At 36.3% G+C, this 144,179-nt stretch overlaps 2 protein-coding genes across 2 annotated transcripts in view; both read left to right on the forward strand.

The window, feature by feature from the left end:
• Positions 1-4,470, forward strand: part of LOC150105120 (uncharacterized) — a 15,766-nt gene extending 11,296 nt beyond the window's left edge. The window contains exons 5-6 of the mRNA XM_090395121.1: positions 507-657; positions 4,405-4,470. Of these exons, the coding sequence (XP_090251247.1) occupies positions 507-657; positions 4,405-4,470 (217 nt within the window). The remainder of the gene's footprint in view (positions 1-506; positions 658-4,404) is intronic.
• Positions 4,471-28,946: 24,476 nt separating this feature from the next.
• On the forward strand, positions 28,947-110,865 carry LOC150105121 (Golgi apparatus membrane protein TVP23 homolog B-like). The gene is made up of 6 exons (XM_090395505.1): positions 28,947-29,061; positions 35,726-35,796; positions 47,843-48,077; positions 72,615-72,740; positions 88,404-88,532; positions 107,033-110,865. Exons 1-6 carry the CDS (start codon positions 29,047-29,049, stop codon positions 107,108-107,110), a joined length of 654 nt encoding a protein of 217 aa, XP_090251631.1. The 5' UTR covers positions 28,947-29,046; the 3' UTR covers positions 107,111-110,865.
• Positions 110,866-144,179: the final 33,314 nt, after the last annotated feature.

Raw genomic sequence — 144,179 nt, forward strand, 5'->3', positions numbered from 1 at the left:
ATGATCACTTAATTCTTGCCTCCTCATTTCGTCTCAAAGCATCCTCGCTATTTTTACTCCAATAAAATAGAGAAGCCAATTAAAGAACAGTTATGGAATTCAATAGGTCTTATTTCCCCAAGTTTCTTAACTTATTCTCTTCATGAATATTAGAGATAGTGTTTGGATCTGTTACATTGAGAACATACTTTGATAACTTATGATACACATTCAGACAGTATCAGCCACGGGAAAAGACCTGCGTTTGAATACCGTTGAGTACACCAATGAACCTTCAGCCAATCTCATACGGGACTGGAACAGTTTTTCATACCTTGAGGTACAAACCAGCCAGATACAAGACACAAAAACAAAAAACCACCCAGAAGGAGACGCGCAGTTAATAGACATAAAAATAGGCTTCATGGTCTTAGTTTCTCTGACCTTAATTCCAAACAACGCAACTAAATTCATTTAAAATAAGACAATTTTTCCACTTAATGAATTTATTTTTAACTGTTTTTCAGTGTTCAGCCACAAAAGATGCGATTCAGCAAGAGAAAGAAGACTCAAATAGATCCAGTCTATACTATTGAGATTTACGATCCTGATTCCTTGGTTGGTTTAAGTGATGTGGAACTTCTGGAGAGGCTATGGAAAGACAGAGCTATGCATGAGGTAAGATATTTAGCAATTCAGCACTTATTTTAAGATTAATCTTTAAAAAAGCATTGGAAGAATGTCCAGAGGGAATCACAATAAATGGAAAGATTGCTAACAACCTACGATATGCAGATGACGCTGTGCTAATTGCAGATAATATTATGGATCTCCAAAAACTCATTGACAGAGTATACATAGAAAGCCAAAGAATGGGAATAAATATAAACATCAACATGACAAAATACATGATCATCAACAAACATCCAGCTTCATCAATGAAACTGACACTCAATGGGAAAAATATTGATCAAGTGTCAAGATATAAATATCTTGGTTGCTGGCTTAATGAACGGTGGGATCCAGAAATAGATATAAAGACAAGGATTGAAGTTGCACGGCAGTCCTTCATGAAAATGAGAACACTATTCTGCAATAAAGACCTAAACATGGAAGTCAGATGCCGAATGCTGAAATGCTACGTGTGGTCTATTCTGCTCTATGGAGTTGAAACATGGACATTGAAGGCGACAACCATCAAGAAAATCGAAGCCTTTGAGATGTGGCTATACAGAAGAATGCTAAAGATATCATGGACAGAAAAAATTACCAATGAAGATGTCTTAAAATCCATTGGCAAAGCTAAACATCTTGTACAAATAATCAAGAAACGAAAAACATCATATCTTGGTCACATCATGAGAAACAGCAAATACCAACTTCTACAAACTATTTTGGTAGGAAGAATTGATGGCAAAGGAACTAGAAGAAGAAAAAGAATATCATGGTTTGACAACATCAAGACGTGGACAGGAAAGAGCAGTGCACAACTGTTCAGATTAGCACAAGACCGCAGTTTGTTCGCCAAGATGGTCGCTGACCTTCGATAGAAGATAGCACACTAAGAAGAAGAAGATTTTAAGATTTGTCTTCAACAGAACGCAAGTTTAAATCATCTAACAATAATACTTTCGAAGTTTATTAAATATATACACGTTTATAAAAGAATAAGTATCGTTAAAGAATAAAACTTTCGAAGTTTATGTCGATAAGAAACATAATTGTTGGCGGATAGTATTGTGCACACTTCTACTAGCTGAATCGATATTTTAATGAATCCAAACTTTTCATGAAACTTAGATTTTTAAAATAATTGACTTTCTTCTTGGGTCTAATCTCTCTTCACCCTTTTGAACTAATATTGGATAAAGTTAGTTTTAGAGGTAAAGTGGCACATAGAACGAAAGTTAGTTTTTTATATTTTAACACAATGTTTGCTGTGTATGGACAATTAGTAATTGAGAAAAAGCTGCTACCGCCAATAATAGTTTTCTCTCCGAAACAAGACAGCAGAAATAATAAATCACTATAAACCGGAAACAATAATTACTGAGAGATAACCGACTTTATTTGAATTTTTAATCTGCGAGCCTCTATTAATTCCTTATCCCAAGTATTTAGAATCCTTGTCAGCATTTCTAACATCTGGAGAAAAATCCCTTTCTGGCATGGTAATAGTTTGATCCTTCCTCACAGACTTATCCACGAATAATTGTTGCTTATTTCACTCCTCATTTAGTAAAAGGCTGCCCCCCCCTCTCTCGAGGAGTGTCTTTCATTCCTTTTGTCTCATATTCTCAGTTTCAGAGTTGTCTTACTTATTCTCAAGAGGTTTTCCTCAACTGCACTATTCATTCCTTGATTCTGTTATCTTTTCGTTTCATGTTTATAAATTTAATTTTACGTTTTTATTTTTTCCTCCATTTTTATCATTCTTTGTTTTCATGCCTGACCATGTAAGCCTACTTCTTTCTTTATTTTTTATCGCCGTCAGTTTCTCTTGTTTCTCACTCACTCACTCACTCACACACACACACACACACACACACACACACACACACACACACACACACACACACACACACACACACACACACACACACACTCTCTCTCTCTCTCTCTCTCTCTCTCTCTCTCTCTCTCTATTTTAGCTTGTTCTGAAGCTTTCATTGCGTTTGGACACGTGAGTGAACTCACCCATGACTTGTACGCACATGTGATACTTAGTTTTATTTTTTGAACAGTTTTCCTTTATATTTATGTCAATTATACGAGCCTCGTAGCCTGTCATGACCGATTTCTTCAGTGAAGCGAATTCAATATTTTAAGAGTTTTTTGACATAGCAGAACGAATTGTGTATTTTGGTAACCGAATGACTCCCCCCCCAGCAATTTGCTTTTAACTGGTTCTTGATAAATTTAAATTGTTAGTTATCTATTAATTATTGGGGGTGTTAGAATTATACCTTTTTTAATATTAGTGAACTTCGTTACTTTGTTTAGATTTGGCTTTTGTAAACATCTATGCCCAAGGTGGGATTCAAACCCACAACCTGTTGGTTGGAGAACGGGTATGCTTTCCACTCGACTAACCAGGCCGGCATTTCATTCTGTATTCTATCAAAGTGCACCGTAGATGAGTTTTGGGGAAGGGGAAATTATGTAAACAAATTGCATTTTCCAATTTTTATCTACTCACCTCATATAATATGAGAGTTTCTTTTCATTTGAACGATCTGTTGAAACATCTAGAAGACTCACTACTGGAGTCTTTGATTTATTAATTTTTTTACTACGACATCAGCAGTAAGTGACACAAATTTTCTACATTTCATGTCATTTCGGTATTTAAAATTCTAAATTAGGCGCAATTATCTGACTACTGAGCCTTTGAAAGTTTTTGAATTTAGGTTTATAATAGGTTGTCTTAAGAATACACTCCTGGTATTCATACATTTTAGAATCCATCTTTCTTTGGAAGAGATGATTTCTGGCTAAGTCTATATCACAGCTTTTTTGTGAAAATTTAATATGAATCCTCAATTGTCTCCACTTTGACATGGCCTCGAAAATCTTGTAACCCCAGAGGTTCTGTCAGCAGCTTAACTACTTGCATTCCTTAAGTAATTTTTCTTGGAAAGCAAGGCTTTGTTTTTAGTTTAATGACCCAACAGAACCCTTTTCTTCGGTGTATTTAATATTTCTTGGTCTCGTACTTCCACCTTAAACTAAAAAGTGTAGCTTACATTTTTTTCATTGTCATAATAAAGGGTGAATTCATATCAATTATCCACAAAAATAATTCAACAGGAATAAACTAATAAAATTTAGGAAACAACAGAAAATGGTCAGCACTAGCAGCGTTGGAGTCGGGCAATTTTCACGGAAGTCATGTCAATAACATGATCCAATCTCCGACTTGTCTTTGCAAAGATAATTGTTTCTTAAATAACAGTATTAAAATACCTTTAAAACGTCAACGTAAATTACGCTAAGCTAATTCATGTTTCGAAAATAAGCTTACGTCAATATGTCAATACAACTGCACATCTTAAGAATTCAAGGATATTTGGGAGAATAAGAATATATATTTGACTTGTATTACAACTGGAAGTGAAATAAATGAAAATCGATCTTGTTAGTTTTTTGTTTGTTTATTGGTATTTCTGTTTATTATAAGAAAAGTGACGATTTGCAAGTTATGTCAATAAGAATTCTGTTTTCATAATACCCAAGTATATCAGTATCTTAATACTGTATTATCGCTTATTTAGAATTAATATATATAATAAAACATTTCTTGATCTTCACCACGTTTCATGGTAAACTTGTAAAGATTTTTATTTATGAAATAAATAAAAAGTTACACTCCCTAAGATGTATTTGTAAGATTTATTGTGTCTGGAAATTTAAATTTATTTTTAGTTCTTAAGAAAGAAAGCAGAAGTGGCATATTCCTCTTCACGTCTACCCAAATTGCATGAGGCATAAACATGGAAACTTCGTTTTGGTGTTGGTAAAGTATTTTTAAACAGTTTAGCTGTTGTTAAGTCTTATTAGCATGAAAATTTGATGTCCTCACCTATATTCGTGCTGTTTTGTTTCTCCTAAAAACCTTGTCAGTTAAACTTTTATCATGTGTATTTAGGCTTTCATAATGATTGGTAAATGATGATTCGAAAATTTTGCTGCTTTTAAACATTATTTTTATTCATATAGAATAGAAATGGCATATTATATTCAATAGAATATTCATGGCACCTTGTTGAAATTTCCCAATCAGAGTGGTGAGAAATTGACGAGGCCAGGAATTTAGAAGCGTGGTTGTAAATGGGGAACCGAGGTTCACGGGATATATTGCGAAAGTGGGCAAAATAGCAAAAGGGATCACCTCATGTTGGGGAAAAAATTACGAGTAACGATAAAGAAGTTATCTTTCTATGTTTGACTTTAGTAAATCATATTTGGATTACAGATTTGGTTGAGTAGAATTCTTGGGGAGGAAGAAATGGAGATAATTCCCAGCCAGGTGAACAGGTTTGTTTTTAGGTCTGTGGATTGTTTGTTGTGAGGACAAGAGATTGGTTTATTGACAGAAAGGAAAAGGATATGAAGAAGCAAAAGTTACTAAAGGGGGTAAAATGGAAAATTTTCCAATACATTACTGGACTGGAGAATACAAGAATTAGAAGCCGTGTAATTACAAGGGCTTGGACTAGATTTTTGGCTTGAAGAGTGGTAAATGACTGATTATAAGGTGTCAGAGGCGGTTGTGAGTGTTTGGTTTATCAATGAGTTTGACAGGTATGATGGGCATTGTCATTAATGGTTGGTGTGGATATCGCAGGATGAGTATTGACTCTGTGAAGATGCCCACTTGATTTCACGATATGAAGTGTGTTTCGCAAATGTAACCGAACAATTATACTCTACTTTACTCATTTTAGCCTGATTTGTCCTTACCTGATCCCAATCGAACGAATGATTTTTGGAACCGTATATGGTGGTGGTGGTGATTAGCATTTGAAGCTATACATTTCCTATGAAACATACGCAATTGTTTTCTAGGCCATTATAAATTATGCGTTCTTTTTTCCTTACATCAAAAAAATGAAAGAAATTAAGTAATAAAACTATCTAAATGTTGGGATCCAGATTGACTATCTTCTCGTGAGAGTTACATGGCAGTCGCTGCTATGATTGAGAAATTCTAAGACCATGTCTTCTGTTATTATAAAGTACAACTGGAAATCGTACACACACAACCTAATTTGTTAGGAATTTAAAGTAAACGCTTGGCTGACTGGTTCGAGCAACAAATAAGTTAAAAAAAAAAAAAAAGGGGGGGGGGTTATTATTTGACACATCCAGGGAGTTCAAGGACTCATCGAGGCAGGGCACCTGTTCTACAACTGTCTCCACCATTCAATAACCAACTACACCAACGCCATCTACCGCCGACCTCCACTGGTATTTCCACAGACAATCACACACATCCATGTCCACGCCAGGATTCGAACCCACAGCCTTTAGACTGGATTGCCGATACGCTATCCACTCGGCCAACCAGGCCGGATCCGAAAATGGTAAGGTGCTTTCTAGTCTTTTTTATGATGGAAATTCACCCAAGGAAATAAAGCATTTATAGCACTTTTAAGTATACTGTGTGTGGTTTACTTTTAGTACTGTGAGTTTGCCACTTCAGGCTTCCAATAAGCAAGCATGATGTTCTGTTTGGCGGGGGAGCATTTACGCTAAAGAAAAGAGTAAATTCCTATTATGGTCATTTCAATGGAACTTGGTCACATATTTATGCCCCAAAGTCTTTTCATTCACAAAAGTGCTCGCTGTTTAAGAAGAAAAAAATTATATGAACTTGTGAAGTTTTGTCTTTTCAGTAACCTATTTTGCTTAATCAGCAATTTTTTTCAGTGCTTTCTCATCTCATTTTCCTTTTTACCCTCTTTTACCATGCGGTGTCGAGAGTTTATTAATCATCGGACCTCAAACGTTCACAGGATAAGGTGGTCAGCGCTACGTCCCGGTGTATCCTATGTCCGTAGTTTTGAGTTCTCAAGAGCCTGTTTGCCTGCTTTGCAGGATGAACTGGATAAACTGGGGGGAAAACCCTACTGTCCACGCCCAAGACCGGCGAACTTAGCTATGGTTGAGAAAAATCGTTAAGCTCCTCACGTCGTCGATGGGAGTCGAACCTAGGACACTCCTTCCCCAGGCATATGATTGCGAAGCGTACAACCATTAGGCTAACCGCGCGGACTTTTCAATGTTTTAGGATTTTGGAATTGTAAAAGTGCCATTTTAGCTTTGCTTTTCCAGTGCACTGTTAGTAAACATTAGAAAGGTTTGATCCATTCTGACTGAAAAAAATCTGATGTTAATCACCATTTTGTGAGAAGTGTGTCCGCGCAAAAATAATACGAATAAGTGGACAAGTCCAAGCGGGACACTGAAAGCTGATAATTCGCTGTAAACGAAAAGGATTGTTTTCTGAATGTTCTGTTTTGTATCATCGCAGTGCTCGACCTTATCTCCAGCCCATACAACCACTGAAAGATTTCACTTAAAATTGAAATTCTTCCGCATCAACACTGTAGTCTGGATTTTGTCTCAGGTATTCGCCTTTTCTTGGTTCTCTTAAAAAAAAAAAGTTTCGCATGATGATGAGGTCAACAAAGCTGTGCGCACTTAGACTGGGCTTCTGTGTCATTCTGATGCAAACAAAAAGAAAAAAAAAAACAACGAATACGTAAAATTATTACTAGCTTGGCCGCGAAGGAATGAACTAATGTCAGGTTGTTATCTTAGAAATCTATGCAATAAAACCAGAAAACTTGAATATTTCTTATCCAAGTAATGAGCTTAAATCTGTTCAGCTTAGTTTAAGATGGAAATGTATATAAATAGTGCACCGACTACATATTCTTTGTATTTTTTCTTTCTTTTACAGGAACTTAAATCGAAGATGGTAAAATAATTTACAGCAACGATTTATTTATGTAATACTTTTTTGAGGAGAAGGATAATGTCAACAAAATCCCAGTTTGGACTGTAGAAATAAGAATAAATTAATCAGATAATTGAATCGAATTATTAATATTTCATATTAATATACATGAGCTGTTTACACTTCATTTGAATTAAAGGAAGTTAGTTTTCAGAAGGTCTACAAATTCAGATCCAGTGCGCAATATTTTTCATTACCATGTCTAAAAATAAATCTAATGAAACGCTGATTATATTGCAAGAGTTAACATGCAGGTAAACCCATCACTTCGGATTATCTTTTTTAAGATAGTAAACTTTGTACGAAAACTTTCGTTTGCCCATTTTTAATAATCCCTGCACAATTTCTGCTTCCCCAATTATTCAGAGTAATTTTAGCTGTGCTTATTTGCTCAAAGAGTGGAATTAGTTTTTAACCTCCTTCCGATTACTCTTGGTTTTTTTTAATGTCTTTATTTTTGTTATGTAGTTGAGAATAAATGAAAACTAATGTATCGTGTGCGTTTATGTATAAATGGCCAAATACTGAGCGAAACAGTATTTGAAATTTAGAAATATCCATGTTGGAATTCGAATTCGCAGCCTATCGATTGAAGAGCAGTATGCTGACCAGACCAGCAATTTCTGGCCTTGTTGCTGCTCTTTTGGTCCTACTCGAATTTTAGTGGAGAACATGTATTCGGAACTGGTAAAACAATATTGTTTACATACTGCAGCCAACTTTTTACTTTCTCCATACTTGGCTCACATTCTTAGTTTATCTATATATATCGCTGACTTTTCTTTTTAGATGAAGAAGATAACAGTCGAGAAATTGAAGATGCGACCTGTGATTGGTGTCTGCAGAAGAAAAAAAAAAGAGGGGAGCATGAAATCGCCTTACCCTCCTCAGTTTTACGAGAATTGATTCCATTCGTAAATAGATTCGACTGAATTACTTTAGTCCACACAAGGCTGTAATGTCTTATAAATTTTATAACCTTCATAGGTGGAAAAAGAGAAGGAAGTCGTATAAAAAAAAATTGGTCGAAATCTGTTGAACGATGTGACTTATACAAGTGCCTAAGATGGCCGCGATCTTCCTTTCTGCTTTATTATGCATTTGTTCAACCTGCAGAGGCTGTTCTGGAACGTATGATTACGTACGCTACAGAACACCATCTTCAGGCACTTCGTCTATTTGTTTGTAGGGTTGTTAAAGACTGTTTGATATTCGAATGTAGGCAGGAAGTTTTTTTCGAAACACTGGGTGAAAAAATAGCGCGATAAAGTGTGTGTGTGTGTATATGCATGCATTTTATGTATGAAACAAATACATAGTTATTACCTTCTTTCTATTTTTCTGTAATTACAAGGACTTTTCAGCTTAAAGTGAATAAGCCAGTCTTGTATGATACGGTTTCTCCTCCAGATTCTTGGCTTTTTCATCCCCCGTAACATTCAAACCTGTTGGAGAATCCATACAATTTACAGGCGTTACTTGTGAGTAATCCGAACAATCCCAATCTAGATGAGATTCAACCAGGTCTTTTTTTTTTCAACCAAAAGGCATGTCGTTCTTCCGACTGCATGATGTGGAGGGCACAAAATTAACAGAATTGTTAACCGTCAGCGTGTTCACAGCTGGATGTAATTTTAACTTCCAGACCAAAAATAAATCTGCACCATTTACATTTAATCAACACGTTTAACATTTGTTTATTATAAATAACCAGCTTTTCTAAAATGCTTCTCTGGATGCTGGTGTCTTTTTAGTTTGGCATCTGGTCCAAATTCCTAGCTGCATCGACCTTCACACCTGAAACGTACGGAATTTATCACGGAGGTTTGCAACTTTTGCCTTATCTTGAAGAAAGTTTATGTGGATGTAAGGAAATGCAAATCTTTTGATATTCCTGTTCATATTATCTTTTGACATCGAATGTCATTTGGCTTTCTGATCTTAGTTACTTCATTTCCAATCAGTGCATGAACAAATGGTATGTGGATGAGAAAATGTCTATCGCTGGAGCAATCGGAATATCACGTCCATAATAAAATCAGTTTTGTGTAATCGATGAATAGCCAAGGAAAACTAATTTCATATTTATAAACTAAAAGATATATTTAAATACCAGGGGGTGTTTCGGAAGTAACGCCTTTGTATACGTATGTATAAAAAATATGTATTTAATTATTTATTTACATTGTAATTTGAAATTTATTTCAAAGTCGTCTTGTTAAAACTTCATGTTGAATTGTGTCTTATATATTTTTTTGAGCTTATTATCTTCAGTTTAAGAAATGATTCGAAGTTCGCGCTGTAGCATGAAGTTGGAAGTTCGTTCATTTCAATCTGATCTGTTGAAGAGATCAGATTTAAAGTCAACGAACATTAACGGCAGCCTGCTCTCCTAACGTTATACGTTGAGGATTTATTAAATTGCATGATATTAAAAAATTTACATTATGACTGAAAAAAAAAAAATAACAAAAAAAAAAGTGGTTGATTACAATATTTTCATATTGTCTAAATCTGGGGGTAGTCAAGGATTTGAAATCGTATCGCCAAATAATTCTTATTACTAAAAATCCTCTAACTTTTATTTCAACAAACTAAAGATCGGCAACTACTCCCTTCGGGTGAAAAGCTAGTCACCAACCTTCTTGCCTTCGCTGATAGTGAGCCGAAACTATTAATGAATCAAGACTTTTTGGGGTAGGGAGAGAGAATACGACTTCTCTGGTCTTTTTTTTTTTTGAGATATGGGGTCAATTTCAGAGAGAAAACCCCTACTTGCTCCTATCAAATATCGACACTCGGGAATCACTTTTTTACTTGTATGAAATATTAAGTGATTGCACCAAAATAATATAAAAAAAAAACTGAACTTTTCTAAAAGATCGAACTTTGTACATTTCAAACATATACTGAACGTGCTGAGAATAAGTCACTTGTTCGAAAACAAGTATCAAAAGTACGTTAACGATTTTGAAAATGATCGACAATGCCGTTTGGATTTTTTATTCCTGGTAAGTTGGGTCTTGGGTTTTCATTGCGTAATTACAAGGCTTGGCTGGTTGGAATGGTGGACGAACAAACTTCGGTCATAAGGTCATATAGTATTGTATTCTCTGACCTTTTCCCCCCGAAGGAACCCTTCTTCTACGTATGACACCCAGTACAGTAACGAGGGTATGAAGCACCTGTGGCAAGTGTCTAACTTGCGCCCCCCCCCAACCCCAAAATGACAAAAAGTTTGAAAAATTTAAATATAACATGTTAAATTTTACTCAATGCAATATGTTAAATACTTGCTATTGACCCCATCCAAATGAGTTGCAGTGTGTTGCAGAATTTATGTCTAAAGCGGCGTATTGCCGAAATTTAAAAATAAAATATAAAATAGCGGACTTTTATATTTATTTATTTTTTAAGTTTGCGCCCCAAACCTAGTTGCGCTTGTGGCGGGCGCCTCTTTCGCCCAAGCTTCGTTAGGCACTGATGACACCGGCTAACTCGCGTTCAAGTCTATAAGAAAGCTCTCGAAGTTCTTCGCGTTGTAGATTGTATTCAAATCTACGCCTCTTAAACCGAAACACAGCTGTTCAATAGTCCTCGATATAAAGGTGCTCCCACAAGACAAACTGATTCTTAAACACGCTAATTAAGTGGAATCTATCAGCTAATGTCCAGCCGGCTAGCGTATGTTACCACTGGGACAACAAGGCCGACAGTTGGGTTCAAAATTTCTTAAATTTCATAAAGATGAAGTAATTAATATCTGCCAGCTGTAATGCGATAATTAGATTCGTTAATCTAACACTTTTATAAATCACCAATACCATCTATTAATTGTAAAATGAAAACAAAAAAAAAAAAAAATGAATAGCATGTATTACTGTTATAATTATGGTCGAAATGAGTTTGTCGGTTCTATTTCCGTAATAATTCAGGTACTTGAAATATCAGAACGTCTCTTGGGACATTTATCTGTAAGACTGATGTATTTTCAAACAGCTGTTAGATGATCTCTTCTAAACTGAAAATGACTCATTTGTTATCGAATTATATCGCAGCGTACAAGGAAAGTTGGTTAATTTCCTTGTGCGAATAAAAGCGTAAACGAAAATTACTACGTGACTTTTTTTTAATTAAAAAAAAAAAAGCCAATAATTACAAAACATCTTTGAAAAATCAGTTTCCTGTTAGTAATTTGTGTTCACTTAAACAGTATTCGACAATTAGATTTTCTACGGAAGTCTTAATTTTAATATTTTAAAAACTCGCGTGCATAAATTTCCACTGATTTTGCAGATTAATTATGAACAGAATTTAATTCGTAGTTCAATATTTAGTGAAATAAAATCTACTGTACTCGTAGATTAGTTTCATATCCATATTTGGTTTGGGATAATTAAAGGTTTTTAGGATAATCTAAAGTAACCAACTGCAACCACATCTTATATCAACAGGCAAGTATGAGTCACTTTGGATATGCGATTACTAATCGATGGATGATTCTACGTAAGGAATATGATTTTAGGATGTCAGATCTGTTAGTATACTCTAGGATTTGAAATTCTGTTGTTTTTATTGTTATAAATCCTAAGCTAACTTTGTATTAAGAATTCCTCCCCAATTTACATATTCGGCTAGCCTCTGTACGTAATCAGTAAACGCTTGCCAGTAATGGGGAAACATGGTGACGTAAGCCAATTTGACCGCAGGCAGATAGTTTGGGCTCGGAGGGCAGGTGTCAGTATTTCGAAAACAGTAGCACTTGTTGATTGCTCCCGTACTTCTGTATGAAGTGTATACCAGCAGAAGGGCTCACACTGGTCGATACTATCCTAGAGTGAGCATTGGATGTCACGACTTCTATCTCAGCAACGACGTGCAAGTGACACAACTCACCCATCAGTACAGCAGCGGAGAAGTTCGACCCATTTCCACATGCACCATGCGCCGTATCTTGCTTCACCTGGGGTTCCACAGACCAACATGGGTAACCATGGTTGACGGCCAGGCATCGCAAACAGTGTCCCGCATGGACCAAGGAACGTCCGCAATGGATCCTCGATAAATTGAAGAAGATCGTCTGAAGTGATGAATGCCATTTCTTGCTGCACCATGTTGATGGTCGTGTTCGCATTTGGAATAAACAGCAAGAAGCCCTATTCCCTGGTTGCACACTTGGGGTTCAACAGGCCGGTTGAGGTGGTGTTATGGTCTGGGAAGCTTTTTTTTTTCTGGCACTCCCTAGATCTGTTGATTATCGTCCCACAAACACTGAATGGTGAACGTTACAGCGACCTGTTAGCCGACCATCTCCACCCATATCTGTAGGAGGTCTATCCACACCATAATGCCATCGTTCAACAAGACAACGCACCTTGTCATAGCGCTCGTGCAACTACTGAGTAGTTGAAAGACACGACAACGAATTCGTCACATTGTCTTGGTCCGCAAACTCCCTCTGATTTTAACCCAATGTCGAACATGTGTGGGGTATGCTAGAATGGGCGTGAGAACTGCTGATCCTCCTCCGTGGCATGAGCGTGAACTGATGGAGTTGCTGCAGCGAACGTGGGTCCAGTTACGCATGGAGGATCAACATCTTGCGGAATCTGTTTCTAGGCGTCTGCGAGCCGTACTTGCACATAGTGGTGGACCATTGCGTTATTTAATGGGTGTTCCTAATGCAAAACTAACTCAGTGTACATGTTTACTTAAATCACAATAATAAAATAGAAGTACACGGTAAATATTCCATGAAGTTCAAATATATAATAAAGTAATTAATAAAATTTTTCTTTAGTTATCAGAAATCGAGCTAAAAGTCGTAACCCCCCCCCTCCTTTCATAATGCTTATAATAACGATCATAATTCTGTTGAAGCAGAACTATGAAATACCCCATAGAGAGAAAAGTTCTGATAAGATATCCTTAAGAAAACATGCATGCACCAAAAAATATAATTGCTTTGCTTGGTGCATGCAATCAAGCAAATTGCTTGATTGGCACATTAGTTTCACTTGTTTCGATAATTCCAAAAGAACACGCAACTCCCCCAAAGGCAGTTGAGAACACTAAAAATTAACTGTAGAATTTCACATTCCATAAAATTTGCATAAGATGGGTTCACTGCTGCAGAGAAATAAACGGTGGCCATAAATTAACTTTCCCTCTTTGGAGGTATCTGTAGCTGAAAAAAACTAATACACGGAATGAGACCACATTTTATAGACTTTCGAAGGCATGGGGAGATGAATTCCGCGAAAAAAAAAGTACTACCAAAAGTCGACGATAGGGGAAATTTTGGTGTTGGAGGAGCAGAAAGCAGTCAAATAGTTGCAGTGAACACAGATGAAAAGGATTATGCAAATTTTACTGTGCGTACGTGACAGCAGCGCCACCAATTCCACTAAAAGAGGGATTGGGAACGTTCAGGCAGTTATTCGAATGGCTGACGAATTGTGCTCAGTATGCGTCCTACCTTGCCTCAGCGTGTTTTACTTAAGTTGTTTTTTACAGCGCCTTTTACGCCAGCATTTCAGTAATGAGAGGGTTATCAGTCAGTTCTTTCCGACTGCATGGCCGCCTCGATTCCCGGACATTACTCCATGTGACTTTTGGCTGTGGGGGAGGGGGTATTTGAAATCCGTTGTGTATGTTGGTGGCGTTCCTTACTTGCATGTCTTGAAAGAACATAAAACGGACTGTTATGAACATCCAATCCGACACCTTAAGCTCAGCTGTAGAGCATGTTGCACACCGGATGCAATTTGTTGTATACAAGAAAGGACAGCACATTGAAAATCGTGTATGTGGTCCAGGGAACCCTGATTCTGATGAATAAAACATTATTTCCTGTGAGTTCAATCACTACATTAATTTCTGTCTCTCTCGCAAGTTGTTTTAGTTTAATTATTATTATTATCATGCTAACGCACCACATATCCAGCTGGAATGCGTGACGCGGCTGTCGCTTACACCGTCGAAATATAATTGTTCCATTTTATCTGCCTTTAATGCAATTTTTTATCCGCTTCTTTTCGGCCCTGCCAGCGCCAAAATTTTCCCTATCGGCGACTTTTGGTACTAAATCTTTTTTTTTTTCTCGCGGAAATCATCTCCAGATGCCTTTAAAAATCTCAATATCAAATTTGGTCTTCCTTTTATTGGTTTTAGCTACAGATGCCTCCAAATAGGGAAAGTTATTTTATGGCCACCCTGTACAATTTTCAGTTGAAAAGGAATGTTTACATTCTTGGGATTTAAAAGGTGTCAATCTTTGAATATTTCCAGAAAGGAAAGCATCAGTAATGAGTGCAAATTGGTGAGGTGTTGCATGGTTAGTTAAGACCAGTGATTTAGAGTAAAAGAAATTCAAATGCATGTGAATATTCGCCTACCTAGAAAATTTTCTACAAGATATGCAAGCTTGCACACTGATGGATCAAGTGGGCTCAAAATTAACACGAATCTGTTTAGAAATAATGTACAGTACTCAGGTTTCGTATTATCTGTAATTTTAATGAAGACTTTGAACATGAAGTTGGACTTGCCCTCGTACTTGAGCAATACACTGCTTCGACAGTTACTTAATGATGTAGTTCAGATTAAAAATAATAATAGTAAATTGCAACACCTGACAACAAGAGATGTAACCTATGACAAAGTACATTTTTAAATAAATAGCTTAGCTTTCTTACAGAACTTATCCCATTCACACTGATATCAAAAGTAGATACCAACGTTTTTAAATGAAAATAATTTCCTCCTACAGATTAATTATATGGCAGTGACATTGGCTGTTAAACGATTGTCAAGGATTTTAATCTTAAACTGACATGGTATCTGATGGCAAGCTATCTGTATATAATTGTGTTACAATTAACTGGAGCACAATTAATTGTAACACATTTAAGATTTAGAACAGTGTTTTTACTAAAACATGACATTCTTTAAATATTCATTCAGATCGCATCACAGAGTCTGCGTAGCTCAGTGGAACTAATGTTTGTACTCCACGGCGCTTGACCGCACGACGAAAGGCTTGGATTCGAATCTCATCAACGACTAGAGGAACATTTCCAAACCTTTTTCCCTGCTAGGTTCCCGAGTTAGTCGATCTATGGCACGGAAAATTGGGTTTTATTTCCAGTAAACTCAAGAAAATCGACCGTCGTACCCACACTATTTTCAGACATTAAAATATTGTGTTGCAGTTAGGGACTACGAGATGGCGGCACTTGTTAGCTTCCCTTCACTGCGTGCCGATTAAATTCGGATAGCCTTGGGCCAGCTATCTGATTAGTTACCAGTAGAAATTGAACTGCTCACTCAGTCTCCAAAAGTTAGATAGGGTTAAAGCCATTTGCCTTTACATAAACACTGCGACACTGCAGCAACCCCAAGGGAAAAAAATGAAAATTTTAAATTTTGTTCGTGTTTATATATAAATAATAACAATGGTTACAACATTATATAAATGCAATACAACATGTTAAAGATTACAGCTTATGTTTCGACAGTGATTGAATAGTTAATAATTGGAATTGTTCGATTAACGCTTTAGATTACGAAACAAATGCACTGCGATCTAACGACGATATTCGTTTGCTGTCGCTGCACATTACATCATTAGATACACTGCTACTTGGGCAGTGTATCTTATGCCTACGCTTATTATTCCTGTGAGATGTGAAACGTTTATTATTGGCGCATGTTCGTGGTGAACTATTTTTTTTGTAAATCTTATTTTATTTTGTTAAAATAACACACAATTATTTATTTATTATAGATACAAGGCTGAATTATGACGAGTGTCACTGTTGAAAATATGAAAAGAATTATATTTTTTCAATTATCGTTACACGAAACAAATGCACTGCGATCTAACGCCGATATTCGTTTGCACTTGTCATTGATATTGATACGAAACTTTTATTACTGGTGTTTGTTCGTGGTGAGGATGAAATACTTTTAATAAAGCAATTTTTAATATGCAAATTTATTTATTAATACATTCGTTACTGATTAGGAAAAATAAAAGTTTTTATATATATATATATATATGCAGCACCCCCACTTAAAATTTTCACCGGCCGCCACTGGTTAAAGCGGCCTCGCCTACTCTCTATATGGGAATAAAAAGGCGTTAGTTGATTTCAAATCAGCTAACACCTTTTTATTCCCATATTTTTTTCCCATATCCAATTTCAAATCAAAATTATTTATGAAATATTTTAAAATGTAAACTTCAGTTTTTCATAACCATAATGATGTAATACCTAATAGTAAAATGGTAAAAGTATTTGGACACCTTACATGCCAAAAATTTCGGATCTTACCACATGCAAATATTCAATGAGTGTACGTACTGATAAAAGGTGGGATGTTTTGCAACTTATTCGAAATTCCGCGTTCAGAAGTGACAGGCTTTCAACCTCGGATACTAGCTGAGTGTCACATCATTGCTACCCGTCTCAGTAAACCGAAATCCACCGTTGCTTATGTTACTCTTACATGGAAAGTTGATGGTACTACCAGAGAAGGAAAACGTCCAGGTAAGCCACCGATACTCCGAGGAATGGAAGGATATTCCTGTTGCGATATGTCAGAAATTGGTTGAAACCATGCCTGGAAAGGTAGCTGCTGTCATTCAGGCCAAAGTTGGTCCTACTCGGTAATAGAAATGTAATTAAAACGCATTTTTTTTTAACCACAACTAGATATCTAAATAAATTTTGTCAACATAGTGTATACATTATTTCTCTACATTTGTATTTGTTAGAGAAATATATTAATTAACGAATCCATAATTGAGAATAAGAGATAAAGAAATAGTTTTTCAACGAATAGGACATTTGATTTGATATAGAAGGAAACAGTAGAGCAAAAAAAAAACATGAATGCCACCGTATAGAAACGCCTTGGGAAAATTTGGAGAAAAGGGCAAAGCAAATAATTAGAATAACAGTTGGATTTATGTTCAGAACATGGATTTGTCTTTACATTTTCCAATATAAGGATGTGAAAACATGTAGAGAATTATGTTATAGGGGTAATGATGTCTTCAACTTGGTTCAGCATACAAAAGTATATACAGGATTGAAAATGAAAAGTAAGCGGAATAAAATCAGTTGAACAGCTTACATAAGTTGACCCAAAAAAAGATAGAGATTAATGGAGAGAAAATGAGATGGGTAATAAGAATCAAAAGTTGGAGATTCACTGGCATAATCTTAATGGAATTAAGCTAAGAAGGACATGTGAATTTGTTGCAAGGACAGAAAAGCTGAAGTTAAGATGGGCACTTTTGAGACCAGCACGAAGTCTAGCAAAACCAGACATCGAAAGTTCCTAGCAATGAATCCAGCAGCCGTGCTGAGAGAATAAAGAGAAAAATGCATGAAGGGCAAAGTAAAAACAGCTAAACAAAAGTCACGGGAAAACTTTGGTAAGAATAAGACAATAAATATCACGAAAATGTTAAAACTTCAGAAGACTATGATAAGAGCTAAGCAATGGAAGAAAATACCTTAAAATGAATGAGAGTTGACAAAGTAAATGAACATGATAATATTCTAGACGTCTGTAGTAAATGTTTGGAACGATTATTAGTAATAACAGTACTAACAGCAGAATCGTAAATAATATTTACAAAGAATGCACTCAGGAGTTCATCAATATTTGATGTTGAAAAAGACATCAGAAAGTTGAGATGTGGAAAAGCAGCCAGAATAAATTAGACAGGGCCCAGAAGTCACGAAATGGTTTAAAATGTTAATAACTATTTTATTTTTATTTATGATTTTATGCTTTTTGTTATAATGAAATAGAGAACCTGGAGATTTTTTTATTAGATAAAAAATTTTAGCATTTTTAAATACCTTCTTGACTGATGGTCCACCATGTATTAAACCCGGAATGCTCAAATCAAACATTGAGGTATAAATCTTTCATTGTATTCTATCAGAAAGCCTGGTCAGTAGACCAAATGGTCGCCCACTAGAAAAACGTTTTCTAAGTCTTTTTACGACCGGGTTCCGAGTCGGTCTACCTTTGGCACGAGCAAGCGGGGTTTTTTCTCTCTCGGAAATTCGGGTTTTTCGTCCCATAAACTCAAGAAAATCGACCATCGAACCCACACTATATTTTCAGACATTAAAAATATTGTGTTAGGGCTAGGGACTACGAGATGGCAGAAATTGTTATAGCTGTCTCTTCACTGCGTGCCGATTAAATTTGTGATATCCTTGGGCCATCTATCTCTGATTGGTTACCAGTGGAGATTGAACTACCCACTCAGACTCCAAAATTTAGGGCTAAAACGGCCTCGCCTACTTCTTATATGGGAATATAAGGCGTTAGCTGATTAATACACACACACACACACCATGTGTAGCGCAATGGATGTGGCGTTGACGTTCGCACACCACGGCGAAGGAAGACTTGGCTTCAAATCTAGTCGGCGACTAGAGGAAATTGTTCTAAGACTTTTTTCAACAGTTCCGAGTTAGTCGATCCCTGACACGGGCAAACGCGTTTTTTCTCCCGGAAACTCGTGTTTTTCGTTCCGTAAACTCAAGAAAATCGACGGTGGAATCCACACAATTGCAGACATTAAATATATTGTGTTAGGATTAGGGACTACGAGATCGCGGCTTGTTGAGCCGTGCTTTCACTGTGTGCTGCTTAATTAGTGGTAGCCTTAGGCCAGCTATCTCTGACAGGGCTAAAATGGCCTCGCCCTCCCTATGCGGGAATAAAAAGGCGCTAGCTGATTTATATATATATACATACATACATACACATACGTGCGCGTGCGCTGTTTGAACAGTCAACACTATAGTGTGAGGGAAAAAACAGTCATGGCGCCCACCTTAATAAGATGTGATAGGACCTATTTTTGCTATAATGACTGGAGCGGTTTTTACGGGGTATACTTTATACAAGCGTCTATGATAGCGATCAGTGGGAATTTTGGACTGTTCTTCCTGCAGGCATATAATGAGGTCCTGGACTGCTGTGAGGTAGACACCCTCTACCTCACCTGACGCTACAGCAGTTCATTCCCCAGATGTTCAGCAGGGATTAGATCAGGACTCTGTGGCGGTCAATCGTGTGGTGACGTTTATGTCCCCAAACTATGCATTACAGCAGCCTCATGGCATGGTTTGCTAAAAGAGACAATAGACAGTTCCATAGACACCACCGTCCATCTGGTAGAGGGTGTAGTATGATTGTTCACGCCATTACACAGCGTTCCAAGCTTCCAATGTCCCTCTCTACATGACGTTTGCACTAATAAAGATGGCGCTGCATGTTGGTTCGGGTAATGTGGGGCTTGCATATTTTGGTCCTACCATGAAAACTCATATTATGAGCCTCGAATCTCAATGCATTTGTGTAAATTTGTCCCAGTCAATGTCCGGAATTCCTCTTTCAACATGACGGCCGACGAATGGCGAGTCTTACATGTTATCCCTCGAGCACCCTATGGTCACGTTCGGCAAACGAAGTGGATCGTACACTGATGTTAGCACTCGCAGTTGCCTCTCTGTGCTTCCATCTCAGTATGGTATCACTGAATGTTGACCTGGGATGATCCAATTTGTCAACAATTTTCCCAGCAGATTCACCTTCAACATGGAATCCTCTCACAATGTATCTTTCAAACTCTGTTAGTTCCTTTCTCAAAGCCATTTCACCCGGCAACAGTTGCACTGACTTGGAAGCATCATATTGCTTCAATTTATACTGGCTACAAACAAGTGATACATTGCAAAGCGTGATGCACTTTGTCCATGAGGTTTCTATTGATTTCTTTCCAAGCAGTGTCTGTACACATACACTACTTGGAAAATAGAAGACAGTATAAAGGTGCAAAAAATTGAGAGAAGAATAATTTGAGTTCAAGAAAATATGAGTTATCAGGAAGAGAATTTTAAAATGTTTATCGCTAGGCTTACAATTCTTAAAGCTCTTATTGCATGCATATTCATAAATATTTTCTTATAAGCTTCATTAGTGCACATATAAATCTTTATAAGAGCCTGTGTAGCTCAGTGGATGTGGCGTTTGCACACCACCGCGCTAGGCCGCACGAAGGAAGTCTTGGTTTCGAGTCTAGTCGGCGACTAGAGGAAATTTTTCTAAGCCTTTTTTCGACCGGTTCCCGAGTTAGTCGATCTCTGGCACGGGCAAGCAGGTTTTTCCTCCCGGAAACTCGGGTTTTTCGTCCTGTAAACTCAAGAAAATCGACCGTAGAACCCACATTATTTCAGACATTAAATATATTGTGTTAGGGTTAGAGACCACGAGATGGCGGCACATTTGAGCCGTCTCTCTTCACTGCGTACCGCTTAATTAGTGATAGCCTTGGGCCATCTGTCTCTGATTGGGTACCAGTGGAGATTGAACTGCCCACTCAGTCTCCAAAAGTTAGATAGGGCTAAATGGCCTCGCCTACTCCCGTATATACGGGAATAAAAAGGCGTTAGCTGATTTTTTTTTTTTTTTTTTTTTTTTAAATCTTTATAATGTTTTCTGTATTTCTACGTTTTGCAGTAAGTAGTCCAATAACAACAACGGTTCCTGTGTAGTTAGTGGAGGTGGAATGTGCCTTTCATGGTGCTAAATCGCACAAAGAGAAAGAGCGAGAGCGTTGTAAGTTCGATTCTATCTCTGATAGAGGAACTTTTACTTAGCCTTTTTTCGACCGGTTCCTGAGTTAGCCGATCTCTATCAGCGGCAAGTAGGTTTTTTTCTCGGAAACATTGAAAACTTAAGAAAATCGATCGTAAAACCCACACTATTTCCAAACGGTGTTAGGATTAGGGACCACGAGATGGCAGCATTTGTCAGTTGCCTCTGTTAACCGATGCCATGTATAATTAGTGATAGCCTTGGTCCAGCTATCTCTAATTGGCTATCAGGGGAGATTGAACTTTCCCCTCTGTCTCCAAGTTAGATAGGGGTAAAAAGGCCTAACTCTTACATGATATATCACTGTCTGAAATAATGTCGGTACTACGGTCGATTTTCTTGAATTTCCGGGAGGAAAAACCCGCTTGCCTGTGCCAGAGATAGACTAACTCGGGAACCGGTCGAAGAAAGGATTAGAAAAAGTTCCTCGAGTCGGCGACTAGACTTGAACTTAAGTCAAACTTCGAGCGACCAAGTGCCACTTCCACTGAGCTACACTGGCCTATCGCATAATTAAGTCAAACTTCGAGCGACCAAGCGAGAGGACTCAAGCGCCACTTCCGCTGAGCTACACAGGCCTATCACATAATTATTTAAAGTAAAGAGCCAATAGGCTTCATTTCGGCGATGTAAAACATTATTTAAATTAAGAGGATATTAAATCCCACTTTGTTTTAAAACCGAATAAGAAACTCGAAGAGTTTCATGCCGAATATAGTAACTATAAACGTATCGGCGACTACTAGCGTAAGCTAAAGCACATAGTTCAAGTAAGTAGTACAAATTAGGGCAACTCGTTGCAAAGGTGGAGAAAGTTCAAAGCGCTATTCTTGGGTATTTTCCATAATGTAAAACCCATCTCCTAGGATATGTATGATGTTATACATTATGGTGGGAAGTCATTACCCAGACCGGTTTCGATCTTTATTGAGATCTCATCAGTGAGTAGCTGACCAAAGTATAATACTAAGGGTATAGTGAAAAGAACTCATATACTCTGATATACGAGTTGTCAAAAAAGTGCACCCAGAAATTATTTAAAATAAAGAGCCAATAGGCTTCATTTTGGCGATGTAATGATAATAATAATAATATCACATCACATCGCCTATCACATAATAATAATAATAATAATAATAATAATAATAATAATAATAATAATAATAATAATTAATAATAATAATAATGTAGTATTCTAATTAAGTTAAACTTGAAAGCAAATATTAATTTTTGGAAATAAATTTTATAAATATGTTTTAAGTAAGCTTATTCTGGAAGCATAGTTTGAAATAACAACATAAAATTTTCGGCTTCGTTTGTGATTTGAAATTACCAGAAATTTCAACAATTGCTGGACACTCTCTCTCATCTTCAAGAAGAATCTGACTTAGCCTTGGTGCACAGGTCTTGTCTTTTGTTGGAATAAAACATATTCAACATAATGAGGAACAGCTTCCCCCCCCCCCCTTAAGAAGGCTGAAATGAAGGAGATCTAAGTTCCATGTGACTCAAAAGGTAAATGTATAAAGGAAGAGACGAGGACAAAACCCATAGGCCTAATCACAACAGGAGTACACCAGGATATTATTATTTATTATTATTATTATTATTATTCGTGACACCTCCAAGGAGTGCGAAGACTCATCGCGGGAGGACACCTAGTGTGTAGCTCTCCATCTCCACCCTACCAAACCTCCACTACCAATCAACAACATCAGCGCCATCTACCGCCCGCCACCACCACCACCACAACAAGTATCTTTTGTCTGTAAATTGCGTGTGTTCTGAAGGGCCGATTTGTCTGTATGCGGGATGAAAAACCCGAGTTTCCGAGAGGGAAAACCCTGCTATCTCCGTATGAGATCGGCTAACTCCCCTTCAGTTGAAAAAGTCCATATAAAGATTCCTCCCGTCACGACGGGAATCGAACTCAGGCCTTATCCAATCGAAGGGAGCAATGTACTGTCGTTCTTCCAATTGCGCTATGGAGGCGCTATATATTAATCAGGAGGCACTACCAATCACAAGAGAAAGATCAAAGCTCTTCTACCTACTTGTCCATTAACTCAAGCATCTCTTCGTCATTCATGTGTAAGCACTGGTGTAAAACAGATATCTTTTTCTAATGTTCAGTGTTCTGCAATGTTGGAATGATCACGATCCAGAGAAGCTACACTATTTGACATAGAGTTACCTCTATTATCACAGATGATGACAACAGATAGTGTACTTTTGAGAGAATGCATTCAAATATTACTTTAAATTATCATAAGTACAGTACCCCAGCCCTACCACTGTTGAATTAGTTCACATATCAACTCATCTCAAAGTATCATGGATCAGTGAAAATGGTCAAGCTTTAGTCCATTGCTCTATACTCTCTGAGTTTTCTACATTCACTCAGATTACTCATAATACTTTTTATGTAGCTCTGCACCATGACAATAATAATAATAATTCTAGTGCCACGGTGTATGAAGATACATCTGGGATGCCTGTTATCACTAGGTCAGATTCCTAAGGTGTCTCTAGGAATATTCCTTCTGTGGATCCGGACATGAAATTGGAAATGGTGAAGATGAGGCAAGAGATGAAGCTTATCCGTATTGAAATGAAGATAATTGCAGATATGCATGGAAGAATGAAGAATGGAAAAGGTAATCTGAAAGTGGTAATGAATAATTCGAGAGTAGCTCTATATGGAAATTCAATTATTAGAGATATGGTGAATGAGAATTTGCATAAGGTTTGTTTTTCCCGAGGCAGAATCGTTGGACAGGAGGAATAAGAGAAGAAGAGTTGATGATAGTAGTAGGGATAAACGTTTTTTGAGGAAGATAAGGATAACAGTGTGGTAGGGAAGGTAATAAGTGGAAGACCAGGTATGAAAGTGATGAGTTGAAGTGGCGAGAAAAGATCATGAATACTCTGTTAGCAGAGCTATGTGATGAGAAATCGTGCATTCTGCCAATCTGTGGGTTAAATTTGAGAATGAATCTATATAACGAAGATCGTTATATTTAAATAGTTTTGGTGTGAGATAGCTTGAGAGATTGTTGCTGGAAGGAAGGGTGGTGAATAGACGATCTTGTGAAGTGCAAGGTGACGTGAAAGAGCAAGAAAAGGTAGAGGAGCTTATGAATGGAGAAGTGAGTGGAATGAGTAAAGAAGATGAGAAGACAGGGACGCAACATAGATAGGAAAATGGGGAAAGTCCCCATTTTCCTATGGGGACTTTCCCCAAAATGGATGGAGGTTACTGTACCAAAAATGCGGATTCAAAAGTAAATGTATGACTCAGCAAGAGAAGATACTGATGGTCTGGGATGGGAAGAGAGTGTTTACGTTTGGGAAGTATTGTACAATCGATGGTTATATAGAAGAAGTGACTGATGGGGTATTGAGGAGAAACATCTTCGAAGTGGTGTAAGTAGGACTTGTTATAAAGTCAGAATTTATTGTTTTTACAATAATGTGAAAATAAATGGATTGAAATTGTTTCATTGATCAGGTTTGTTCGCTCAAAAATTATTGGCCTAAGTGAAACTTGGTTGAATGAGGATTATATCGAGACAGGAATAGGGATGGAAGCAAATAATATTTTTCATGAGGATAGACAGGGAAAAAGGGGAAGGAGGAGGAGTGCCCGTTTAAAGTGGGGATACCAAGGTCAAACAATTGGAGTGGTTTTGAGGCAGTATGGAGTGAGGTAGAGGCAGATAGGATGAAATGTTTAGTTGGATGTTGTTAAAAAAATTAGCTAACACCTTTTATTCCCTTATAGGGAGTAGGCGAGACTTTTATACCCTATCTAGCATTTGGAGACTGAGTGGGTAGTTCAAACAAGTGCTGCCATCTCTTGGTACCGAACCCTAACAAGATATGTTACTGTCTGAAATAATGTAGGTACTACGTTCGATTTTATTGAGTTTATGGGACAAAAAACCTGACTTTTCAGGAAGAAAATCTAGCTTGCCATGCCAGAGATCGACTAACTGGGAATCGGTTGAAGAAAGGTTTAGAAAAAGTTCCTCGAGTCGACGACTGGACTTGAACTTATCTCTGACTTCGAGCGATCAAACGCAGATGACGCAAGAGCCACTTCCACTGAGCTACACATGTTGTTATAGACCTGGTAATAGGGAGGGCAGTGAAAAGAAAATGTATAGTTAAATTAGCCTGGTAAATTAGAAAAGAATGATCTTGATGGATGATTTCAATTATGGTAACATAGATCAGAATGAAGAAATGGTGGCTAGAAGAAAAGAAAATGAATTTTTGGGCATTTTTTGAGCAGATATTTTGCATTGTGAATGGCAGATGATTGGCATGCATTGCCTGAGAGTGTCGTGAATCCCGAGATAGTGAATATACTTAAGGCACGGTATGATAAACTGTGTGTGTAATAGTGGGAATTTCTAGGAAAAGCCACTTGAATGCATAGGCCTTATGATGATTTTATTATTTTTTAATAACACTTTATTACCTCTCAAATAAATTATTGCATATTATATAAATTTTAAGCAATAGTACCATAAGTTCTTATATGAGATTCATTCAGATTCCAATTTATATCCTTATAATTTATCTTTATATTGAAAGATTTCTTACGGTTTTTTGACCAGGAGATGGCCGATAGGATTCAAAGACGAGTGACCAAGATTTTTGCATGGAAAGTAGTAAGTGAGTGGAATGGATTGCTAGAATTGGTTGCGAGTTCCCTGACAGTGAATGGATCCAAGGAGAGGTATGATAGGATTAGCATGTTGGTTGATTTGGATCTCCAGCAATGAGTCTCTGGACTCTATACAGATACCGCAAAATAATAATAATAATAATGTGCACAATGTACGATTCATGTAACAGAATAATAACAACAATAATGGTTTACAATTCAGCTATACAAGACAGATAATATGATTACATCATGCATATTTTTTTAGGTTTGAAAAGTGGTATTATACAGAGTATTTACATTATACACTTCATATGTTATATTTTCAGTTTTTGTACAAAGATGAACAAACATACAGGTGTTATTCCATTTTTATTACTACAAAAACTCAGTATACAAATTACTGAGCACATTCCTGTTTGACGAAAGATACATTCTTATGTAAATGTACATACCACATAAGTCAAGAATATTTTTTTTGCATAATAATTTTTTTTATCATACAGAGTATTTACTTATGCACAATTAAAACATGTTTACATTTTTTGTTCAGTACAAAAATTCAGTACAGTGTAGAGAACAGTTCTTTCTTTCTTTCTTTTTTTTAAATATAAATATACGTTTTTTCAATATCAATATCATAATTTATTATTTATACACCATATTTATATATACATTTAAGGACATTGTTATTCACAACGTTTAAAACATAATGACATTTAGGTTTAATAACATTTAAGGACGTTGTTATTAATAACGTCCTTAAATGTATATATAAATATGGTGTATAATAATAAATTATGATATTGATATTGAAAAAAGACGTATATTTATATTTAAAAAAGAAAGAAAGAAAGAACTGTTTTTTATTATTGCAAAAACTCAGAATATAAATTATTATTATTATTACGGGCAACTCCAAGAAGTCCTTAGACTCATCGATGGAGGCCCTAAACATCATATCAAGAAAAACTATTCGGTATTCACAGTATCTATCATACCTTGCTTTGAATTCATTTACAGTCATGCCACCCACAACAATCTCTGGCAGCTTATTCCACTGGTTCACCACTCTCCAAGTAAAAAACCTAGTTCTAACACCTTTGCTAACTACACCCTTGCTCAGTTTCCATGGATGGCCCCCTAGTTCTCCCATCACCAGACCTGTTCTGAAAAAATTTCCTCTGAATTAATCTTGTAAAAATCCTTCAGTAATTTGAATGGGTCAATTATGGCACCCCTTTTCCGACTATCAAGCAATTTCTGTAACCTACAGATCTTCAACCTGTTCTCGTAAGGTTCATTCCATAGACCAGCTATCATCTGGATCACTTGCCTCTGGATCCTCTCTACCTCCTCTCCATCAAGAAGAAACCCAGAAAATTACTAAGTACATTCGTTTTGGATAAATATGATGGGCTTTTGATCAGTGAACGATTTGATAATAATAATAATCATATTATTATTTTTTATCAATCAAACATTTTAATATTCATGAACACATGTTATTTACAATGTATGCATGCGCTCATTTATGTACGAGTACATATATAGATATACAGTAGATTACATGTGTAATAGGGTAATGTGATAAAGGAACGGAAATGATATATTTATGAAAATGAGTTAGGTGCTAATATTCGCAGTAAAAGGATGGTGAGGCAGAGTAAATCCACTGACTTTGAGCCTAGCGGTAGCTTTTCCGAAGCCAGTGGGATTAACGATTAACTTAACTATTTTTGTTTTTTGTTTGTTGGTGTGTGTTGCTGTGGTTACTATGTTTTATGTGAAACATATGGTAACTGTTTCAGTTCTAAGTGTGCTGACAATAATTCGGTCTTTAATGTTCTGTGACTGTTCAGATGTTTTATATTATATGGCAAGTTGAGTAATGCGGGTATAAGATGCTCTCTCATGGCTGCTCCATAGAAATTGTTATGACGCTTGGTTGTGCAAAGGTTTTTGTTTGGTCTTGTAATGCAATATGGTTATTTGTTATTATGGTAAGCGTTGTTGAAATAGTGTCTTAGTAATAGTACATAGTCTTAGATTCTTTATACTCAGAATTTTTTGATTTGCTATTGGGGATTCTGTTATTTCATGGTGTGTGGGTCTCCAAAGCACCAAAATTAAAACGATTCTTCGGTGAAGTTGTTCTAAAATTGATAAGTGACTGCTGTTTGTGTAGACCGTCATACCATATTCTAGTATTGTTTCACAAATTCCATGATACGAGTTTTTTTTACATTGGTTGGCATCATAACTTTTGCTTGGAAGATTTTTGCAGCAATAGTGTGTAGTTTGTTATGAAGGTATTCTGTATGTTTAACCAATTTAAGTTGGTTCTCCAACTTGAATTGGTTAAAACTGTATAAACCGAGATATTTAGCGCGTGGTATGGGTGTGATTTTGGAAGAGTGGAAGCTTCCATGGTTAATGCAAGGGAATTTGTGACTATATATCATAAGTGGTGTAGGGTGCATAATTCTTGGGTTCTTTATGATTAGCATATACGCTTTAGCGTTGTTTACTAAAATTGAATTGTGGTAGAAGTAGGCGGTTATTTTGTTTAGCTTATGTTGTGCTTTGGAGAGTGCACTGTTAGTAGTGCTGTGTTATCTGAGTATTGAAATATTTGACTTCGTATGGCCAAATTTTGAATGTTATTTATGTATATGTTGAACAGAGTGAGTGCTAATATTGCTCCTTGAGGGACTCCGTGCTGTATTTGTATTCCCTGGCTGTGATATGCACCTATTTTTATGACTTGTGCTCTATCTGTGAGATAATTCCTAGACCAGGTCAATGTCTATTAATGTGACTGAGTATAATGTGGTCAGCAGTATTTCATGGTGGTCAAATCTGTCAAAGCTTTACTAAGATCAAGAAGTATGATCAAGAAGCGATAATAATAATAATAATAATAATAATAATAATAATAATAATAATAATAATAATAATAATAATAATAATAATAATAATTATAACATTTTAAAATGCAAGCATATTTTTTTTACCTGGGTATTTTGGGCTAAATTTTAGAAGTTTGCTTATGAGCTGACGTGGAGGCATGCAGACGACATGCATTTGTTTTAGCAGTAAAGATGAAATGTCAGCTTGAAATTTTCGTTTATGTTTCTATATTCCGAATTTATATTTATAGAGAGTAATGGAAGCGAGAAATGTCAGTATTTTTAATTTCTCATTCATATCATATATTATAATTATATTTTTTATTTATATGTAATGTTATATTAATATAACGTTTTCTCTAAACGTGTTTTTAATGAAATCGGTTAATTATTAAATTTTACATAAATGAATTATGAAATGCAGATAAATCACTGATATTTTTAATGAAACGTATTGTAAGAATTGTTTCCCCTGGTACCTCAAAATTGGCCGTGCTAGTTGACACGTTGCAGTTTTTTTAATTGAAATCGAAAGTATATTTCAATGAAAATGCAGCTGTATTTGTTTCCTTTGACACCTTAATTGAGGGATATATTATTATTACCGTTATTTAACGGCAATACGTAACATTAATACAGGTTCTGGGGAATTAAATAAATTAATAGTCATGGCATGTCGTACTCTTTTCCTTCAAAGTTTTCACCATCTTGTGTACTCGCTAAATATTCAGTTATTTGGTGATGATACTAAACTGGGAAGGGTAATATTTGATCAAGGTGATGTGATTTTGCAAGATGATTTAAATAAATTGACAGTGTGAGCAGACGATAATGGTTGTCATTTTATGGCGGTGAAATGCAGAGTTTGGTCGAAAAGGCTACGTGCTGTATATTTCATTGACGGAACTGGTTTGCTGAAAATTGATGAGGCTAAAGATTTGGAGAAGTGAACAGAATAACTTAAAGCATTACCTGAATGTTGAATAACACATTGTTAAATAGATATAGGGAAGTTAGTATCCCTCTTTATAAGACTATATGGTTGCATTTTGACTTTGAGATCTGATCACCTAGGTTTCTTGAGGATGAGATGGTGAGGAAGATCCAGAGACAAGCAAGGGATCCATAGAATGCTTCCTATGAGAATAATCAAAGGTGTTGGATTATTAAAGTGGTGGTTGACAGGAAAATTGGACATTATAGAAACATATAACTTAGTGAAATGTTTCTATAAGATTGAAGCAGAAGAAATTTTTCATGTCCATACATGAAAAGTAGGGAGAGAATGAGGGGTCACCTCTAAAAGTTGTGGCAAGATTGTAGTTAATAAGGATGTGAGGACTAGATTTCTTTGCTTGGAGAGTGGATGTGTTGCTAGAGGTGGTTGCAATTGCATTGTCAGTGAATGAGATTGTGGAAAGATATGATAGATATTGTGCAAATAAATAGATTAGTGTGGGTCTCCCTCAATGATTTTTTTGGATCCATAGATACCCATATAATAATAAAGTGACAGCAACTAAGTTTTCACACTAGTGCTGCTAACTCTCTCTGTCTCCAAGGAGGCACCTGTATGCATTTAAATGACAAGATGGAAAAAATGCTTTTATGCTTTTGCAGACAGCCTTATAATTTCATTTATCTTTAAATGCATCCACAAGCAAACACCTATTTATTTTGGCACATCCTTCTGTCTTTTTGAAATAACTAGAACAAATGAACTGATCTGATGAAACTTAAACAAGTGATTCATGTAATGGAGTTATTCTGGGACACTTGCTATACATCCATCCATCTTCCCATTTGTGTTAGGCTCAAACGCCTGTATGGCCAAGAAACTTGGTAAACTTTGAAGCCTAATTACTGTGTATGAGAGGATTAATCCTGCCTTCACAGTGTATTGTTGTCAATTGCATGTGTTCTTCTGTCTGGTTTGTTTGTAGAATGGAAAATCAGAGTTTCTGGGAGGGAAACGTTTCCATCTCCATATCAGACTGGCTAATTCACCTTCATTTGAAAATCCCTGATAAAGGTTCTTTGCATCCTAGAGGAGATTCACACTCAGGCCTTTCCAACCAAATGGCATTGCCAATAGTGACTGAGATACAGAGGCTCAAACTAGTGATACATGTATATTAATCTCACCTATGAAAGTTGTAAACCTCTTGTACATTAACACCATGGATAAACTAAAGGTTAAATATTGTGAAAATCCAGAAATAATTCAATGGTTGGCTAAAGATAATTATAAATAGAAGTTAATAACTCATTTTTATTAAATTTATCCATCTCTTTGTGACATGATTTCTTCAGCAGTATGAATACCTGTCATTTTTTCCCTCACCTTACTTTGATTCTTTACTCTTAGTTTTTATCAGTCTTTTACTTTATCTCATCTCTTTCTGATCTCTTAGGTCTCTCGTCTTTTCGTTCATTTTCTTTATCCAGTTTGCGAATTTCTCATCTTCCATTCTTGCAATGCGACTTGTCCATTTACGCTTAGATCTCTTGATATGTGTTGTTATATCCTTAAGCTCAATTTTTTCTTAATCTGTGCATTATTTATTTCATCTTGGATTGTAATTCTTTTTATGTTGTAGCTCTTTTACTCTTTTGTTTTCTATAGTTACTAAGCATGACCATATCTCTGATCATAAAATACAGCTGTCAGGAGGCACCTCTTCCAGAGATTTAAAACCGATGGTTTTAAATCTCTGGAAGAGGTGCCTGTAAATAGTTAGAACAGTATTTCTAATAATACTGTGGCATTTTGGCACAAATATTATTTGCTATAAGTCTCCAACATGTGAGTTTTGAAGCTTACTGTAAGCATAGATGATTTAAGTATCTTTAGATGTTGGATGAATTTCATTTCCCAGTGTGAGATTAAGAAGGAATTTGGGAGCAGTGAGGGCATGGCAAGATGAAAATGGGATTTATACAGTTGGTAAGGAATAATTACATGAAACTACATGTTATAGAGTAGACAAAGGGTTTAAGGGTGCTGGATCTGATAATAACATAAGATGTATCTATAAGGAGGCATCCATGGAAGTTAAGTTTGTTTACAGTCAAGAAAGGGGTAAGAGCTAGGTTTTTCTCTTATAGAGTGGTGAGTGGAATAGTTTGCCTTTAGAGGTAGTGAGTTCATCTAGTGTGAATGAATTTAAGGGAAAGTATGATAGCTGGTTTGGGTGATTTATAGTCTCCGTCAGGGAGTCGAGGACTCCCTGATGGAGACCACTTTTAACCATGTGGTCTTGTTCTAGGAAGTTGCCAAACATGGAGTTCAAAAAGGAGTTTATGTTCAACTATAAGGCTAGTGATTATGAGAGACTCAGAAGTCATCTTGGAATAGTGCCATGGCTTGAGAAGCTACAAGGAAAGAATGTCAGTAGTGCATGGCGGGTGGTTAGAGAGTAGCAGTATCAGACTACATACCCAAGGTCAGGAGGATAAACCAAGTTGGAATAATGGTAATACTGTTATTTTTGACCACACGAACTATAGGAGAGAATAAATGACTACTATTTGGGTTTTTTTGGTCAAATTTAATTTAAAACAAAGTTATACCAACTAGTTTCACCAACTGTGGCTGCTGGCTTCATTAGGGTAAAAAAATGTATAAAAATAGTAAGAACACTTAAATGCTAAAAACTGTTAATACTAAAACCATAAAATAAACCAAATACAATTGTATTTTTTATAAAAGCAGAAGAATGCGTATATCACACGCATAGCTTGTGTATGATCTGCTAGATGTTGTGTAGGAACGATTTGTAGTTGGCAGCAAAATTCAGTTCTGGCATGTTGAAAGATCTAATAAGGGTCTTCCAGATCTCGGGCAGAATCAGTCCTTGGTTTCCAATAAGGTTTTGTTCTGAGCGAAGAACTGTTTTGGCTTCTTTTATAATTCAGGAGCGAAAGTCCTCCTCTAATTAGGGCATTGAGCTTTTATCCCATTCTATAACGTAATTAGTCCTAGCAAAATGAAAGGCTAACCCTGATTTGCCTTCTCTATTATTATTGACGTCTCCTATGTGCTTGTTCTTCCCGATTTCAAAACTTCCTGAAGTCTGGCCAGTATAGTTCAAGCTGCATGGGCAGGGGATGTTGTAAACTCCGGCATATTTAAGAAATGGATGACTGTCTTTTGGAGATTGTAAAAATTGGCAAATGGTCTGTGCAGGTTTAAAAGCTACTCGTATACCATGTGGCTTGAGGAGTCTGGCAATCTTATTAGAAACGTTATAGAATGGGATAAAAACTCAATGCCCTACTTATCTAATAAGGGTCTTCCAGATCTCGGGCAGAATCAGTCCTTGGTTTCCAATAAGGTTTTGTTCTGAGCGGAGAACTGTTGTGGCTTCTTTTATAATTCAGGAGCGAAAGTCCTCCTCTAAGTAGGGCATTGAGCTTTTATCCCATTCTATAACGTAATTAGTCCTAGCAAAATGAAAGGCTAACCCTGATTTGCCTTCTCTATTATTATTGACGTCTCCTATGTGCTTGTTCTTCCCGATTTAATTCCCGATAAGTAGGGCATTGAGCTTTTATCCCATTCTATTACGTAATTAGTCCTAGCAAAATGAAAGGCTAACCCTGATTTGCCTTCTCTGTTATTATTGACGTCTCCTATGTGCTTGTTCTTCCCGATTTCAAAACTTCCTGAAGTCTGGCCAGTATAGTTCAAGCTGCACGGGCAGGGGATGTTGTAAACTCCGGCATATTTAAGAAATGGATGACTGTCTTTTGGAGATTGTAAAAATTGGCAAATGGTCTGTGCAGGTTTAAAAGCTACTCGTATACCATGTGGCTTGAGGAGTCTGGCAATCTTATTAGAAATTGTCCCTACAAATGGAATCCCAATGGTAGAATTATAATGTATATCTTCAGGTTGTCTTTGTAGGGAGTCACAGAAAAGTATCTTGTGGAACAATTTCTTAGGATAACCATTCTTTGTAAGGTCATTTAATATCCGGGAAAGTTCAGCTTGGAAGTCTTTATCATCTGTTGTAATGAGAGAGGCTCTATTTTTTAGCATGTGAACAATGCTGAGTTTCTGAGAAATACGGTGTGAAGAAGTGAAGTGCAAGTATCTACCTGTATTGGTGGGTTTGCGATAAACTGTAAGGTTGATATGTCCATCTACTGATTTCTTGATTAAAATGTCCAGAAATGGTAATTGGTTATCTTTCTCAGACTCTAGAGTGAATTTAATTTTTCAATGCAAAGAGTTAATCTTGCTTAGAAAATCGAGCCAATCCTGTTCCGTATTTTTCCAAACAATAAAAATATCATCAATGTATCTCCACCAAACTGTGGGTTTAGGATCTAGTTGAGATAAAATTATGCTTTCAAATTTCTTAATAAAGAGATCCGCACAGGGTGGTGAAAGAGGGCTTCCCATTGCAAGACTTGTTAATTGCTGATAAATAGTTTTGTTCCATAGGAAAAAGTTAGATGTTAAACAATGATGGAACAAAGAAGTGATGTCTTGAGGGAATAAGCTTCCTAAAATGTTGATCACTTCATCTACTGGAATGTTGGTGAATAAAGATGTAACATCCAGGCTTGCTAGAAGATCTGTATTGGAGACCGAGATGTTTTTTAATTTCTCCACGAAATGTTGTGAATTTTGTATATAAGTATCTGAATTGCAGATGTGTGCTTTGAGGAGATCTGCAAGGTATTTTGATAATAAATAGATAGGCGAATTAATACCATCAACAATTGGGCGTAACGGTATACCATTTTTGTGGACCTTTGGAGAGCCATATAGTCTCGGTGTCAGTGGATGCATAGACTTCAATCTACGTTTTAATTCTGTTGGCCAGTTATCCATATTATGTAATAAATCATTGGTATCATTATGATTCTTTAAAGTGGGGTCTGAATCTAGAACATCCGATACATCTACTTACCGTGGTCTAGATTCAGACCCCACTTTAAACTTTGTTTTAAAATAAATTTTACCAAAAAAAACCCAAATAGTAGTCATTTATTCTCTCCTACAAGTTGGAATAAAATAGATGAGTAGGGATATAAAGCAAGAACTGAAAAAAAAAAAGAAAGAAAGGAAAACACTGTGGGGGAAATATAAAGCAAAAAGTGATCAGCATACTCATGAGCAGTACCAAGCGCAAGCAAGAAGGGTTGACTAGTATGGTAAGGAAGGCCAAATCAGACTATGAGAGAGAATTAGCCAAACAGGCCAAAGTAAACCAAATTTTATAAAATTTGGTTTACTTTGATGCAAGTGGAATTTTTCAATATATGACCAGTTGTCAGAGAATTAGGGGCTGTCTGTGGAAGTTATGTAAGAGTGTAGTTAGTAGAGGAGTGTGTGTATGGACCAGATTTTTTGCATGGAGAGTGGTGAGTGAGCGGAATGGATTGCCAGAATTGGTTGTGAGTTTCCTATCAGTGAATGGTTTCAAGGAAAGGTATGATAGGATTTGTGTGTATAATGGTTATGGGTCTCCCACAATGAGTCTTCAGACTCCATGGAGATGCCATAAAATAATAATAATAGCATTACTGCCTTGTTTAGAGGCCTGAAGTGGCTTGAAAAAAAGTTTTATGTTTAATTTTTAAAGCAGGGTTTCTGGATTACAGAAAAATTACATAACACTAATAAAAATAGCAAAAATTTCTTAGCCTACCTAAATAATGTACTATAAGTTTTCAACCATTTGTGAGTGGGAGTCACATAAAAAATAAAGATATTTAGTAAATGACTTAATGGCCAATTAACTGAAATTCACAGTACATTTTTTTTCTCCCTGTAACTGGATACAGGGCTCTCTTATACATTTAACTTATTATATCATGATCAATTCATAATAAAATTATCATTATCACATCTTTTATAACAAACAAGTTGTTTTTCAGCTTTTATTAATTCCCATTAATAAAATAAGACTTGTATTTTAGGCATTACTGCAAGAATCAGATGATATCTCACTTTATTTTGGAGATGAAGAAGCAGCAAAGAAAAAATTAAAGTGAGTTTGGTACAAAATTATAGGCATTAACTAATTTATATTATTTTTGATAAGAAATTAGTGTTTTCATCCGTTAATTTTTGCAAGCATAAACTTGTTTGATCATGAAAATATTTTCACGCCTAAGCTAATTCTCTATAGAGATTATAGAGCTGACTAGACATCATGTTGCTCTTTGTGTCCCATAATGCATAGCATGCACTCTTCTTCTTAAGTTTGGATAATGCTGTACATTATGACAAGTCACAAACTACACTAGTGTCAACTTTTATTGAATGGAATCATAGAATGCAGGTCTGTCAATCATCAGTGGAATCTAGATCTGTCAAGGTACCGAGAGCCATCTTAATGTTGCAAAATATACTAGCAAAAATGGGATATTACAATATCATTACAGTACTCGGGATTATAGATAGTTGTAAAACTTTGTGTCAAAAAGTTCTATCAAAAGAAGTTTTGATAGAAGTATATGTAATATAGTTTTATCGAAAATAAGGGTTGGATAAATACTTTTTTTAATTAAATTATTTTTATTTATGAAAAATAACACAATGTGATGTTTTGGTAGCATTAAAGCTGACATGATTTGTTCTTGCTCTACTAGGGAATGGCAATGGGACCAGTATTTCAGCCATTAGTTATGGCAGATGTAATAGCTGAAATCTTTGAGTGCTATAAGGTTTAACAAATGAGGAAGAGGAATGGAATATATTGTCATCTATAAGACTGCAGTAGAATTTGAAATAGTGAGGTTATTTATGTACAGAAGGAAGGAATGAGTGAAAATGCAGAGGTCCTGGGTACTCTGGTATTTGATAGAGAAATTTAAAAAAAATCTAAAAATATATTAAGGAAACTGGTCAGTTGCAGAGTGTGGAAAACAGACATAAGATCATAGTTTTGTAAGTAGTCCTCTGTGCCACGCTAAATCAAATGTCTTTGTAAAGTCAAGAATGACTACATGAGTTTCTCCTAGTATTTCTTCCTCAAATCATTCATCTGCAATTAATGCAAATGAATAGTTTGCAGGAGCTGTAAATGGAAAATAACCATAGATTGGTTTCTTTCAAAAAATGTAAGAACAAGATACCAATTTTAAAAGCCCTAGATGAAAAAGAAATTTTCTAAAAAAATTTGATTAATAATCATTTAAAGAGATTTAAAAAAAAATTTTAAATAATCATTTACTTTCATATAAACATTTATTTTCTTTTGTTTTCAATTCATTTTATTAATATTCTATTAAATAACCATCAATTTGATCATTGTTATATTAAGTTTAGGTGGGAGATGAATTTTATCACCCAATTTGAGACTACTGTCTTGCATATTGGAGGCCAAAAGTAGTTGAAAAAGTTTCTTATTTGGTCTCTAGATCAGAGTTTCTGGACCATGTAAAAAATAAGTAACAATACAAAAAAATTATATATAAATTAAAGATACCAAGAAATTATATACTTGGTTTAATCCTTTATCCAAGTGCAAGCAAACAAGTTTGTGCCTGAACTATTTTCAAGAAAAAACTTCCAAAAATTATATATATATATATATATATATATATATATATATTTAGATATATATATATTTAGATATGTATGTAAATCAATAAAAATGGGACAAAAGATCATGGTATCAAGGTTTATGAATAAGAATAAACCTTTCATGGGTCGGAGCCACATAAATAAATATATATATAAAGTTGAAAAAATAAAACTCTTATTGTATATTTTTCCTCCTTGAAAAAAATTCTTGTCACCCAAAATATCCATATTTTGGGTCATAAGAATGGTCTCTAGAGCAGAATTTCTGAATTATGTGGAAAAAGTACAAATAAAAAAAATCCTTAGCCTATCTACTGTACTAATTGTACTGTAGGTTTATAAGATTTCACAGGCTACATAAAAAAAATCAGTGTACCAAACTCAGCAAGTTTTTCTTATGGGTTTTTACTATACCACAGTCTCCAATTTATTAAGGGATTTGAATATTATTATTATTATTATTACATGACACCTCCAGGGAGTCCAAAGACTCATCAAGGGAGGACACCTACTCTACCTCTCCATCTCCACCACTCAATCCACCAACTACAGCAAATTGCAACTACACCAATGGCATTTACTGCCCATCACCACAACCACTAGCATTTTCACAGACAATCACAATATGCAATATATGCAATAACTGTAGCAACAAGGATGGGCTAAAAAAAAGGTTGCTTACTATAGTTCACATGTGGTCAAGTTCTTTATAAATAGAATTTCATCAAAAACTTTTTTTCCCCTAACCAATTATTTTTCAGATTTTTTTTAGTTGTATCAAATAAATGTGGACTAATGTGTTTAAAAATTTCATAATATGACAATTCAAAACAGACACTAATAATGCAGTTGTATTTTGATTATGAATGCAGTTTATATTAGTTATTAGATGTTTGGGCTTGTTCATTTGGAAAAATTCATCATGATTAACATGAAATAAAAATAAGTACATTTCATAATTGTCTTACTATTGTATTAATGTGATTATTGAATATTTTTGGTGCATTTTTAATGGAACAATTATTTTAGTTAAAAGTAAAGTCAAGGAATTTCTGATTTGAACTCTAACTTCAAATGAGTATTTATTTTTGAATACCAGTTTGTATTTAGCAAAGCTTATGTTTTTGGATCTATTGTGCCATTAGAGAACTTGGTGATTTGGCAAAATACAGAAAAACTCATGGGGTTTGCAAGTATTTTTCTTATCTTTTGTGCTGTTTTTAAACCTAAAATTAAACTTAGCAGTATTGCTGTAATTTCTTTACCATTTATCATTATAAGCCTTCTACCATGAAAGTCCATCCATAGTGACAGTGGTATGGACTTGATGAAAATTATGAAATTCTTGCTATCTGCTAAAGTAAATGCAATAATTGTATAAACATGCCAGGATAGTTTTATCCTATGATGAAGGATAAACTTACAGCATAAGGTTGACTGGATGCTGGTAATAAAAATCAGCAAGTAAGCTATGTACTATTGCTGCTAACCAGTGCTTTTATTCTCGAAAAAAGATGCCAGTACTCACCATGAAGATGTTATTACAGCAACTTCCACACTTTTAACATATCCTCTGATATATATACCCTCGTCGTCTCTAGATCACTTCTTGCTTTTGGTATCAACTGCAGAATGACGACCTTGGACCAGCCATGAGTCCACATATTTGCTAGGGTTGAACTGAATGAGAGGAGGTTCTACTAACCTGATGAACATCAGTGCAGAAGTTGTCCGTACAAGCAGAGATGACTTAGATGAAGTTACTACAAGATTCATCTGAGAGAAACCCCCTTTCATATTCACTGGAAAATATTGCAATTATGCGTTATCTTCCAAAGTGTGCTTTAGAGGCAGTAGTATGTCCGGGACTTTATTTTCTTGAAGTTATTCACGGAAACCACGAACTTCTTCTCTTTCATTTAAGCGAAATTTGCGTGCTAACTTTTTAATTTCAGCTTCACCAAATGTCAGATGTTTCCCAGGATTTTCTGGCCAATACTTGGAATCTAAAATCTTAGCACATTCAGGCAAATCAGCATCATCTCCTTCAAGCAGATGCTTTCCAACAGCTTCTTTCACACTTTTATAGAAGGCAAATGAACTTATTGCAGGACTGTCTCTTTCATTTTTGTGGAGCTCAATCCCTTTGAACTGCATGTTCTTCCAACTTTGAAGAGAAATACTGTAATATGGACTAGGATTTTCAATTCTTTCTTCAAAAAGTTGAACTGTATTCTTTATCTTCCTGTCTGCTTTGTACAAGTCAATATTTCTCTCTTGTAAATCTAGACTTAGTTCACTAAGTTCTTGGAGAGTATCACACATAAGGCCCAAATCAAGAACAAACTCGCATGATGTTATTTTTCTTAAAAGGCCCTCATAAAGAAATTGATCTGTTTTGCTTCTTCTGCTGTCTTCTTTTCCCTCCAGAAAGTGATGGACGAGGGCTTCAAAGTCTTGCCACACTGCAGAAACAGTGCAAAAGCTAGATGCAACCCAGCGAGTGATTAAAATTCTGCCAATTTTAAGAAGTTGAAGTTCTGAAATCGCTGCACATTCCTTTAGTTCTCTAGCATTCTTAGGTGAAGCATCATAAGTCACATAAAGTTTGTCCATGAAACTCTTAAAGCGAGTCACTCTTGCCACATTGTTCACTGTGTCACTAACAGACAATTCAAGACAATGGCTAGCACAATGTCGGAAAAGGACACTAGGAAACTTCTCTTGCATTAGCCTCCTTACACCATTAGCCTCCTTACACCATTATGCACACCAAACAACACAGCTGCACCATCACAAGTTACAGACAATAAATACTCCTTTAAGTAATCTTCAGATAATCCAAAACACTCAATAGAACTAATTAAAGAGTTTAGAATTCCTCTAGCAGTTATATCTGATAATTCGATCAAATCTAGGAAAAGACTCACAGGAGCCGAAAGTTCAAGAAGAAATACACGAACAATAACAATCAATGTTGTTGTGTTACTCACAGTTGTCGATTCATCAATGAGTAACAATATTTTGTTTTTGGAGTTCACTATATTGTCTATTAATGTTTTTCTCATTTCATTTGCAATATGGCTCACAATGTTAATGCAAGCATTTGCAGAGTGAAGAATATATTCCATGTCTAGGCCATTAACTTCCTGTAAATTAATTTCAACTTCAAAGTTGTTAAACGGTTGATTTCTCCTCGTGCCTTTGTAAGCGGTTTGAAACACTTTTCCTGTTACTTCTTTATTATGAGACAAAGTATTTAGGAAAACTTTCTCTAATGTTTTGTTTTTTGCTTCAGATTTTATTTTTTGGCAAGCTTTGTGTGCCACACTCTCCTTGTGATTGTGAATCTTTTTTCTTAATGACATTATCTGTTGTTTGCAAGATTCTCCAAAATGACTGATCTTCCATTTGCCCACTCCGCTGAAATTTTCGTTCCCATGTGTTTATCGACGGCAAGACTTCCGACATCACGACACACTTTACAGTCCAACATTTTATTCTAGACATACAGCCACTCATTTCTCTCGCAGAAGTCATTTTTCTGCAAAAGTGTCCAGCATTTGGGCCAATCATTATCAGAATCTTTCCTTTTGATCATGTGGATCTTCGATCTTGGTTTCCTGATCCGCTTCACCAAGTGTATTTTCGTTGCTAGTTTTCTGTTTTACAGGATCACAAATAGATTTAACAATTTCTGCTTCTTCAGCCTTCCTTTTTTTTATTCATTGGCATAAAGTAACTACTTATTTTATTCATTTTAAACAATGATTGCACTGATTTAACTTAGATTAATTCAAAGCTCATGTGAACACTTGCCCGTTGCAGAGTGAATATAAAACTGATTAACTGATATTGGAAGCAATCGGAAGTGAACACAACTTCCTGTTTCTGGTTGTGTACCGACCTATGAAATAGGAAAGCAGGGTACCAACTTATGAGTAATCAAAACTGAAAATTCAATTCGTGAACACAGTACCATCTACCGGAATGTTTATAATACATTTTGCTGTCAATAAATCGCAAATTTTTAAAAACTTAAGAAAAAAGGTGCCAGTACTGAGTACTGTTGCGTGCTGCCAGAAAAAAAGCACTGCTGCTAACCAACCCAAAAAAAACCTCTTTCTTTCTGCTCTACTTCATATAGGTTTCCTTTTCCTTATGTTTCTTCATGCTCAAATTATTCCAATTCTTCTATTTCTTCTCATCTCCTATTTATTTTATGTTAGGATTGATAAGAAACATGATTTTCAACAAGTTTTGCTCTTGATATTTATCATGTTTTGACATTTAACCTAATACTAAACATTATGGAAGGACCATTACCCAGATTGGCTTGATCTTTATTGAAGTATGTTAAAGTTCAGGTGTAAATATATGAAAAACTAAAGAGAGAGGGGATTAAAACAAGATTAGGAAAATGAATCAGCAAAAAATAAATGTTCGTAAGGTCTTGCAAACAAAAATAGCCACCCACATTAGAGACATTTGAAGGGGGAGAGAGAGCCGAAGTGACGTCATCCACCACAGGGCAATCATGGAACTTGAGTATTGAAACAAAGGATTAGAAAGATATTTAAGTGGGACTGAGAGGGAACAGAAGCCTCTAATTTTTATTTTACTTCCCTTCTCAGAAGATCCAGTTCCGACGGTGAGGAGACGAAGCCGTACCTGTGGGGTTCCTGCTTCAATGCATGGAAGGATGAGGAGAAGGCTATTACCCAAGGATTTGATGGAGACTTTGGCAGTTCTTCCTAACAACCCAATGGAAGATTGTAGCAAATGCATCAACAGGATATCTCCCCGATATTATCTGACTGTTTCTGGGATGTGATCTGTCACATGGATGCAAGTTCTACCCGGTACAGACAAAGTGACCGACCAGCGAGGGCAGAAACAGCTGTCGTCGTAGGAAGTCCGAAGAAAGGACATCGTTCGCTACTCTAGTTGAGAGCACTGCAGCTATCTATGGAGTGCCTACGTGACTATAATACCTTGAAGTAAAGGAACAAAAGCAAGAAAATCTGGACTGAAATTTTATCCAGGTAACTGGACTGTGAATGTAAAGATTACTGTGAGTAGGCATGCTTTGTCAATGTTCCTTTTCTTAATTGTAATTGCATAGGATTAATATTAGTTTAAGAGATAATTGTGCTTATAGAAAGGAGTTGGTGTGAATTTGAGTTTAGAGTTGTAGATATACAAAGCAATATGGTTATGTACAAGGAATGGAAGGAACTAAATTTGATTAGAAATAAGTGAACAACTGCTCTTACATTGTAGACTTGTTAACAATGTGCTAAGGTTACACGGAAGCTATGTATTTAACAATTAAATGAATGTTAAGCTGTTTCAGTATAGTTATGACTAAGGGAAGTAATTTCCTCCCCAGGAATGTATTATTTTGTAACATTTTACTAGTTACAATAAATGTGTTGTATCTGTTTAATGAACTTGCCTGATCTTTTCCCAATTCACTGTCTCTAAAACATTGCGAACCTGTGTGCAGATTGATAGATAATCTCCATGACTAACTGCATGAGTAGATATAATTTAGCTGTAAGATTTGCCTATGTTCCTTTCTTGAAGTTCTCAGACTATATCAATTCAATTAGACTGGTGCAGTCAATAATCAAACAAATTTGTCTAATTGAGAAGAATGAGAATTTTCGCAAACTGCTAATCGCAAGTTGGACACATTAAAAACCTTAAGATCTGCTTTGCATGCAGCTGGAACTAGGAAAAAGTTAATAAAGGTTAAAAGAGGGTCAAAAATTAAGGTAGAGTTAGCTTAAATAAAGTGATAAAGAATCATATTGGAAGCAATTATTAATTTAACAGCGCCGCAGGTCGACAATAAAGATAACAATTAAGACAAATAATAAGGCAAATGAGAGAATATAACACAGGGATGCCTCTCCAAAACCTTGAAGTATTTTACAAGTTCACTCTAAATCTTACTGAGTGACCATACTGCTAAGTTTAATTATGGGTTTAAAAACAGCACAAAAGATAAGAAAAATATTTGAAAAAAAAATTTTTTTTTCCCATGACAGTTTTTCTCTATCACTGCTAAACTCATCATTCCTGTCCTGAATCACTCCAGGAAAGGAAACTCAGCACTGGATAGGCAAAAACCTACTACTAAGCAGTCTCTCTACTCTCCAGGAAGCAAGCTAAACCCACTATATAAGTCGAGGGAAATTTCCAAAAAATCAGGTGATTCCCCCCCCCCCCAATTACTCTAATCTCAGTGAGTGACTTGAAGGATCATTTAACTCTTAACTCAATAATGGTTCCATTCAGTGACATGCCCACTCTGCCACTGAGAAGAACCCCAGTGGTAACTCTGCCCAATGGTAGGGTCACAGCACCACCAAGTGGAACCACTCATATCCCAAGGAAGTATCCACTTCAGTAGCCCCACCTCTGTGGAAACCACTTCATGAATTTTTCCACATCCACGTAAAATCGCATAAGTGGGAGCCAGATCCAGAAGTGATATATTTCACATATACAAGTGGTCAAAAGGTGTCACACCTTATTATTGAAATACTATGGATTAGAGATATGCTGAACGATTTTTCAATTGGTTATACTATAAATTAAAAATGCAAAGAAACTATATTCTTGGTTTAATCCTTTATCCAAGTGTAAGCAAACAGTGTTTGTTCATGAAGTATCTTCACGACTGGGCTACTTGTGTATAGAGGCTAATAACTTCATAATGCTTAGTATTATACACATTCGAAAGGGTGTATGTGCTTTGCATTATGGAATAAAATTGATGTGAAGTCATTAGCCTATATATAACTAGCCAGTCATGAAAATATTTCATGTACAAACATTCTTTGCTTACACTTGTATAAAGGATTCTTGGCATCTTTAATTCAAGAAAAGTATAACAGCTGTAGTGGGTGATATGTGACCTCACTTGACGAGTACGTGACTCATTAGAGCTCCCTGATAATGATAATAAAATTTGGCTAAAATTAAAAAAATAAATCCTTTTATTTAAACATAAATGTTTAAGATCTAAGATGGCAACAGTGACATTCACAAGAATTACTCAATTCTTTCTCTCAGTTTGATTAACTTATGCCTAACACTATTATTCTTTATGTTGAGTTGGTTGGCCAAGTGAATAAGATGCCCACTCTTCACTGCAGGTGTGGATGTTTGTGAAATGTGTTTAGATTGAAGATGAATTTCATTACTAGCATGAGATTGCCACCCAGTTTAATGAGAGGCCAGAAGTGGCTTCTGTAAGTGTTGTTTAATATCTAGAGCAGAGTTTCTGAATTATGTAATTGCTAGCTTGCCCACAATACTGATAGTGATGCTCTATAAGTTTACAACCTTACATGGGTGGGATTGACATTAAAAAAAAAAAATCTGTGTAATCTGTTGAGTAATTGTTATGGGGTAGATTAGGAATATTTTACATTTAAGATCACTATGTCATACAGCTTTTCTGATTTTATAAGATGATGTCTTTACATATACCTAGTCTAGGCATAAATACTGTTACTACTTGAACAGCACATTAAATTTAATCTATCAGTAAATCATTTACAGCTTTCAGCACATACAAACCACACATGTAACATGCATATAGCAGCACTCAGTGTTCGAAATATCTCCCTTTTGCCTTCACGCATGCCCAAAGTCTGTGAGGCCACATCGATGGTAGCACATGCACCATCCAGTGGAAACTGCCATTGTTTGCTATAATAAATTTAGTTTAATCCTTTATCCAAGTGTAAGCAAACAAAGTTTGCGTCTGAAAATATCTTCAGGACTCAGGTAAGGTGGTACATCCCTTGGCAACTCGTAGCAGAGGTGGACCAAGCTCTCATCACTCCTTGTCTTAGTATCTCCCATAATGCAAAGCACATCTCCTTGCGGACATGTATACTGCTATGCATTAAGGGAAGAGCCACTACCCAGAGCAATTTTGACCCTTATTGAGGTGTTGTCAGTGGGAGGCAGACCCAGAGTGGTGATACTAAAGCAGAAGCAATGGAGAGGTCATATTTATCTACACGAGTTGCCAACCAGTGTGCCACTATATTATTAAATACTCTGGATTTAGAGAAAGATGGAAGTTTATTTTGCACTTGGTTAGACTATAATAAATTTAGTCTAATCCTTTATCCAAGTGTAAGCAAACAAAGTTTGCACCTGAAATGCATAGCAGTATATATGTCTGCAAGGTGATGTGCTTTGCATTATGGGAGATACTGAGACAAGGAGCGTCCGCGCGGTTAGCCTAGTGGCTGTGCGCTTCGCAACCATATGCCTGGGGAAGGAGTGTCCTAGGTTCGATTCCCGTCGGTGACGTGAGGAGCTGAAGGATCTTCCTCAGCCATAGCCAAGTTAGCCAGTCTTGGGCGTGGACAGCAGGGTTTTTTCCCCTAGTTTATTCTGGGGTTTTTCATCCTGCAAAGCAGGCAAACTGGCCTTGAGAACTTAACACTACAGGCCATAGGATATACTGGGGCATAGGGCTGACCACCTTATCCTGTAAACGGATTGAGGTTCGATGATCAATGGACCCTCGACACCGCAAGGCAAAAGAAGGTATAAAGAAGATGATGATGATGATGCTGAGACAAGGAGTGATGAGAGCTTGGTCTACCTTTGCTACAAGTTGCCAAGGGATGTTCCACCTTACCTCGGTCCTGAAGATATTTTCAGGTGCAAACTTTATTTGCTTAAATAAAGGGTTCAACTAAATTTATTATAGTCTAACCAAGTGCAAAATAAACTTCCACCATTATTTGCTCCAAATCTGCCTTCAGGCTAGTGATTCTGGGGTGTCGTTTATTTGCAGGCTACTCTCTCAGGCTCCAACCACAATTTGAAGCCCAACAGATTCAGATTGCGACTTCCAGATGGCCAATCAAATAGTGATATATGATCAGGCTCATTTGTCTCCAACTACTGTTATGTAGTCCCTGCCTTGTGTGCAAGATCCACTGCCTACCATGAAAAAAGTTGTTGTTCAGGAACTGTACCATAGGTTCCAGCAACAGTGTCTTTATATGCTTTGGCAGGGTGATGACCTGTCTGAATCCTGGGTGACATGGCATGTGCTGTGCACCATCCAGGGCATATATGGCATATACCCAATTGTTTTGGTGGTTAAATAACTCTTCATTGGTGATTTTTACCAATGAAGAGTCATTTCTTCTCTTCACAGATGAGAAAATGAAAATCTTCTCATCTGTGAAGAGGTTATCTCTGTGTCTGTTGTTCGTGTACCACCGGAGAAGTGCCTTTTATCACCTTCTGCTGCATAAGTTGTGGTGTTAGGAAGTGTCCAGTAGAATGACAATAGGCTTTCCCAGGTCATCAGACATGTGGAATCATTCTCTATAAAACGTTCATCTCTTATGACATCATAATAAAATTAGTTTAATCCTTTATTCAAGTATGAGCAAACAAAATTTGCGCCTGAAAGTATCTTCAGGACTGGGTTAAGGTGGTACAACACCAGGGCAACTCGTTGCAAAGGTGGAGCAAGATACCAACACTCCTATCTCAGTGTCTCCTATAATGCAAAACACATCTCCTTGTGGATATGTCTAATGTTATGCATTAAGGGAAGGGCCACTACCCAGACTAATTTCGACCTTTATTGAGGTCTCTTCAGTGGGAGCCTAATGCATAACATTAGACATATCCGCAAGGAGATGTGTTTTGCATTATAGGAGACACTGAGATAGGAGTGTTGGTATCTTGCTCCACCTTTGCAATGAGTTGTCCTGGTGTTGTACCACCTTAACCCAGTCCTGAAGATACTTTCAGGTGCAAACTTTGTTTGCTCACACTTGGATAAAGGATTAAACTAATTTTATTATACTCTAACCAAATGAAAAATAAACTTTCAACATCTTATGACATCACTTTCTGTGTTCTCACAGGATTATGTCAGAGGCATGCCTTCACAGCCCTCACAAGCTGTTGCATTCTAATGCAGTATGTTCAACCTGTTTTTTGGCAGTCAGATATGTCTTCTGTATCATTATAATGGTTAATAGTGCAATACACAAATATCCTACTGATCCTGAGTGTTTTTAGCATGTTGAAAATAACAGATGGCTGCATTCCAACCTTGTGAGGTGCTATTATAGTTACGTGATTCTCATAATCTCCCCACTGCATCGTTAACCGGTACATCTAGTCAACTCTTTACTGATAAACATGAACAGTGCCACTAGCAGAACCTTGCTCGGGTAATTTTGTGGGCAGTGCCAGTGTGTGTGGAAGTTGTAACAGTGTTTATGGCAAGACTTTGTATTTGAATTAAATATTAACTTAAAATAAATATATTATGTGAATAGATTTTTACTGTGAACTAGTAATATTTGTAATTATTCATTAAATGTGTATAATTATTCATTCATTCATTCATTTGTAGTTTTTACAGAAGTACAAAAAAAATCATCTGCTTTGTGCCATTATTAGAACTTCATATTTATTATATATTATTATTTCAGACATCCTTTGGCAGTATTTTTTCATCTGTTTTTCCGTGTATTAGCAGTCATTGCTTATCTCTTCTCTGGATGGTTTAGTAATAGTTTTATAGCAAGTTTTGTATGCATTGTTGTATTGCTTTCCATGGACTTCTGGACTGTTAAAAATATTACTGGAAGATTGCTTGCAGGTCTCAGGTGGTGGAATTACATTGATGATAATGGAAAAAGCCACTGGATATTTGAATCTAGAAAGGTGAGCAGTAGTTTTTGTCTTTTACTTATTGTTTTATAAGTTGTTCAAATAATAATTTGGGTCTCCCGTGATGAGTCTTCAGACTCCATGAAGGCTCCCATACAATAACAGTGACATTAATCACAAATATCTCTATCCTTAAACCTTTTGATGATAATTTGCAACAAATCACTTCTAGGCAGTCATATGCATTACACTAAATTCTTATGTGAATGCATTTATTCATGTATTACTGTAACTGTTGACTATTCAGTAATTGTCTTTAATGTTAACATTTTACCCCCCCCCCCCCCAATATTCTGTCTAATAGTCACTTATAGACAGTAAGTTAACTATAATTATATGTTTTTTTATTATTATTATTTTTTATTTTGTATATTGATTTGCTATATTAGAAAAGCTATTTAATAAGATCTACGATACAGGCATAATCCCTCAAGACTGGTTACAGTCAACCTTCATCATGCTACCTGAAAAAGCAAATTCGAAAACTTCTAATGACTATAAATGATCAGTCTAATGAGTCATGTTCTCAAAATGTTTCTGAAAATAATTCAAAAAAGAATATTCAGAAAATATAAAGACACCATCAGTGATACCCAATTTGGCTTTAGAAAATGGTTTGGGAAATGAGAGAGGCTCTTTTCTGTTCTCAAATCCTATTCCAAAAATGTAGTGACCAAAACAAGGAAGTATTCATTTGCTTCATCAACTTTGAGAAAGCATTTGACAAAATTCAATGCTAAAATGATTGAATTATTAAAAAGATTTGGATTAGATGGTAAAGACATCAGAATCATTGAAAACTTATATTGGAACCAAAAGGTTCAAGTTGATGACATTATTATAGACTCCATTAACATCAAAAGAGGAGTAAGGTAAGGATGTGTGCTGTTGCCTCTACTTTTTAACATATACTCAAAAGCCATATTTCAAAAAATCTTAAAAGAAGAGAGGAAAGGATTAACATAAATGGTGAAATCGTCAATAATATCGGATATGCTGTGATGACACAGTTCTGGCTGACAATATTCAGGATCTTCAAAATCTTTTGGAACCAGTGAGCGAAGAGAGTGAAAAACATGGGATTAAGAATAAATATCACCAAAACTAAATTCATGGTCATAAGCAAGAAACCAATTCTTAATTCTTAATAAATGGGAAACAAATAAAAAGAGTTTCAAAATTTAAATATCTTGGGTGCTGGTTAAATGAAGAATGCAATCCAGAAATGGAAATAAAAATTAGAATTGAAATGGCAAGAAAAAATTTTCTTCTGATGAAATCAACATTGTGTTACTGCAATTTAAATTTAGAGCTTAGAGTACTCATGGTTAAATGCCATGTATGGTCTGTACTACTGTACAGTGCGGAAACTTGGACCATGGAGAGCAAAAACGTCCAATCAAGAAGTACAGGAACAAATGGGGAAAGCACATGAACTTGTAGATATACCATAAAAAGAAGAAAAACTGCATATCTTGGTCACCTACTTCTTAATGAGAAATATAAGATACTTCAATTGATTATAAAAGGAAAGAAGAGGACAAGGAAGACAAAGAAAATCTTGGCTGGCAGACATCAGACAGTGGACTGGCATGAGCACTGAAGGACTGTTCAGAGTGGCTGAGGATCACTCAAAATTTGCTAAGGTGGTCGCCCACCTCTGATAGGAGATGGCACATAGAAAAGAAAATATTGGTTTGCAGCATATTTTAGATTTGTATCTATGAAGGTGTTCAGCTTCAGAATCAGCATGTGAATTCCAAGGAATGAAACTCGAGCTATTAAATGTATATTTATATTTACTGTAAACAAATATATATGTAGAATAAATTAATTCTGTATGTTTAGTTATTCTCTTTATCTCTAAGAGATCTGACAAAAGTTATATTTTCTATAGACTTATAATTAGTAAAGATTAACTTCTATATGTCTTTTAAATTCCTAATTAATAAAGGATAACACTAAATTCAAAGCATAATAGTGACATATAATTTTTCAAAGAAAAAAAATTATATGTCACTCTTGCATTCATGTATTTTTACAATTAAATGTTTTGTGAGGGATGACATCAATCAATTAATATATAAAAAGAGGAACATAGCATTCAGCTAAAAGTTGAATATAGTTCTATAGTTTTATTTGGACTATATTGTGAGAACTTTGCAATTATTATTATTACATAACACCTCCAGAGGGGCCAATGACTCATCAAGGGAGGGCACCTACTCTACAACTCTCTCCGCCACCAACTACAACGTACCATAACTACACCATATACTGCCAACCACCACTGGTATTTTCACTGACAAGCACAAACATCCATAAATACGATAGGATTCGAACTCATAGCCTTTTGGCTGGAGAGCAGATACACTAACTATTTGGCCAATAATGCCTGCATCTCAGCAACTCACCTTTTATTCTCCCTTTCATTTTTTACTCGTTCATTCATTTAGTCAGTCTTACCTCAAATTACTTATATCACAACTAGGGGGCACCACCCCCTGATGCCTACGCCCCCCACCCCCACCCCGTGTTCTGGACTGATAGGTGGGTTCTCCTTGAATTCCGATGACTCGAATTTTGAAGACTCGACACTTAGGGTAGCCCCCTGAGTTTCAAATAACTTGACAAAAACGTTACATAAAAATGTTACAGCCTACATCCGTTTCCAATTTCAGCTTATCATTTTATAGTATACTATTAAACTGGTTTGAACACTGTCTTGTACACAGCTAATTTAGTGTTCCGACTAATTTCTCTCTTATTCCATATGAATTTATTCAATTGACTTCCCACGATACCAGCTTTGCTGATTCTGTTGTCTATTTCTATATTTAATTTACCATCTTCAGTAAAAATTGTGCCTAAATAGCTGAAATGTTTTACTTGTTCCACAGGTTCTCCATTCTCAACACAGTTGACATTTTCAATGATTCTGCCTATTTTCATTGTCTTTGTCTTTTTATTGCTGACCTTTATACCATATCTATTACAACAGCTATTCAATTTAGTCAGAGAATCTTGCAGACTTGTAGCAGATTTATTTAGAAGTATAACATCATCTGCATAAAGCAAAGAGCTGACATTAACATCTCCAGTTTTGATATCATGTTTAATACCACTTTCCTTCATAATGTGATCCATATCGATAATGAATAACAGAGGGGATAATGTACATCCTTGTCTCACACCAGATTTAACATTAAACCATCTTCCTGTACTTCCTTCAATTCTAACTTCTGACTTACAACTCAAATAAAGACTAAGTATTGCTTGATATAATGCCCCATTGACACCATATAACTGAAGCGTATTGAATAGCTTCTCTCTTGGCACCTTGTCATATGCCTTTTTCAGATCGACAAAACTTAAATACAGATCTTTGTTATATTCCCATGCTTTCTCGACTATTTGTCATAAAGTGAAGATCTGATCCTGACTGCCTCTATTTGGCCTGAATCCAGCTTGTTCTTCACCAAGCTTTTCTTCCACAATTCTTCTCAACCGTTTCTCAAGTATACTTGCATAGATCTTGCCAGGAACACTCAGTAGGGAAATACCTCTGTAATTCTCACATGCAGTTTTATTTCCCTTTTTATATATGGGTACTATGAGAGCTCTCCTCCCATCATCGGGAATTTGTCCCTCTGTCCAGGCTTTCTGAACTATGCAGTGCAGCCACTGTAAGACTCTTATACCACTATACTTCAGCATTTCTGGTCGAATATCATCTACTCCTTCTGCGTTTCCACATTTCAAGCCTTTGATGACTTTTTCTACTTCTAGTATGGATATGTATTCCTGACTGCATGCCTGGTCAGTGTTTTTTACCACTGTGCTGTCATCACTGCTTGTTTCATTTAGCAGTTTTTCAAAGTAATTACTCCATACTTCAAGGATATCTTTTTCTACCGTTTTCATGTCACCTTTGTCATCTCTAATTCCTTTTACAGCACTCTTTCCTCCATTCTTAAGCTTCTTCAACAACCTCCAGAATATTTTGCCACCTTCTTGATATTTATTTTCTATATTCCTGCCAAAGTCCTCCCATGACTTTTGTTTAGCTAGTTTTACACAGTGTTTAGCATTCTTGCATTTGTCTCTATATTCTCTAAGAGCACAAGCTGACTTATTTGACAGGAACTTTTGGTATGCTTTCTTCTTTTCCTTCACTGCCTCTTTAACTTCCTGTGTCCACCAGGGAGTTCTGATTTTTTTTTTATCCTTACAAACAACCTCACCACATGCCTCTCTGGCAGAATCAATCAATGTTTTCTTCAGAGTTTGCCACTGAATCTCCAAGGTTTGATTTCTGTTCTCAAACTCTTTCATTTTTTCTTCAATAATCTTTGTGTATTTTAGCCTACAGTTCTCATCTGAGAGCTGCTCAACTTTTATTCGCTTTAAAACTTTCTTACATGTTATTCTTTTCAATATGAAATTCAATTTTATCCTGCTCAAGACTAAATAGTGATCACTTCCAATTTCAAATCCTCTGTACACTCTGGTGTCCTGCACCAGGGAGAAAACATCACTATCAACAATAACATAGTCAATGAGACTTTTCTTATTCCTAGCCTCTTCTCTCCATGTGAATTTGTGCACATTTTTATGTTGGAACATGGTGTTAGTAATAACCAGTCCATGTCCTGAGCAGAAATCCAACAGATATTTGCCATTATTATTAGCTTTGCTCTTTTCTCCAAATTTTCCCAAAATATTTTTGTATGTCTCACAATCATTTCCTACTCTGCTATTTAGATCCTCAACAAGGACCAACTTTTCATTTTTCATTGTGTCAGTTGCTTTTTCTAAAGCCTCAAAAAATTCCTCCACTTCTACCTTAGTAGAACCTTCTGTGGGACCATAGGCACAAATAAGTCTCATTGTCCAGTTCCCCATTCTCATATTTGCCCACATTACTCTACTTGAGACTGACTGCCATTCAAGAAGATTAGCCTCATATTTTGTGTTGAATACTATGGCTACTCCTTCTTTTCCTTGATTGTTATTGCCTGAATATAACATTTTGTATTTATTGCTCAGAAAGATCTCACCAGGTTTGGTCTTTTTTGTTTCAGTCACCCCTATTATGTCGATCTGGTACTTATCTAATTTCTCAGCTAGCTCCATTTCTTTGCCATTCAGGCTTATTACGTTGATAGTACTGATCTTTAACTCTGGTGATGTTGAGTTGGGGTTTATTTTCAGATTTGTTCCAGTAGCTGACTTTTCGCTGTTCGCCCTGGTTCCCTGGCGAAAACAACGGGGGCTTTGTTTAACCGGGCGACGCCCCAGCCGGCATGAAATTTTGTCATGTTGTACCATCATTTTGTATTGGTTTAACCAATAAGAATTTGGTCAGCTAAATTTAGCTGACCAAATACAATTTGGTCAGCTAAATCCCAAATTGCCAGCCCATCCTCGTCCGTTCAGTATCCAAGTAGATACCCAACAGGGTGCGCCACGAGAAGGTGAGGATTGGACATTAGGTCAGAAGCCCTGGTCAGTTCTCCACATTCCTTTAAAGGCTATGTGGAGGTCTCCTCTCAGTTATACAGCTTTGACCCTTAAGCACCCCGATATCAGAATTGGAGATGTGAATGTCAGCTCTTTGCTTTATGCGGATGATGTTATACTTCTAAATAAATCTGCTACAAGTTTGCAGGAGTCTCTGACTAAATTGAATAACTGTTGTAATAGATATGGTATGAAGGTCAGTCAGTGTCAGTTGTGTTGTGAACAGGGAACTTGTGGAACAAGTAAAAAACATTTCGGCTACTTAGGCACGATTTTTACTGAAGATGGTAAATTAAATATGGAAATAGACAACAGAATCAACAAAGCTGGTATGGTAGGAAGTCAATTGAATAAATTCATATGGAATAGGAAAGAAATTAGTCGGAACACTGAATTAGCTGTATACAAGATAGTGTTCAAACCAGTTTTAACTTATGGATCTGAGAGCTGGGTCAGAAGTAAAACACTTGACCAAAGACTGGAGACCACAGATATGAGAGTCCTGAGAAAGATTAGAGGCATGAACAGATGGCATTAATGACAATATCATATTAAAAACGAGGATATTAAGAAAGAACTCGACATTGTTGGCATCCACGAATGCATTAGCAGAGCTAATCTCAGGTGGTATGGTCACTCAAACAGAATGGGCAATGAAAGATTAGCAAAACAAGTGTTCTCTGCCAGGTTGGTAGGAAAACGACCCAGAGGAAGACCAAGATATAGGTGGATTGATATGGTACAATGTACCTTAGATTATAGAAATATAAGATCTGATAATGTTGGAGTCTTGACAAGTAACAGACTGATTTGGAGGAAAATTGTAGATAGGAAGTTAGTAATCATGTAAATTTTTCATGTAGTACTATCATATCCTGTACACCACTTGAGGGTACATGTCAGGAATTTGATGATGATGATGATAAAATATTATTTATGAAAGTTACACACAATATTTATAATACTGTAAAAAATAACATAATAAGTAAATCACAATAATGTGAGAATTTTACTTATCACTTATAATATTTACCACACTTAGCATAACAGTGGTGCTTAAGGGTGCTTAATAGGGGTGCTTAAGGGTCAAAGCTGTATAACTGAGAGGAGACCTCCACATAGCCTTTAAAGGAATGCGGAGAACCGACCAGGGCTTCTGACCTAATGTCCAATCCTCACCTTCTCGTGGTGCATCCTGTTGGGTATCTACTTTGATACTGAACGAACGAGGATGGGCTGGCAATTTGGGATTTAGCCGACCAAATTGTATTCTTATTGGTTAAACCAAAATAAAAAATGATGGTTCAACATGACAAAATTTCATGCCGGCTGGGGTGTCGCCCGGTTAAACAAGGCCCCCGTTGTTTTCGCCAGGGAACCAGGGCGAACAGCGAAAAGTCAGCTACTGGAACAAATCTGAAAACAAACCCCAACTCAACATCAGAGTTAAAGATCGGTACTATCAACGTAAGAAGCCTGAATGGCAAAGAAATGGAGCTAGCTGAGGAATTAGATAAGTACCAGATCGACATAATAGGGGTGACTGAAACAAAAAAGACCAAAACTGCTGAGATCTTTCTGAGCAATAAATACAAAATGTTATATTCAGGCAATAACAATCAAGGAAAAGAAGGAGTAGGCATAGTATTCAACACAAAATACGAGGCTAATCTTCTTGAATGGCAGTCAGTCTCAAGTAGAGTAATGTGGGCAAATATGAGAATGGGGAACTGGACAATGAGACTTATTTGTGCCTATGGTCCCACAGAAGGTTCTACTAAGGTAGAAGTGGAGGAATTTTTTGAGGCTTTAGAAAAAGCAACTGATGCAATGAAAAAGGAAAAGTTGGTCCTTGTTGGGGATCTAAATAGTAGACTAGGAAATGATTGTGAGACATACAAAAATATTTTGGGAAAATTTGGAGAAAAGAGGAAAGCTAATAATAATGGCAAATATCTGATGGATTTCTGCTCAGGACATGGACTGGTTATTACTAACACCATGTTCCAACATAAAAATGTGCACAAATTCACATGGAGAGAAGAGGCTAGGAATAAGAAAAGTCTCATTGACTATGTTATTGTTGATAGTGATGTTTTCTCCCTGGTGCAGGACACCAGAGTGTACAGAGGATTTGAAATTGGAAGTGATCACTATTTAGTCTTGAGCAGGATAAAATTGAATTTCATATTGAAAAGAATAACATGTAAGAAAGTTTTAAAGCGGATAAAAGTTGAGCAGCTCTCAGATGTAAACTGTAGACTAAAATACAGAAATATTATTGAAAAGAAAATGAAAGAGTTTGAGAACAGGAATCAAACCTTGGAGATTCAGTGGCAAACTCTGAAGGAAACATTGATTGATTCTGCCAGAGAGGCATGTGGTGAGGTTGTGTGCAATGATAAAAAAATCACAACTCCCTGGTGGACACAGGAAGTTAAAGAGGCAGTGAAGGAAAAGAAGAAAGCATATCAAAAGTTCCTGGCAAATAAGTCAGCTTTTACTCTTACAGAATACAGAGACAAATGTAAGAAAGCTAAACAGTGTGTAAAACTAGCTAAACAAAAGTCATGGGAGGACTTTGGCAAGAATGTAGAAAATAAATATGAAGAAGGTGGCAAAATATTCTGGAGGTTGTTGAAGAAGCTTAGGAATGGAGGAAAGAGTGCTGTAAAAGGAATTAGAGATGATAAAGGTGAAATGAAAACAGGAGAAAAAGATATCCTTGAAGTATGGAGTAATTACTTTGAAAAACTGCTAAATGAAACAAGCAGTGATGACAGCACAGTGATAAAAAACACTGACCAGGCATGCAGTCAGGAATACATATCCATACTTGAAGTAGAAAAAGCCATCAAAGGCTTGAAATGTGGAAAGGCAGCAAGAGTAGATGATATTCGACCAGAAATGCTGAAGTATGGTGGTATAAGAGTCTTACAGTGGCTGCACTGCATAGTTCAGAAAGCCTGGACAGAGGGACGAATTCCCGATGATTGGAGTAGAGCTCTCATAGTACCCATATATAAAAACGGAAATAAAACTGAATGTGAGAATTACAGAGGTATTTCCCTACTGAGTGTTCCTGGCAAGATCTATGCAAGTATACTTAAGAAACGGTTGAGAAGAATTGTGGAAGAAAAGCTTGGTGAAGAACAAGCTGGATTCAGGCCAAATAGAGGCTGTCAGGATCAGATCTTCACTTTACGACAAATAGTCGAGAAAGCATGGGAATATAACAAAGATCTGTATTTAAGTTTTGTCGATTTGGAAAAGGCATATGACAAGGTGCCAAGAGAGAAGCTATTCAATACGCTGCAGTTATATGGTGTCAATGGGGCATTATATCAAGCAATACTTAGTCTTTATTTGAGTTGTGAGTCAGCAGTTAGAATTGAAGGAAGTACAGGAAGATGGTTTAATGTTAAATCTGGTGTGAGACAAGGATGTACATTATCCCCTTTGTTATTCATTATCTATATGGATCACATTATGAAGGAATGTGGTATTAAACCTGTTATCAAAATTGGAGATGTTAATGTCAGCTCTTTGCTTTATGCGGATGATGTTATACTTCTAAATAAATCCGCTACAAGTCTGCAAGATTCTCTGACTAAATTGAATAACTGTTGTAATAGATATGGTATGAAGGTCTGCAATAAAAAGACAAAGACAATGAAAATAGGCAGAATCATTGAAAATGTCAACTGTGTTGTGAATGGAGAACCTGTGGAACAAGTAAAACATTTCAGCTACTTAGGTACAATTTTTACTGAAGATGGTAAACTAAATATAGAAATAGACAACAGAATCAGCAAAGCTGGTATCGTGGGAAGTCAATTGAATAAATTCATATGGAATAAGAGAGAAATTAGTCGGAACACTAAATTAGCTGTATACAAGACTGTGTTCAAACCAATTTTAACTTATGGATCTGAGAGCTGGGTCAGAAGTAAAACACTTGACCAAAGACTAGAGACCGCAGATATGAGAGTCCTGAGAAAGATTAGAGGTGTGAACAGATGGCATCAATGGCAATATCATATTAAAAATGAGGATATTAGGAAAGAACTTGACATTGTCGGCATCCAGGAATGCGTTAGCAGAGCTAATCTCAGATGGTATGGTCACTTAAATAGAATGGGAGAGGTAAGATTAGCAAAACAAGTGTTCTCTGCCAGGTTGGCAGGAAAACGACCCAGAGGAAGACCAAGATATAGGTGGATTGATACGGTACAAAGTGCCTTAGACGATAGAAATATAAGATCTGATAATGTTGGAATCTTGACAAGTAACAGACTTATTTGGAGGAAAATTGTAGATAGGAAGTTAGTAATGATGTAATTTTTTCATGTAGTACTGTCATATCCTGTACACCCCTTGAGGGTACATGGCAGGAATTTGATGATGATGATGATGATGAGCATAACAGTGTGTTTGTGTGAATAAACAAAAAAAAATACTGTGCTCATTTTAATTAAAATTAAAAGGATATTAAAGCAAAATAAAAAATCATTTACATATTAACACTGTTTATTAAGTATAAATGTATTGTATTGTTTTTTATAAAAAATAAGTAAATATATATGATAATTTTTTTATAAAACAATTCTCAATTTTTATTAAGTTCTCATCTTGCACAATATGCTGATTTCTTTCTTTACTACTTTTTTGTGGCTATTGCTGAATGATATTTTTCTAAGCATCCATGAATCAACATATTTTGCTAGATCAATTCATGTGAGCATTGGATCTTAGTAGTGAAGAAATTATTCATCAATGAAGCTCTGCTGGATTGATCAGATTCATTTGGAAAATCCTCAAGAACATTCAATTACAATTGCTTCAGATGCTTCAATTTTCTTGAATCTGTCTTTTCAGTTATTATTTCCAATCCACAAATTGTATTTCTTTTATTTAACTGAAGACTAATTGACAATTTTTTAATTTCATTCTCACCAAATTACACTTGAGAGTTTAGACTACTGTTTCTTATCAAGTACTCGAGCCAGTGCTACTAAATTAGCATTTTTACTATTAAGCAATCTATTTACCATCCTGCTTCTTACTGATTGTTTAAAGTTATGCAGAAAGCTTTTGGATCAGGCAGAGAAAAATTTCTGTAATCTGTCCCTTAAAGTAAAACCTTTGAAATCAGAGATTTTTGGCAATTTTGGTGGCATCTTTGTAATATTATACTAAAACCATTTGTCTTTCATGGAAAAGTTGTACGTGGTTTTTTTTTTTCATTTGCCCTGTACATGTATATAGCATTTCAAGAAGTCCAAACTCAAGTCTGATAATGAAGTTGAAAGTTTATTTTTCACTTGGTTAGACTATAATAAATTTCGTTTAATCCTTTATCCAAGTGTGAGCAAACAAAATTTGCACCTGAAAGTATCTTCAGGACTGGGGTAAGGTAGTACAATACCGGGCAACTCTTTGCAAAGGTGGAGCAAGCTTACATCATTCCTATCTCAGTATCTCCCATAATGCAAAACACATCTCCTTGCGGATATGTATAATGTTATGCATTAAGGGAAGGGCCACTACCCAGACTAGTTTCGAGCTTTATTGAGGTCTCTTCAGTGGGAGCCAGGCCCAGATGTGGAGATACCAGGCAGAAGCAATAGCAAGGTCATCTCTACCTATAGGAGTTGCCAAAAGGTGTGCCACCTTTTTTTTTTATTAAATTACTCTGGATTTAGAGAAAGTTGTTGAAAGTTTATTTTTCACTTGGTTAGACTATAATAAATTTAGTTTAATCCTTTATCCAAGTGTGAGCAAACGAAGTTTGCTCACACTTGGATAGAAAGTATCTTCAGAAAGATACTTTTCAGAAAGTATCTTCAGGACTGGGGTAAGGTAGTACAACACCGGGAAATTTGTTGCAAAGGTGGAGCAAGCTTACATCTCTCCTATCTCAGTATCTCCCATAATGCAAAACACATCTCCTTCCGGATATGTATAATGTTATGCATTAAACTAAATTTATTATAGTCTAACCAAGTGAAAAATAAACTTTCAATATCTTTCTCTAAATCCAGAGTAATTTAATAAAAAAAAAAGGTGGCACACCTTTTGGCAACTCCTATAGCTAGAGATGACCTTGCTATTGCTTCTGCCTGGTATCTCCACATCTGGGCCTGGCTCCCACTGATGAGACCTTGATAGGGGTCGGAACTGGTTGGGGACTGGCTTTGAGAGGCTCTGCTTTGGGATAGGTTTTTGCCTGTCTCTGAGTAGGGCCACCGCTGTGATTATGGCTCTAGCTGGTAGTGGGGTGAGCCTGCCACTGGGCAGAGCCAATGCTGAGAAGTTCTTCTCGGTGACGGGGTGAGCCTGTCACTGAGTGGAACAACGCTGAGTTGGACGGTCTTTCGGCCACTATGGAGTGGTCTAGGGATCGTCCTAATTTTTAGAGAGGTCTTTACTTAAATACACCTCAATAAAGCTCGAAACTAGTGTGTAGTGGCCCTTCCCTTAATGCATAACATTATACATATCCGCAAGGAGATGTGTTTTGCATTATGGGAAATACTGAGATAGGAGTGATGTAAGCTTGCTCAACCTTTGCAACGAGTTGCCCAGTGTTGTACTAAGATACTTTCAGGCACATACTTTGTTTGCTCACACTTGGATAAAGGATTAAACTAAATTTATTCAAGTCTGATAACTCTTGAAGAGCATCACACATTAAACCTAACTCTAATATATATAATTTGTAGTTGTAAGTTTGTCTCTAATCGTTATATGCATCTTTCTTTTTGGGCTTGATTTGAATCATTCTTTGCTTCTTGTAAATAATTAATGCCTGATAGTTATTCCAAACAGACTATAAAGGCAATGCCACCCATCATATGCTTAAAATTCTCCAATTTTTAATAGTTCAATATCAACTGAATTTATCCACATTTTCAATTTTTTGCAATACAGTATAAATGACATAAAGTTTGTCATATCAGGTCTCTGATAAGCTGGGTGATGAAAATCATATCTGTCTTCTCAGTAGATAGATGATGCAAAGTTACCCATGAAATATGAGATCTTGAGTTGGTTTCCCTTTTCATTCACAATGCAGCTTAGAGAATCTACCTGCCTGTGGAGATCTAAAAAGGGCAAAGCACTGGGGAGGAGTAAGGTGAAATTAGTCCAGAGAGGAGGATAGGAAGGATTATCAATTTTTTACTTTTAGGAAAATTACTTAAGAAATGACAGGAATAACATAAGAAACATATCTCTTTATGTTATTTTTTTAAGATATACACGGTGCCAAGAGAAGAATTTATTGATACATTAAAACTCATCATCCTGATATTCATCTGCAAGGAATGTACAGGATACCATAATAGTAGTATATAATTAAACTTACATTATTACTAGCTTCCCGTCAACCATTTTTCTAAATTAAAATCTGTTATTTGTTCTATCATCATAAAGCAGCTGTTTTGCTAACATTTCCATTCTGTTTAAGTGACCGTGCCACCTTAAATTTGCACTGCTCACACATGCTTGAATGCTAACAATGCCAAATTCTTTTCTGAAATGGTGGAGATGGGGAAACCCTTGAAAGCATCTGCTGGCGGTAACTAAGATGATAACTGCCTATGAAATTGAATATATGAGGACAGCCTAGAGAATGTGTCTTCAAAGCTTGAGGAAGAGATGAAGTAGGTACTATTAATAGACACAAGTGAGATTTTGGAGCTTATGGCTGGTGGAGGAAGAGATCAAGAGTTATCTTTCTGAAAGCTGGTTAAGGGTGTGGTTAGGAAGCATATGTAGTCCAGGTTCTTTTAACGAGTGTGTGTGGAATGAGCTACCTACTGTTAATGTTGCAATTGCATCTGCAGTGAATATAGTCAAGGAGAGATGTGATAGGTATTTAAGTATGAATGAATAAAAAAATTTCCTCAACGATTCTTTGGACTCCCTGGAAGATCATACATCACAATATCTTCCTTTTTAATATGATTTTTATTTCTAACCCAGCTGAAACACTAAACTGCTAATTTAATGGTTACTTATTCTATATATTTATTCCGTTGGCACTCCACCATAACAGCTTTTCTTATTGTTATCTATTCTTGGAAAACATCAACTGTTATCTGTTTTGTCAGTTGATGTATTACATGTTCCTGCATATTTTCATAATTTCTTATCAAAATTTGTTATAGCATTTATTCAGTTTTAGTTCAAGTCCTAAAGACTTGTAGTGGATCTGCATAGACATAAAATATTTGCACAAAATAAAGAGCTTAGTTTGATGTGTAGAAACCTTTTACCTATACATTAAGACTGTGGCATAAAAAATAAAATAAAAAAAGAGGAGCAGATAACCATATATAAAGTGATACATGTAACTAATATTCAAGTTGCAAGTTAGAATTGAAAAAAGTACAGTAAGATGATTTGATGTAAAACAGGACTGTGCACCATGTTTACAGTTATGTATAATATATACATAGGTATGGATGACTTAAATATTCACCTATCGATTAGGTAGAAAAGAAATCTCATATCTTTAGAGGTACCTGTGGCATAATAAATTAATAAATTAACACAAAATCAACAGTAATAACTTTAATGAATTAAAGGTACAAATATTTCGTACTGAAAGTAACAGTACATCCTCAGGGTAGAACAAACAATTTAAAGGAATGGAATACAAAGTACAGAACGGTCGGTGGATCACCAATTAAAGCTTGTCTGCTCCACAGATGCAGGTTTAAATATGAACACCTTTTTAAAGAAAGTTGCAAAGCCCTTTTGCATCGGCTGAATTTGAATCGAAATGATTGTCTCTCTCCCAAAAGTTTGGGAGATTCTTATCTTATGCATGCAACCATCAATGAAATAATTATCTTAAAAGAATCATTTAATAAAATGTTATTAATTAAACTTCAGGCATGCGGCAACAATTTAATTGGTGATCCACCGACTGTTCTGTACTTTGTATTCCATTCCTTTAAACTGTTTGTTCTACGCTGAGGATGTACTTTACTTTCAGTAAAGTACAGTAAATTTCAGTAATAACTTTAATTCATTAAAGTTATTATTGTTGGCTTTATACGTGTTAAGTTATTAAAGAAATTTCATGAATAATAATAAAGGAGAATTTATTGAGCTGCTGTGAGAGAACTTTCTCAAATTATATTGGTAAGAAAGAACTCAAGATCAAAGTGTGTTAGATTTCATCACAGCATCAGAAGGGGGTCTCAGCAAAGAATGTGAATATTTTGCCACTAGGTGGTGAGGGTGATCATGCTGTCCTGATCTTGAATGTTCCAACTTTATGGATGTTCCAGTTAAGTGGATCTATGTAGTGGAGCTGAGCTGTGAAGCTATTGAAATTATGACAAACTCAGAAGAATATTGTCTTTAGTCCAATTGTATCAGTTATTCAGTCTATACATTAATGATATTTGGAAAGAGATGTTCAATTGTTTGTTGATGATGCAAGATAGTCTGAGTGCTCTGACAATCTTGCATCATCTTCGTATATATATATACAGGGTGTTCGGGATAAATTTGACAGTTTCGTAAGGAAAAAGAAAATCTTCTTTGTATCTATTAAATTTAATGAATTGACAAAAAAACATTACAGGCAGAGTTAATTACAATACTATCAACAAGATTTACTCAAAATAACCACCATTAGCATCGATCACAGCTTCAATTCTGCTTCGGAACCTCGAACAAGCTGATGCTACAGTCTCCCTGGGAAGGGCCGCAAAAACTGTTTTAATTTTATCCATTAACTGGGCTTTTGTATTACTGGAAGTGCGATTGGTGTCTTTTTCAACTGCGCCCCATACAAAATAATCCATGGGGTTAAGGTCTGGGGAGTTTGGAGGCCAAACATTTGGACTGGTGAAGTCGTAGAAATTTTCAGACAACCATTTTTGACTTTTCCCAGAGGTGTGGCAAGGGGCCGAATCCTGCTGCCATACATACGGCCTACCATTGGCTACCCTTGTTATCCAGGGCTTGACTACAGTTAGCAACTCCACGAACAAAGCCCGAATTCCAATGCCAGGGTTCTTCAACACCTGTTCCTGCAGATTTGAGGGAATTCTGCTGTACGAACGCAATCAGATCGTCTGCTAGGGATCTTTCTTCTTGCTACATCCTCGTAGTCACCATTGCAAGTCTCTAGTTCATGCCTGATTGTTTTTACTGTATTCAGGGAGCATTGGGCAGCAGTCGTAATATCCTTATTTTGATGGCGGGCACGAATCATCATGATACAAGTTATTCTCTTCCATGATTCAGGTGGGTTCCAGCTATCCATCCTTTCTGACATCTTGTATATGAATGAAGAAGGGTCCAAACTTTTAAATGAAGAGAAGTGTGTGTTAATACATGTAACTTACGGAAAAATATAATAAATTATAAATATGTCAAATTTATCCCGAACACCCTGTATATATATATATATATATATAAAAGAAGCATATATATATGCTTCTTATACATACAGGTTATATACAGCATTTACAGAACAATTTGAATAAGCTAGCAGTGAGCAAATGATAATGGCTGTCCATTCCACATTAGTAAGAGTAAAGTTATGCACTTTGGTATGATGAAATTTATTTCCTGACAGCATATTATATTAGTGAGATTTTGTTACAAGAAACTGATAATGCTAGGGATCTTGGAGTTATGTTGGATAGCAAACTGAGGTTCAAGGATCACATTGCGAAAATTCCATATACAACTCAGAGGATAATTGAGATGTTGAAACAAACATTGACATGTAAAGATAATGAAGTCGTTTTGCCTCTCTACCAAGCCTTGATATGCATCTGGACTACTGTGCATAGATTTGATTTCCTGGGTTTAGGGAATAAGGAAGCCATGGAAAAGGTGGCAAGAAAAGTGACAAAGATGATATTGGGATTATGGAATATAGATTACCGGAATAGATTAAGAGTATGTGGACTGCAGACACTGGTAAATAGGAGAAAGAAGGGTGATATGATAAAGGTCTATAAACTTCTGAAAGGGTGTTATAGGTTATCAAGTTACAAAATTTTTTGTTACATGGAAGGTAGGAATGGGCAAGAGAACATCCATTGAAGTTAAAAATCTAGCTCTCACCCCTTTCTTATGTTAATGTTAAGAAAGGAGTGAGAGCTAGATTTTTATCTCAAAGAGTAGTGAGTGAATGAAAGTTTGCATATTGAAGTGAGTTTAAGAGAAGGTATAACAGCTGATGAGTGATCTACATTTTCCCTCAATGAGTCATTGACTCTCTGGAGGTCTCTGATAATAATATTTGGATTGCATTATAAAGGAAAGTAATATTCAATCTGATGTCAGAATAGAAATATTGAGTTCAGTTCTTTATTCTATGCAAATAATGTTATTCTTTTATTATTATTTTTTTTTTTATCAATCTCCCAAAAAACCGATTGCACACAAGAGAGGGTTGATATAAACTATAAAAACAGTGCTGATATGGGCAACTAATGAAGAGCAAAGAAAGAATCTATTAATGTGCTATTTGAACAGCTGTAGGTCCTTAGAGAATGGTATGGGGAAAACTGTTCCAAAAGAAAAGATGTGGATGGAATGAAAGAGGTTGGTTCGATAAGTGCAAAAGCTGAGCTATATATTGTTAACCAGCAGCTACTTGTGATTTACGTATTTGGAGGAATGGTGATGGATATTTTGATGTAACAGTGATCATGAAGACACATATAGAAATGACATAATGCTGAAACAGAGTACCTGTGAAAAAGTGATTGGAGGGAGTTGATGAAAGAGGTATGGATTGTTATATTCTGGATAGTATTAAAAGTATTTTTAGGGAAGTTTTTGATGTCCATCTCGAATGCGAGAATAGTACTTTAAGATTAGATGGATTTTGGATTTATATAATGTTAGTAGCTGTACAAGTGTGTGTTTTGAACATCAAATTTTTGGAGGTTGGAATGACTATTGATGTTTGTCCAGGAAAGGCTAGAATCTGATCCTGATGGGAGATTTGAGTATTATCAAAAGTAAGGCAAGAGTCAAGTGGGAACTTATGAGAATAAAAGATAGAACTGTATTTTGGCTGCATTTAAGTTCACTGAGTTGTCCACACCCAGTGGAGAATCAATAGGATATTTAAGACATTGGATATCTTGAATCATATAAGTACTACAAGGTTTGTTGAATTGAGTGCACTGCACTATACTACATAATTGAGAAGTCATGGTTGGACGGTCAATTCCAGATGACTGGAGCAGATCTCTCAAGATATCCAACTATGAAAATAAAACTGAATGCAAGAATTACTGAAGAATTTTCTTATTGATTGTTCCAGATAAGATTTATGCATGCATACTTGAGAAGATGTTAAGAAAAATTGCAGAAGAGTAACTTGGAGAAGAAAAAAGCTGATTTCAAGCCAAATAGAGGTTTTCAGGATCAGATTTTCACTTTTAAGACAATAGTTGAAAGATTATGAAAATATAACAAGGATCTGTATTATTTAAGAGTTACAGATCTGGAAAAGGCATTTGACCAGATGCCAGGTGAAAGTAAAACTTTTCAGCTGTTTAGGCACAATTTTTAGTGAAGATTAGCAAATTAATATGGAAATAAACAACAGAATAAGCAAAGCTGGTATGGTGAGCAGCCAGTTGAATCAATTATATGGAATTAGAGAATGTTCAAACCATTTTTAGCTTATGGATGCAGGTTAGAAATAAAACCCATGATCAGAGATTAGAGACCACAGATATGAGAGGAAAGGGAAGAGGAAACAGAAGTTAACAATGGCAAAATCATGTTAAAAATGAATATATTATGAAGGAATTTGACATTGTTAGCACTGAGAAATGTGTGAGCAGAGCTAATCGCAGGTGGTAAAGTCACTGAAATAGAATAGGAGAGGAAAGGTTAGCGAAGTAAGTGTTTCTTGCCAAGATGGCAGATAAAGATTGAGACAGACTAAGATCAAGGAGGATTGATACAATAAGGAGTGCCATAGAAGATCAAAATATGTTTTGACATTATCGGTGTCCTGACAGATAATGTATTAATTTGGAGGAATAGGAGGTTAGCAGTGATATAAATTTTTTTATGTCCTACTAGTACTTAATATCTTGTACACTTTCTGAGGGTACATATAAGGAATTTGATAACATTAATGAGTGTAGTGTCAGCAAAACTGTGGATTGCATTTGAAGTTATTGAAAGTCAATAATAAAGAAATTTTGAAATAAAGAAATTCAAAGTGAAGTTCTTTATTTCAAAAACCATCGACCATCACATTTAGCACGTGTAGTGAAGAACTAGAAAGCAAAATGGGTGACCTATTTGCAAAGTACAGAAGGTATACCATAAGATGATAGCTTGCTAAGAAGGCTTCTCTGTGTGTGTGTGATCCAATCAAATGTATTGGAAATGTCAACCATGAATTTCTCCAACCTCTGCATGATCCCTGCATGAATGGTCAGCTAGGAAATCAGCATGTGAGAATGGCTGTTGTTCCATATTGGCAATCATTAATTAATTGGTAAGTTTTTTCAGTAGTGAAAAAGTTTGCTATTCATAACCCTTCTTCATTCTTTTCAAGAGGATTTGAAGCTTTTCTTTTCAGCTAACATCACATCATTTAATGTGATGTTAGTTGTATAGCTAACTTTTATTTATTTTATTTTTAGGGATGGACTGAATATAAGCTTGTGTCTGTGCTACTAATTTGTAATCAGATGAGTATCACAGCTTTCCTGGCAATATAGTAGGACACATCAGTTTTGAAGCACAACTGGCAGGATTCGAAATTTTTTGTTTTTCCCCACTTGGTTATACTATAAATTAAAGATAAGAAATTATATTCTTGATTAATTCCTTTATCCAAGTGTAAGCAAACAAAGCTTGCAAATGAAGTGTCTTCACAACTTGGCTACTTGTATATAGAGGCTAATGACTTCACATCATTTGTCTTAGTATCCCATAATGAAAGCACACACACCTCCTTTCATGAATTGAAAGGAGAAGGGTTACTACCCAGACTGGTTTCTACCTTTGTATAAGTAGAGTCTTCTCCAAAAACAAGATGATCCTTCAGATTATTCTAATCCCAATGAGTAACCCGAAGGAACTTATAACTCCTTATGCACCATTATCAGTGGTTGCTCCACCAGACAAAATCTGCAGAAGCCTCAGCTACACCCAGTGGCAGACAAAAACCCACCACTAAGCCAAGCATCAAGATGCCAGATAGAACTTCTTATCTCCCATGGCAAGGCATCCACTGAAGGGCCCCAAAAAAGGACACTTCAGTAGAGGGCATATATTCCCCACATCCATGGAAAATCACATCAGTAGAAGCCAGACCCATAAGAGATACCAAGTTGAAGTAATGCAAAAGTCATATGTATTTCTCATATACACCTAAACCTCTTTTTACATGATAGATATGTTCCTAAAAATTACGTGTAAAAAGAACTACTGACTCCATAGAAAAAGTGAAGATTGTTTCCAAACCAGAAATATAAGCAAAATAATGAAAAAAAAAAACCCCATTAAATTCATTAGGATCATAAGATTGTTATTTACATTTCATGGAGAGCACACATACATATAATGAATTTTAATAACTTTAAAAAACATATTCATTTCGGTTGTTTGCTAAGGATTCTGTAAAAAAATTATGTTATTCGCTATCAGTTTCTGACAATAAATGCGAAAGCTTTCATTTTTGTGAGACTGTAATATCACTAGAACTACTAAATATGGTATTATCGTCATCGACTTCCGCCTCAACTTGTGGAAACAACCAGTGGTAATTTTGTTCAAAGCATGACAAGAAGAACAAAAGTACCACTGGTTGTTTCAGGCATGAACTCAGTTATTAATCGCTGTGTTGATGCTTTAGATAAGTCATGATATAATTCTCTGTATGAAGACATTAACAACTTAAGCTCACGTGAAAACTTCTCAGCACGTTCTTCATTTAGATTGTTGGGCAAAATAATTGCCCAAATTACTGGCCAGTTTAAGACCTTCTTTAATTATATCAGCAATAAAAGTAGGATTATCATTATCATTAACTTCTTTGCTTTCAGGAGTCTCAGAAACAATCTCCACTATTTCGTCTTCGCTAAGAGGTTTATCAATTAACAATTCTTTGATATCTGCCGACATAAGATCATCAAATCCTTCTCTGCCAATTTCACATGCCAAACTATTATATTGGGGAATTATTCTGCAGTATAATTGAAGGGAACAGGAGCATTCTCTTTAACACATGCAGGCCAAATAGCTTTCTGGCATGCATTCATGGTTTCTGGTCTCAATTCAGATAACGATAATCGAACCTGATCAATACCATCCATAATTGAAAATGTTTTCCACACATCCATAACTGACAGTGTTTCATCATCATTTAGCTTGTTCAAAACGTACTGAAATGTTCGTCTGACATATGTTTTAAAAGTCGCAATTATACCCTGATCTGGAGGTTGTAGCAATGATGTAGTATTGGGCAGCAGAAAAAAAAATTGCACATTTGGGTGTTCTATGGCAGGATGACCGGGTGCATTATCAAGAATCAAAAGCACATTAAATTTGATACCCTTGTCATTCAAATAGTGTCTAACTTCTGGCACAAAATGTTTGTGGAACCACTCAGTGAAAATATTAGTCATCCAAGCTTTTTTGTTGGCAATTTTGCCAACAAAAAATGAACTGGCAATTTTGGAAAATCTACGCCTTTCATTGGCCATGGTCTTAATGATCGATTTATGAGCAGTGGTTTTAACATCCGATCTCCTAAAGCTTTCGAACAAAATAGGAGTGTTATGCGATCTTTGCTGCTTTGAACCCACCAACAGTTTTTTGCATTTTTGATATGTAAGTTCAAGTTCTGTTTGGCATTTTTTTCCAGAAAAGGCCAGTTTCATCCATATTTCAAACTTGTTCATGAGTGTAACTTCCATCTTCAATTATTTTAGCAAGTTTTTGTGGAAATGCTTTAGCAGCTGTTTCATCAGCAGAAGCCATTTCACCTTTAATTTTTATATTATGAAGAGCATGTCTTTTAATAAACTTAGCCAGCCAACCATCGCTTGCATGAAATTCATATTTTATCCTTGATTGAGATGAAGTATCTGGCTGCAGTTTTTTAATCTCTTCATAAAATTTCAATGCTGATTGCTTGATGGAATTTTCGTCAACTGGCATTCTTTTTTGTACATTATCTTCTATCCACATCACTAAAGCTTCTTCGGCCTTTTCTAGAACAACATCTCTTGTGTATAATGATAATTTCGCACTCGATTTTGTACCAGAACATACTGCTTTTCTAATAGCCTCTTCGTTTTTCTTTATAGATCTGACAGTTGATTCACTGACTCCAAAATGCTTACCCACAGCCGTCGCACATTCCCCAGTTTGAAGACAATCTAAAATTTGAGTTTTTATATCCAAGGAAACGGCTTTCCTTTTTTTTTTTTTTTTTTGGTTATCGACATCATGGGAGGGCTGGATTAAAATCTTTGGATGATGAAATGAAAGTTTGAAAATTCTTGGCAAAATTATTAATTTTATAACGCGATTTTTATTTTGATTGCACTTAAAAAATGCAAATGCAAAAACTGCAGTAACTGCATTGTCTACTCAAACTGCTAAGAACTGCTTTTTTATGCACAGTCAGTTATGTAATTCGGGGAATTCCCAATAAAGGAAATTCGTAAGAATTTAAAATTTTCTTAATTGAAACGAGAATGCAATTCTACAAAATTCTCAGAATTTTCTTGAATTACTGATTTTTTCCTAACTTTGACTTTAGGTTGGTCGCATAAAAGTGAATAAAAATCACGTAAAAAAATGATTTTTGATATCCCAGTTCATGTAACTCCGAATTCGCATAAAAAGAGGTTTAGGTGTACAAGTAGTTAAAAGGTGTATCACCTTATTGTTAAAATACTCTGGATGAGAGATATATGTTGAAAGTTTTTTCACTTGGTTATACTATAAATTAGAGATGTCAAGAAATTATATTCTTGGTTTAATCTTTTATCCTGCTTCTTGTGCTGATTATTTTCCTTATCCTGTACGTTTCTGTAAACAATTCTCAAGTTATTTTAATTCTGTGGTCAATTATATAATAATTTGTTTTAATTGGGATATTTTAAACGTGAAGTTATTCTCACTTATATTATCAACACCAGTGCTGCAAAGCTCATGTTCAGTACGATCAAGGTTCTCTTCATCGGCACTTACATTAACTGTGATTTTGACATTGCTTTGTTCTGTCAAGTTTTTGGCATGAGTTTTAAGACTATCTTAAAATGGTGTCAGGTCTATAGATTTCGAACTACTGACATATAATAATGTAGAATTTTATGTGGTCTGACTAATGAACCATATGGCCAACATTATATTATTTAGATAACGTTATATAGATGTGACTAGCAATTTCTACAATTATTACTAGATACAATAAATCCTCTAGTGAAAAACTACAGAAATATACCAAAGATAACCAGTTAATCTAAAATAAACTCAATAAATACACCACAGTCCCACACACATATATAGTATATATGTGTATATGTGTGTGGTGTAGGTAGATACACATTTTGCAGTTCTGTACAGAAGAGGGTATGATTAAAACTTATTCATTAGAATAGAGAATCACTAAAGACCACCTGAGGGGCCAAGAGCATAAACCATAGAAGATATCTTGGCCATAAATGGCTCCGACAGTAATTTCATACAGAAATTGCATGAAATTGAACAACATGTAGCAGGGAAAAACACAGAACATTATCAAATATTTGCTAATGATGATGATGAAATCATCAACATTATTAATATCATTTCCTTGTGAATCATAATCATACAACATTAGAACTATGAATGGGCCTTTGAATAGATGAAATGCCACATGTGCATGCCGTGAATTATCACTGATTGTTTCGATACTCTTTCTTCACTTATGAAGACAGCTGCCCACAATGTTATGTATGTTTTCATTCAGCTGATTAACTCAATACTTGCTTTTCAGGAATCGTGCATAAAGTCCAAAACTGCCGAAAATAACTGTGAGCTAAAGGTGAATGTCAGTTCTTTACCATTCAATGCTTGATTCCATTCATTGAGTTAAAATAGTTCAGGCACAAACAAGTTTGCACCTGAACTATTTTCAGGACTGGGGCAACTCGTATATAGAAGCTTATAACTTCACATCACTTGCCTTAGTATTCCATAATGCAAAGCACATATCCTTACGGGTATGTATAATGTATATGCATTATGGGAAGGGTCACTACCCAGATGGGTTTCGATCTTTATCGAGGTCTTGTCAGTGGGAGCCAGACCTCGAGGTTGAAGTAATGCAGAAGTCATATTTTCATATACGAGTTGTCAAAAGCTGTCACACTTTGTTATTAAAATCCTCTGGATTAGAGATTGTTGTTGGAAGTTTTTCCACTTAGTTATACTATAAATTAAAGATAGAGATGCCCCATTCCTGAAAATAGTTCAGGTGCAAACTTGTTTGCCTACACTTGGATAAAGGATTAAACCAAGTATAATTTCTTGGTCTCTTAAATTTATAGTATAACCCAGTGGAAAAACTTCCAGTAACTATCTCTAACCCAGAGGATTTTAATAACAAGGCGTGACACCTTTTGGTAACTCGTATATGAAAATATGACTTCTGCATTACTTCAACCTTGGTATCACCTGGAGACTGAAAAAGTCCTTTTTAGGACTTCCAGGGTCACCTACTCTCCTATCACCTACTCTACAACTCTGTCTCCACCAGTCAACCTCACCCACAAACTGCCTCATCTACACCAACGCCATCTACTGTCCACCACACCACCATTATTTTCACAGACAATCACAAACAGCCATGCCCACAGTGGGATTCGAACCCGCAGCCTTTTGGCTGGAGAGCGGATATGCAAATATTACAGTAAATAAATAATTTATCATTAATATTATTTCATGTCGCTGCTGTAATCAGTTATGTTATAATTATTGTTTTAACTTTAGGAAAATGAAGAATTATTCCTAAATCAGAATGAAGCACGGATATTCTGGGTGAGTTTGGTTGTGTTTCCTGTGATATGGATAGCATTGTGCTTTTTGGCTATCTTTAAACTGAACTTCAAATGGTTTGTAAGTATACTTTTACATGTTTCAAAATTTCTCTTTATATTGTTGCATATTTGGAGCTAATAAATTAATTTCATATTGAAAGTTATCTGAATTCATTAAACCTCATTTAATTATATCTTTTAATCTAGTTGTGATAAAGGGATTGCTCTATTGCCAAAATAGCTTTGCATTTGATTTAATACTAAAATAATTCAATTTTAGATGGGAGATGAATTTCATTGTCCAATGTGAGACCACCACCCTGCTAATTGGAGGCTTGAAGTGGCTTGAAAGAGTTCTATGTTTGATCTCTAGAACAGAGTTTCCAGACTGTGTAAAAATGAAAAAATAAAAAAATATATAAAATTGATAAAAATGGGCAGAAAAATCATTAGACCATGCATGATACATGCATGGTCTAATGATTCATTTGGTATAGACGAAACCCTTTTGTCAGAAAGAGTTTGGTTCGATTCTGTCCATGATGTAATGAACCTTTATCTGGTCTCTTTCTAAAGGCTAAAGGTGAGTTAGCCATCCTCATATGGAGGTGGAGGGTTTCATCCGGAAACTCGGGTTTTTCATCCCTCAGATCAGGCAAACCAGTCCTGTGAACATAAACGGATTACAGCCATGAATACTTGTAATAATGTGGAAGAGATAGGGTCCTTTATTATCATTATTTTATTACCACATTATCATTATGCCCATAGTCAACCATGAGTCACATCATGGTAGTGAACCTCCTGGATGGAGACGACGCATGATGATGCTATAGACAGCAAAATGACCAAAGACAATTGTTCTAATATTTTTTATTGAAGTTTTTTTTTTTATATATTATTATACATATGTAATGATGCAGAGGGATAACAATAAAGGAACTATTAAAGTATTTTATATACATTGATATCTTATCAAATCACTTTTCTTTAAAAAAATTGCTAAGTTTCACGTTTTTCACTTTTCACAAGATCACACTATTTCAGTGTCTGCAGATTCTTGTCATCTACTGAAATAGTGTATGAAAGGACTGAAATTTAGTTTACCAGCCATATCATTCATTGGTGTTGTGTGATAGTGTGCTTGAAATTGTTACTTTTGTAGATATGGAAATAGCAGAGAACTAGTATGAAGGGAAAAGGGAACATTTAGAGAAGAGAATGCAAACAGGAAGTTCTCTTTTTATTAGGGATGAACCATTAAAAATAAGTTGTCGATATTATATTTGTAAAGATGGAGAAAATTTATTTTTTTTTCCCTATGTGTCTCATCTGCGATATTAAATTATGAAATATTAATGCAGTATTGAAGTTTAAAAAAAAATGAATAAAAAAGTTAGGCGAAATAGAGCTTAATATCATTTCATGGGGATATCAGTCTTGAAGAAACTTAACAGAATTCATTAAACTGAATTTCTTTATGCTGAATGTTCATCTCATGGTATTTGGTTTGAGATGACTATCAGGTTATGCAGTCGATATATAACTTGTGATCAAGTGTAATGAAGATTGACTTATTTGGGTACAAAAGTGTTATGTGAATTTTTTTTTTTTTTTTTTACATTCTAAACTGGATGAGAATAATTGATATTCATATGTTCAGCAAAGAAACTCAGGAAAAGATAGCATACATAGAAGTTGAAGTCCCAGAAAATTATTGAGTTTTATTTTATTTTTTTAATATTACTTCATAGGGAAGTTTACACGTCATCAACTACCTGTAAGTTGCATACCCTACAGCAAGTTGATGCTGTGAAAACAGGGGTTAAGATAGAAGGAATCTGTTGTGTTCTTTTTGGAAGAGCTGAAGGGAGAGGCTATTCCAGATGGATAGATAGAAAGAAGGTTATAGGGTGCTGCCATCTTGAAGTTTGAAATTTTTGAGTAGGAGGAATGGTGAGTGCATTCATCAGCAAACTGTGGATAGGGTTTGAAGTCATTGAAAGAATGTTATTTATGTATATGAGGAAGAAGGTGGGTGACATAAGAGCCCTGAAGAACACTTGCATTAGTAAAGAAATCTGAAAAGAAAATATCATCTGCCATAGCATTCAGCAAATGACCTTGACAGAAAACTGGCAACGCAGTTATAAAGCGTGAAAGGTAGATTATAACATGGCTGTTTGCTGAGACACTCTTTTATACCAGATCCGAAATGTCAAGTGCAACAACAACACCTTTTCTCGAAACGTTTCTGGGGTTTGTGTCTGGTAGGTGTAGGTGAGAAGATTTTCCATGGATCTTGAGTGGCATATTCTGTACTTCTGGTCACTGATTAACGGACAGTTCTTCAGTTGATGAGGTTGAGCGTTGATTACTTTCTCCATTTCTTTAGAGACCACTGATGTAATATCAGAAATTTATAGTTTATTAGGCATTATTTCGCTGAACATCAGCAGATACCATATGACCACTATGTGCCACATGAATTCTTGCTAGGTGTTCATATTGATGGCTTTTCTTGAGGCTTCATCTCTTGAGAACCTAAAAGAGAATATCTGAGAGGCTGTGAGTCTGTAGGGGAAAGGGGATCTGTTAACTGACTTACCCTTTGCTAATAACATTAAGTAATTTTAGAGAAGTTTTTGCTGCACCATCGGGAATGCTAGAACAGTATTCTAAATTTGGATGGATTTGGGAAGAGAATTAGCTTCTGTTTGTTGGTGAGAAGAAGAGTCTTATGTGGAAAAGTATAACACAGTATTTTTCGTGTGACTGAAGAGGTGGTGGCTGTGTTTGTGGTAGGAAAGGCTAGAGATTTAAGTTAACTCAAGAAGAGAAATCTGATCTTATCTGGAGATTGGTTATTATCAAACATAAAGGGAAGTGATGTGAGATCTTTCCTGAGAGAAATAAGATGGTTTGTGTTTCTGTAGCATTGAAATTTACAAGGTTATCTTCACTCCACTGGAAAATGTCGAGGAGAATCGGTGTTTAGTACATTAGTTATGGAAGATATTGTAATTTGGTATGTTTGAGCACTGTATGGTTTGCCAAACGAAGTGAACTATCGTTAGCAAAATTACAGGTCGGATTTAAGGTGATGAGATGAAGGAGGAAGAGTGTGACAGAACAAAGCCCTCTGGTATTTGTAAGGAAATCTAAGGAAAAGGAAGCCATTTACCTCTTTGATGTTTATCTGTAACATGGAAAGCAGATCATGAGCGGATAGTTCGGTAAGTAAGCAGCTTTGCCAGATTTAGATGTTTTTGAAATATCTAAAGTTAAAATTAATAGTACAGGTAAGCCAGTGAAAAGAACACCTACAATTAACAGACAGTCATAGCTTTGGTTGCTTCAGCCATAATTCAAAACAACAGCTTGTGACAAAGGTAAGTAACATTAACTATGAGATCTTCTGCAGATTAGGAGTAATGGAATCCATTCTTGGGATTGCTGATTAATTGGTGCATCTCGAGATTGGTCAAAAAGAAGTAGTTACCGTATTTGCCAGTGTATAAGATGCACTTTTTTTCCCTTGAAAATAGGTCTGAAAAACAGGGTGCGTCTTATATGCCAATACTCAGTTTTTTATTATTTTCATTTCTGGAAATTTTCTCTGTTCCGAGTTAAGCGATTTAATTCTTGCTTCCTTGCGGTGTGTGAGAGCATTCCAGTTTCAGGCTGGATGGATGGAGGAGGAATGAAGTTATGCATGGATAAAATTTGGTCTAGTCGCCCTTGTGGATTGTTGAAGAAGCCTGCCCTGCTAGTATGGGATCAGTTTTGTTCTCATAGAACAGAGGATGTTAAAAATAAACTCAAGGAATTGAAAACTCAGTTAGCTGAAATTCCAGGAGGTCTGACTAGTCAGCTTCAACCTTTAGATGTCTGCATTAATAAACCATTTAAGGGATTTATGAAGGAGAAGTGGAACAGCTGGATGTAGTCTTCAGATTTTGAGGTTATGCCATCAAGATGAAGGAAGAGGCCTGGCATTTCACAAGTTTGTGTCAAAGCTTCATGGGATGCTGTGAAAACTGAGACAGTGGTTAAATCATTTAAGAAGTGTGGATGGTACAAGGATAATTTGTTGTATGAGGACTCAGATTCTGATTTAGAAGAGGTTTCAAGTGTCTCTTCATTTAGCTCTGGAGATAAATTTCTGGGTTTTGATGATTAAAAGGTGGGTACTCTTTCCTAGTTAGATTAGGTATTTGTTGAAAGTAGACCCCTACTTATTACTTTATATTTGAAATATTGTAAATTCATTATAATATTCAGTGATAAATTTTTTTCCTAAAAAAATATGTACAAAAAAGGGGATGCGTCTTATACGCTGGCAAATACAGTAATTATTGATTATTTTCAAGATTACTAAAGTGAGGGTAGTGGAAATATGGTTGTTTGTTAGTTGACTTTTATCTCTCTCACTCTTTTTTTTTTTTTTTTTTGAAATAGACAAAATATAGGCTTTTTTCCTTGTAGTGAGATAGATGCATGACAGATTGTAAAGACAGCATTTGATAGGTTTAATTTTCTTGACGACAAATTTTGAAAAGCATGGTTAGGAGGATACCATCAGAACAACAGTTTTGTTGGTCTAAGTGCATATAGCATTCATCTGATCTTATAAGAATTCAGTTTCATACACAGGAAAATTTTGTGGTGACCAAACTCTTATATGCAATTTGCATGACACATCTGAGAGAAAAAGAATAGATGGACACATGCTCTCTCTTCATGCTCCACTTCATCATATATTTGTGGTCTTCATTGGGGGTAAGAAGGCAAAAAGCTTCTTCACTTTGAGCCCTGTGATAAAAAGGAGAGGAAAGAAAGGAAGAAGGTGAAAGTTGTTAAAATAGAAGTTAAAAATTGTAGTCAGAAATAAAAGCATAGACACATCAAATAGCAAGAAGAAATGCTTGCAAGTATCTTATAGTATTAAAGTAGAGAATAATTTATCTATCAGAACTAGTCAATACACTTACTTTTTGAACCAAAATGCTAATTGGTTCAAAACAGTAAAAGTAAACAGTAATTCTTTGTTTTAAATGAGTTAACAATAGACAATAAGTGTATGTTGCCTTAATTGAATGTGCAGTAAATAGTAGGTCTTCGTTAAACTGATCATGTCAGATGGTAATCTTATATTTGTAGTGTTATTTGTTTTCATTGAATTGTTGTTGTCTTGTGTCATTCTTGAAATCTAATCAGTAACCTCACTGTTTGCTATTTAATTAAGAGTTGCTCTCTTATCTTATAATCAAGAGACTAATCTGTTTTGACACCATCCAGTACATGCCGAGTTTACAACCCACTCGGGTGATAATAGATGCCTTTTTAGTAATAGATCAGAGGAGGCATGCATCGAGCTATTCTTGATATAGCAGGTTTACACTATTCATGTATGTGCGTGTGCAGGGATTGGAGGAGAGAGATAGTCATGCCAGCTGCTTAGCTGATCATACTGCAATCATCATCATCAAATTTCTGACATATATACCGTCAAGGGGGGGAGGGTGTATACAGGATATGATAGTATTACATGACAAATTTACTTCGTTACTTTCTATCTACAATTTTCCTCCAAATCAGTCTATTACCTGTCAAGACTCCAACATTATACCTAAGGACAGAAATTGTACTTGGTTATTAGTACAGAACCTCCTCGAAATCCTTTCTAAGATTGGAATTTCTCATTTCTTTACAAAAGTGGGCAATCTGGCTAATTAATGATCTCTCTCTCTCTCTCTCTCACACTCACACACACACATACACAACAGTTTCTGCCTTGTGCCTCTTCTACAGCTACTTCATGGAGAGTACTCCGCTGAATTAGCCACTATTATTTCTCCGCTCTCCTCCAAAATCATGAAAAAAAGAGCCACTGCTAACCAACACCCCATCTTGAAACTCACCGAACCAACTTCACTGCCTCCTCTTTCAGTCCATCTACTTCTGTCCTTTGGAACAGTCTCTTCTGCTCTGCCTTCCCCAAAGATTACAACCTTCAGCTGTTCAAGCAAAATGTGAACAGATTCCTCCTTTCTTCTGTTCCTCTGTTCTGGCACTAATGTGCTATAAGTCTTGTGGCCTTTTATGTGTGGATCAGAGATATATATATATATATATATATATATGTTCCACCTTTGCCACGAGTTGCCCTGGTCCTGCACTACCTGTGGGATCAGTTAGACTTGCATCAATTGCAGGTGCAAACTTGACTTTTAGTCTGTTTGCTTACTTGGGAAATGGAGTAAAACCAGGTTTAAAATTGCTTGGTATCTTTTACATATTTATACCCAAGGTAAAAATACTTTCTACATATATATATATATATATATATATATATATAAACAACCCAAAGGTATGGCTACCATTGTACATTTGAGCAGGAAGTATGTTTTCTACATTTGATCCTTTCAAAGTTTGATTTGGAGCAAATGTTTGTTGAGTTTTTTTTGTTACATTGTAGATGGAATGCGAAGCTGGAATTTTTTTGTCAAGCTACTTGGATTCTGGATTTTTGTTTTTTTGCTTGGCTACATTTGTGCACTTGAAGAACCAAAACTTGAATAGTGGTAAGGGAGTTTTGAGTGGAATGGAGGATTAAGGCCTTTTCTGCTCAAGAAGCTGTTTTACATCCACTCAGCTACTAACCCTATATAAATCCCAAATCTGGGATTTTAATAGGTTTAAAATCACACATTTTGGATGGTGCACCTAAATGTTCCTTAAAAATTCTTGATGCTGTCCAGAGTAGAGCAATTCAGTTCATAGATGACCCTTCCCTCACAGGCTCACTTCAACTTTTATTTTACAGATGCAAGGTTTCAGCTCTATGTCTCTTCTACAGGTACTTCCATGCTCACTGCTCTAGTGAATCGGCAAGCATCATTCCTACATTAGCTGTTAGGCCTGTAAAAACAAGAGCAGCAGGTGTGCAACATCCCTTTTCTGTATAACTGCAAACACATATTCCATCTACCTCTGTCCTCTGGTTTCTTTTCTTTTTTTTCAACCATTATCTGCATCTGAAAGATGGCTCTAATGTGTTATAGGTTCTTGTACCTCTGTGTGGGATAAATAAATTTATAATTGGTGAAATAATTCTAAAGGATCAAATAACTGAAATAAATTATTTGGTTCTTTCCATGGCCTGATTACTGCTGAAACAGTAATCAGACCATGGAAAGGAATAGTAGAAAATAATCATCTCATTTGATTCCATTACCTGTTATAGTATCAGATTACACAAGACAGTTCCTGGATGAAAGATATTCTGTATCAAAAATGAAATTTGGATGAGGTATATTCTAACTTATCAAGTAGAGAGCTGACTGTACTATGTTTTTGAAGAACAAGTTAGGAAACAGGTGTTGGGAGGAGGATGGAGACAAATATGTTGTATTATAATGAGCAGGTGGATTTGCTAAATAGTCCAACTTTCCTTCCAGCTTGATCATTGGAAACTAAGTTGGAGGAAAATTGTTGATAGGATATTATTAATAATGTAAACTTAATTGTGTAGTGCTGTTGTAGTATCCTGTGCATCCCTTGAGAGTACATATCAGGAAATTGATAATGATCTAATGATCAGTGGAATCAGTAAAGGAAGCCAGTTTCTGTTGTAGACATTGAAATCCTCAGCGAAGGCAATATTTGGACTGTAGAACACTGAAAGATAAATACTGAAAGAGATAAGAGTGATTATCAAAATTTGGACACTGATAAAGAGAGTGAATAAATACAATAATAGAATACTGCAAGGAAATTTTAGCCAGAGAAGACTAGAAAAAGAAGGGGATGTATGACCATGTTGCCACCTATTGGTGAGAGTGATTATAAGGTCTTGGGAGGTGGCTAACTGTGTGAAATTTTCGATTAAGACAGGGTACATGTGGAATTACCATGCTGGCAAGTATGACAAGCTTAGGAGATTGCTTGGTTCAGTGCATGGCATGTAAAACTGCAAGGGTTGGATGTTGATAGTGCATGGGAAGTGGTCAAGGATCATTTGCAGGAGGTTATGGCTGACTGTATACCTAGTCCGAATAGTAAATCAAGTAGGGGTTAAATGGATGAATAACACTATTAAGCTTGAGTTGCAAAAAAAGAAACAACTGTGGAGGGAATTAAAGAGAAAGGTGACCTGCAGGCACACAAATGGTATAAAGCGCAAGCCAGAAGGGTAATGAGTATTGTAAGAAAAGCAAAAGCAGATTATGAAAGGAAATTAGCCATGCAAGCTAAAGAGAATCCCAAATAGTTCTTTTAATATGCTGCAAGTAAAAGAAAAACTGTACACGGCAGAATGATTTTAAGGAATGCCAATGGTAAGGAGGTCACTGAATCAGTCGATATAGTGGAATTACTGAGTGAACACTTTGCAAGAGTATATCATCCAGGTGGTGACATTGAAGGAATGAAGGAACCATTAGTTTATATGGGAATTGTGGTAAATGAAGTGGAGGTGAATAGTCTGTTACAGAACCTTAATGTGAATACATCTGGGATTGGATGGTATACCAGCACAGGTCTTACTTGAAGCGGCTAAAGAATTGTCAGTGCCCTTGACCATATTGTTTAATCTGAGTCTCAGGTCTGGTTTAGTCCCGAAGGGGTGGAAAGAGGGGAAAATAGTTCCACTGCATAAAGGAGGATCCAAGACTACTGTTGCAAATTACCAACCGATCAGCATATCAGTAGTCGTTGTCAAGGTCTTGGAGAAAGTAGTCAAGGGAAAAATATGAGAATGGATTGATGAAAATGAGATACTGTATGGGGGACAGCATGGTTTTATGAAGGGTAGATCATGTCTAACTTGCTCAGGTTTTATAACATAGTGACGGCTGAACTGGATAAGAGTAATGGGTTTACAGTGATACTGCTGGACCTGGCTAAGGCCTTTGACAGGATACCACATGGAATTCTAATCCGTAAACTGCAACTTATGGGAATGGATGTAGGGTTGGTGAGATGGATAGGAGGGTGGTTGATGGAGAGATATCAGGGAGTAGTTTACTCAGGAGTAGAGTCCAAAAGATGGCCTGTGACTAGTGGTGTGCCACAGGGTTCTGTTCTTGGACCACTGCTGTTTAATTTGTTCATTAAAGATATAGGGAAGGATCTGAGAGGAACGGTTCATTTGTTCACTGATGATGCTAAGTTGGGTAGGGCAATATTGATTGCAGAAGACGTCAAAATTTTGCAGGATGATTTGGATAGATTGGAGGTCTGGGGTAAGGAGAATGGATGTCAATTTAATGTGTCAAAATGTAAGGTTATGCATTTTGGCATGAAAAGATTAGCAGCAGTATATCACATTGGTGGAACTGTACTCCAGCAGATTGATGAGGTCAAGGACTTGGGAATGTTGCTGGATAGGGAGTTGAAGTTTAGGGGGCACATTGCAAAAGTGACTAAATCAGCTCATCAAATCACTTGAATGCTGAAGAATACTTTGACGAGCAGAAACAAGCAAGTTATTGTTCCTCTGTAGCGTGTCTTCTTGTATCTTGATAAGACCCCATCTCGACTACTGTGCCCAGATTTCGTCACCTAGATTTCTTCTTGATGGGGAGGAGGTTGAGAGGATCCAGAGGCGAGTGACCAAGATGATAGCAGGTCTATGGAATGAACCTTATGAGAACAGGTTGAAGATTTGTGGATTGCAAAAATTGGTTGATAGGCAGAAAAGGGGAGATATGATTGAGATATTCAAATTGCTGAAGGGTTTCTATAGGATTAATTCAGAGGATATTTTTGAGAACAGGACTGGTGGTGGGAGGATTAGGGGACATCCATGGAAGCCGGGCAAGAGTGTGGTTAGTAAGGGTGTTTGAGCTAGGCTTTTTACTTTTAGAGTGGTGAATGAGTGGAATAAGCTGCTAGAGTCTGTTGTGGGTGCTATGACAGTGAATGAGTTCAAGGCAAAGTATGATAGATACTGTGTGAATGTCGAATAGCTGTGATGCACATGATGTTTAGGGCCTCCCTTGATGAGTCCAAGGACCCCTTGGAGTCACCCGTAATAATAATATTATTAATGTTCTGTGATTATACTACCAATTGATGTTCTATTAGAAATAGCAGATTTAGATGTTGCTAAGGCCATGAATGTTGAATTGGATGTGGAAGTACCTTTTTGGCATGGATTTTTTATTTTTTTATTTTTTGGCTTGAATTTTTACTTTGTTATTGTTTTTTTTTTTTTTTTGATTCAGTGATTTGAGATGCATTTCATGGTTGGTAAATAAATAATTAAAGAGTTAGGAAAGTGCTCCCCATATATCTTTATAGCCTATTTTAAAGGTCTTCTGATGATACGATAATGAAGAAAACTCTCTTTTCTACATCAGTGAAGTTCTGCAGGTCAAGCATACTATGTGATGCAGACTTGTCCCCATACATAAGTAGTTTTGGTTCCTGCCATGTTTGGTATGCTCTTTAAGGGCATCACTACACTTAAGGAGGTTGACAAGAATCTGTAGGCAAAACACAATAACCTCTACTTTATTTATAGATGACATTCACTTGGCAGTGATTGCCATCTATCAAGTAGCAGTCTTGTCAGCAATACTTTTTAAGTTCACCAAGACTCAGTTTGTGCTTTGACACAAACTGAAAATTATATGTTACACATCATCATGCCATTAGTGCCTCAAATTACTACCTTACATATTCATTTACTTGCTTAATTTATTGCTGCTGATTCCATGTGATCATGTAAATAAGCGATCTTTGTGTTATATGATCAAGATACCACAAATGTTAGTTAAAAACCCTATTCATTAAGATTAATTATTCATTAATGCTATGCATATCATACATTGATTTCTTATCCTTTTATGTTGAGCTCTATAAAAGAAAATTCATTACCTTAAATTTATTCCTTGAAGGCTGTAATTCCTTTCCATGACTAATTTCTTTTTCTGAACAAGAGCACACTTCACTGGATAGTTTTACCAGTTGGTCTGTTATTTGTTAGGTGCCTGATTTGATCATTTGTTGCATTTTAACCTTCAAACATTTATTTTGCTAATCTTCCATTTCTCTTTCTGTTAAAGTGATCATATTTTAGCTTATTCTTGCATATTCTTTGATGTTCTTATGAGAATAAGAAAAATGAAATATAAGAAAAAATGAAAATATAGAGGATATCCAGAAAGTTATTCTTTTCTATATCTTCATTTTTAATATGATGCCATCTGTTCACTTCTCTGATTTTCCTCAGAACTCTTATATCTATAGTCTGCAGTTTTTGATTAGCAATTAGATGAGTGATGATTAATGTACGGCAGTATACACATTGAAAAGGAGGTGTGCTGTTCATTATGGAAAATACTGAGGCAAATCAATGTGAAGCCTATGTATATGATAGCATAGTCATAAAGATACTTCATGTGCAAACTTTTTTTTCTCACTTTTGGGTAAAGAATAAAATCAAGAATATAATTTCTTGTTAAGTATAATTTACAAGAGATTTTAGAGACTGTTAGAGATTTGGGTTATTTGCTAATCCAAATGATTTGGGTTATATCTCTAATCCAAATGCTAAATTGGTTTGTATACTGATTGACTTCTCTTTTATTCCGTTATTAATTTATTCATGTGGCTTTCCACCATATCATCCTTACTTATGCTGTTATCCATTTTCATATTTGGTTTGGTATGAAATCAGGTGTAAGACAAGGGTGCACACTATCCCTGCTGTATCTCATTATCTGTATGGATCAAATTATGAGGACATTGATCCTGTAGTCAAAATTGAATATGTTAATCTCAGCTCTTTACATTATATAGGTGATCTTATACTCCTAAATAAATCCAGTACATGTCTGCAGGATTTTACCTAAACTGATTAACTGGTGTAACAAATTTGGCATGAAAATCAGCATTAAAAAAATTAAAATTGCCTTCAATGACTGAAATATAAGATTTGACTGTATCAGAATTCCGATAGATTGCAGGCTAATTTGGAGGAAAAATGTCGATAAGAAATTAGTAATTTAAAGTTTTCACATACAATCATAATATCTTGTACACATCTTGAGGGTACATATCAGGAATATGATGATGATAGCAAAGGTTGCTCAAATGGTAGAGCCTCTGCTGCTAATGGCTCATGCAAAAAGTTAAGCAAGTTTGAGCTTGGTTAGTAGTTGGAAGGGTCAATCGTTCGATGCTTTTGGCACACTCTTCCTCGATGAGTCTTTGGACTCCATGGAGGTATTACATAATAATAATAGTAATTTTACATCTTCAGTAAAAATTGTACCTAAATAGCTGAAGTATATAAACTGTTCTTCACTTTTACCTTTCAAATGCAGTTGATGTTTTCTATTTCCCTTCATATTTTCATGGTTTGTCTTTTTATCACTGATTTTCATACAGCAATTATTTAGTTATCTAAGGACTCCTTGAAGATTTATAGCAGGTTTATTTAAGAAGATATCATCTACATAAAGAACTAAGTTAATATCTCATATTTAGATATTTGTTTTGATACTGCTTTTTTTAACTTTTAATTAGTTGCACCAGATTTACTCTATCCTAGCCACCATTCAAGTTCAATTTCTGACAAAACCAATGATGGATTTTTGTTGTGATTTCAAATATCTGAGTTTCTTGCTCCCCCTCCCATGCTGAATCAGTTATGTGCCTGCCATTGGCACAATCAGTTGTGGAGTAAAGAGTGATTTCTGACCCCGTGCGACTACTTACGTGAGTTTTTTTCCAGAAACTCCACAACCAGAACCAAGACTTCTGGATATTTCTGGGTCTGCTGTATAATATGTCCAAGATTGAAGGACTGCAAAATAAGGTGAAAGTGTGAAAAATGCTTTTGTTGCCATGAGCATTCTTCAGTAAGATGCAATAATTATGCAGAAAATTAAATTAAAAATAAAAACATTTCATGTGAAATTAAAGAAATATGACTTTAATTTTAGGGTCAAATAGGCCCCATGCAACTAATTATGTAACAAAAAGTGCATCTAATTGAGGTTTAATTATATAGTCCATGTAGTTTATAAATAACAGTAGTGGTGGCATACAGCCTTGTCTTACACTTGATTTGACATCATACCATCTTGTTCTACAGTTTTCATTCCTTCATTTCATTTACTTTGGAAATGAACACTGTAGAGCTCCATTTACACTATGCACAGATTGCATATATTTCTTGGTACATTATCATATGCTTTTTTTTTCTGGGTATGCTGTATATTTCTTGGTACGTTATCATATGCTTTTTTTTTTTTTTTTTTCAATATTAATTTCTTTTGAAATAAAAATCTGATCCTGGCAACCTCTGTTTAGCCTAAAACAGCTTCTTCACCAGATTTCTCTTTAATCATCATCATCATCATCATCAAATTCCTGCCATGTACCCTGAAGGGGTTGTACAGGATATGATAGTACTACATCAAAAAATTACATCATTACTAACTTCCTATCTACAATTTTCCTCCAAGTCAGTCTGTTACTTGTCAAGACTCCAACATTATCAGATCTTATATTTCTATCGTCTAAGGCACTTTGTACCGTATCAATCCACCTATATCTTGGTCTTCCTCTGGGTCGTTTTGCTGCCAACCTGGCAGAGAACACTTGTTTTGCTAATATTTCTTTGCCCATTCTGTTTAAGTGACCATACCACCTGAGATTAGCTCTGCTAACGCATTCCTGGATGCTGACAATGTCAAGTTCTTTCCTAATATCCTTGTTTTTAATATGATATTGACATTGATGCCATCTGTTCACGCCTCTAATTTTTCTCAGGACTCTCATATCTGCGGTCTCTAGTCTTTGGTCAAGTGTTTTACTTCCATATGAATTTATTCAATTGACTTCCCACCATACCAGCTTTGCTGATTCTGTTGTCTATTTCTATATTGAATTTGCCATTTTCACTAAAAATCGTGCCTAAGTAGCTGAAATGTTTTACTTGTTCCACAGGTTCTCCATTCACAACACAGTTGACATTTTCAATGATTCTGCCTATTTTCATTGTCTTTGTCTTTTTATTGCTGACCTTCATACCATATCTATTACAACAGCTATTCAATTTAGTCAGAGAATCTTGCAGATTTGTAGTGGATTTATTTTGAAGTATAACATCGTCCGCATAAAGCAAAGAGCTGACATTAACATCTCCAATTTTGATATCATGTTTAATACCTCTTTCCTTCATAATGTGATCCATATAGATAATGAATACAGAGGGGGATAATGTTCATCCTTGTCTCACACCAGATTTAACATTAAACCATCTTCCTGTACTTCCTTCAATTCTTTTTCTTCCATTTTTTTCCCATTCAGGCTTCTTATGTTGATAGTATCGATCTTTAACTCTGGTGATGTTAATTTAGGTGTATTTTCAGATTTGTTCCAGTAACTGACTTTTCGCTGTTCGCCCTGGTTCCTTGGCGAAAACAACGGGGGCCTTGTTTAACCGGGCGACGCCCCAGCCGGCATGAAATTTTGTTATATTGTACCATCATTTTTTATTTTGGTGTAGGTGTCAAGAGTTAGATAATCGATCTGCAATTAATATTGCAGAGGGAATATTTATCAGCATAATAATTATGCATCAGTAGTACTTTAACTGTTAATATATATATATATATATATATTAACAAAACTTAGTTTTTGTCCCAAGGTAGAAATTATTGTTAATATATATATATATATATATATTAACAATAATTTCTACCTTGGGACATAGAGCTCGCTCTCTTCTTGATGACCCGGATGAACTTCAAAAAGAAATAAACTATCTCAAAACTACTTTCCTACTTAATGGATATTCTGAAAGAATTATTGAAAAACTCCTTCTTAAACCTCCAATATATCTATTCCTTACATAAGTTCAGTTTCACAAAAATTAGCAAAGGTTCTAAGAAAACACGATATCAGAACTTTGTTCACTCCACTTCCAAAAAGCCGTTCCTTAATAAGCCAACCAAGATCTTGTCGTCATCATCTTAAATATCCTGGTGTGTACAAAATATGGTGTGATCGTGACATTCCTTATTTTTGCCAGACGGACAAATCTATTGAATTACGTATGGAGAAACACATGAGAGACATTGCTTACAAGAGACAGTGAGCCAGTGCCTTATCAAGCCATATCCTTTTCTCGGCTGATCCTAATGCTGAAAACCCAAGTCATACAGTCTGTTGGGACAAATCTACCAACGTTTTCGTTGCCATGATCGATTGGAGAAAAAAATCGTAGAATCTAGGGAAATCATCCTCAACCCTGAACATCTAAATAATAACTTGAGCTACAACCTCCCAGATAGTCAGTCAGCTGTAATCATGTATTGGCGTTCACGTGATGCTGCAATCATGCACTCTCCCAACAATATATATATATATATATATGTTTTGAATTTGTTTTTCAAGCAAAATGCAGTGAATTCTTATAAGGGCTTTTCAAATAAACTTGAATTATTCTATTTATTTCTATTTTGGAACACAGTATGGCCTCTCATGTTCCGAGTTCAAATCTGTCAGGTATTTATAATAAATAAGTACCTGACATTTTATTCATATGTTTTGAAAATATTTTTGTAGGTCTAAGATTCATTTCCTGCTCTGTCGTTTACACCTCAAACTACAACCAATTTTTCCTTTTTACTTATATCATCTGACATAACTAAAAAAATAAATAAAATACAGAAGGATAGTATGATTTTAACAAAGTATTGTTTTCCTTCTTTTGTAGGTTCTTGTTTGTATTGGAATTGTTCTGACTGGAGCTAATCTGTATGGTTATGTCAGATGTAAAATAAAAAATAGAAAGAAATTTAATGAGATGGCATCAAGTGTTTTTAAACAAAATTTATTTGCAAACGTAAGTTTTTCTGATGCTTAGGCTTATATGTTGATTATCATATATAATTGTGTTTAAGGTAATTAATAGTGTAGATTTACTGTAGTAGTGCATGTAAGTACTACTTCAGTAAATGTACTGATATAAGTATATTATTCCCTTGAAGATGCCAGTTTTCAAGCAAATAATAATTGGAAATAATAAGTAAATTTATTTATATCATGCACATTATTAATTTTCTTAAACATTATGTGAAATGCAAATTTATTTTATTACTGAATTTACAAAATAGAATTTTTCTGAAACTCATATAGTTTATTTAAGATTATCAACTGAAACCTTGATTTTATTAAGAAATATATGATCATAACATATCACCTTGCTCATTATGAGCTGGAAGTGGCTGATGCTTGTTCGGTCCCCTAAGCAGGGTTTCTGTCTCCTGTTTTTCCTCCTCTCCCCAATTTTAACATGCAGCATAAGTGATATTCTTCAAGGACATGAGCATACTATGCAGATAAAGAGACATCCTTTCCCCCCCCCCCCACTTACTCTAGGAGCAAGTGTCAGTCTGAGAATGAAATCTAGTCTTTCCTGGCACAAACACTTCATTTCTATACCAATAGATATGTGCACATAAGCACTATGTTGAGTAAGTGAGACTAAAGCAGAGCACACTAAGATACACCTAATGTCCTAAATAGTGCCACGTAGTGGACTTGATTGGGTGTTCTTGGTGATAAGGCTGATGGTCTGAGGATGAGCATTTCCCAGAGTTGAAGCAGTTTCATATTTCATAAGGTTTGGATAGTTTTTTAAAGCAGATGCAGATTCCAGGAATAATCATTTGTATTTGTTCTGATGGGGTAAGGTGGATTTTTTAAACAGAAAATCTTGTGCTAGGTATCATGAGTGACAGATGAAGTTCTTATGCTCACAGATTCTGATACTGGCTGTACTCTCCGGGTTTGGCTAGTGTAGAATAGATAGCTTATAACTGCAGGGCAGTTAACATCAGAATCACCAAACATGAGGACTACATATGGTATCTCCAGTATGGCCATCAGGATTGCAGACCAACCTTTGTATACCTGCCACAAGATATGCTTTAAAAGGTCCACCGGCAGGTTTAGAAAATTGCCTTTAGTTTTTTCCAGAATGGTTAAGGTATCTCAATTTTTTTTATTATCTGTAGATCACAAAGTTGTATTGTTTTTAGGATTTTTCCACTTTTTCATATGGGACCTTGGATATTTATTTATTTAGCATATGATGTACAGGTCTCAAGATAATGCATATAAATTATATAAAAACATCATAAAGACAATTGTAAGAATCATATTAAAAGGGATACAATAAGTTAAAATAAAAAATCAGCTAATGCCTTTTTATTCCCGTATAGGGAGTAGGCGAGGCCATTTAGCCCTATCTAACTTTTGGAGACTGAGTGGGCAGTTCAATCTCCACTGGCAGCCAATCAGAGATAGCTGGCCCAAGGCTATCACTAATTAAGCAGCATGCAGTGAAGAGAGATGGCACAACAAGTGCTGCCATCTCATGGTCCCTAACACAATATATTTAATGTCTGAAATAATATGGGTTCTCTGGTCCATTTTCTTGAGTTTATGGGGCGAAAAACCCGAGTTTCCGGGAGAAAAAACCTGCTTGCCCGTGCTAGGGTAACTCTTAAGTATTTGGATGATTGTTAAATTTCACCAAATTATTTCTGAACTAGACTTTTGGGATATAGTTAGCCTGGATATTACTTAAATGAAAGGATGCTGCTTCAGTTTTGTTCAGGTTGAGTTGTAGTCACCATCGTCTAAAATATTTATCAAGTACAGCCAGATCTTCAGTTAAGATGTTTTCAGCTTTTTGAAATGTAGAATGTTAAATTGCAATAGCAACATCATCAACATACATGAATTTCCTTGATGTTGTCACTGGGATATCATCAGTATATAAGTTAAAAAGCAATGGGAAAAGAACTGACCCCTGAGGTAGGCCATTTTTAATCTTAAAGAATTTACTTTTGGATTCATTGAGAAATACTTGAATCCATCTCTCTCTGCTAGTATTTGATTAAGTAGGTTAGCTAGTTTTAGTGATGGGATAGTTCTAAAAATTTTAAAATGTGACCCTCCCTCCACACTGTGTTGTAGGCAGCAGAGAGGTCCACGAATACCTTTATTGTTTTCAAAGTCATTCTCTATAAAGCTTATCAAGGCCAGTACTTGATTGCAACAATTTCTGTCATGTTTGAAACTAGCCTGTTCATGAGGAGTTCTATTATGTATACTTTGAGAAATTCTGTTTTATATCCTTCTTTCCAGAAGTTTCAAACAGATGCTTGGCATAGCGATAGGTCAGTAATTGGAAGTGATTGTGGGGTCTTTGCCATGTTTTAAGACAGCAATGATTTTAGATCTTTTAAAAATTGATGGGAGCATGCCAGAGTCCAGAATATTATTATACATAGCAGTAAGCCATTTAATAGTTTTTGGACTGCAGTTCTTGGTGAATTCAGGATAAATTTATTGAATCCAGCTGCCTTTCCAGTCCTCAATGAGTTAACTGCCTGAGTAAGTTCCTGGGAAGTAAAAGCCTTAGGTAGTGATGGTGGTAGGTGATCTGTTTTAAGATTTTTTAGTTTTTGTTTCACTTCTCTCTTGGCTACTTGAGAATGTTTAGTCATTGAAACTATATGCTTTGTGATATATCTTGGATCTATGGCAAGCATTTACCAGAAGGCCTTGTATTAGGGTCAAGTGTTTTGGCTGGAATGAGTAAAATTCAAATTGGCCTTGGATGTATGGAATGGTGATGAATTTGGTATATTATTATTATTATTATTATTATTTTTTTTATTATTATTATTATTATTATTATTATTACGGGTATCTCCATGGAGTCAGTAGACTCATCGCGGGAGACCCAAACTAGCAAAACAATATCTGTCATATCTATTCTTGAATTCATTTACAGATGAAGAGCTCACAACAAAGTCAGGCAATGAATTCCACTCATTCACCACCCTCCAGGCAAAAAACCTTGTTCTGACACCTTTGTTAACCACACTCTTCTTTAATTTCCAGAGATGACCTCTTGTTCTTCCATCACTATCACACAGCTGAAACATTTCCCCTGCATCAATCCTATAAAAACCTTTTAGTAATTTGAATGTTTCTATCATATCCCCTCTTCTTCGCCTATCAACCAATCTCTGCAATCCACAAGCTCTCAATCTATCAATGTAGGGAGCATTTTTTATATCACTCACCAACTTGGTCACTCTTCTCTGAACCCTCTCCACAGCCTCCTCATCTCCAAGGAATCCAGGTGACCAGACCTGAGCACAGTAATCCAAATGTGGAAGTATCAATGCTTTATAAAGGGGAATAATAACCTCTTTATCTCTGGATGTCAGTGTGTTCCTCAACAACCAAGTAATCCTATGTGCAATCTTGGACACCTTAGCAATGTGTCCTCTGAACTTCATCTCCTTATCCACCAATACCCCCAAGTCCCTAGCCTCATCAATCTCTTGGAGTACCTTTCCATCTATGTAGTACACAGCTGGTAATCTTTTAATCCCAAAATGCAAGACTTTACACTTTTCCACATTGAACTGACATCCATTTTCTTTTGCCCATTTTACCAGCTTATTTAAATCCTCCTGCAAACTTTCAACATCAGCTTGATTTTTTATTGCACTACACAACTTTGCATCATCAGCAAACAACTGAATATCTCCCTTTAAGCCGTTTCCTATATCATTTATATACATGTATAGTACATGTATAGTCTGTGTTTTAGAGGGGGATGTAATAAAAATAACTAACACCGAGTTTATAGGTTGTGATAGTTATTTAAATTAAAGCTACTAGTTTCGCCACATATGCTAGTGGTTTTGTCTGGGTTAGGAAGAACAAAGAAATATATAATAAGCAGTAAATATGAATCATTACTTAACTAAAAACCGAATATGTATGAACCATTACACACACACACAAATATTTTTTTTTTCTGTAACAGTTCCTACAATATTTGGTTTTTAGTTATGTAATGATTAATATTTACTGCTTATTGTATATTTCTTTGTTCTTCCTAACCTAGACAAAGCCATTAGCATATGTGGCAAAACTAGCATATGTGACCTATAAACCCACTGTTAGTAATTTTTGTTACATTCGTTTTTGGTCAAAAAAATGAACGTACTCATCGTGATATTGGAATGTTAATATATTTTTAATTTGGTGGGGAGAAGGTATTGTGGCTTGAGAAGCAATTGTGAATGTGATTAATCACATTATTATCAGACCAAAGGTTTTCCTTTTTCCCCATTGATAAAGGTTTTTATAATTCCATACTGTTCGGAGCGTGACTATTGGTGAAAGTGTGGGTTTTCTGTCAACAGAGAATACCAAGAATATATATACCAGGTTGGTATGTAATCAAGGTATCTAGGAAGGGTAGATTATTGTCGTTTTCTGTTTCTAAACTGAATTGGATCTGGTTGTTTGGATGGCTTGGAAAGGTGTTGAGAGTATCAGAGCCATGTAATCAAATGAAGAACACTTATGGAGACAGTAGATCTTTGGTGTGGGTGGGAGAGTTTAGAACTTCAAAGGTGTCAATAAAGTAGTTAGCTGGGGGGGGGTATCTAGGAAGGGTAGATTATTGTCATTTTCTGTTTCTAAACAATTGGATCTTGGTTGTTTGGATGGCTTGGAAAGGTGTTGAGAGTATCAGAGCCATGTAATCAATTGAAGAACACTTATGGAGACAGTAGATCTTTGGTGTGGGTGGGAGAGTTTAGAACTCCAAAGGTGTCAATAAAGTAGTTAGCTGGGGGGGGGGGGGAAGAAAGTAGGAAGCCCATAGCTGTCCATCTGTTGTTTGTAGAATTTTTCCTTACAAACGAAATAGCCTAAGTTCATGGTGAACTGAAACATTGCTGAGGTAACAGGAGGAAATTCAGCTAGATAAGATGTCCAAGGTGTCTTTAAGTAGAACTTTGGTGAACAGAAATGTTTTTATTTCACCAAGAATATAATTTCTTGGCATCTTTAATTTAGACATGTGTTCTGTTCTGGACTTAAAAATGGGCTAGGTTTTTTTCATATGCGAAGAATTATACTGGAAGAGGACTTTGGTGATGTTTTTCTAATGTGTAGATGGGCGAATCACTGTCATCCACAATTTGGTATGATGGCACATTTTGTTTATGGATTTTTTGGTAGCCTGTGTATCCAGGTTCTCTGCAATGTTTTCTTGTGGTTCTTGGTGTGCTAACTCTTTATTTGCTTCCAAACTTCATCAACCACAACCCTCCTCCTCCAAAGTATAGACTACACCTAAATCCATCACCATCCTATATATATCTGTTATACATCTGAAAAGCTAGTAAAATCCTAGAACAATACAACCTTGTGACTGGCTGAAGACCATACAAAAAATTGGCATGGTGTATAACAAATATCATGCAATTGTAAGCTATCCTACTATGGCCAAACAGGCAGAATAGATTACTGAAGTGCTGTTGATGTGCAATATATAACCTCTAGCAGTCAAGTCATCCCCACCTTCCCACAGTATAACCTGTTTCCACAAATAAGGCTCTGGTGAGCATTGCTACCACAAATATGTACCTTCCGTAGTTATAGGAAATGCCGACTAGACCTCTAGTTGATAGATGTCTTTCGTTGTCTAGTGAAATGCCACCACCTTGCTTATTGGAGGTGAAGTGGCTACAGTCATGTATCGTCACTAGAGCAAGGGTTCCAGTTTCTGTCATCCTACCTCTCTTCCCACAGTGAGAGTGATACCATCAATGATATGCCAATCAGACTGTAAGGACCCAAACGCTACCCATTTGAGAGTGCATCAGTAAAATGGTTCTTCCAGCTGTCTGCTGGTGAGTGCATGGGATCAAACTGGTTAATAACAAATCTGGAGGCTTCCTGATCAGCTAGCACCAAATCCTGCTGCCACTTACTTTGCCAGTTTGTGAGACCAAGTATAGTGGTTGCAGGGTAACTGTTAAGGCCATGCATGGACAGGAGACTGGGTTCCCTCTGTTTGGGTGATATGTTTGCAAGTCTGTCATCTCTCATTGCATGTCCCTTTTCCTTTTTGTCTCTTCCTCTCCATAACGGATCACAACTCAAAGAAATTCACCTCTACTTCAGATTACAAAAATTCTCTCACAAAGAAAAAGTTAAAAAAATCATGAAAAACAAAAAAAAAAAATAATAATCCAACGAAAAAACATAAAAGACAACAAAAATGAGATAAAAAAAAAATTCAAAAAACCTCACCAACATTGTCTCCAAAAAAAAAAAAAAAGTTTCCATATTTACTTCAGCACCATCCACTTCATCTAAACAAACTGCAGTATAAATGATGTGAATTACCATCTGAACCAGATTTATTCTTCCTAACAGAACACTAACTGGCAACCTCATTTCTATACCTTAACTGCCAAAACTATACATTACACAGTTTTTTCTGCCACAAGGGTGGCACTTGGATATTCATCAAAACTACCATACGTCGATGATGGCAAAACCTCAAATTTAAATGCTCCCCCATTTGATCTGCTTTGATTCAAAATGTCTCTACCAATCCACCAATCTGCTACTTTCATTTGCTGTCTCTATTGCTCTTCAAACTCTGTTAGTCACTCTGACCTCTTCAACTATTTCTCCCTCTATAAAGCTAAACTTTTTACTGTCAAAATATCTTCATAGTGAAGTCATCCTTCTTGGGGACTTCACAGTCCACAACTCAAATTGGTTTCCGTTCTCCAGTTTCACTAATCAAGCAGGCAGGAATGCTGAGGTGTTTTATAGCAACAACCTAATATTGATCATCAATCTCCCTACTAGATTAGCAGACAACCTTCCCCCTCCTTCATCCAGTTTGCCAGCACACTGAATTTAACAAACTCTTTCTAACAAGTTCCCTTTCCAAGTGTACCGTGGATGTCAGTTCTCTTTTTGGTAATTCAGATCACAACCTTATACCAGTCTGTTTTGCTACATAACAACCTTTACTGACCAGTTCTCAGTCTCAGGTCCTTTGGCACTACAAGGGTAGTAAATGGGATGACTTCCATTCCTTCTTTCCATAGTCTGAATTCTCTTCAGTTCTCCTCCAAACACCTGCTCAGACTGAATCACAGAAATCATCCTCACTGGAATGAGTCTTCATCCCTCCTGGAAATTCACAGCCACCATCATCCAAACCTTGGTTCTTAAAAAAAAAAAAAAAAAAAAAAGAAGGAAAAAAAAGTAAGTTTGCCAATGCAATAAAAGAAAAAAACAGCATATTACAAATGGCCCAAGACCAAAGCTCCAGTTACTCACTCTATCTTGCACTACAGTTTGCAGCAGCTGTAAAAGAATCATTAACAAATCCAAATCAGACTTTGAAAGAGACAAATGCTGTTAACTTGCCCTCTCTCCAAATGGCAGGTGAGCCTTCTGGTTCCAAGACCATTTGGTGCAACTTTTGTCCACCCGGGTTTCTACCACTCTCAAATCTGCATGCTACAGTAGTCATCATCTCACCTAAAAACAGGGCCAACTTACTGGCATCACTCTTTTCTTCCAATTCCTACATTGATGACCTGGGAAAGGTTTCCTCCATGCTACCAAGAACTGCTCTCTCTATCCATGTTAACCATAGAGAAATTTGAAGAATCCTTAATAACTTGAACACAAACAAGGCATCTGGTCCTGATGGTATTAAACCTATTCTGTTAAGAACTTGTGCCCTATAACTAACACTTATCCTGTATTGTCTCTTCAGTCTATCCTATGCAGCTGGTGTCTACCTAACAGCATGGTAACAGGCCCACATTCAGCTCATCCAAAAAAAAACATGATAAAAGTCAACCAACGAAGTACCTTCCAATTGCTCTCACTTTTGTTCTCCGTAAAATTCTCTGTTAAATTGGCGACTATTATTCCTCCATTCTCTTCCAAAATCATTAAAACAAGAGCCACTGCCAATGAACATCCTTTTACAGTCTATCTTCAAACTCACCAAACCAACTTTACTGCCTCCCTTTCATTTCATCTATTTCTGTTATTTGGAACAGTCCCCCCCACTCTGCCCTTTCCAAAAAGAATACATCCTTCAGTTCAAAAAAAAAGTAAACCGAATCCTCCTTTTTTCTTATTCTCTTGCTCATAGATGGAACTGATTTGCTGTAGGACTCGTGACATTTTGTGTGTCGGTCAGATATATACCGTATTTGCCAGCGTATAAGGACACACTTTTTTTCTTTGAAAATCATCATCATCATCAAATTCCTGCCATGTACCCTCAAGGGGTGTACAGGATATGATAGTACTGCATGAAAAAAATTACATCATTATTAATTTCCTATCTACAATTTTCCTCCAAACCAGTCTGTCACTTGTCAACACTCCAACATTATCAGATCTTATATTTCTATCGTCTAAAGCACTTTGTACCGTATCAATCCACCTATATCTTGGTCTTCCTCTGGGTCGTTTTGCTGCCAACCTGGCAGAGAACGCTTGTTTTGCTAATCTTTCTTCACCCATTCTGTTTAAGTGACCATACCACCTGAGATTAGCTCTGCTAATGCATTCCTGGATGCTCACAATGTCAAGTTCTTTCCTAATATCCTCATTTTTAATATGATACTGCCATTGATGCCATCTGTTCACGCCTATAATCTTTCTCAGGACTCTCATATCTGTGGTCTCTAGTCTTTGGTCAAGTGTTTTACTTCTGACCAAACTCTCAGATCCATAAGTTAAAACTGGTTTGAACACTGTCTTGTATACAGCTAATTTAGTGTTCTGACTAATTTATCTCTTATTCCATATGAATTTATTCAATTGACTTCCCACCATACCAGCTTTGCTGATTCTGTTGTCTATTTCTATATTTAATTTACCATCTTCACTAAAAATCGTGCCTAAGTAGCTGAAATGTTTTACTTGTTCCACAGGTTCTCCATTCACAACACAGTTGATATTTTCAGTGATTCTGCCTATTTTCATTGTCTTTGTCTTTTTATTGCTGACTGTCACACCATATCTATTACAACAGCTATTCAATTTAGTCAGAGAATCTTGCAGACTTGTAGCGGATTTATTTAGAAGTATAACATCATCCACATAAAGCAAAGAGCTGACATTAACATCTCCAATTTTGATATCATGTTTAATACCACTTTCCTTAATAATGTGATCCATATAGATAATGAATAACAGAGGGGATAATGTACATCCTTGTCTCACACCAGATTTAACATTAAACCATCTTCCTGTACTTCCTTCAATTCTAACTGCTGACTTACAACTCAAATAAAGACTAAGTATTGCTTGATATAATGCCCCATTGACACCATATAACTGCAGCGTATTGAATAGCTTCTCTCTTGGCACCTTGTCATATGCCTTTTCCAGATCGACAAAACTTAAATACAGATCTTTGTTATATTCCCATGCTTTCTCGACTATTTGTCGTAAAGTGAAGATCTGATCCTGACAGCCTCTGTTTGGCCTGAATCCAGCTTGTTCTTCACCAAGCTTTTCTTCCACAATTCTTATCAACCGTTTCTCAAGTACACTTGCATAGATCTTGCCAGGAACACTCAGTAGGGAAATACCTCTGTAATTCTCACATGCAGTTTTATTTCCCTTTTTATATATGGGTACTATGAGAGCTCTACTCCAATCATTGGGAATTCGTCCCTCTGTCCAGGCTTTCTGAACTATGCAGTGCAGCCACTGTAAGACTCTTATACCACCATACTTCAGCATTTCTGGTCGAATATCATCTACTCCTGCTGCCTTTCCACATTTCAAACCTTTGATGGCTTTTTCTACTTCAAGTATGGATATGTATTCCTGACTGCATGCCTGGTCAGTGTTTTTTACCACTGTGCTGTCATCACTGCTTGTTTCATTTAGCAGTTTATCAAAGTAATTCTCCATACTTCAAGGATATCTTTTTCTCCCATTTTCATGTCACCTTTATCATTTCTAACTCCTTTAACAGCACTCTTTCCTCCATTCTTAAGCTTCTTCAACAACCTCCAGAATATTTTGCCATCTTCTTGATATTTATTTTCTATATTCTTGCCAAAGTCCTCCCATGACTTTTGTTTAGCTAGTTTTACACAGTGTTTAGCATTCTTGCATTTGTCACTATATTCTCTAAGAGCACAAGCTGACTTATTTGACAGGAACTTTTGGTATGCTTTCTTCTTTTCCTTCACTGCCTCTTTAACTTCCTGTGTCCACCAGGGAGTTCTGATTTTTTTTTATCCTTACAAACAACCTCACCACATGCCTCTCTGGCAGAATCAATCAATGTTTTCTTCAGAGTTTGCCACTGAATCTCCAAGGTTTGATTCCTGTTCTCAAACTCTTTCATTTTTTCTTCAATAATCTTTGTGTATTTTAGTCTACAGTTCACATCTGAGAGCTGCTCAACTTTTATTCGCTTTAAAATTTTCTTACATGTTATTCTTTTCAATATGAAATTCAATTTTATCCTGCTCAAGACTAAATAGTGATCACTTCCAATTTCAAATCCTCTGTACACTCTGGTGTCCTGCTCCAGGGAGAAAACATCACTATCAACAATAACATAGTCAATGAGACTTTTCTTATTCCTTGCCTCTTCTCTCCATGTGAATTTGTGCACATTTTTATGTTGGAACATGGTGTTAGTAATAACCAGTTTATGTCCTGAGCAAAAATCCAATAGATATTTGCCATTATTATTAGCTTTGCTCTTTTCTCCAAATTTTTCCAAAATATTTTTGTATGTCTCACAATCATTTCCTACTCTGCTATTTAGATCCCCAACAAGGACCAACTTTTCCTTTTTCATTATGTCAGTTGCTTTTTCTAAAGCCTCAAAAAATTCCTCCACTTCTACCTTAATAGAACCTTCTGTCTGACCATAGGCACAAATAAGCTTCATTGTCCAGTTCCCCATTCTCATATTTTCCCACATTACTCTACTTGAGACTGACTGCCATTCAAGAAGATTAGCCTCGTATTTTGTGTTGAATACTATGCCTACTCCTTCTTTTCCTTGATTGTTATTGCCTGAATATAACATTTTGTATTTATTGCTCAGAAAGATCTCAGCAGTTTTGGTCTTTTTTGTTTCAGTCACCCCTATTATGTCGATCTGGTACTTATCTAATTCCTCAGCTAGCTCCATTTCTTTGCCATTCAGGCTTCTTACGTTGATAGTACCGATCTTTAACTCTGGTGATGTTGAGTTGGGGTTTATTTTCAGATTTGTTCCAGTAGCTGACTTTTCGCTGTTTGACCTGGTTCCCTGGCGAAAACAATGGGGGCCTTGTTTAACTGGGTGACGCCCCAGCCGGCATGAAATTTTGTCATGTTGTACCATCATTCTATATTTTGGTTTAGCCATTAAGAATACAATTTGGTCGGCTAAATCCCAAATTGCCAGCCCATCCTTGTCCGTTCAGTATCCAAGTAGATACCCAACATGGTGCACCACGAGAAGGTGAGGATTGAACATTAGGTCAGACGCCCTGGTCGGTTCTCCACATTCCTTTAAAGGCTATGTGGAGGTCTCCTCTCAGTTATACAGCTTTGACCCTTTGGCACCCCTTCTTTGAAAATAGGTCTGAAAAACAGGGTGCATCTTATACGCCGATACTCAGTTTTTTATTATTTTCATTTCTGGAAATTTTCTCTGTTCCGAGTTAAGCGATTTCTTTATTGCTTCCTTGCGGTGTGTGTGCTCTCACACCCACCGCAAGGAGTGTGTGAAAGCATTCAAGTTACATAGATCAGTGTTTCTCAAACTTCAGACATCCGCGCTCATATGATTGGTGCGGTATTAACAAAGATCATGCTACTAAATGACAGACAAGCCGACAGTTGAGTTGAAATGCTAATTCTCTTCAACTGAATTCCTTATATAATATCTGAAACACCAACCAAAATAAAAAAATGATGATACAACATGACAAAATTTCATGCCAGCTGGGGCGTCGCCCGGTTAAACAAGGCCCCCCCCCCCCATTGTTTTCACCAGGGAACCAGGGCGAACATCGAAAAGTCAGCTACTGGAACAAATCTGAAAACAAACCCCAACTCAACATCACCAGAGTTAAAGATTGGTACTATCAACATAAGAAACCTGAATGGTAAAGAAATGGAGCTAGCTGAGGAATTAGATAAGTACCAGATCGACATAATAGGGGTGACTGAAACAAAAAAGACAAAAACTGGTGAGATCTTTCTGAACAATAAATACAAAATGTTATATTCAGTCAATGACAATCAAGGAAAAGAAGGAGTAGCCATAGTATTCAACACAAAATACGAGGCTAATCGCCTTGAATGGCAGTCAGTCTCAAGTAGAGTAATGTGGGCAAATATGAGAATGGGGAACTGGACAATGAGGCTTATTTGTGCCTATGGTCAGACAGAAGGTTCTATTAAGGTAGAAGTGGAGGAATTTTTTGAGGCTTTAGAAAAAGCAACTGACATAATGAAAAAGGAAAAGTTGGTCCTTGTTGGGGATCTAAATAGCAGAGTAGGAAATGATTGTGAGACATACAAAAATATTTTGGGAAAATTTGGAGAAAAGAGCAAAGCTAATAATAATGGCAAATATCTGTTGGATTTCTGTTCAGGACATGGGCTTGTTATTACTAACACCATGTTCCAACATAAAAATGTGCACAAATTCACATGGAGAGAAGAGGCAAGGAATAAGAAAAGTCTCATTGACTATGTTATTGTTGATAGTGAAGTTTTCTCCCTGGTGCAGAACACCAGAGTGTACAGAGGATTTGAATTGGAAGCGATCACTATTTAGTCTTGAGCAGGATAAAATTGAATTTCATATTGAAAAGAATAATGTGTAAGAAAGTTTTAAAGCGAATAAAAGTTGAGCAGCTCTCAGATGTGAACTGTAGACGAAAATACACAAAGATTATTGAAGAAAAAATGAAAGAGTTTGAGAACAGGAATCAAACCTTGGAGATTCAGTGACAAACTCTGAAGAAAACATTGAAGTTGAAGAGGCAGTGAGGGAAAAAAAGAAAGCATATCAAAACTTCCTGTCAAATAAGTCAGCATGTGCTCTTAGAGAATACAGAGAAAAATGCAAGAATGCTAAACACTGTGTAAAACTAGCTAAACAAAAGTCGTAGGAGGACTTTGGCAAGAATATAGAAAATAAATATCAAGAAGGTGCCAAAATATTCTGCAGGTTGTTGAAGAAGCTTAGGAATGGAGGAAAGAGTGCTGTAAAAGGAGTTAGAGATGATAAAGGTGACATGAAAATGGGAGAAAAAGATATTCTTGAAGTATGGAGTAATTACTTTGAAAAACAGCTGAATGAAACAACCAGTGATGACAGCACAGTGGTAAAAAACACTGACCAGGCATGCAGTCAGGAATACATATCCATACTTGAAGTAGAAAAAGCCATCAAAGGCTTAAAATGTGGAAAGGCAGCAGGAGTTGATGATATTCGACCAGAACTGAAGTATAGTGGTATAAGAGTCTTATAGTGGCTGTACTGCATAGTTCAGAAAGCCTGAACGAAGGGACGAATTCCGGATGATTGGAGTAGAGCTCTCATATTACCCATATATAAAAAGGGAAACAAAACTAAATGTGAGAATTACAGAGGTATTTCCCTACTTAGTGTTCCTGGCAAGATCTATGCAAGTATACTTGAGAAACGGTTGAGAAGAATTGTGGAAGAAAAGCTAGATGAAGAACAAGTTGGATTCAGGCCAAATAGTGGCTGTCAGGATCAGATCTTCACTTTACGACAGATAGTCGAGAAAGCATGGGAATATAACAAAGATCTGTATTTAAGTTTCGTTAATTTGGAAAAGGCATATGACAAGGTGCCAAGAGAGAAACTATTCAATACGCTACAGTTATATGTTGTCAATGGGGCATTATATCAAGCAATACTTAGTTTTTATTTGAGTTGTAAGTCAGCAGTTAGAATTGAAGGAAGTACAGGAAGATGGTTTAATGTTAAATCTGGTGTGAGACAAGGATGTACATTATCCCCTCTGTTATTCATTATCTATATGGATCACATTATGAAGGAAAGTGGTATTAAACATGATATCAAAATTGGAGATGTTAATGTCAGCTCTTTGCTTTATGTGGATGATGTTATACTTCTAAATAAATCTGCTACAAGTCTGCAAGATTCTCTGACTAAATTGAATAACTGTTGTAATAGATATGGTATGAAGGTCAGCAATAAAAAGGCAAAGAGAATGAAAATAGGCAGAATCATTGAAAATGTCAACTGTGTTGTGAATGGAGAACCTGTGGAACAAGTAAAACATTTTAGCTACTTAGGCACGATTTTTACTGAAGACAGTAAATTAAATATAGAAATAGACAACAGATTCAGCAAAGCTGGTATGGTGGGAAGTCAATTGAATAAATTCATATGGAATAAGAGAGAAATTAGTCGGAACACTAAATTAGCTGTATACAAGACAGTGTTCAAACCAGTTTTAACTTATGGATCTGAGAGCTGGGTCAGAAGTAAAACACTTGACCTAAGACTAGAGACTGCAGATATGAGAGTCTTAAGAAAGATTATAGGCGTAAACAGATGGCATCAATGGCAATATCATATTAAAAACGAGGATATTAGTAAAGAACTTGACATTGTCAGCATCCAGGAATGCATTAGCAGAGCTAATCTCAGGTGGTATGGTCACTTAAACAGAATTCGCGAAGAAATATTAGCAAAACAAGTGTTCTCTGCCAGGTTGGCAGCAAAAACGACCCAGAGGAAGACCAAGATATAGGTGGATTGATACGGTACAAAGTGCCTTAGACGATAGAAATATGAGATCTGATAATGTTGGAGATTTGACAAGTAACAGACTGATTAGGAGGAAAATTGAAGATAGGAAGTTAGTAATGATGTGATTTTTTTCATGTAGTACTATCATATCCTGTACACCCCTTGAAGATACATGGCAGGAATTTGATGATGATATCTGAAACACATTCACTATATCTTTCTTCGTTTTAACACGTTCACCCAAACAAAACTATATTTTGCACCGGCAACATATGGTTTTGCTTGAGTCATACAGCATTTTCTGTGGGAGGGGGACATGCAATTCATTAGTTATTGCCATTTTTATCCCAGTTGTCTCTGATTGCACTGTTTGTTGAGAAACATATTGCACAGCCTGTAAATGTCTCTGTACCTTATTCAGTGATACAATAGGAACGTTTTACGATCTTGAACTTCACGGATACATTGAATTTTATTCTATGTGTTAATGATGCATAGCCAAAAATTGCCACAGACCCCCAGATGACCTTTCATGTAGCCCATTGAATTTTCATGTATGTGGGTACGCTTTCCACACTTTGAGAAACACTGACGTAGAGTTCAGTGGATGCGCATGCGCTGTCATCGACGATCACAGCTGTGTCCTGTTTGTTTAAACTTTCCAATTGTTTTTTAATATAAATAAACCTGGTTTTAATCCATTTTCCAAGTAAGCAAACAGAAAAGTAAGTCAAGTTTGCGCCTTCAAGTAGGGGTGACCCCGTACGTAGTTCAACTCATTGCAAAGGTGGAATAAACTCTGATCACTATTCTGAATATTTACCCTTAATGCAAAGCACATCTCCTGGAGGAGATGTATGATGCTATGTAATAAAGGCAAGGGGCCATTACCCAGCCCGGTTTCGACCTTTATTGAGGGCTCGTCAGTGGGAGCCAGGCTTAGAAATACTAAGATTTAAGTAATACAGAGCTTATTTCCAAAACAAGTTACCATAAGGTGCTTTGACCTTATTAAATAAAAATCTCAGGATGAGAGATAGATGTAGAAAGTTTTTTACCTTGGGTATAATATATGATAAAGATACCAAGCTATTTTAAATATAAATAAACCTGGTTTTAATCCATTTCCCAAGTAAGCATACAGACAAGTAACTTAAGTTTGCACCTGCTAGTAGGGGGTGACCCAGTACGTATATCATACCCAAGGTAAAAAAACTTTCTATTTCCAATTGTTGTTGCAGTTGTGAACGGTGATAAATTTCTGCTGTTAAATTTTCTCTAAATTTCTTGGCAAATTATGACTGAAAAATGTCTGCATTGTTACAATATTGCATACAAGCTATGTGTGATTGCATATGGTGAAGATCATGGAAACAGGACTGCAGAGAGCATTTTGGACCACCTCCAACTGAGAAAATAATAAGAACTTGGTGGAATCAGGAAGAGGATTTAAAAAAAAGCAACTCGCAGTAAACATAACCTACGAAGTGGAACTGCAAAATGGCCAGAACTTGAGGCCGAACTGAATACTTGGATTTTACACCACAGAAAAGCGGGACTTTCAGTGTCGACAAAAAATGATTATTCATCAAGCGAAAGCGATAGCCACTAACAGAGTGATCACCAACTTTACTGGATCAACATCATGGTGTTCAAGATTTATGAAGAGAAACCAGCTATGTATGCGGACTAAAACAAAAATATCACAAAAGATGCCAGCTGAATATGAAGAAAAAATGATTGAATTTCATCGATTCATCATTAACGCAAGAAAATGAGAAAATTTTGAACTTGCGCAAATAGGAAACATGGAAGAGGTTCCTATGACTTTTGATGTGAGCTCAAACAAAACTGTAGATTCCAAGGGCACTAAAAGTGTTACTATTAAAACTTTCGGGCATGAAAAAACTCACTACATCCTGCTGTGCTGATGGGACAAAATTGCTGCTACTATTGATTTAAAAGGAAGATGCTACCCAAAGAAAAACTGCTTAAAGGAGTGTTTGTACATGTTCATGCAAAAGGCTGGATGGATATGGAGGAGGAATGAAGTTATGGATAGATAAAATTTGGTCTAGGTGCCCTGTTTAAGAAGCCTGCCCTGCTAGTATGGGATCAGTTTCATCCTCACAAAACAGAAGATGTTAAAAATAAACTCAAGGAATTAAAAACTCAGTTAGTTGTAATTCCAGGAGGTCTGACTAGTCAGCTTCAACCTTTTAGATGTCTGTATTAATAAACCATTTAAGGGATTTATGAAGAAGAAGTGGAACAGCTGGATGCACTCTTCAGGTTTTGAGGTTACACCATTAGGAAGAAGGAAGAGGCCTAGCATTTCATAAGTTTGTGAGTGGGTCAAAGCTTCATGGGATGTGAAAACTGAGACAGTGGTTAAATCATTTAAGAAGTGTGGAATTAGTAATGCACTGGATGGTACAAAGGACAATTTGTTGTATGAAGACTCAGATTCTGATTTAGAAGAGGTTTCAAGTGTCTCTTCATTTAGCTCTGGAGATGAATTTCTGGGTTTTGACAATTAAAAGGTGGGTCCTCTTTCCTAGTTAGATTAGGTATTTGTTGAAAGTAGAACTACTTATTACTTTATATTTGGAATACTGTAAATTCATTATAATATTCAGTGATAAAGTTTTTTTTCCTAAAAAAAGTGTACAAAAGGATGTGTCTTATATGCCAGTGCATCTTATACGCCAGCAAATATGGTATATATATATATATATATATATATAGGGGGAAAAAAAAGGATAGCCAGTATCAGAATCTCCAAGAATAAGGACATCTACCTCCACCACAGTGGTCACTCAGACTCACAGACCATACTTTGGACACCTTCCACAAGATTTTCTGTAAAACAGTCCACTTTACTTCATTGGAGTAAATGCAAATATAAGAGACTTTTCTTGGAAACTGCCTCATGTTTAAAAAAACTTCAAATTTCATCAAATTTGGTTGTATACAACTGACTCAAATCTGCTCAGTCCAACAGCCAATCAAGCCCACTAGGTGATACTGTTTAGAATGTAAGGTCTGCCTTCATTTGCTCTGCTTCAGTCTCACTAAATGTAGTGTCTGTTTATATATCACTGTACATTTTTTTCTTGATAATGACAATTTGAGTTTTGCAAAATATTGGAAATATTAATAAAATTATTTTAATTGGTATATTATCTACATAATATTTCTTTTTAAAAATACCAGTATAAATAAATTAACACACGAGCCTGACCACTATATCAAATGCCATTATTACAAACTTGCATATTATAACTAGCTGCTAAAATGTCCTGAAATAAGCTCCATAAGCAAAATGCTATTCTAAAGGACATTCACTATATTGAAAGTCAGCTGTACAACACTTGCTTCACTAGCATTGTAGTGTAGAGTTTTGATGGTTCATACCAAGCTAACATGAAAAGTTAAACTTGAGAACGTTATCTTATATGTGATACGGCTATGGAATCAGATCTTTAGTTTTTCCTTAAAACTGAAAATATGATAATCATTTTCTGCCCAAAGACATTCACAAGCATCTCATCTCACAGTGGATAGTAAGGATGCTGGCCAAGTAGACAGCATCTTTACTGTGATAAAGTATGATAATTTAGTTTCTGTTCTTCTGTCATTTATTTATTTTTAATCAGATCATTCATTTTTTATAGATATTTTCTTCACCTGAAAATAAGCAGCAAGAAGCTGTGCCAACCCATCAGAATACCGTATTTACTGGAACAACGTAGCAAAATTTGCATTTAATAAGCATAAGGAAATGCACTCTCTACTATCTGAATAATGCACCACATAAAATAATGCAGTGGAAAAATTGTTGTCTTAATTATTGTTCTTCCAAGCAGGACAAAACAGCTAGTCGATAATATTGTTTGTATAATTGTGTTTTACTTTTCATTAATTTTTAACAGTTGTTTTTATATCCAGATGTGCAATGGTTATTAAAAGTTTAGTATAGTTTTTGTAAAAAATCTTACATATTGCTTTATGTTTGTGATAAGTGGGACTGTTTTCAACCTGTAAAAATTGTCCTGTGAAGCATTGTTATCAGGTTGCTTAATATAAGTTGAAAATTGGGCAGATTTTTGACAAGATATTAGATATGTTTTACAACAAGGCCGCAGTTACCCAAAGTTTAGATTAATAAATTATTCTCTTTGAGATATTCTTCATATTACTATTTTTATGGCAATACACTTTTAATTGAATGTTAACTTAGTTTCTACCATGTGACTGCATTCTTTATTACAGAATAAAGATTTTTTTTCATGGTAGTGGGACTGTTTTCAACCCGTAAAAATTGTCCTGTGAAGCATTGTTATCAGGTTGCTTAATATAAGTTGAAAATTGGGCAGATTTTTGACAAGATATTAGATATGTTTTACAACAAGGCCGCAGTTACCCAAAGTTTAGATTAATAAATTATTCTCTTTGAGATATTCTTCATATTACTATTTTTATGGCAATACACTTTTAATTGAATGTTAACTTAGTTTCTACCATGTGACTGCATTCTTTATTACAGAATAAAGATTTTTTTTTCATGGTAGTGGCATCCATTTAGAGTTTCATTTTCAGTGTCATTCTGATTGTCATTCATGCAGAAATCCAAAATAGTGAATTATAAAACTTAATTTCCATGCCTACGTGAGAAATTTTAATGACTAATTTTAATTTATTTGGTGATGTGTAATGTTTCATTCTTATCATTCAAACTACATGATAAATATTAATAAATGTTGTTTTTTATTGTAATTCATAGATACAATACATTGTCTCAGAAGGGGCATTTATAAGAGAATTTTCAGAAGTTGAGTTTAGCTATCTCATATATTCAGGTGAATCTTTTCTTCTAAAATTTCAACTTTTTTCAAAAATTTCAAAAGTTTTCCTCTTTCTTAACATGCAAACTGGTATGGAAATGTATTCAGTTTACAAGACACGGTTATACTTTTCACAGTCTTGGTTGGCTTGGCTTAATCCAAAACAAAAAATGAACCTCGTCTCATTAAAGATGAGCTTTTCAGCAAGATCCACATAGTTTAACTCAGCCAAAAAAAATAGTAATAGTTGAAATTCATGTTGTGCATTTTTACTCGATAAATAAATTTAGACAAAAAAAATCCTTATACTGAAATTCTTGATTCCTTATACAAAATTTGATTTCTATCAGTATTATATCAATACAAATTGTGACATTAACATTAAAAATACAAAAATTCAGGAAACAGAATTAGTACAATGAAATCTTCTATCATTATAAGAGGGGAAAAAGTTGAGAATTTTGTATAAATTTCCAGCGAAATGTTTTTTAACTAGTTCAAAGAATTGAGGATAGTTTGCCAGAAGTTCTCATCACGTAAGCAAACAACATAAGGCATAAATTAAAGTTTTAGAAATTGATTAAAGAATTTTTCTTTCTGAACAGTGATTTTAGCAAAACAAATAATCGCATTCTTATTTTCGAGAAAAATGATAAACTACATTTCTGAAATATCAATATTGCCATTCTTTAACATAGTCTATTTGGATTCCATTGACTACCATATGGAAACTCACTTTTCTACTAAAAAGCCTTTTATATAAAACTTTTGAATTTAAACACTATTTTGTAGAGAAGGTAAACAGAAATAAGTTTTATGTTTTTTTTTATTACAAATATAGATAAAACAGATTTCATTAACTAGTGTGTATTTTCTTCACAAATGAACAGTTGTATGTTTCCTTCATTTCCAATTAGAATTCATTCCCTTCAGCCTCCTGTTAGCTTAAATCATAATTGTTTTCAGGTTCATGCATGCAAAACAGCAAGTCAGATCTCTGTTGTTGGATATAGCATGTAAATTAAAATATGGCAGCATGCCATTTTTCAGTTTACTCTGGAGCATAAGTAAATAGTTTTATAACAAGTTAGCAGCTCTGATACGAGTTTAAGCATCTAAATTTTATAATATTAGAAATACAAATTTCTAGTTTTTATTTTAAAAAAAATTGCACTCCTCATATAACTGTAATATAGTTCTGTAAGAAGAAAATGAGGTGTCAGATCTTACAGGCTAACCAAATAAATTCAAAAAAATACAGTATAACAATATATATATATATATATATATATATATGCATGCATCTCTTCTTTTTTTACATATCAAAAGATATCATGAAAATATTATACAGTTCATTATTGAAATTGAAGTATATGAAAACATATACACTTAATTTAATTGCTCTTAACAAAATACTGTGTGATAATTTAAAATTATAGATAGGAATCCATTAAAATTGAGATTAAACATCATAATATTTTCTAAATATTTTATTTATGAACGTAGAATTTGGAATATATTTCATATGATTTAAAAATTTGCTAAAACTGAAATTACAATGGAATTGTGAAATGGTTGTTAAAGCATGTTTATACGAAATATACGAATGACAGGAAAGAAACATTATATCAGGATATTTAAACATTATTAAAAATGTGTAGTATCATTTTTCTTCATGCCATACATTTCTGGTCAGTATTCAAATTAGATATTGTGTGTCATTTATTAATTAATAGCTTTTTTCATTTATACGTTGAACCAGTTTTACTGGAGAATCAATACATGGCTGAATGTTTTTGTGTGTTTATTGCCTGTTTAGCTATGTATTTGATAAATTTTACATTTTTTGTTTCACTATATTAAAAAACACAGGGTTTAATTTATTCGAAATCTGAATTATTTTCAGTTCCTATAATTTATTTGCTGTAGTTTCTGCATTTTCATAAATGTGGAAAATGTTTGTTCTTCAAGAATTTTGCAATGAGATATAAAACAAAGCAAATTTCTACAAGAAATTTGCTTTGTTTTATATCTCACTTTATCCAAAATTGTAACAGTTACAACTCTTAAAATAGACATTTGTCATTACTGTATTACAAAGAGCAAAAATAATTGATTTTTTCCCTAAGCAGTAGATAATTTCTAATTGTAGATTGATGCTGTATAACTTAGTGATTTATTTCTTGAAAATATAATAATTTAGTGATTACTAGTCTGCTGAAATTTCAAAATAACTAGTACAGATCTTTTCATATGAATGAAAGGAGTGAGTGCATTGGAATTAAGATAAATATATTTTTATCTAAAAAGAAAAAAAAATTGAGTAAATCACTCAAAATTTGAGTGATTAGACTCAATATAAAGAAAGATATTTATACTTAATACCAAGTGAGAAGACTACTGTTTCTCTATGTGAGTTTTTTTTAATGATTACTGGAAAGTGATTTTAATTATTCCATTATTACAGTAGCCTTCACTGATGTGCATTTGAATTCCAATATGCTGTTAACAGCATAATGAAGTTTATGAATTACTGTAATATAATGCTGTAAATAAAACTGCTGTATTCATATGGTATACAACATGCTTATAATGCAGTGTATTGGTCTGCAATAACATTTGCTGTAAATTGGTAAATAAAGTCTTGAGCATTTTTTAATTAATTTTAATGAGTATAATTATGTGACACCTTCAAGGATCCCTCAAACTCATCAAGGAAGGGTATCCCACTATAATACATTGTCTACACCCTCCAACACACTACATGCAATGCCATTTATTACCACTAATAGTATATTTTTTATGTAAATTGCTTGTATACTATGGCCAAGTTGCTTGTACTTCAGGTATATCCACTTAATTTATTCGAAATCTGAATTATTTTCAGTTCCTATAATTTATTTGCTGTAGTTTCTGCATTTTCATAAATGTGGAAAATGTTTGTTCTTCAAGAATTTTGCAATGAGATATAAAACAAAGCAAATTTCTACAAGAAATTTGCTTTGTTTTATATCTCACTTTATCCAAAATTGTAACAGTTACAACTCATATAATAGATTCTTTCTTTACACTGCAGCATGTAAAGAAAGAATCTATTATATGAAGAAAATTGGCCATCTCAGAATTCTTGCTTACCTTATTTATTCGAAGTGAATTTTATGCTTTGTTTAACTTCAGAAATGTATTATTTTATTTATGATTTTCATCTATATACTTTTCAGTGCTATACTTTTGCTGCGAAACCTTAGTTTAAAATATTGTCCATAATGTTAACATTTTAAGGACTGGAGTCGGTTTTATTTTTGCAACACATGCAATTATTAGATGAGATATCCACATTTCATTGCATTAGTTTCCTTGGCATGAGATAAGCATGATCCTGCAGAGGTACCATATATGTTATTGCTATATTTGACATTTCATTGTTCTATCATTTTCTTGTATGCCCTTTCCATTAAATATATTTTTGAAAAACTGAATTTTCCTCCTTTAATTTTTAGTTTTTATGCTTTTATTTTATACAGTTTTTTAAATTAAACAATAATAAATAAATAAATGAACTCATCAAGGGCTGATGATTGCACAGTATATACCCTATCCAACCCATCTTCTCATGGTATGGCCTTTTCAGTGGTGCACTCAGGATTTAATCTTGTAGGGGGCCTGAGCACTCAAGATTTAATCTTGTCTTCTATTTCTTCTAGTATAGAAATAGAAGACACAACATAATTTTAAAAAAATCAATTTTAATTAGGAAAAGATTTTTGGAAAATTTTCTAGTTTATTTCCTTTTTCTTTTTGGGGGGCCAGGGCCCCCATCCCTGGGTGTGCCACTGGGCCTTTTACACAAATGGAACTCTGATGAGGCAAATATTGCTGCCTTAAAATCTTACCTTTCTTAGTTGGAGGAAGTGTCAACTAGACCTCCAGGTAGTAGATGTCTTTCATTGCCTGGTAAAATACCACTGACCTGCTTTTTGAAAGTGTGAAGTGGCCCTCCATGTTTCATCTCTAGAGTAGGGTTTCTGTTCACCTCCCCCTCTTCTTTTTTCTACATGTAGTGTAGGTGAGGTTTGTGCTCTCTATATCTTAATCTTTTAGTTAGATAACCAGTACTTACTCCATTGAAGGGTACACTGTAAAGTGGTTTTCACAGGCCAACCTCCAGATAGTACACAGTACCAAATGTGTTGATAACTCTTTGGGAGGCTTCCCAATCAACTGTTGAATAATCTAGCTGCTGCTTACTTCCCAGGTCACGCCTGGAGGGAGTCTGAGTACAGTTGCTTACATGGAGAACTGTCTGAAGCCATGCTTGGAGTTATGGTACTTTCTTTGTGGAAGTGATGATCCTCTCAGTCTTTCCCCTTTTAAATTTTCCATTATTTTACTAGCAACCATGATCTCCAATAGAAAATTTCCAGTCACTGTGGTTAAAAAAAACTCCCATAAAAACCACCAAAAATCTCTTAAAAATATCAAAAACTTGACAAATAATTCCTAAAAAAAATACAACCAACTCTTAATATTCCATGCAATAAATTTTTTTTTCAGATTGATTTTACTAATCAGAGGTTTTAATTCTAATATCAGTGAAGTGCACCACCTCCTACAAACATTCAAACCTATATTATTCATTGTTGCTTGTGCTCCAAAATTCACAACCATCTCATTTTATTCTCTACAACAGTGGTCTCAAACTGGCGGGCTGCACCCGGCCTCCGAAGCAATTTTACATGGCCGGCGATTACATTTCAATTATGTATTTGTTGTACATACGGTGCTTATAGTTTTAGAGACATGGAGATATGGACTGAGCTTATGCACACATAAGCTCAGTCCATATCTACAATTTACAATTAGTAAATTTAGTTCGCCAGCCGACGGTTGGTGGCGCTTCAGTATTCTGGTGTTTCCGATTCACAGCTGCGCTGTGCATTGGAAACACGAACGTGAATAACTCACCAGAAAATCTACAAATGGAGCTAATTAATTTACAGTGTGATATAAATCTTATTTAAAGATTTGAAGATACAGATTTGATTTGTACTTGTCAAAAGATAAATACCCTCAGTTACGAATTTTTGCAATAAGAATAATGGCTTTGTTTGGGAGTACATTTATATTTGAACAGTTTTTTAAGAAAAGAACCCGATTGACCGATGAGCATCTACAATCCGTGATGAAGATAGTTTCTAGTAATTTTTCTCCAAGGCTACAAACTTTATCAGAATCGAAACGCCATTAAGTGTCAAGTTGCAGTAAGAAATAAAGAAGTTTATAATTATTTACATACAAACGTGTATTTTTTCTGTATGTGTCGAAGAAAAATTTAATAAATAAAAGAAAGAAAATAGGTTGTCATTATTTATTCTCAAGTTATAAAGGTTATAAAAGGGTTTCATAATTATAAAGGGGTGGTACCCATACATTAGGGGTAAGTACGGTTCAATATATATATTTATTCACTCTCATTTTGTTTAAAAAAAATTTCGGCCCGTCAGCTGCTTTCACATCGTGCATTCGACCCGCATGCAATTTGAGTTTGAGACCACTGCTCTACAAGTTGGCATTTGCCCATTTGCTAAGAAGTAGACTTTTATCCAGCCTGTTCCCAAATAAAAGGGAGATAAGTCAACCATTAGTCATCAACAACTGCTTCAATACTCAGACACCAATTACTTTGTCAGAATCCATACTGGATTACTTTCTTGTTTCAAAGCAGATCTTGTGTTTCAGTTTCACAGAAATAGCTGTGAAACTGAAACAAAAGCTCTCATGTTTTTATATCTGTACCATTAATTATTGCACAGTATAAAGGTAACCATGCTATTTTTTTATTTTCCCTTTCCATGTTAGGCTCAATGGCCTGTTACAGCCAAGTATCTTCTCTTGTTGGAAATGCGATTTACTGCTTATTATAGGATTGTTAATCCTATCTTTCTCTGCATTTGTTCTTTTGGCTGGTATGCTTGATTTCAAGATGAAAAAACCCAAGTTTATGGGTCAGAGACTGTCAACTCTCTATAAGACCACTTGATTTGCCTTTACTTGTTGACATCCTAGATGGGATTCAAACCTAGGTCTTTTTAACCAGAGTGCATTATCAGTACTTAGTTATGGAGGCTCACCAAATGAGTCAACGTTCATAATTCCTGCATAATTGAATTTATTGTGTTAAGACATCTGGTTATTTATCTGTTTTGCAGTCTTATCTAAACTTTGGTTTCCAATAAATGTGCAAAAGCGTTTCAAAATAAATGGGGATTTTGCATAATCTAATTCCTTGTACTTAAATATTCTTTGGTAGCCACAAAAGAGGTTTATCAAAAACAAAGGAAAAATAAACTGATTTAAAGAAAAAAAAAAAGCTCAAAACATAAAGCTTCTTATCTCTGATTTTTACTCTTTCTCCTACTTCTAAGATGATATGATGATTTCTGTCTAAGCTAGCTTTCACGTATTTTCCATTAAGATAATTCTATTGTCTATACCAAAACTTGATATTTTATCTAGAAAAATTTACTACTGCCATAGTAAACACATACTTAATATTGCTGATGTCGCATCAGTGGGATCTTGATTAAATTTTAATACCTGGGAGGATTCATTCTTGATCTCCAGGAAAAAAACTTTCTAGTGTGCCCCCCCCCCCCCTAAAAAAAAACGTTTCTATGCTAAGAAAGCAGCATAGAATGTAATTTTTTTCTTTCATCATATATGTCCCAAGTAAGCAAATTTCATAAATAGCTGCATCGAAATTTTTTTACAAATTACCTATCACTAATGTGAATTCGTCATTAGCCTTTTTCTGTCCACTTCTGGATGAAGGTCTTCCTCAAAGTCCAGTCCTCCATTCAATTCTATGTTGAGCTTTTCCATGCCATTGAATTTCAGTCATCCCTTTAATCTCATTCTTCCACCATCTTTTTGGTCTTCCTGTAGCTTTCTTTTCATCTCTGGGATACCATTCAGATATCAACTTTGTAAATTTTTGAGTGCAACATCTTGCAATATGAACTGTCCATTGCCATTTGGATCTTTTAATGATAGTTATGTTTCTCACCTAGTCTGAGCTGTGATCCATGTATTATATATACACTTTCTACCTAGATGGGTAATACCAAGTAATGGCTTTCCATTTTCCTCTGGGTAATCCTCAACTTTTTATTATTATTATTATTACGTGACACCTCCAGGGAGTCCAAAGACCCATCGAGGGAGGACACCTACTCTACAATTCCACCACTCAATACACTAACCACTACTACTTTCATTATGTACACCAAGGCCATCTACCTCTACTGACATTTTTTGGAATCCCAGCCAAAAGGCTGCAGGAATCGAACCTGCAGCCTTTTGGCTGGAGAGCAGATATGTAAACCATTTGGCCAACCAATCCATGTTTCACTTCTATATGTTATGACCAGATGTTTCCTTTGAGTGCTTTATGGTGTTTTTCAAAGGATATTCAACCAAGTTGAATTATATGTATAATTTCTCTTCACGTTTTCATCTACTGTGATTTTTGTCTTGGGTAAATATAGGAGGTTATATCAATTCCCTGGGGTGCCATTTATATTCGCTTTTTGGTAAGTATTATACATTATTTTTGTTTTCTCCTTGTTTATCGTTAATCCTTTCTTTATACTTTCTGCATTCAGTTCACTGATCATTTGTCGAAGTTCTGCAGAGTTCTCTAAAAGAATAATGTCACCAGCAAATTGTAGGAGATTTCTTTCCTATTATATCTATTTTTTCGATCCAGGTTTTTTTTTTTTTTTTTTAAATACTGTTGTAAATAATTTTGGGAAGAGATAGAAATGAAATAGCATCTCCCTGTGTAACTCCCCTTTTGATAGGAAATTTCATATTTGTTCATGATTTTATAGCTGCAGTTGAGTTACGAGGGTGGGCTGAAAAGTTCTCGGCCTAACAATGAAAAAACGAATTTACAGTTTCAAAATTACTTTTATTTTTTAACATAATCTCCCTTAAGACTAATACCTTTATTTCAGCGCCATTATCCCGTCCCTGTAATGGTTCTCAGTAAGATCTGCAAAATACTCCTCTACAGCTGCAATCACCCCTTGATTCGAAGAAAAACGCTGACCGGCGATTAAGAGTTTTAATTTTGGGAAGAAACGTCAGAGGTAGCCAAATCTTGGGAATAGGGTAGATGTTCCAATAATTCATAGTGCAGATCCCTTAATTTTCCCATTGCCAAAACACTTTTGTAGTCAGGTGCATTGTCCTGATAAAAAAATAATTTTTTTTTTCGTCTGCAAACTGGGTCTTTTCTCACGAATTTTTTCGTCTAGTCTGGTTAAAAGATCGGAATAATATTCCTCGGTTATTGTTTTACCCTTTGCAAGATAATTAATAAACAAAATGTCGTTAGCATCCCAAAGCACCGATGTCATGATCTTTCCTGGTGATGGAATCGACTTTGTCTTCTTTGGTGCTGAAGAACTGGCTTCTGTCCATTGTTTTGACTGCTGTTTGGGTTCTGGTGTGCAATGGTGAATCCAAGTCTCATCCATAGTAATAAATCGACGCACAACATCAGTTTTATTCTTGTTAAAACGTTTCAAGCACTGTTCAGAGATTTTTGATCTGCTGTGAGCAAGCACAGCACCCATCTTGTGCAAGGCTTTTTCATATGCAATTCATGCAAAATATATATCCTACACGTTCTTTTGAAATGCCTATAGTCTCAGCAATTTCACTCACTTTGACTCGCCGGTCATCCAATACCATATCGTGCACTTAATGATTTCTGGCGTTGTTACACTTTTTAGTGTCCTTCATGAGGATCATCTTCAAGGCTGGTACGGCCACGTTTAAACTCAGCAGCCCATTTCTTGATTGCCGAAAACGGAGAAGAGTGCCCATAAACTTTTATTAATTTAGAATTAATTTCTTTTGGCGTTGAACCTTCTTTTAAAAAAAAAATTATAATCGCAAGATACTCAATTGTATCCATTTCAAAGGATACACATACAACACTTTTGCTTCAGACAGCTGTATAGAACAAACTAAACTATTTGATAGAATGACTTGCAATCTCAAACGGATGCTTACAACAGATGTACCAACTTAGAAAAAAAAATCTTGCCGATAGTGTTGCCATCTATGGTCGAGGCCGAGAACTTTTCAGACCACCCTCGTATATTCATTAAAAATATTAGGAGTCTTTCAGCTAATTATCCGATGTTGATTGTCGGGAAATGTATCAAGACTTAATATTTTGATTGTAACTGCCAAAAAATTTTTCCAGCTTATTCTCCATTTGCTTTTTTTAAAATTTAGTTGCAGCGTTTCCTCTGACTGATCATTGCATGAAGAGAATGGATTTATTTATCCTGATATTGGAGATTAATTCTGGGTACGCTTGCATTTTGTTACTTCACCAATTCCCATTTTCATTTTGAAGTATTGCACACCGTGTATTGTGAAATACATCATGTGAGACACTCTGGCATGAATCTGCTGATTTCTATTTGACTTTTGCTAATGATAGTGCTATTTACAAGTGGAGAGGGGAACAGTCACCAACGCTCTGGAAGGCTTTCCTTGTCTTACCTGTATGTGTGCTGCTTAAGTGCACTGTGAACCCGTAAACCTTTTAGTGGTGTGCATGTGAGAGATAACAATTTATCACTGACTATTGTATATTAATCTTCCAGTGTTGAATTAATCTTCAACATGTTTTGGATATAAGTAATGTACTATTAGCGTTGACTAAGATGTAATCAAACTTGTTTCTATGTCATGCATGCTGGAAAAAAAACACGCAAAGAATATTTAAATTATTACTAATACTGGTTATGCAGAATGTGTAAATAAGAAACCATTACACATGCTGATATCTCTAAAGCTCTAATTTTTTAAAGCTTTAAGTTTATTCTTGCAATGTCAAAGAGGTGAAACTGCAGTTTTAATGACGATCTTCAGAAAGAATTCAAATTTATTAAACTGAAGCTGTGCAGTGATGTGATGGAACAAAAGTGGTATGGCAACACTGTAATGTAGATTTTTCCATTGTCATGCAGGGCAGAAGCGACATCAACCAACATCTATGTAGCTAGAAACATAAGGAGCTGAAAAGACTGGCTTCAGTTAAAAACAGCTCGTTTATGGTGAGACGTGATGGTGACATTGAAAGCGATAAAATTGCAGCAAGTCATGTTCTTGTTGCTTATCATACTGTGTGCGTCACGGCCAAAGTTTTCGCGCAAATTACTGCTTGTCGACATTGATAAATAAAATTTCTTCTCATCTCATCTTCCTTTCCCTCTTTTATCTTGTGGTGTCGAGGGTTTATTAATCATCGGACCTCAAACCGTTCATAGAATAAGGTGGTCAACCCTACGCCCTGATGTATCCTATGTCCGTAGTGTTGAGTTCGCAAGACTGTTTTGCGGGGTGAAAAACCCCAGAATAAACGGGAAAAAAACCTGCTGTCCACGCCCAAGACCGGCTAACTTGGCTATGGCTGAGGAAGATCCTTCAGCTCCTCACGTTACCGACGTGAATCGAACCTAGGACACACTCCTTCCCCAGGCATATGGTTGCGAAGCGCACAGCCACTAGGCTAACCCTGCGGATAAATAAAATTTATCAATCAAAATTTTCTTCAGCATGTATCAAATCAGAAGCAATAATTACCAAAGTTTTATCAGCATACATATTGGACAAATAGAGGATTTGAATAAAACAAAAAGTATTGCAGCCAGTTTAGATACATCAAACAAAAAAGACAGCAAACTTTTCTCAGGCGTCGTTCGGTACTTTTTGCCAAATTGTGCTCAAGAAAAAATTAGACAGATTCCTTATCTGGTGAAACATGTTGAAGGAAGTGACAAATTTGCCTTACAAAACAAAATGTTGCTTTGTGTGCAGATAACACGACCACCAATTTTGGTGAGTTGCAAAAGACGGCAAAAATTTGAAACTGAAATGAAGAACCAGATTATCGGTATTTGTTGCGGGGCACACATACATAATTGTCTCCAGTGTGCTGTCGACTGTTTACCAATTGATATTGAATGTTTTTCACGGTATACAAATACGTATACAAGCATGAAATATACGAATACATCAATATATACACAGAGTTGAAGAATTGAAAAACTTTTGTGACTTTGCAGGAAACAATTATGCTAAATTGTTAGAGCATGGAAATACAAGATTTTTTCCTTGGGTCCATCAATAGACACAATTGTAAGCATGTTTGATGGGCTTCGCTCTTATTTCTTTCTCAAGAAAAATGCCCTGTTATGTTGCGAAAATTTTATGCGGTTCTCTGTGTGAAATTGTGGTTGTCATTTGCAAGAGATTGTGTCTACGTTCAAAACATACATTAGCTTAATTGAAAAATATAAAATTTCAGCTTCAGCCATGAACAATGAAAATAAACAATTTAGAGTGTACAAAATGTGAAGTGTTTGTAACTATTGATGTCAAAAAAACAACTGAAAATGTTAATAGATTCAGAAGATATTAATGAGGGTAAGATTTTTTTTAAGGTAGTTGAGAATTTCTATGAAACCAGCTTAGAATATGTCAACAAGTGTGAAGTGCAGTTTAGGAAACACTGAGAAGTTCAAGTTTAAGGAAGACACTTGTGGAAAGAAATACAGGACAACCTGAACGGGAACTCAGAAACAGAAGAATCTCATGTATTCGATCAGTAGACCCTCATAAAATCTATAATTGTGAGGCAGTTGGATACATGGAATAAAGGAAACATTCCTTTATCTGATAGATGGGTACAGATTTTTTCTGAAATAAGCAAAAAAAAGCTTAGACTTTCAAGACTTTAATAAATTGTCTTTGTCTTACAGGAAATAGAGCACCCGTTGAAAGAATATTTTCTGTTATGAATAATATGTGGTCAAAAGAAAAATCTAGATTAAGTGTTGAGCAGTGAGGGCTATGTTAGTTGTGAGACAAAATTGGGTCATGGAGTATGAGAAGTTTTATGATAATGGGTTGAAAGACAAATTTGCTGCGTAGGATCACTTCATCTGAGGAATATTCATGGTACGATCGTGGTGAACTACACCCCCCCCCCCTCTACGTCTACCTAAATTTTTGTATGTGTTCTGTCACCGAAGAATAATGGTAAACTAAATATGTTTATGTAATAAACTTTATTTATCGTCTTACTTTTTCATGAATACAGAATATGACATTAACCTGGCCTGTTTTTGTCTCAAGAAAATATGGTCAGCCTAGTTAGTGATTTTCGAGCACAAAAGCGTAGGGTGAAAGAAATAGTCGGTAGTCCCCGGAACGAGAGAGGACATAAAAGAATTACTGGAAGTAGCAAATGAAAAAAGTGAGAAATAAGATAGTCTGTTACCGCGGTATGACAGAGTAGAGCTGAGAAGGAGGGCCATAATAGCGAAGGACTCCATGCATAGGTTATGCAGGAGGAGTGGTATGGAGTTTGTGGATGTGTGGAGTGAGTTTGACGGGCGAAAGGATTTATACAAGAAAGATGGTTCGCATGTGATTGGATTTGATGTTCGGAGATTGGAAAAATTGTTGAATGAAGTGAAAGTAGATGCACAGAATCTGGGAAACAAGCTTTTTTTTTGGGGGGGGGGGGTAATCTGTTGAGTGGATATGCAGACATCAGTGAGGTGGTTGGATGTAAGAATGTGCATAATATGCCTGAGTTAGTCTGGCATATTATGGTTAGTCAGTCATAATATGCCTGAGGTCTGTTACCAATGGTAACAAACCAGAATGAGATAGTATAAAGCGTCAAGATAGGGGTGGGCCTAAGGGACTTTTGCACTTTATGTACACTAATGCCAGGAGTGGAAGGAGGAGTGTTATTGATGATGGCCGGTGAACTGCAACCAAGGAGAGTAGAAGTTCGACTGTAGGACTGAAAATATCACGTTTGAGGCTATCTGGTGTGAAACTGAGGCCAGCAGAACAAAATATACAGTTGGATGCTGCCATAGACCAGGGGCTGGAAAAGATGATGGAGATAGTATGCGTTGGCAAATAGACTCAATAAGTGGAGGATAGGTACTTCTTATGGAGAATTTCAACTATGGAAACATTGATTGGAAGGAGGAGAGGACACGTGGGAGGAAGGAAATGGATTTTATGTAATTGCTAAGGGATACCGTATTTTCCGGTGTATAAGACGCACTTTTTTACCTTAAAAATTCATCTTAAAAATGGGGTGCGTCTTATATAATGAAGGGAAAGATTGTTTCCGCTTTTCAGTACGTTTCCGCTTTTCATACGCACTCCCTTTTATGTTCTAAGATCTTTGTAGGCGGTTAATGGTGCAATCAAATTGATGCGTGACCTTCACGTGACTTCTAGCACGTCATTGGCTAAGAACCAGGAGTCCCTATTCAAGTTGCATAATATCTTATCCGAGTAATCAGTTACTGATATTTATCAGTATTGAGTTGACGTGTTGAGATATTTTGTGTTCAGTTTGATATTTTCCCGTAGATTTTAGTGATGGAAAAAAACAGGCAACATTCATATACTTCAAGTTACAAATTGCAGGTTGTAAAATATGCGGAAGAACACGGGAATAGGGAAGCTGAAAGACATTTTGGACCTCTGCCTACAGAAAAAATGATTAGAACTTGGCGTGGTTAGAAGGAGATTCTGTACAATTTGCGCAATGAAAAGCGCGCAGAACGTGGAAAAATTGCGAAGTGGCCAGAACTGGAGATCGAAGTTTTGAAATCGGTGCAAGAAAATCGGCAAAATGTTATTGTCATTTCAACAAAAATTATTCGTACACATGCAGTCAAAGTAGCCTGTGAGGTTTTTCCAGAAAATTATATTAAATTTCTTGGGTGCGTCATATACATAGGAGCGTCTTATACACCGGAAAATACGGTAATTACCAGAGACAGCACTTAATGTAATATACTAGGGGCTCGAGAGTGCCTGACCTAATAATTGCATCTGAGAATTTGTCTATAATGAATATGACCAAGTTGCCACCAATTGATGAGAGTGATCATAGGGTCTTGTCCTGGAGCAGGCTAAATATGTGTGTAATTTTCAGTTAAGATAGGATATATGTGGAATTGCCAGGCTGGTATGACAAGCTTAGGAGATTGCTCGGATCAGTTCCATGGAATGTAAAACTGCAAGGGCTGGATGTTGATAGTGCATGGGAAGTGGTAAAGGAGAGTTTGAAGGAGGTAATGGCTGACTGCATACCTAGAGTCCGTATAGTAAATCAAGTGTAAGTTAAATGGATGAACAACATCATTTTGCAGTTCATTAAGTTTGAACTGCAAAAAAGAAACAATTCTGGAGGGAATTTAAGGAGAAAGGTGACCTGCAGGCAAATGAACAGTACACGGCACAGTCCAGAAAAGTAACTAGTGTGGTAAGAAAAGGGCAGAAATAGATTATGACAGGAAGTTAGCAACACAGGCTAAAGAGAATCCGAAACAGTTCTTTCGATATGCTGCAAGTAAAATTAAAAATGTATATGGAGATTTTAAGGAATTCCGATGGTAGGAAGGTAACTGAATCAGTCGAAATAGTAGAATTACTAAGCGAACACTTTGCTAGAGTATATCATCTAGGCGGTGATATTGCAGGAATGAGGGAACCGATAGCTTATATGGGAATTGAGGTGAATGAAATGGAGGTGAATAGCATATTACAGAACCTTAGAATACATCTGTGGGATTGAATGGTATACCAGTTCGAGTCTTACGTGAAGCGGCAAAGGAATTGTCATTGCCGTTGACCGTATTCTTTAATCTAAGTCTCAGCTCTGAGTTAGTTCCGAGGGGATGGAAAGAAGGGTAATAGTGCTATTGCATAAAGGAGGTTCCAAGACGGATAGCAAATTACTGACAATCAGCATATTAGGGGTCGTCGTCAGAGTATTGGAGAAATTGGTGAAGAGCAAAATATAGGAATAAATAGATGGAAATGGGCTACTGTAGGGGGGGCATGTTTTTTGAAGGGTTGATCATGCCTCAGTAACTTACTCACATTTTATAATACACTGACAGCTGAGTTGGATAATGGGTTAACAGTGATGCTGCTGGAGTCTGCAAAGGCTTTGACAAAATACCAAATGGAATTCTAATCAGTAATCTGCAGCACACGGGGATGGATATAGGGTGTAAGATGTATAGGAGGGTGGTTGATGGAGAGATATCTGAGAATAGTTTATTCAGGAGTGGAGTTCAAAAGAAGGCCTGTTACTAGTGGTGTATCGGAGGATTCTGTTCTTGGGCCACTGCTATTTAATTTGTTTATTAATGATATAGGAATGGATCTGAGAGGAACTTCATTTATTTTCCAATGATGCAGTAGAGCAATAGTTAATACAGATGTCAAAATTTTGCAGGATGATTTAGATAGATTGTCAGACTGGGCTAAGGGGAATAGATGTCAATTTATTGTGGCAAAGTATAAAGTTATGCATGTTGGGGTGAAAAGATTATCAGCAGTATACTACATTTGTGGAACCGTACTTCAGGAAATTGATGAAGCCAGAGACTTGGGAGTGTTATTGGATAGGGGGTTAAAGGTTAGGGAGTACATAGCAAACGGAGCTAAAGCAGCTCATCAGATCACTTGGTTACTGAAGAATGCTTTGACGAGCAGAGACAAACAGTTTATTGTTCTTATCGAGCCATGATGAGACCCCATCTTGACTACTGCGTGCAGATCTGGGCACCAGGGTTTCTTGGTGATGGGAAGGTGGTGGAGAGGATCCAGTGGTGAGTGACCAAGATGGTAGCAGGTCTATGGAATAAACCTCATGAAAACAGGTTGAAGTTTTGTGGGTTACAGAAACTGGCTGATAGATAGAAAAGGTGTGATATTATTGAGACATTCAAATTACTGAGGGTTTTTTACAAGATTAATTCAGAGGAAATGTTTCAGAACAAGTGCAGAAGAGGGAGAACTAGGGACCATCCATGGAAACTGAGCAAGAGTGTAGTTAGTAAGAGAGTTAGAACTAGGCTTTTTGAGAGTGGTGAATGAGTGGAACTAGCTACCAGAGTCTGTTGTGCAGTGGCGCACCCAGGGAGGGGGCCAAGGGGCCCTGTTCCCCAAAAAGAAAAAGGAAATGAACACTAGAAAAATTTCCAAAAATCTTTTCCTAATTAAAATTGATTTTTTTTAAAATTTATGTTGTGTCTTCTATTTCAATACTATTTATCATTTATTGGCGATCACTGCAGATGCTGAGTCATAGATCGTATGCAATGCTTAACGTGTATTCGTAAATCGTCTACTCAACTCCCCCCCCCCCCCGAGATTAAATCCTGAGTGCTCGGTCCCCCTCCAAGATTAAATCCTGAGTGTGCCACTGCTGTTGTGGGTGCCATGACTGTGGATGAGTTCAAAGCAATATATATATATATATATATATATATATATATATATATATATATATATATATATATAATATATGTTTTAGTTGGTTTCACTGTAATATTAACCTAACCAAACCTGCATAGCGTGTAGGCTCTCCTTTGATCCTGTTTACACTTCATAGTCTTTTACACACAGTAGCAGTGTATGATAATATGAGGCAAGTATTTCAGAAGACTCTTTCATTGCAACCAGCAGTCATTTTTACAGTTTTAACTTTCTGGTTTGGACCCTACACCTGATGTTTACTGGTTGTCCATTGTTCTGTTCGTTGAGACCAGGATTCTGTGACATATGTAACCATGTCACAATGGCATGTATGACATAGTTGTCATGTTAAAAAGAGATGGGTCTGTTCTGCTAAATCACAATGTAGGAAGTATTACTTATTCATCAACTTTCAGCCACTACAGCCAGACGAAGTCCAAACCTGGAGAAACAATACCAGAGCATAAAAATGTCTGCCACACTTACACTCAGTCACCAAGATGCGTTCTACGTCAGTGTACTCTTAATTGCCATGGCTTAAGAGAAACCGCTCTTTCGTTGAAACGTAAGCATGCAGCATAAAATCCTTGATCGCTGCAATATGGAATGCTAAGATTTCTATACCACTGTTTGGTTCCTTGGTGTTAGCTTTCTGTATGTTTCTTGTTTCAGGTGGCACCCTAGCTCAAACATTGGTCAATAACGTTACTTTCAGCTGATTTTGGATCTCTTGTTAGCATATAGATGTACACTTGCCTATGGGTATATCTATTTGTGTTATATAGCAGTATATGTTACATATAGGAATATGTATATATCACAATGTATAATTATGAAACAGGAAGGTTACAAATGCATTTTCAACATAGTGTAGATGTCCCTGTAACAGTGACCTCAACTATGAAGAATGACTATATACATTGCTCTAATAGTGTATTAATATTTGTTTTTAGATAATCTTAACCCATCTACACAGAACACTGGATTCTCTAAAAATGCAGCAATTGTGCTCACCATTTTTAACAGAATGATTGATGGAAAAGTTTTTTTGGGTCTAAACATCAAATCCAACATCGGATTTTTACCCACTATCATTTTCAGTGAATTACATAAAGAATGAAATTATATTCTCGTCGTAACTGTCATTTAGAGCTTCAAGAATCGACAGCCTGTAGTTAAGGTAGCTAAATGTGAGTAGCTGAGTCCTCTCTTCAACACACACACACACAATAAAAATTAAAAATCTGAAATTATGTTTCAGTGAAAAATTGTAAATCATTAATAAAATACGTTAAAATGTAGTATGTATTTGGCAATCAAAACGAACGATAGTAAAATTATAATCGAATCCTTTCTCCTCCAAGAGCCTGTGTAGCTCAGAAGTGGTGTTTGCACTCCTCAGCGCTAAACTACCCGAAGATAGACTTCGAGTTTAAGTCTAGTCGTCCCCGACTAGAGGAACTTTTACTAAGCATTTTTTCGAGCTGTTCCCGAGTTAGTCGTTCTCTGACAAGGGTAAGCGGGTTCTTTCTCCTGGAAACTCGGTTTTTTGTCCTGTAAACTCAAGAAAATCGACTGTAGAACCTACACTATTTCAGACATTAAATATATTGTGTTAGAGTTAGAGACCACGAGATGGCGGCACTTGTTATGCCGTATCTTCACTACAGGCTGCTTAATTTGTGATAGCCTTTGGCCAGCTATCTCTGATTGGCTACCAATGGAGATTGTTAGCCAATTTGTACTGCCTACTCAGTCTCCAAAAGTTAAAGATTTTAGATAGGACTAAAACGACCTCGGCTACTTCCTATACGGGAATAAAAAGGTGGTAGCTGAATTTCTACTCTCTTTCTTTTCCACCTCCAGGACTTTGGATTTTTGGTTTATATGTAGGGATTCATATATTTTTCATATCCTTGGAAGTGTTTCTTCAGAACACATACAGTTATGCAATGACTTGGTGAATGGATTTTTCGTTCTTTCTTCTTGGCTGACCTTGTCCACTTTTTTTTTTTTTTTGCATCTGGCAGCTGTCCTGTGTAAGCTTAATACCATTTCTTGATGTAATTTAATTTTTATTTTGTAATTCAGTGTAATTCCCATCAATATGTAAAATTAATAATTCCTTAGTAACGTTAGTGGTTCAAGTTTAGATAATCCAAAAAATCATGTTCTGTAGACCAAACAAGATACCATTGCAAGCCACTTCAGGCCTCTAGTAAGGGGATTATTGATCTGTTAATTCATTTACCACCAAAAGATATTCACTAACATCCTTGCCCGAGTGGGATTCAAATCCACTGTGGCAAGAATGTTCGATTATCGTTATCGTCACAGATAACACAATAGTAGGAAGCAATACTCTTTTTTTCGTAATAAATGGCGATTCTGCTACTAGAAACAACTTGCTGTTCAAGTGAGAGATTAGATTTAAAACCTTTATTAATTATTATTATTAATATGTGACATTTCCAGGGAGTCCAAAGAGTTCGATGTCAACAACATCGAACATCGAGCTACACGATACTAATATCAGCAACGATTGATCCCCTTCCAACTACTAAACGCTCAAACTTGTTTAACTTCTGCGTTAGCCATTAGTAGCAAACACTCTACCAATCGACCAACTTTACTAATGTAGAATTTTCGCCTAAGTATGGGCGTCATCAATACAGGAATAGAATGACATTTAAACAATAACAGACAATTCTAAAAAGCCTCACCTAAGCAGCTAATGTAGCATAACTAAATATTATTATTACTACTACTACTACTACTATTATTATTATTATTATTATTATTATTATTATTATTATTATTATTATTATTATTATTATTATTATTAGTAGTAGTAGTAGTAGTAGTAGTAGTAGTAATAATAATAATACTTGACACCTCAAAGACTCATCATGACAGGTCACACTACTACACTACAACTCACCATGTCCCTTATTTAACCTTCCTTAATCCTCCGAACTACACGATACTAATATCATCAACACACAACGCCATCTACCGCCAACCACCACCATATTGTACATTATTTGCAAATTGTGCACTGCATGTGTTTCACAACCGATTTGCTTATATATTGTTGACCTATATATACGTAGGCTGTTCAATAAGTAATAAGACTATATTTATACAGAAAACAGATTACCTTTAATCGTCATCATTTACATGGTCTTTTTCGAAGTAACTACTGTGAGACGCGATGCATTTGTCGCAACGTCGCGTCCACTTCTTAAACACATGTGAGAGTCCGTTTTTTGAGAGTTCTTTCAAAACCGCATCCGCAGCTTTTACACATGCTTTGTTACTTTCGAAATGGCGGCCTCTTAGTCTGTTTGCTTACTTGGGAAATAGTGGTTTCTTGAGCCAAGGAAATAGCCAGAAATCGCACGGTGCGAGATCAGGACTGTATGGAGGGTGCGGTAGGATATCTGTGTTGTTCTTCTGCAAAACGCCCACTACACAACCAGCAATATGTGGCCTTGCATTATCGTGGTGCTATAAGAAGCCATTCTTCAGCAATGGACGCTTCCTTTCGACGTGCTTGATGATAGTCGCTGCTGTGTTGATCATTGTCTCTGTGATGGACGTTGAAGGTCTTCCCTCACGTTCAAGATCTTCCACATTTTGCCTTCCTTCCTTAAAAGTTTTATGCCAGCGAAAAACACTTGCCCTCGACATTGCTTCATCGTGGAAAGCTTCGCGTATCATGTTAAAAGTGTCCGATGCCGATTTTTCCGAACGCACACAAAATTTAATCGCATAACGCTGTTCCAAGGACGCTTCCATTTCGAAGACTGGTCGCGCCTCGTAGGCGCGACGATGAGCACTTGCATTTACTCACGTGACACTCTGGAACATCAGCCCGTATACGCCATCTATCAACCTCTTTTCCCCCCCCCCACCCCCCCCCCCCCCCACCCCCCCCCCCCCCCACCCCCCCCCCCCCCCACCCCCCCCCCCCCCCACCCCCCCCCCCCCCCACCCCCCCCCCCCCCCACCCCCCCCCCCCCCCACCCCCCCCCCCCCCCACCCCCCCCCCCCCCCACCCCCCCCCCCCCCCACCCCCCCCCCCCCCCACCCCCCCCCCCCCCCACCCCCCCCCCCCCCCACCCCCCCCCCCCCCCACCCCCCCCCCCCCCCACCCCCCCCCCCCCCCACCCCCCCCCCCCCCCACCCCCCCCCCCCCCCACCCCCCCCCCCCCCCACCCCCCCCCCCCCCCACCCCCCCCCCCCCCCACCCCCCCCCCCCCCCACCCCCCCCCCCCCCCACCCCCCCCCCCCCCCACCCCCCCCCCCCCCCACCCCCCCCCCCCCCCACCCCCCCCCCCCCCCACCCCCCCCCCCCCCCACCCCCCCCCCCCCCCACCCCCCCCCCCCCCCACCCCCCCCACAGCAGGTTGCATATGGAGGACTGGTATCTCAAGAGAAAAAGGTCATTAATGGAGTGCCACATGATCTGTTTTTGGAACCATTATTTAACTTGTAATTTAATGACATTGGGACCAGCTTAACTGGAGATGTGTAGGCTGTTTGCCAATAATGCAAAGTTAGGAAGACCTATGAGAAATAGAGCTGATGTTGTGGCTTTGCAGGGAAATCTGAACAGATTATATAAGTGAGCAAATGAGTGTAGCTATCAGTTTTAAAAGTGCAAGGTTTTGAAATTTGGTGAGCATGGTTTGGATGTAGAAGATACGATGAGTCTTTTGACTCCATGGAGGCCTAAAAATAATAATAATAATACAATGAATGGAGAAATTTTGAAGGAGGTGGAAGAGATGAAAGATCTAGGAGTGTTAGTGGACAGAGACTTGAAGTTCAGGATCACACTGATAAAACTGTGAGAACATCACAATGGATTATACATTGACATGCAGAAGCAAAGAAGTTATGGTCCCCTTGTATAAGGCTTTGATCAGGCCACACATGCACTACTCGTAGATTTGGTCACCTGATTTTCGGGGGGGGGAGGCTTACTAGGTCAGTGTCAAGTCTATGGAATGCCAAATACAAAGAGAGAATGAGGCATTGCAACTTACAGAGTGTTGTGAATAAAAGAAAAGGGGATATGATTGAGACAAGTTGATGATGGACTATTACCATATCAATGTACAGGAGATTTTTCCATACAGTAGAGAGGTTTTTCCTTGATATGGAACCAACTTTGAGTGACTAAAAAAGATTTAGCATCTAATATTCAGTATATTTTATATCTTGAAAGAAGAATTTCAGCTACCCTGGATGACGAATTACTGGATTCTATGTGTTTCTAAAATCTTTAGCCTGTTCTTATGAAAGACATTCCAGTAGACTGATGCAAAAATATGAATCATTATATTGTAAGCAAAAAAAAATATTATTTCTGACAATACTCCTACTAATAAATGGATTGTGAATATTTCTGGATGCCTGTTGTCTGATGCTGAAACTAGTGTATTGGCTAAAAGCCATGATTTTGCTCTGGTGCCTAAATGCATCCTGTATCTTGAGTGTTGCATAATATCAAACATAATCTGTTGAGACTTTGCAGCAAAGCTAATAAATTATGCTTTGAAGTTGCTGCTTTACTTTTTAAAAGCAAATTACCTCCATATAATTTATCTAGCACTGAAACTCATGTGCAGTTTTCATTAATACAAATGGGCATTATATCTATTTTGAAAGCAAAGCAGATAAAGGAAAAGCTATAGTGGTAATGGATAAGGCTGACTACGAAGATAGACTGCCTTTTACAGGATACCTCCACCTATCAAGAAATTAGTTATAGCTCTACAAAAACACAAATTAAACAATTAAATAAGCTGCTTGATGAAGTTGTTAGTTGGGATCAAAATACTTTGAAAAAGTTGTGCACTCATTTTGGAAGAAAACTCCTCATTTATATGGCCTCCCAATAATTCATAAAGAAGGTTATCCAGTAAGACCTATTGTGAATTGTATAGACTCTCCCACCTATGGCATTGCTAAATTTCTGTCACTTTTATTAACTGCCCATACCAAACAATCCAGATCATTCATCAAGAATTCCACACATTTTCTTGAGAAAATCAAGGCTATTCAAATACAAGAGTTGGATTTGTTAGTCAGCTTTGACATTGTTTCCCTCTTTATCAACATTCCTCTATCTGACACTGTTAATTTATTATATGATAATTACCCTCCTGATATTGCAAAGATTTTTGAATTGTTAGAGAATCAGGATATTTCAGCTGGAAAAACAAGATCTATAGACAAGTTGAAGGCACTGTCATGGGTAGTCCTCTGTCTAAACCTTTGGCAAACTATTTTTTGAATCATCTGGAAGATACCTTGTTCTCACCCACTCATCCCCAACCCTCTCGTTGGTTTTGTTATGTTGATGATGTCTTTGCTGTTTGGCCTCATTCTGGAAATGAACTTACCACTTTCCTACAACACATCAATAGCCTTCACCCATGCATTCAATTCACCATGGAAAAAGAAAAGGCTGGTAGTTTACCATTCTTGAACATCCTTCTTACATGCACAGCCTCTGGAAATTTATCAACCAGTGTTTATTGAAAGCCTACCTTTAATGGAAGATACATTCATCAAAAGTCTGCCCATCACATCACTCAAAAAATTGGTTTATTAAGTATTTAATTAATAGATCACATAATATGTGCTCCTCTTCCTCAAGCTTATGCAACAAGAACTTCTCACTATCAAAACATTAATGTAATTGAACGGTTACAACCCTCATCAAATCCAGCAGATAATTGACTCCTATGTTCCAACACCTCAAGATTCTTCAACAGACCACAGGGCTCCAATCCCTTATATTTCTGTCATCTCTGAACTGACTGGTATGAATTTTGAAGAAGTAACATCTCATTCCCACATATTTTCCTATCAACAAAATTTCTCATCTGTTGATGAGAAATTTTGTTGATAGGAAAGCCTACTGTTGATGTCATCTGTTGATGAGAAATTTTGTTGATAGGAAAGCCTACTGTTGATGTCATCTGTTGATGAGAAATTTTGTTGATATACAAAAATATACAAAATACAAACGGTCACCTCTATCATTAGCTGGTATTTACCAGATACCTAGTGAATATAATCTTGCATACTTTGGCAGACAAGCCATTCTGTGAAAAAAAAAAAAAATTAATGAACATCAGTATTATATTGAATACATGAAACTCCAAAAGTCTACTCTGGCACAACATAGTATTGATATTAAACACAGTATCAAGTGGGATGAAGCTCATCTTCTCCATAAAAGCAGATTTAAATATGAATGGTTTTTCAAAGAAAGTTGCAAAGCTCTTTTACATTGGCAAAATCTGAATCAGAACAATTGTCTCCTTCTCCCAAAAGTTTTTAATTAGTAAACCACCAACTACTGTATATACCTTGTATTCCTGTTTCTTTGATTTGTTTGTTTCTACACACTGATGATGTACTGTTATTTTCAGTATGAAATATTATTATTATTATTATTATTATTATTATTATTATTATTATTATTATTATTCAGGCCTCCAAGGAGTCAAAAGACTCATCGAGGGAGGTCCTTCCTAAGACATAAATTCTGTAAAGACTCATCGAGGGGAGGTCCCCCCCCTGAGAAACATAAAGTTTATCATACCACTCTTTAAACTCACTGACCGTTCTCGCTCCCACCACTCCATCAGGCAATGCATTCCACGGCTCAACCACCCTCCACACAAAGAAACCACTCCTCACCCTCTTGCTCACAGTTTCCTTTCGTAACTTCCAGGGATGGCCTCTTGTCATCACTCCTTCCCGCTGATCAACCAAGCGAAAGAACTCCCCAGTGTCAACCGTGTAACCACCTCTCAACAGTTTAAAAGTCTCAATCATATCACCTCTCCTTCTTCTATCCACCAAACTCTGCAGTCCACATTCTCTCAGCCGATCCTCATAACTATCCTTGCACAGTCCTGAAACCATCTTTGTCATCCGTCTTCGTATCCTTTCCACAGTTAATTTATCCCCTTCAAATCCTGGGGACCAAATCTAAGAACAATAATCCAAGTGTGGTCTGATCAGAGACTTATACAATAGAATGATAACCCTCTTATCTCTGCAGGTCAGTGTCCTTCTCATAATAGCAGCAATCCTCTGTGTTACCTTCACCACCTTTGCAATATGTCCCCTAAACTTCAGGTTTCTATCAATCATCAACCCCAGATCTCTTGTCTCCCCTACTTCCTCCAGTATAACTCCTCCCATAGAGTATGCAGCATCCCATCGATGTTTCCCAAACCTCGAGACCTTACATTTTGCTGCATTAAACCGAAACCCCCATTCATTTGCCCATCTATCTAGCTTATTTAAATCCTCTTGCAGGGCTACCACATCTGCACTATTACTAATAATCCTTCCCAGCTTCGCATCATCCGCAAACAACTGAATATCCCCCTGCAATCCACTGGCTATGTCATTGATATAAAGGTTAAACAATATAGGTCCTAGTACTGAGCCCTGTGGGACCACACTTGTAACCCTCTGCCTCCTGGAAACTGCTCCACCATACACAACTCTCTGATACCTATCAGACAGCCAATCCTGAATCCAGTTGACCAATCTGACATCCAGACCCATGTGCTGCAACTTAAATATCAGCTTATCATGTGGCACCCTGTCAAATGCCTTCGCCAAGTCTAAGAAAATTGCAGTATATGCCTTTCCCTCATCTAATGCTCTTGTAACTTTATTATAAAAGGCTAGCATATTGCTAAAACAAGAGCGTCCTTTCACAAATCCATGTTGATTCTCACAGATAACATTACCCTCATCTGTCCAATGCTGTACACGGTCCCTCACTACTTTCTCCAAGATCTTAACAACTACTGATGACACACAGACTGGCCTATAATTAGACACTTCCAGTCTGTTACCACCCTTATGCAATGGCACTATCTTACCTTCCTTCCATTCCCTGGGCACCTTTGCCAAAGCCAGACTTTCATTGAAAAGCATGTTAAGGGTATTGTCAATTCCCTAGCACATTCTCTCAAAACTCGTGGCGAAATACCATCCAGTCCCACAGCTTTACTGACATCCAGAGTACTCAGTATCTGAAACACACTCTCCTCCTGTACCTCCAGACCTCGTACCAGTCCTATCCCTCTAGCATTAAAACTGACTCCTCTAGGATGAAATACTCCAATAAAGTGTTCATTGAACAATTCCACTATGTCCGCTGCATCAGTCACTCTATTCCCATTTTTATCCCACAATATCATTCTTCCACAGTCATTTCTCCTCCTACTGGCCACATAGCTAAAAAATTCCCTAGGATTTTCTTTGGATCTTAGGGCCAATCTCCTCTCATATTCCAGTTTCGCTTTCCTTACCACACGAGTCACTCTTCTGGCCTGTGTCTTATATTCCTCATGCATCTCTTCACCTATCTCCTTATATCTCTTCCATAGCCTCTTTTTCGCATGCAATTCCTGTTTAATATTGTTTGTCATCCACTTTACTCCAAATTGCGCCCTCTTCTTCACTCGTGGTATACAACTTACCATTGCTGATAACAAATATTCTTTCACAATTTCCCACGCACTGGTGATATCCCGGCCTTCCAATTCCTCCCTCCATGAAACTTCCCAAAGTTGACGTCTAAGACTATTATAATCACCTGCCTTATAATTCCACATAAGTTACCGTCTCTTTGATACTCCTGCATGTCTATTCATTTTCCAAGTCAACACCATATGGTCACTCTCTCCAACTGGTGGGAGAGACGTCAACTCAGTTATTATCAACTCTTCTGATGCTATAACCAAATCCAAAATTCTTGAACCTCTTGTTCCCTCTGTTACATGTTGCCTAAGACATTTGTCCCTCAAGAATTCTAGAAATTCCATTCCCCTATTGTTACATGCATCTTCCTCTCTCCAATTTATACTACTGAAGTTAAAATCTCCCATAACAATCATTCTTCTTGCACTTGCCAAACTTAGCTGTCTAAACATCTCCTGGTCCCCATCCTCTGTGCTCCTGGGTCTGTAGCAACACCCCACTAAATATCCTGCCTTGCCTACCTCTACCTCACACCATACGCTCTCAAAATCGTTTGTCTCACTTCCTTCCAAATTCTCCACTCTTAGAGGACATAGGTCATCACTTATCATAAGCAGCACCCCACCACCTCGCTTTCCCCTCCTATCCTGACGAAAAATGCTATACCCAGCGACTTCTATACCTGTTTTTATATCCCCTTCTGTCAACCACGTCTCAGTGATCGCAATAATTTTTGGCCAGGCTGATGCTATCTGTGCCACCAATTCCTCTCCCTTATTCCGGATACTCCTGGCATTAGTATACAGCATATAAATGCCATTGTTTCTATACCCAGCATTATCCCTTCTAGACTCCACTGGGCTCAGTGTTACCTGACATTGTCTCCCTTCTCCCAAGTATCCATTCCCACAAGAGGCCACCCCTGCTATCATCCTCCCTGGGACACACTGACTCCGTACTTTCATTTCATTTTCATTTCATTACTGTGGTTATTGTGTAATTTATTGTTTACAGAGTTTTGTGAATAGAAAAAGAGAGGATATGATTGAAAGAAGTTGATGATGGACTGTTATCAGATCAATGTAGAGAAGATTTTTCATAGAGTAGAGAGAGGCAAGGGTAAAAACTTGAGGTCATCCCTGGAAGTTGTAATTTAGTAAGGGAGTGAGAAGCATGTTCTTTGCATGGAGAGTGATTAGTAAGTGGAATGCATTGTCTGAAAGTGTAGTGAATGCAAAACCTGTGAATGGGTTTAAGGTATAGGTTCGAGATGGTCTTTTTGCAGAGAGAGAGTATGAACTTTCCACAATGAGTCAAAGATCTCATTCACAGGAAATCAAATGTTAATAATAATAATTGCTTAAACTAAATACGAAAACGTTAATATTAGACCTAGTAACCTGCAGAGAAAAAAAAATGGCGGCTGCATTGTCATTCCATGATTTTAATTTGGATTTCAGTAGGTTCGTTAAGTGTGAGGTCTGTTATATGTATTCCTTCGATTACATAAATGATTTGTGGATGTTTAGTGCGGATGGAAGAAGGGTGTGTGCGAAATGTGACCTGAACGAGGAATTGATGAATGCGAATATGAAGTTGATGACAGAAAGTGCTAGTACCGATTGTGTCGTGAGTGCACGTTTGAAAGAGAATGGCGAGAAAGACAGGCGAAAAAATGTTAAAAAATCAGGAAAAAAGAAAAAGAGCGATTTGACAACCGTAACGGATGTTAAAAGGGACGAAAGTGAGGCGGAAAGAAACGAAATTGAGAGAACGAATGAAAGTAGAAATGGCGTGGTGCAGAAACCGCAAGTAAAAAAAATCGAAAGAATGAATGATAGCGAAAAAAGAATGACTGATGGCGAAAGTTGGACGCATGTTGGAACGAAAGTACTAAACCAAAGAAAGATGAATGACAGTAAAAGTGAAAAGAATGATAGCGAAAGTTGGACGCATGTTAGTCCGAAAGTACGGAAACAAAGAAAGATATGTGAGAGTGAAAGTGAGAAGAATGACAGTGAAAGTTGGACGTATGTTGGACCGAAAGTACGGAAACAAAGAAGGATGAATGAGAGGGAAAGTGAGAAGAGAGGGTCGAGAGTTAGAAAGTTAGAAAGATTTAATGATAGAGTGAATGTGTCGCGAGGTTCAGAAGGTGAATTGGATTGGATGAAGCAAGAAATGAAATGGATGCGGAATGAAATTAAGAGAATGCAGGTCAAAACTATTAAAATAAATCATGATGGCATGAAAGAGTTAACAAAAGATGAGCGAGTGGCGTTGTATGGCGACTCCATTATTAAAGGTGTGCTAGAGGATAAAATGCACAAGGTATGTTTTCCAGGCGGTAAAATGAGTAGAGTGATTGAGGCATTGAACATGAGGCGGGAACGAGCAAAAGAGTTAATTGTATTAATTGGAACAAATGATTTGAGAGAGAACAAAGAGCATGTCAAAATGAATGTCAGGAGACTGCTTGGAAAGATAAAGGAGAATAGTGTGACAGGAAGGGTGGTCAGTGTGTTGCCTAGGTATGATTGTGGTGAAATGAGGCGGAGAGCAAGGATTATGAATGATATTCTGGCTGAAATGTGTGAGGAGATGGGAGTACAGTTTGTTAATGTGTGGAATGAGTTTGAGGGACGAAGTGAGCTGTATGGGAGCGATGGACTGCATTTGAGTGGTTATGGTGTGAGTCGCTTGGAGAGACTGCTGCTGGAAGGTAGAGAAGTGAATAGAGAGAATGAATCAGATCAAGAGGGGAGTGATGTGGAAGAGCAGGAGAGTAAGACAGGAGAGATTGAAGGAGTGGAAATGAATGTGGAAGTGAGTGGTATGAGTATAGATAATGAGAGAATGGGTGTGCAAGAGGAGCAGGGAAACGGGGAGGCTCAGGGTGGACAGGGATACACAGCGTGAGAAAGGTGGATGCTGCAAGAGGAGGTGAGAGAATGTGTAGGCAGGAAAGTAATGGGATGATCAGGGATCAAAAGGAAACAGATGGAATTGCAAAGGGTTCTAAAATGAAGAAGCAGAAAGGGAAATGGCCCCAGTCCAGCATGGAGAGATCACATCGAGTGAGTGGTATCAGTGGAACTAGCTGTAGATCCAGAAATGAGTTGTTGTGTTTGTATACCAATGCTAGAAGTATAAGAAACAAGGCAGATGAAATGGTTGCACTAATTGCGTCTGTGCACCCAGAGATTGTCGGAATAAGTGAGACATGGTTAGATGAGGATGACATCCTGACAGGAATAGAGATGGAAAGGTATGATGTGTTTCGTGAGGATAGAAGGGGTAAAAAGGGAGGGGGAGTGCTATTGATGATAGAGAAAGAGTTATGTCCATACAAGGTAGAGATGCAAGGGGGAAATGGGGCCAGTGGTTTTGAGGCAGTATGGTGTGAGATAGAGGTGAATAGAATCAAATACTTGGTGGGATGTTGTTATAGACCTGGTAATGTGGATGGTGGTGATAGTGAAATGTATAGTCAAATAAGCCAAGCAAATAAGAAAAGGGTGATCATTATGGGTGATTTTAATTATGGCAATATAGACTGGAATGAAGAGATAGCAACTGGAAGTAAAGAAAATGAGTTTCTTGAGTTTTTGAGGGATAACTACCTCAGACAGTATGTAACAGAGGGCACAAGAGGATTAAGGGTCTTGGATTTGGTCATCTCATCGGAGGATGTAATTATCAATGAGGTATCAAATCATCCACCAATTGGTGAAAGTGACCATGAGGTGATTACTTGGGTGGTTGCCAGCAGTGCAAGGACCCCTGTGAAAAAAGGGTATATGTGGAACTACAAGGGGGGTGATTATGAAGAGCTCAGGAGACAGCTTGCAGGTGTAGCATGGAATGAGGAGTTAGCTGGAAAAGAGATCAATGCAGCTTGGGGGATTTTCAAAAAATATTTAGTGGATGCAATGTCTAAATGTATACCACGGGTGAGAAGGTTAAATAAGTTAGGTGTGAGATGGATGAATAAAGAGATTAAGCATGCAATACAGAGAAAAAGGGCATTGTGGAGGCAGCATAAGAGAAGTGGAAGTAACCAATTTCATGAGTTCTACAAAGACCAGGCAAGGAGAGTGACTTGGTTGGTGAGAGTAGCTAAAGAGAGGTATGAACAGCAGTTAGCTAATGAAGCTAAAAAGAATCCTAGGGAGTTCTTTCGATATGTAGCCAGCAAAAGAAAGAATGATTATGGAAGGATGACATTGATTGGAGGAAATGGTATAAAGACAGCTGTTGCAGAATGTGTGGTGGAGATACTTAATGAGCAGTTCATAAAGATCTTTCAATCTTGTGAATGTGACTTCATGGAGAGATTAAGAGCAGTTGATGATGGGGAGGAGAGACTGACTGTAAGTGAGCAAGAGGTGTTTGGGGAGTTGAGTAAACTAGATGTAAATAAGGCTGTGGGACTTGATAATATATCACCACGTATTCTGAAGGAATGTGCCAGAGAGTTGACACCTGCCTTGACATATTTTTTTAATACGAGTCTTGCACTTGGTCAAGTCCCTAAAGAGTGGAAGGAGGGCAAGATTGTGCCACTTCATAAAGGAGGTGATCGAACTCAAGCATCAAACTATAGGCCTATCTGTGTGTCGGGTGTTGTGGTTAAGTTGTTGGAGAAGCTTGTGAGAGCTAGAATCCAGAGTTGGGTTGACAACAATGGTATAATCTTTGATGGACAGCATGGATTTGCTAAAGGGAGGTCGTGTTTTAGTAATCTACTTACTTATTACAATAAAGTGACTGCTTCCTTGGACAGAGGAGAAGGATACACAGTAATATACTTGGATTTCGCAAAAGCTTTTGATAGAGTGCCTCATGATAAGTTGACAGTCAAACTAGAGCAGATGGGGTTGGATATTAGATTAGTGCATTGGATTGGAGACTGGCTATCTGATAGGTATCAACAAGTTGTGTATGGGGGTGCAATATCCAGGAAAAGGAAAGTCACTAGTGGAGTGCCTCAGGGATCTGTTTTAGGGCCATTACTATTTAACTTGTATATTAATGATATTGGCGAAGATTTGGATGGAGATATTCAGTTGTTTGCAGATGATGCAAAGTTGGGAAGAACCATAAAGAGTAGTGAAGATGTTGTGGCCTTGCAAGAAGACTTGAATAAATTGAGTGATTGGGCAAGCAAATGGGGGTGTGAGTTCAATGTTGCAAAATGTAAGGTTTTAAAATTTGGAAAACAAAGATGGGATGCAGAATTTATGCTTGGTAAGAATATATTGTTGGAAGTAGAGGAAATAAGAGATCTGGGAGTGATAGTGGATAAAGATCTAAAATTTAGGGGTCACATCGCCAAAATTGTGAAGACAACACAAAGACTTCTGGGAATGATGAGGAGGACACTGACGTGTAGAAGTAGGGAGATTCTTGTTCCATTGTATAAGGCTTTGATTAGGCCACACATGGACTATTGTGCCCAGATTTGGTCACCTGGTTTTCAGAAGGATGAGGAGATGTTGGAAAGGGTCCAAAGGCGACTGACTAAGGTAGTTTCTGACCTCTGGAATGTCGAGTATGAGGAAAGATTGAAAAGATGTAATTTGCAGAGACTAGTGGAGAGAAGGAAGAGGGGAGATATGATAGAGACCTACAAGTTGGTAAGGGGTTGCTATAGGATCAATGGTGGAGAAGTTCTACAGCGAATAGTGGGAGATCAGGGGAGAACCAGAGGTCATCCCTGGAAACTGTATAAAGAGGGTGTGAGTAGGGGAGTGAGAGGCAGGTTTTTTTCGTGCAGAGTTGTGAATGATTGGAATGCCTTGCCTGAGAGTGTGGTGTCTGCAAGGAGTTTGAATGTGTTTAAGACCCGGTATGATGAGATGTGTGTGAGATAAAAGGACCTCCTAGATGAGTCTTTGACTCCATGAGGTCTTGTTTAATAATAATAATAATAATAATAACAATAATAAACTTATTCATCTTTTGTTTATAAAAACTCAAAAGTTTTATAAACATTACAAAAGATAGTACAATCATAATCATAATGATTAATTAATTAACAATGCTGACAAAAGTAAGATATCAAGTCTCCATCAACTATATATAGTTTGCTTAAGAAATCTATTTTGTTTAGCAAAAATCAGCAGTGTTGAGTACAAAGAGTCAATTCAAGGTTGGTGATCTCTGGGAAAATCCAGGTTCACAAAAATTATATCACCATATAAAGGCATATTTATGTGCCACTCTAACTTTCACAGAGATAAAATGGTTCTTATGTCATAATTGCAGTACCATTGATGAACAAGTAGATAGCAACTACTGTAAGCATCACATTTGGTTTTTATTAGTATTAGTGTTATTTCCAAATCTCTATAGAGTCAGAAGACTCATTGTAGGAAGCAAAACACTGTCTGTCTGTCTCTCTCACACAGGACTACGGTGTGATATTTTGCATTGAACACATCATGTCTATATGATTAAGCATTTGAGCATTTGCTTTGCTTAACAAACATGTGCTTTTAAAGTGATTTTGTGGAGTTCATAGTTCATTCTAGTGTAGGTGCTCATTTTTTTGTTGTTACAAAAGGACAGACATGATTTTGTTTGCCATATGAAGCTGCAGTTGCATGAAGCCTTGAGAGAGATTGAAGTTGAAAGTTTACCTCAGTCCTGAAGATACTTTCAGGCGCAAACTTTGTTTGCTCACACTTGGATAAAGGATTAAACTAAATTTATCATACAGCCTTGAGAGAGAGTGTATGCAAGTGCACACCAATTCTGCTGTGTACACTTGCATACAGCATCATGTGTATGTATGTGCATGTGTGTGAGAAAATAGTTCAGTTATGGAGTGGCTACTTCTGAAGGGTCTATCATCCAAGTGAGGATAATGTGAAAGGAACTAATTTTTGAATAAAGTATCATTGGCCAGTGCAGTTGGCAGAGTGGTTAGCATATCTGCTTTCCAGCCAAAAGGCTGCGGGTTCAAATCCTGCCATGGGCATGGATGTTTGCGATTGTCTGTGGAAACACTAGTGGTGGTGGATAGTAAATGCCATTGGGGTAATTGCAGTTGGTGGATGTTGAGTAGTGAAGACAGAGAGTAGGTGCCCTCCCTCGATGAGCCCTTGGACTCTCTGGAGGTGTCACGTAATAATAATAAAGTAGATGTACAAAGAGTATTGTAGAATCTCAATGCAAATATGGTTATAAATTAAACATGATATCAGTCTGAGTATTTATCAGAAGGTATAAATGAATTGCCCTTGCCTTGGGCCAGATTGTTTTAGTTTTGGCTCCAGTCTCAAAGGAGTGGAAGGAGGACAAAATAGTTCTATTACATAAAAGAGGCTTCAATGCAGAGGTAGTGAATTATAAACAATCAGCATCTCAGGATGGCAGTAAATTTACTGGTCAAAGACAAAAGACAAAGACCATGAAAATTATTGCCATTTATGTTTAACACACATTCCTGGCTTTTCTGTTAAGTCAAAATATTATTAATCATATGAAGAGCCAAAGGCTTCAATTCAGCGACATAAATTTATTTAAGTTAAGGGATATTACATCCCATATTGTTTCATAGCCAAATAAGAAACTCAAAGAGTTTCATGCCGAATATAGTAAATATATAAAGTTTGGTGAGTCCAAGCGTAAGCAAATATCTGGATAGTGTTACAAGTGACCCTTTAGGGTCAGTTGTAACACTGAGGCAAGCTCCGATCACTATTCTTGATATTTCCCCATAATGTGAAACCCAACTCCTAGGAGCTGTATTACTGTTCTACATTATGAGTGAGAGAAGGTCACTACCCAGACCAGTTTCGACCTTTATTGAGGTCTCATCAGTGAGTAGGTAGACCTAGAAATACCAAGTTTGTAGCAAACAGAACTTACATATACCCTACTATGAGAATTGCCAAGAAGGGGTCCTTACCATGAGTTGCCTCAGTGTTGCACTCCCTAAAGGGTCAGTTGTAACACTATCCAGATATTTGCTTATGCTTAGACTCGCCGAACTTTATATATTTACTATATTCGGCATGAAACTCTTTGAGTTTCTTATTCAGCTATGAAACAATATGGGATGTAATATCCCTTAACTTAAATAAGTTTATGTCGTCGAATAGAAGCCTTTGCTCTTCATATGATTAATAATTTATTAGGACACCTTCTTGGCAATTCTCATAGTAGGGTATATGTAAGTTCTGTTCGCTACAAACTTGGTATTTCTAGGTCTACCTATTCACTGATGAGACCTCAATAAAGGTTGAAACCGGTCTGGGTAGTGACCTTCTCTCACTCATAATGTAGAACAGTAATACAGCTCCTAGGAGCTGGGTTTCACATTATGGGGAAATATCAAGAATAGTGATCGGAGCTTGCTCCACCTTTACCATGAGTTGCCTCAGTGTTGCACTCCCTAAAGAGTCAGTTGTAACACTATCCAGGTATTTGCTTACGCTTGGACTCGCCAAACTTTATATATTTACTATATTCGGCATGAAACTCTTTGAGTTTCTTATTCGGCTATGAAACAATATGGGATGTAATATCCCTTAACAAAATATTATTATTGTTATGTAACATCTCCAGGGAGTCCAAGGACTCATTGTGGAAGGACATCTTCCTGTACTCCATATAATACTCCATATAATAAAATATTGTGAGACATGGAATATGGATGAAGACAAATCTGTATGTGTATCTGGAAATTCAGCATCATGTTAATGTGAAATGGATGCACATTTGCAACTACCAGTTTTGAAAGCATCTCAACTGATAACCCAAAAAATTAAATGATATTGAGAGAGATGGGGGGGGGGGGATAGAGAGATAAGAATCTTACCAAAACACTCTCTCAAGTGTAAGAATTGTCTAAATCTTAGGATAGACACTGCAAGGTTGGATCTTCTTCAAAATAGGTGAAATTACCTCATTTTAAGTGTCAACAAAATGTAGATGTTTTTAAGTGGGGAACAAAAAGCTAAACAATTTATGGTGATAGAGCAGACCCTTTGTAATAACTGGGCTTAAAATTTAAATTCAATAGTATTTTAACTGAAGGAAATCTTTTATTATTATTATCATTATTTATATGGGCATTCCACGGAGTCAAAATACTTACTGTGGGAGACCCACTCTAGCCATTAACAGTCAATCCATTCCACTCATTGACCACTCTCTGAGAAAAGAACCTAGTACACACACCCTTACTAACCACACTCTTAGACATCTTCCAAGAGTGACTCCTTGTTTTCTCCCTAATCCCCATGCATTGAAAAATTTCTTCCCTGTAAATCTTATAGAATCCATTTAGTAACTTATAAGTTTCTATCATATACAGTTTCCTCTGCCTGTCAGCTGAACTATGAACCACACATCCTCAATCTATTCTCATGGGGATCATTCCACAGACCTGTCACCAGCCGGATCACTCGTCTCTGAATCCTCTCCACCACCTTCCAATCTCCAAGAAACACAGGTGACCAAATCTGTGCACAATATGGTTGAATCATAGCCTTATAAAGAGGGATAATAGCCCCCTATCTTTACTTGTCAATGTGTTTTTCATGATCCAAGTAATCCTCTGAGCTATTTTGCCAACTCTTGCAATATGTCCTCTGAATTTCAAATCTCTATCCACAATCACCCCAGATCCCTAGTCTTATCAATTTCCTGTAAACTAGTACCATCAATTATTAAAACGCTTAAGGAATAGAACAACATAGTTAAGGATATAAATTAAATTAAACTTTAATAAATATTTTCCGATATTTCGGCAACGTCACGTTGCCATTTTCTAAAGGAACTTACAAAAAAGTTACGTGCACGTAGGCACTACAACACAGAAACTGGGAATGAAGAGATGAAGCTATTGTTCTCCTAACAGTCCTGATGGTGCCCTCTAGCGGGCTAAGTAGGAGTTCTTGGCCGTTGGGCTGAAGGTCTGCAGATGTAGGCCTCCCAAATTTGGGGCAGTCGCATACAACCAAATTTGTTGAGGTTTGGAGAATTTCTTAGGGCTGAGGCTGATTCCATAAAGAGTCTTTCAAATTTGTAT

Source organism: Typopeltis vanoorti, chromosome 7 (assembly GCF_054136105.1).
Source record: "Typopeltis vanoorti isolate ZY-2024b chromosome 7, IOZ_Tvanoo_1.0, whole genome shotgun sequence".
NCBI lineage: Eukaryota > Metazoa > Arthropoda > Arachnida > Uropygi > Thelyphonidae > Typopeltis > Typopeltis vanoorti.

Excerpts from the sequence above, each read along its gene's own strand:
- LOC150105121 (XM_090395505.1), top strand. Across the intron at positions 72,741-88,403 it reads AACTGAACTTCAAATGGTTT|GTTCTTGTTTGTATTGGAAT; the intron begins GTAAGTATACTT and ends CTTCTTTTGTAG. Across the intron at positions 88,533-107,032 it reads AACAAAATTTATTTGCAAAC|ATATTTTCTTCACCTGAAAA; the intron begins GTAAGTTTTTCT and ends CATTTTTTATAG.